Genomic DNA, 144,179 nt, shown 5'->3' with positions numbered 1-144,179 from the left:
TTGTACCAATCAGAATATCAATAAAATAAACGCGATCTCTAAACAGCGATTTCCCCCCTCCAAAAAAGAAAAAAATCGATCCAACTCTTCGCTACAGCGATTCCTCTATATATGTCGCCAAGGCCTCGACGATAAATGTCGCGGGGTTACATAGAACGTGTTCAATGAGTAGACTGCGGATCTTTATGCGAAATAAAAATTGTCTACCTGAATTGCAACAAACTGGAGCGAAATAGAAATTTATTTTCCTTCTTAATATGTATAATAGGTTAGAAATAATGTAAGAACATTTTAAAATTTTTCTACTGTTTCTACTGTTTTAACACTAGGATTACGGAGCATTAGAAGTGAATATTTCAAGTTTCCAGCCATTTTTAAATAATATATACCGAAGGAAATAAGTTCGTTGAGTAATTCCACGTAGATGGATCTTCACAATCTCAACAATCGTAAATTAAAAACATTAGAACCCGTAATTTTGACGGATCCCGTAAATCTAGTGTTAAAGTACCCATTTTCGTCAAGAACGCATAAAATCCGCAGTCTATTAATCCGTACGCAGAAGAAGTAGAATAATTTTCTCTGAAACAATAATGTCAGCTGAAGTTGGCGCGATCGATTCTGAAAAATCTGTCGAAATTCGAGCAGAGATTCCCGACTGTTCGGTTCCGAGAAATATTTGGAAAATTTCCGTGCGAGTGTTCAGACGGTTAAAAGGGAAATCGAGGGCTGTATAAATGTCCAATGAAAATCGCCACGGGAGTTTTGATTTTCGCATCGAAAATCACACTCCTGCCACGGGGCGTACGCGAGAGGAGGCGGGAATGATCGCGCGGAGGATCGAAGGCGGTGCCGGTTATAGCCGTCGCATAGAAATCAATGAGCACACGTCGAAACTTACCTGGTGCATGCCTGTCCTTGTCCATTTCTCGGTGGTTCGGGTCCGGTAGTCGGCGAATGACGATCACCTCGGATCACTGCATCACGAAACTTTCCAACAGCGATCGATCCGTGATCTGACACGATCGGATTCGGGCTCGCACGAATTATTCCAAAATGTTGTGCGCATCTGTCGCGGAGACTTGGACTCGGATGGGTGGGATCGAGTGAATCTTTACACGTTTATCACAGACAAAGAGAGAAAGAGAAAGAGAGAACAAGAGAGAGAGAGATAGAGAGAGAGACACGTGTGCAAAAAAAAAAGGAACAAAAAGATGGCCGGAGTGACGGGCACCTTTGACAAGCAGCGCAGAAAATGATGCAGATCAATCGGCGGACATCCTGCGGTATTTATACCTAATCCAATTAATCAACCGGTTGTTCACGATCCTCTGTCTTCTAGAAGCCAACTGCCCAGCCTAATCTTTCTTAACAATATGGTCAATGTTATTTCACGTCGACACGAGCGATTCGAGATCTGCAAAAGTTCGTAATGACGGTCTCGGTGATATCTTCGGCCCGACGATCATCGCGAGACCAGCCGACAATGATGCATCTGGGAAATCGAAGCAAGAGAAACGTGTATATATATATATATGTGTGTGTGTGTGTTAGTGACACAGAAATGGACGATTGGGATCCATGCGCAGAGACGGTTGCACCGGGACCACTTTCTCCGACCTCCTGAAAACCACAATTTATAAACAATTGATTCCCTGGAGAAAAGGAGATGATATACGATTTCGGGGGATGACACTTCCGGTCTAGAACCGGGTGAACCGACACGTGATTAACTGCCGACACCTCTGAACCGTCTTCCACTATAGTGAATTTTGTTAGGAATTCCTCGCTCTGCGCTATTAAATCGTTGCTGCGAATTTTTGAGACAGCACCGGGGAGAGGAATTTTTAATTATAAACGATTAGATTTGAAGGAAGGAATTACTGTTGAAGTAAAATTCTGCCAATCCAATTTCTTTGTATATGTCGCCATGACCTCGATGATAAATGTCGCGGGATTGTCCCCACTGCGCCGAGGAGTGTAAACGGCTCGGGACCCGTTTCTGTTGACATATATCGAGAATTCGGTGTATGTCGATCGAGAAAATTTGACGAGACGATTTTGGGAAAGTTCTATGGCGCATTTGGGGATATTCGCGAGAACAAAGAGAGCGTTCGAATTCTTTTATCCGGCGATCCCGTAATAATGAACTGGAACGAGAATGGGAGCTATCCGGATAGAGGTGGATCCACCGACCACAAATTTCTTCAAGGACCTTTTCAGGAAGCTGCCCCCGCGAATGCTTCACGTTCGAGGTCTGCGATTCTCTCGTCGGCAGACGTGGGAAGCTTCAATAATCTGGGAAAGAAACACGTGCGTCGTGTTAATGGATCAGCAGAACTCAACAAATTTGCTTTCTTTCCTTCACGCGAAATCGGACCGAGAGCCTCGCTCATTAACATTGTAAAATTATTTTGCGTTGAAATTGTGAACAAGTTCGAAGTTGTTGCGTCTTCGGTACTGTTTCCGGAATCTTTTTAGGATTTTATGCAGCGGCACACGAACTCCAGAAAATATTTTTGCGAAACTATTTCCAAGAATTGCTGCACAACGATTGCTGGATTATTCTTCTTGTTGGTCCGAAATATCAAGAAGTTGAAACGAATTTTTTCTTGTCTGGGGCTCAGCCAGAATATTTTTTTACATCGAATATATGTCAATATTAAGTAATAAATGTTTTTTTAATCAAACAGATGTCAATTTTAGCTAATAGACATTTTTTTCATGAAATGGATGTCAGTTTTAAATATTAGATGTTTTTTTAATCGAACGGATGTCAATTTTAGCTAATAGACATTTTTTTCATGAAATGGATATCAGTTTTAAATATTAGATGTTGTTTTAATCAAACAGATGTCAATTTTAACTGATAGACATTTTTTTCATGAAATGGATATCAGTTTTAAATATTAGATGTTGTTTTAATCGAACAGATGTCAATTTTAACTAATAGACATTTCTTTCATGAAATGGATGTCAGTTTTAAATAGTAGATGTTTTTTTAATCAAATATATGTCATTTTTAACTAATAGATGCTTTTTTAATGAAATATTTTATCAAATAGAAATGATTTAATTTCGGAATTATCGCACTCGACACCCAACAGTATACACTCTCGTTTCCCGTTGTGATATGTAACTACCGCAAAAATTCGCATTTCGTTGTGTTAGAAAATATTCTGTCGTTCATACAAGGAAAGTTACACGCTCTCGTGTTTCGTTTGCAGTATAAAAATTAATGAAATACAACACTAACGAATAGGATAGAACATATCGCATTACAACGCTGCAATGTTGAGGCAGTTAAAAAAATTTCCACGTAACATTAAACCTAATAATATCAATTTTCAGCATTTTTACGATTTCTAAGTCTCATACAGTCTCGACACAACGCCCCAAAAAACAGGGTTTCATTATAACACGTTCCCATCGTTCGCATTATCTCTATATTTTCTTTCCCCGCCGAGACAAGGAAAGTTAAAAATTTCCTAAATTCCCAGACACATAGGACAACTGCAGGTGAGCACGGTTATGATGCAACTCGGAACACGTTCCCGTTTGTATGGTTACGTCTCATTTAACACCGAACGAATTAACCGCGCTGTAAGAGGATTGACAGTAGTTTCGCGAAAGTTCATTACGAGTCTCTCTTCAAGAATGACTCCCCCCTTTCACTCGAGGAGAACGAAACCGCGGATAAAGTTGGCCACGAGCAGGAGAGCCGGGTGTCACCAACATCCCATTCGGCGGTCGAAGATAAGGGTTACCGTCCTGATGAAATCCAAGCACGCCGAGGAACAATGGCGAAGCTGTACAAGAGATAATCAACGTCACCTTCCGATATATAGAACCGTGAAAACCGGTCGACACAACAACCGTTCAGAAAACACGAGCACAGAGAGAGAGCGAGAGAGAGGAAAGGGTTGATCGAGTGAAAACGTTCACCGTCGAGAAAACAATGTCCTCGTTGATATTCATGGGAACCGCAACAACAAATTCGATCGAATTAGCCAGAGATCAATTCCAATATATTATTTTCCCATTTTCACAGACACGACGATTTAAGAGAACAGACCAAGACCAGGGTTCAGCAATCTTTACGTTCAGCCATTTTTCGGTTCAGCAATCTCTAGGCTCGCCAATCAGTGGATTTATCAGTCTCTAGGTTTAGCAACCTTTGGGTTCACCGTTTACAAGATTTAGCAATCTCTAGATTCAATAATCTCCAGATTCAGCAATTTTCAGGTCCAAGAATTACTAGGTTCACCAATTGCTGGGTTCAGCAATGACTTGGTTCACCAATTACTAGGTTCAGCAATTTTTAGATTCGGTAATCTTTGGTTCCCCAAATTACCAAGTTCAGCAATCTCTACATTTAGCAATATTTAGGCTCACCAATTACTAGCACCTGCAATCTCTGGGTTCAGCAATTTTTAACATTACCAATTACTACGTTCATTGGTTCTACTAGGTTCAGCAATATTAATAAAATTTTTAGATTCAGTAATTTTTAGGTTCACCAATTACTAGATGCAGCAATCTGTAGGTTCAGCAATCTTTCGGCTTACAAATTACTATGCTCATCAATTTTACTAGGTTCAGCAATTTTTAGACTCAGAAATATTTAGGTTCACCAAGTACTAGGTGCAGCAACCTCTAGGTTCATCAATTACTAGATTTAGCAATCTCTAGGTTCAGTAATCTTTAGATTCAGCAATTTTTAGGTCCACCATTTCTACGTTCACCAATTACTAGGTTCAGCAATTTCTAGGTTCACAAATTTCTTGATTCAGCAATCATTAGGTTCAGTAATTTAGGTTCAGCAATCTTTAGGTTCACCAATGACTAGATTCAGCAATCTCTAGGTTCAGTAATCTTTGGATTCAGCAATCTTGAGGTCCACCAATTACTATTTTTAGGTTCACCAATTTCTGGGTTCAGCAATCTTTAGGCCCAGTAGTTTCTGGATTCAGCAATCTTTCGATTCGCCAATTGCTAGGTGCAGCGATAGGTTCTGTAACCTTTATTTCCACAAATTACTAGTTTCACTAATAACTGCGTTCAGCAATTTTCAGATTAAGTGATTTTGAAATTTCTCAATCTCCACCTTCACCGGTTGCTGCGTTCAGCAATCTCTGGACCGAGCAATCTTTACATTCACCATTTGCTACATTCAGCAAGCTCAATGTCCACCAATAACTAGGCTCAGCAATATTTCGATCCACCAATATCTATCTCGATTAGGTTCGGCAATCGTTGGGTACAGAAATGATTAGGTTCACCAATCCTTGGGAATGATTACAGAAGGTTGCAACAGATCCCAGGCGGAAGAGGCTCGGAGGTGTCGCTAGCAAATGCACGTGCGCTTCAAGCGGAGATGCGATGGAATTGTTTATGATAATTCGATGAATTAGGGGGTTCAGAGGGTCGGGGGGTGGGGGGATGAGATGAGGGTCAACCTGAGGAGATTAAACACACACGCAGGGTGCGCGGGAAAGTTTCGATTGTCTCCCGTGTTTGATTCGCGCGCTATGGACTCGCGTGGGCGGCCGAGAAGCGTACTCCGCGGGCTAGATGCAGCTCGACGGAATGACAGTGGCCTACTGAGGGGACGCCGCGCGGAACAGAACGCGGCTCGAGTGCGAAACCCCGCGAAAATCGGATATGCGTGCGCAACAAGCGCCGAACCGCCGACGATAAAGTCACGTTCACACCTAGTGGCCACGGGATTACCGGAGATTTATCGTTCTGGAACGCGAGATGCGTTCGGGCCGCTTCTTGCACCGGGACAACGCGATCAAAATTCATCGGATCTTGTTATCTGCATCGCCCGGCCATTAGCATTCGACGACACATTTTACGCATTCGTGACGAAAATGAGCGAGTGCGATTTAAAACAAATATCGGGGGGAATTTAAATAATTCATTAATTCGTTCAAAATCTAAAAAAAGAAATTCAAAATCTGATTCAGTGTAATTCGGGTACAACAGTTTTCCGTAAAGTCAGTTTTGTGGATTTTTGTGGAAAATAAAAATTGTATATACACCAACGAGCAAATACCTAACTATTTACAAATTAGATCGAATGACTTGAATTTTATTGAGAAGTTAGAAGGATTACTTTATTAGGCGAGGTGTAAAAAAATTTTGAAAATGATTTGAATTGGTCGGAATCGCAAAAGAAATAGTAAAAGTTGGTTTTTTCGGCTTTTTTATCTGAGCCTGTATTGAAAATTTAAAGAATGTATTTGCTTCGCTCGAATAAATTATATCCATGCTGAAAATTTCACCGATATTGGTTAATTCGTTTACGAGTTATAAACGCTTAAAAGTGGAAAAATTGCCATTTTTCACGATTTTCGACTTAAAATCGCACTTTATGTGTACTTTGTATATACGAAATTTTTTGGGTAAATTCTTCCGGATAATTGGAACGATAATGCAATATTAAGAATAAATAGAGAGGGAGAGAGAGACTGTTGCGTAGTGTGTCTGACCCTCTCACCGGTCGAGCACTACTACTTAGTATCATAGCAAAGAGAAGGGAAGTGTCGACCTTGCAGACACCACTGGCGTTGTTTTGTTCTTCAGGTCAGCCATGACAGACAACGTGATAACGAAGACGATGGAGGAATTATCTCGAATGCTTGGAAGACCAACGAAGTGTCTTGGCTCCCAAGCTCTAAACATACCCCACAAAATAATTATTGAAATTTAAATACCTTTGTAACAAAATAATAGTTTAAAAAAGCATTTTGCAGAGAACAGTATACGTCAATACAATTTCCATTGACTGTAAAATAGAATTTAGAAAATATTTTACTTCACTGAAAGTTCAAGGTCACCTTACAGAAAGGTGAACGTCGTCTTCAATAAAAGGTCAAGGTCATCGTCAATAACAAAGTTCCCTTTTTTAATGACGCTGTGCATTTTTGACTGCATTATAGACGAATTTAATGACTCAGTACACTGTGATCTTATGGTGTCCTTGAACTGAGAGGAATCTTTTGTAATAGACTATAGAAATTCCTGGATTTTAGAATATTTTGATAGTGTATAACTATTCTGATAATTTCGAGGGTTGATTAAATATTTACGCCAAACGGGTATCAGGATCGGAAATACGTAGCATGGTTTAATTAACAATAACGAACCCACATAGAATTTTATCAAACTTATAACTTTTCATTAAGGACCTTTGGACGATGGAGTTCACAAGATTTTAACGACTTCACTAAAGAAATTGAATTCCAGAACGCAATTAGTTTAAAAATTGCTTCGAGTAAATGTGGTTTGCTTAGAAAATGCGACGTACTATAGTAATTTAATTTTTCCATATTGAAAATTTACATCAACATAACATTTAATGCTTCCTTAAATTCAATAAAACCGGAATCGGCACAAATTGACAGAATAATTTACTTAAAAGGAACTCCGAAGCGGCGTCGCAATTTGCGTAAATGATTTATCAAATTTCAAATCAGAGTTTCTTCGAATTTCTCTCGAAACTTATTTCTTCTTTAACATGCTGGAAAAACAAATTCGAGAAGGTGGATTTCCGTTGACTTTAAACATTCTCAACTGTTTACTGCCATGAGAAATTTAACGAAGTTGTTCGTCAGACTGCAAAATGTTCGCTCACATTTTTCCATTTTGCAAATCATCGTACTTGCAAACTTCACGCAATGAACGGTACTTTTTATAATCAATACCGTTCAGTGAAAGGGGCTTCGTAATTTTACAGGCCAGTGATGTTTCAAGGACAAACGCTTCTGCCACGTTACATGTAATAAGAAAGTAATTAACTTTATGATGGAAAACACATGACCGTAGAGTTTTTATAACTCTCCTCTCTCGGTTCTAATTACTTGGACATCCCTAATTTTTCACAACAAACACATCTTGTTGCAGATCTTTAACATTTACAATAACATACACATGTTATTATTAAAGAAAATCAAATAGTATATTGTACGATCGACAATTATTATTTCGATGTGCAATTAATTTTCTGGATGGGACTCGGTTACTTTGCTCTTTGAACGGTGGTAAATGATTAATATTCAACAATATATTATATATTGGAACGTTTGATGTGTTTTTCGATGTTCGATGAAAAGGTCTCATTTGATCATTATCTCTTTGAATGAGCTCTGAAAACACCAATTTCGAGAAACAGGGTAGAATGGTCATTGAATTAGGGCTGGCTCGATTCGTATGCATTGGCAGTGGTGGGGGAACGCTATAGTTTGGTACAGTATTGGGGGGACGCTATAGTTTGATACAGTGTTGGGCCGATGTTATTCAGAATGAACCATTAGTTCAATCATCACGCTAATTAATTTATTCGTCATTCACAAATAATAAACAAAACTGAATTTATTCATTATTCACATATAACAAATAAAATTGAATTTATCCGTTACCTGCAATCTTTCAAAAATTGTTATAATAGAAATTTTAAACATTTTCGTTTGTATTCTTTACGATTCAGTTTATAAATATAATAATATTAATAAATAAGATATATAATTAATATGATGGACAAAGCTTTCAGTACTACCATTTTTCATGTGAAACGTTTTGACGTTCGATTTACAGTTTAGATATTTAAACAATACGCGGTAAACGCCACGAAACCCCGTGGGACCACTGTTATCGATGCATTCGGTCGCTCTCGGCTTCTACGTTTGTCCTCAACTGAATTTGGCATGTAATTATACATCAATTACCTACGCCGATCATAATATATCAATCATACGAACCGTAAATTAACCACGTTCAACCGGATATAGCAGGTCTACTGTACATCAGCCTTAATATTAACGGTTACGCTAAATATTCGGTGACATCAGCTTACTTAGTCTAAAGTGATGCATACTACACCGAGAGATCATTGGAGACCTTCCTGGAATAACCGGACAAGTCCTGATATTAACAATGGTTTACTCCTCAGGTCAATCGATCAGCAATATACAAAAATATGTAGCACTTCAGCGAGCACAATTTCACTGAAAATGTGGAATTTTATTTATTATTTTATTTCATTTTATTTTCATTTTATTTTCATTTTTTTACTTTGATTTCTTGACCCTGATCATTCCCATAACAATTTTCGAGATAACTGTCAAGTTTCGTCTTTGCCATAGAGTTTCTCTATCGAAGTAGCAAAAGGGCCCCAGGGCACACTGGGCCCAATGACACTGGGGCAAATAATTGACAAAATATCAATTCCTATTACTAACAACCTAGTCAATTTTAAACCTAAATCTGAAAAAGCAAGTCTTATACCAGGTCCCTGGCAAAGACTGTCACTATGAAGCTAGCAAAGTGGGCCCAGAACACACTGGATCAAATAAAACTGGGGCAAATAATTGACAAAATATCGAACTCCATCACCAACAACCTAGTCAATGCAATTTTAAACCGAAATATGAAAAAGCAAGTCTTATTCCTGGTCCCTGGCAAAGACTGCCACTATTGAGGTAGCAAAAGGGTCCCAGAATGCACTGGCCCCAATAAAACTGGGGCAAATAATTGACAAAATATTAATTCCCAGTACTAACAACCTAGTCAATGCAACTTTAAACCCAAATCTGAAAAGGCAAATCTTATTCCTGGTCCCTGGCAAAGACTGTCACTATGAAGGTAGCAAAAGGGTCCCAGAATGCACTGGCCCCAATAAAACTGGGGCAAATAATTGACAAAATATTAATTCCCAGTACTAACAACCTAGTCAATGCAACTTTAAACCCAAATCTGAAAAGGCAAATCTTATTCCTGGTCCCTGGCACAGACTGCCACTATTGAGGTAGCAAATTGGGCCCAGAACGTACTGGCCCCAATGAACCTGGGGAAAATAATTGACAAAATATCAAACCCAACCACCAACAACCTAGTCAATGAAATTTTAAACCGAAATCTTAAAAAGCAAATCTTATTCCTGGTCCCTGGCAAAGACTGCCACTATTGAGGTAGCAAAAGGGTCCCAGAATGCACTGGCCCCAATAAAACTGGGGCAAATAATTGACAAAATATTAATTCCCACTACTAACAAGCTAGTCAATGTAACTTTAAACCCAAGTATAAAAAAGTAAATCCTATTCCTGGTCCCCAATAAAAAAGTGCCACTATGAAGGTAGCAAAAGGGTCCCAGAATGCACTGGCCCCAATAAAACTGGGGCAAATAATTGACAAAATATTAATTCCCAGTACTAACAACCTAGTCAATGCAACTTTAAACCCAAATCTGAAAAGGCAAATCTTATTCCTGGTCCCTGGCAAAGACTGCCACTATTGAGGTAGCAAAAGGGTCCCAGAATGCACTGGCCCCAATAAAACTGGGGCAAATAATTGACAAAATATTAATTCCCACTACTAACAAGCTAGTCAATGTAACTTTAAACCCAAGCATAAAAAAGTAAATCCTATTCCTGGTCCCCAATAAAAAAGTGCCACTATGAAGGTAGCAAATTGGGCCCAGAACGCACTGTCCCCCAATGAAACTGGTGCAAATAATTAACAAAATATCAATTCCCACTACTAACAACCTAGTCAATGCAACTTTGGACCCAAGTCCCAAGAGAAAATATTATTCCTGGTCCCTGGTGAATAGTGCCACCATCAAGGTAGCAAAGAGGGCCCAGAACCGGCTAGTCCGAGAATCAAATAAAGCTTCGAGGTCACGGCCGCGACCCGTGATGGCTATAGAAGGCGGGGGTGCCTTCGATAGACCCTCGGGAACGTTGTTTCGCAACGTCGAAGAATCTTGAACGTCAGAAGCGAGAACCCCCATGGCAAAGGAGCATTAGGGGGTAGAAGGAGGGGGGGCCGAGGATGCCAGCCATGGGCCCTAGATATTAATACGTCGACGACGCCTGTTCACTTTGTCGATCAGCGGCGTGTAAGATCGGGTACACCCTCCAACACACATTCGCTCACACCGACGGAACTTTGTCCCTGTTGCAAGGTGAAATGCTAACTAAAGGGGATGTTTTAATGGCAAAGATAATAATATGCTGCGATGCCGATAGCTATTCCTAGCCGCCCGTCGGTCGGCCGCCCGGTGAAATGCTAGTTCGACTATGTCGAAACGTCGATTCGAGTTCTCCGTCGCTCCCGTGATCCTTTCGACGAGCATGATCCCGACTGGACTCCAAGAGGACATGCTAACCAGGATGATATTTTACGATTCCTCCGGTTGTTATTTCCGATAGCGATCGGTTTATTTCGCGCAGCAAACCGTGAAACTGGCGGCCGGTTGCATAAAATCCGGCTCAATGAGTTTCCAAGAAGGGCGCCGCAATTAACCACGCTCTCGCGCTGTGCTGCCATGATCTATCGAAAAAAAAAAAAAAAAAAAAATACACCAGCGGCTAAAATGAGCCGCACCGTCGAAACTAACGGGAGCCGATGCGCGGTTGCGATTTCAGGGGATCCGCCGGGATTTATAATGCAATATACCGGTCCGGGGGATAGGTTATGGCAAGGGAAGAAGTTTCTCGGTTCGGGGGTTTGCTCTCCCGAGACCCTAACTTTCACACTGGGCCATAGTCTTTGATTGGCTTTTGTGTTGACACGCGTTCACCGATCCCGACAGGCAGACCGCGGGCTTTCAGAAAGAAAGGTGGTGATTTGTTAAAAATTTCTGAAATGTAACCAACAAAATCGTAAGGTTAACTAACATTTATTGCAAACACCGCTTCCCCCTTAAGATCGACGTACGAATTTATTTAGCATTTTTTTAAAGTATATTTTTTTGTATTCGTTTGATTCTACGATATTTGGAAACTGGGTGATTGACGACGGGTCAAAACAGACCCGGGCGCCGCCGTCGGTGGGTTGGAACCACGGTGCATGTTTCCAGCCGGGAACAGTCGTTAGAAAACAGTTCTATAAATACGAGACGCGAGGAGCTATTATTGACACTTCATCAAGATCAACAGCGTTTGTCGCAAGCGGATGAATATACAAACGTAAAACCGGGTGCACGGCCAAATAACCAAGTTTCACGTTCAGTCGAACACAATATCGCCTTTGAATACAAATCCGCCGGTCCTTTACGAGGCTCGCACCAGCCGCGGGTATGAAATCCGTGTGCCATAGTAATCTACAGTAACGACAGTGCGTTTGTTCAAGGGGAAAGTCATGCGGAGGATTTTGCGCGACGGCGGAGGCGGTCTCTCGCGTGGAGCACGTTGCGAGGTACACTCCTCGACAAAATGATGGGTCTTTAATTTCTCGAAAACCGCGCGGAATTTCTAAACAGAGAGAGGGCTACAGTTGTGGAACAGTTATTGATTACCTGGTAAATGGTAACTTTCTTCTTTGTAAAAATACAGACTGTCCCAAAAATCTATTTCCTTCAACGGGGAGATTCCCGAGGTCATTCGAAGCAACTTTTTCCTTTGCGAAAATCTTCTCCGCGGCTCCGTTCGGGAGATATTAGCGAAAAACACGGACCAATCGGAACGCGGCTACGGCGGACAGGCTCCGCCTTGGCGACAGGACTCGCTGCGCGCGCCGTTGTCACTGGCCGAGGCGGGGCCTATCCGCCGTAGCCGCGTCCCGATTGGTCCGTGTTTTTCGTCGATAACTCCTCAACGGAGCCCCGGAGAAGATTTTCGCAAAGGAAAAAGTTGTTTCGAATGACCTCAGGAATCTCTCCTGTCAAGGAAATATATTTTTGGGATTTCCAGTATTAATCCCTGGCAAATAAGATGCTTGAATTAACAGAAGGGCTACTGCAACTTTTTTCCTTTTGAAAATATTTGCATTAACTTTGCAAATATGCATCAGCCTCCACGATTTGAACAACTATTCGTTAGCAGTAGAGTTTCGTACAGAAATTTGGTGTAACGTTCGAGAAAACGAAGTATAGCGCGCACGTGCTATCGTTTTGTGCATGAGTGTAGGAATTGGCCGCACGCAATCCCGATTTCATCGCGACAGCTCGGTATAAAGGGGGGGAAAAAAAGAGGTGGAAAAACGAAGCGCAAAATAGAGAAGAAAAGGTTGCTTACAAAACGTTCGTACTTCCATTCAAGACTGTCGTATATAAAAGTGCTCTCATTCATGCGTTCCGACTGACCTCCAGTGGCTGGTATTAACGCTAAAAATGGACGCGGACGCTTTTAAAGTTCATATTCGCGTTCCCACTGTTCCAGCGAAACCCGGCGAAATCCAAAAAGCGAATTACCTTGATCTGTGGAAACCCATTTGGGAAATAGGCCTCGCGGCTACGTGTATAGCGCGGCGAGAACAATCGAGAGGAAATTAATCCGAGACTTCTTTTTTCGTGGTGGAAAAGTCATCCGAAAACCCTGTTGGTCGAATGAATGGACCCGCACATTTCTAGGTTATGGCCTTTTTCGGATCGGGAGGGAACGCAGGTGATTAGGAGAAGAGAAAATTGTGATTCGATTTTTGCGATAGGAAAACGTCAAAATATTTTTCCGAATTTTTAGGACATTTCCATTGCAACACGAATGTGTAAACTACGGATTTTTATGCGAAAAACTGTTCCGTTAATTGGGAGATGTTTATTTCTTTTTTGAATAATTTTAGGGAAAATAATACGAACAAAATATTTATGTGCGCCTGGTACTGTTTGCATTAGATTTTTCAACGTAATATTAACGTGTTTATTTTTGGACGAAATGGAATGTCAATAAACGTACTTTGCGATTACTGGAATTCGGGATTGTTTGGTTAATGGAATTTTGAGATAATTCTGCTTCAGCTTATTCCCGGGTACATGAATTATTTCATTGTTCGAATTCCCAACGATATTATTAATTTTATTATTTCGGTACTAGTCTTTCGTAGTTGGCTAAATTATGCAGTGCAATATGTTATATTAATCCGTGCATAGGATGCACGAATAAATGCAGTACATAAATAATAGGAAATTGTATCGAGCAACTAAGGAATAGATTTTATAACAAATTTAATATCGGAGAATGCGCTCCACGTTTATTATATAATAACACACATATGTACAAACCGTTTCAGCCTGAATGGCGTCCCGTTTACCGTCGAACGATTAAATAAAGAAGCATTTTCCATTCCTACGGAATAACGTAAGCAAAATGAGGCCATTAACTCATCCCTCAAAGGGGCACATGACAAATACATACACGTGATCAATAAGGGGGCAAAAGCATCGCGAAAAAGAGATGGAAAATGTGTCGTTGAAGAATTTTAAAGTGAATGCTTTTAAAGCTTGATGGCACGAAGAATATGTTCGCGTCAAAGCAGAACAAACTGAAAGAGCACTGTGTCCCAAAATAACACTGCGGACAAAACATCCAATCCCCAATCTCCAATTAACTCGCACCATTAAACTGCGAATTTTTATGCAAAATAAATATTGTCTGCGCTCGTGGCAAGGTACAAAAGCCACTCAAGAATCTTGTTTTCTTAAATAATTTTAATAGGCTGAAGGGAAATAAATACTCTTCAATTTTTTAATTCACTGTTTCAAATTACAACTATTCATTTCTACGATGACAATTTTTGCCAATAAACTGTCGATTTTTATGCAAAATAAAAATGTAAGATTCAGTGCCCACATAGATTTATTTTCTTTTTTTCACAATAATTTTGTTCAGTTGAAAATAATATAAAAATATTTTTCAGTCCTTCAAATGTTTTTCCTCTTTCGTGTTTGATCAATTCACAGTCCGCTCGGACAGGTCAAACACAAAATTGTTGAAACATCAATTAATTGACTTGAACGATTTTTATTTCGCACAAGGATGCATTAATTACCCTTCATCGCTAGACAAAATTATAATCGAGCTCACACGACCGGGCTCCGCTCGGCTCACTCAAAATAACCACAACAGCCATAACAACATTTAGCTAACGACAATATAGGTGTGCGAATATTACGTATCGGATCAATCACTTAAGCACCACGGTTATTAATACACTGTAAACGTTGAAATATTTTAAGGGGCGATGGGGGAGCTCAAATGAAACATGAAATATCTATCACCCTATAATGCAATCAATCCGCCAACGTTTTGAAACAAATCAATGGACCGTGGATTTTTCTGCAAAATAAAAATTGCAAAAACAGGAGCTAGAGGGTCGTTCCTTTCCTAACAATTTTATTGAGTTGGAAACAATTGAATTTTTGTTTCACAAGCTTTCTTTACATTGCTTTTTGATTTTTTCATAAATATATAAAATTCGCAGTCCAGTGAATGGCCAGTATTCATCATCAATGACAGTATTATTTCTGCCGGTGCACGAACTGTACTTAACGTTTTCTCTAATTGTCAGTGAGCAGTGAGGTGTATTGCTCCGCACGGTAAAGTACCGGAGGCTCTTATCTATACTTTCCGATGATGGGGGTGATTCATCGCATCATCGAAAGCCGCATTCACTGCCATTTGATCCCCTAAGATAAGGGTTTAATGGATATCCCCAGTTTGACGGGTTCGAAAATCGATTTTCTTTCGCAACCCCTTTTCTGTGCTTCGTATTTCGAAAATGTGAGCCAAAGAAGCTTTCAAATGGTTGATATACTTTGCGAGAATATGCCAATATTTAAACTAGCTTTTCTGAGTGCAGTGACATCTATGGCAAACCTCCTTTCATCAAACATTATTTGCACACTGAATCTTCGATCCGTGAAAAAATTGATATTTAAATTGTGGTAATTGCGCAAAAAAGAAAATAGTGGCATGACAATGGATTCATTTTGAAGCCCCTACTTTTACATCCCCTATCTCATAAAATATTTTTAGGCAATAGGGGGGGGGGTGAGAATGCAAGTTTTTTTTTTTTAAATGGCACAAATTCAAACTTCCGTACAAATTTCAACAAATTTTCTTCGCCAGTGAATCTGACACAGATTTGAAGATCGAAGCTTCCCCTTTCGAACGACATTTTCAAAATGGCTGTACGGTGTTTCTCAGCCGTTTTATGGAACAGAAACGATGACGAAATAAATATTTCACGAAACAAAGGATTCCTGTAAGCAATCCAATTCGCAAGAAGCTCCAACTATCGGGCCACGTCGCGCGTCGGGCCCGAGCGGGAAAGACAAGCCCGCGAACTATGACTCGAGGACCGCAGACATTTTTTTATGCCAGTCGCGAAACTTTCTCATCGATTTCATTTCAGAACCTGTTCAGCAGCTAACTCGACAGTGGAGGGCCGGACACACTGTCCTCGATTATCTTTGTTCCGAAAGAGCACTCGGGAAACGTGGAAATCAACTATCGAAGTCAGTATCATCTTCCTCGTTGAAAAGTTTTCCTCGGCGAGGACCGTACGATTTTAATTATCGTTAAATGATCTGAATTTCGCTGTTGGTTCGCGGTTTTGTTTCTTTTTTGGGAAATTGTTTTCAGAGGACGTTGGCAAACAACGTGATCGAGATCTTGCGTATCGTATTCACTGTTGCAATTTGATATCGCGATGCCTGCACGGTCTAATGAAGCTGCCGAGACCTGTAACGGCTAGATCTGCAACGATTAATGACTCGGGGTTATCCCGACAATAACTTTCCCTCCGTTTATCATTGTTTCTTAAATTTCCCGGCGCTCAGGCTACAAATACGTCTAATAACGTTTCATTAACGTACTCGTGACATTCTCCCGATTAATTTGAGCCCAAACATGACCTAACTGCAATTGGCGAAACCTCGATTATCCAAACAGTTTAATAAATAAACAAATTCAATCTGGAGGGATCGATATGCACAACGATCCAGCGTACAGATCGGTAAAAATTTAATCTACTACTTCTGCAAAATTACTTCTCTATTACTCAAATATTTGTATTCCACTGGTCAGTTCGGATAATAGAGGTTCCACACTTTCGTGTATTAAACGCGTAAATATGAATGAAACGGTGTCGTGTTTGGTATCGTTTTAACCGGAAAGGCGTCACGAATAAGGCAGTAAAAGTTTCCTAAAGAAATCATTACCGGCAAAAAAGTTGTATCGCAAAATAAGTGTTGTCTCGCCAACCGGTGTCGATATTTTGTTCGTTTCGCTTTTCTTTTCGACGTTCTAGCAACGGGGCATGAAAGAGTAATAATCGTGCAGTGCGTTTGGTGGATTGTCGGTCCGAAAATGTTCGCAAATTTATCAGAAAATTACAAGATCCGTTCTCCGGCGAACAGTTTCTCATTCCGCCGTCGGACGTGGTCCTTTGTGAAAGCGGGGAATGATTCACCGGCAAACGGCGTGTGAAGGAATCGCAATTCTCTTAAAGATTTTCGGTGCACCATATTGTGGTTGTTCGCCCAATCGAAAAACCTCCCTCATTTCCCCGGGCGAGGTCGCTTTTAATTGAACACGCTTTTATCCGCGTTTCGACTTCGCGTTTCCGGTGGATCCGAGGCGTAAAGGAATAACAATAAAGAAGCAGAAACGGAACGTGGACGTTTCACCTGTCCCCGCCGCGGCCGTGTACGTGCACGTACGTGTGAATCGATCCGTCGAGATCGCACAGATATATGTCCGCTCGAATCCCTCGGCGGGAAGGTCGAGCATGAAAGTGTTGCCGAAGGAACCAATTGAATCTGTTATTCTAGAATGTCCTACAGACGACCACTTCAATTACCAACACTATGTACGTCGTCGACCAACTTATGGTTGCCACGGACACCGTTACTCGCTCGTGTTAGACGCCGTTCTCGACCTTCGAATTGCGCTGACTCCTCAAATTCGAGGCTCGTATATTTATTTATAACTATTCAATAATAAATTATTTCGAAATGTTTCACATCGAAATGGAACATAAACTGTGTCCACCAGACTCTCCAGTTTAGAAAGCATTTTATCACCCCGTTTCTGACCGCGCGCTTGGCGGACCGGCCGCAGACACTTATCCGTTTCACGTAATTTACTCGCGAACTATTCGTTGTTCAAGAAAATGTTTCCAACGAAAGTTGTTGGGCATAGAACGAGCAACAAAACGTGAAAAGTTGGATCGATTACAACGAATCTGAAGCACTGATTGTTCTTTCGAAGTAGCTTCAATATTCGAAATTTGCAAATTTTGCGGCTCTCGCAGTGTTGTCGCGTGCTCGTGCTCGTCGAGATCGGTGCTGATCCATCTGAAGATCGTCAGAACGTTGATCAAACGTCCAGGAATTCTGGTTCGGTTAGGGGGCCAGGACATCGCCTACAGTTACGCGAGTTTGAGAATGAAGAGGCGGTGAGATTTAGCGGGAACGACTGGCATTTTAATGGAGTGAGCCTATGCCTTTAAACGACATTATCCCGATGTCCTTCCGCGCCCTTCAGGATTCCGACGGGTTCGATCGGGTTAGCTAAACTCCAATATAGCGACATCGAACGGCCCAGCGTAGGGACAAAGGAACGAAGGACGATGGAAAGGGGGGCACCGATAGTGCTGAAGGATTGGTGGATAGGAAAACGTTGGTGAACGAGAGGGGGAGGGGGTAGCTGCCGGAGAAGGCATCTAGTAATCGCACTTCTGGAATCTTCAATATAAGGCAGGGTTATGACATGGTAATTCGTCTCAGCGATTGGCGGACGATTGTTTATTGCGTGTCGTTGAACAATTTTTTTCGGGGCTGGATCCACCACGGATTTAGAGATCGAAGCTTCCCCTTTAAAACGAGACCTCAAAACTCGATGTACGATTTTTTTTTTACTGCCTTATGAAACAAAAATGAGAAACCAGTTTGGTGAAACTTCTAATGTTGACGCCTTTCGTTTAAAAATCGATAAATCGGCTAGAAAAAATCGTAGCTCAATTTTTAAAATCTCGTTGTAAACCGGAAGCTTCAATCTTCAAACCGTTGGTAAGTTTGTTCACGAAAAAAATTTTTCAACGTTTCTACAACCGTTTGAACTTGTAACGTTTTCAAGAGCAGACGTGTCCTCAGTTTTTCATCTGAAGAATCATGCAAAGTTTTTCTAGGAAAAAATTAATAATGGACTGAGAAAGTGAAAGATTGAAGCTTTAAAACAAGCCCAAATTTATTGCTCTACTATTTTTTCTAACCGAACTATTGCTGTTTGAATGTCCACAATTTTTCGAGAATGGGTAGAGTGTTTATTTTACACCTAAATAATTAATAATAAATGATGACACGGAAAAATGCTTAACCCGGAAAAGGTTTTGAAGGTTTCACGGGGATCTAATACGTTTCCGGAACCTGAAGTGCCGGAATTATCCCGGGGAATGTTGGCTCGAGCGTAATGGAATTTTCTAATTAGTGTGTACGTTAAACGTAATTATTAAGGGCAGACAATTAGTGTAGAGTGACTAGCAGGGAATGTGGAAGGCGATTGGAAGAGGAGAAGCCAGATGTTTTAGACTAGAAGTAGTATTTCATTCTGAGATTCATTCGGTGAATTAATTGACCACTCAACAAATCTTGGATTCTACACGTTCAATTTTTATTTTTCATTCATGATAAACTGATTTGAATTTGCAATAGGCCGTTCGATAGCTTATCCAAAGAACATACTTTGTGCCAATTTTCAACCCCGTACGTCGACATGGGGGGTAGTAATGGGGTGCCAAAGAAAATCAAGTTTTTCCGTAATTTCTCTTACCCTCCTCAATTGAAAATTCTGAAAAAAATCAGGCGTATTTTAACTGTTCCAATGCACATCTGTGAATTTTTTCAGAATTTTTAGCTTCGAATCCGAATTTTAAGAAACAAAACAAAATTTTAAAATGCTGATTTCTTGTACAAGTCTTGCACATATAATTTTTTCAGATTTTTCAAACTCAAGCCACATAGGTACCCTCATTCGAAATACGGCGAAAGCCGGTCCCAAGCCGTCGCCTTATATCGGAATAAAACTCGCAGGAGTCCGAGGGTCAAATTTAAATTGAATTTTAAACGAGTGTTCAGCAACAGGTGCGAGCAAATTTCAAAGTGGACTCTTCGGGACGATACAAAGCTTCGTCCTTTAAAAGTTAATAACTTAAAAACGAAGTTGAAGTCGCGATCTCCTCGCTCTTCATTTCCGTCCAATATTATCCTTGAAGAGACACTTAAGCTGCTACAATTTTCTCTTGATAGTTGCCAAACAGCTTACGCGCTGATTAAAACAGTCCGCTTTTGAAAATTTCGATCGCTGCTCAGCAAAGCAATATCCCACACATACACACACATATCGATTCTCGTCATAATTTTCGATAAGGGATAATATATTGGGGATAAAGAATGGCCTCGATATATCGCTGCGAGCTGGATTATTGAACGTTGAATACAGGCACAGCGTATTGTCACGTTATTCCAAAGATGGATCGCCAAGTATGCGAGGCTGAGAGGTGTTATGGCTCGAAGAATCTCGAACTTTGAAATTCTGAGTTTGACTTTATAATCCGTTTCAGAAGCACACAACTTTATCGCTTAGACATGCGCTTTACTTCTCGTATAGTTCTATTATACCGCTTGCATAAGCGAGAACCGTGTTCCAACTTTATCTAATTATTCAATAAACTATCCGCTTATACATAATTTTTATCCGAAGGAAATCTTTATGCATTCAGAAAATATTTGAGCACTAATGCATAAAAATCGGCCTATTAAACGGCCTGTTTTCCCCATTTAGCTGCGAGCGAAAATTCTGAAAAAAATCGAACAGATGTCCAATACCCGAATACATATACTGTAATTAATTCGGATTTTTAGGTTGAAAATCCTGGTTGCAAGAAATCAAAAATCTCAAGAAAATCGGAAAAGTGCAGAATTCGCATCGAAGTTTCATAGCAATCTAATTTATGTTTTTACAGTGTCAGTGTCAGTATTAAAAAAAAAATGGATTCGATATAGAAGCGCAAAAGTCTGCAATCAGAGCATTCTCGGGCGTTCTACTTCGGCCGATAGAATTTCGCAACACGGCTTCGATACTTGAAAGGAACATTATTTCGAACTGAGCTGACCAATTTCCTGTTCGACGAACGTTTCGTGTCCAAATCGTGTCCTAAATCGTTCCAGAAACTGTGGCCCATTAAATTGCTCTGGGATCGATAAGCGAGAAGGAAGGAATACATGGCAATTAACATCTGGCTGAAAGAAAGATACGATAACGTAAACGTCAAGTCAGTGCAATATTAATTAATTACTACAATAGTTGTTAATTCTTTGACAATTATATTTACCATCACATTTGAGACGTTTTCCTGATTAAAACGAGCCCAAACACGACACAATTCGGTTCACGTTTGTTTGTTTAATCCACGATTTAGTAACACCTCGATTATCCGAACCGATGGTACCTAAACCGATTTATATAGTGAAGATTGTGAAATATAGTGAAGATTTAACTTCAGCAACTGCTACCTTGATAGCTTGGTAACTGTTATCTAAATACTCACATTCCAGCGACCAGTTCGGATAATCGAGGTTCCACTCAATCGCGGATTAAACGAGTAAACGTGATCCAAACTGTATCATGTTTGGACTCGTTTTAATCAGAAAAATGTAACGGACAAATCAGTGCAAGTTTCGTAAAGGAACAATCAAAGACAAGATTTGCAAATTTTGCAATTCGTAGCAGAATGATTTGTTGACTGATCAATCAAGTAAGCTGGAAAGGGGCGCGGGAACGGAACAAAAGGTCAGGATAGAGTTCAGCGGTGCGATAGCTAGGAATGAAAACCGATGGGGACAAAGTAAGATAGATAGAAATGGCGGCGAGATACACATAGAGAAGGGGCGCGCATACATCTCCCGAGACGTGAGAAAATTCGAGGGGCGTTTATCACTTTCGTTCGACGATGAACGCCCATAAATATTTCCCGATATTGCGAATAATGAAAGACTCGGCGCGCGACGGTCACGCGACCCGAATTGGTCTAATGAAAAATTTTTTGCGCCACCCTTCGCTGTATTAGCGAACACGACGAAATGATCTTCCCGTTTCTCATCAGCGGGAGAGCCTAACGATGCAAATCAAAGCCACTTCAATTAATACTTCAACACTGTACCAGCTTCAACGAAACTGGACCTAACAAAAAAGAAAAAAAATGGTTATCATTCGAGACACTGTTACAATATTTTGTTGATATTACTGATTTTATTTTGATTTAATAGTTCAGCAGTAATAATGTAACATTATATAATTTTTAGTTATATTTCAAATTCAAACAAAAAAAATTGTTGTCATTCGAGAAACTATTATAATATTTTGTTGGTAGTTGATTGATTGTATATTTGACCAGCTATAATGTAATATTATATAATTTTTAGTTATATTCAAAATTTTAAAAAAGACAAAAAAATTGCTATCTTGTTGATATTACTGATTTTGTTTTGATTGTATATTTTACCAGCTATAATGAAATATTGTATAATTTTTATTTATATTCAAAATTCCAAAAAAATTGTTGTCATTCGAGAAATTATTACAATGTTTTGTTGATGTTACTTATTTAATTTTGATTGTATATTTTACCAGCTATAACATAATACTATACAATTTTTAGTTATATTAAAAAATTGTTATTAAGTAATACTTGAATCGTTGACGATACCTCGGTAAAAATCGTTTCGAAAATGAATGTTTGGATAAAAATAAATTGGGACTGTATAAAAAATCAAATTACAGAAACAACCATTAAAATGGAAGAAAGAACGAAACAAAACGATTAATAAACATCGGAGCGCCCAGCCATAAAACGTGAAAACTGCTATCACCGGTGCAAAAATAAATCACTTTTCCAATCTCCGGTGTGTTGCACCGGTACGGGATAATTTACAAGTGAAATTCGATGGTCCGTTGCGTTGGTCACACATAGCGATATCGAGAGAGCGGCTGATTCGATTCGTTCGCAGTTTACGTGCGACGGGTCGCAGCTTGCGACGGGGAAACTTGTTGTTGCCCTCCCGCGAAATCTTGTTTCGCTTAGGGGCCTGTTCCGAAACGCTTAATCGAATTGAATGCTAATCTAGCCAAGGAGACACCAACAACTTGACGCTAATGAACGCGATGGTAAATGGTTACTGTAACACGGATTACGCTCGCCAGACGACACGAGTACCGAGGTAATCAACCGACAGCAACCTGCGAGTAAGTTGAACGCATTCCGACGGTCAATTATCAGTAGACTGTGTACTGACAATTATCAATTATCAGTAGACATTTATAATAAAAATGGTCTATGATCGAGACTGTGGATTTTGTAACAAAAATGTCGAATATAAAATCTTAAAGGCGAATTGAATTGATTTAACTGAACAAAATTATTAACAGAGGAAAAGCATATTTAATTCTAATTATTATATTGTAATATTGATATGAGAACATTTCACTTTACCCGCTATTACATTTCTCAAGTAGCGCCGGAACCATAACTTCAACGCAATTGTACTATATATCTTTCCCTTGAGGATGATCCAACGTGGTGTACACTTACACGATCATGTTGATGAAACACGTGCACCCACTGCTGATCTAAGCGTGCTGGGAATCGTGTAACGTAGTATGTATGCACTGCGTGTAAATTGCAGTTGCCGATTACTATTTATCGAGTTGAATAATTCCTGCAGTTAGAGGAGTACTGTTGGTTGAATATCTTCAGCGATAAATTAGATTCTGTTTATCCTAACCTTAGAGCACTGCTTTTTTGGGAATAATGGTTTAGGACATTTTTGCAGAATATTTAGAATACGAAAACATTTATTTTCCTGATCAAATTTGGGAATTTGCGAATTTGAAAAACTACGAATTTGCAATATCGCTAATTTGGAAAATTGCGATTTCGGGAAACCCAAGACACCGAATTTGGGAACTTGGGAATTTGCGAATTTGGAAAATTGCGAGTTAGCAATATTACAATTTTGGAACACTGCGATTTCGGAACACCTGAGACATAGAATTTGCAAATTTGGAAAACTGCGAATTTGGAAAATTGCGAGTTAGCAATATTACAATTTTGGAAAACTGCGATTTCGGAAAACCTGAGACATAGAATTTGGAAATTTGGAAAATTGCGAGTTTGGAAAATTGCGAATTTGGAAAATTGCGAGCTTGGAAAATTGCGAATTTAGAAAATTGCGAATTTGGAAAATTGCGAGTTTGGAAAATTGCAAATTTAGAAAATTGCGAATTTGGAAAATTGCGAGTTTGGAAAATTGCGAGTTTGGAAAATTGCGAATTTGGAAAATTGTGAGTTTGGAAAATTGCGAGTTTGCAAAATTGAGAATTAGACACACAGAATATAGAAGACAGAAATTTTTTTGTGGGTCATGGGGGAACAGGGTGTGACAATATGACGGTGTCAGATGAAATGTGACGGTTGATGTTGGATATGTCACGCATTTTTGGATCGACACAATGCGTCAATCAAAACGCTGTTTGCGTCAATACTATCGGTCTCGCACTATATTATTTACGATCCCAATCCAGAATATTGATGTACCTCGTAAGTGGAACCGTTGCTGACGTTATCGCTAGTCAATCAAGGACAACTTATCTCCACTGTCAATTAAAACTGGTGTAGAAATTGCTCAAGCAATCACGATCGCGTTATTGATTTTAAATCGTAAAATCTTCTTCCTTAACAAACTCGACAGAAAAACATTGTTATCTGTCTACATAAATCTGCAGACTGTCTAGCATTGATATTTCAATAAACGATTCAAAAACGAATTTAACAATAAACACAAAATTCAACTTACACTTCCATTCACTTTTTTAAATAATTTTTTCTCATGTTATCAAACGCGATTTGCTTATTCTGAATGCATTTGTGTTTAATTCCTGTATTTATTTACTGAATTATTATTTTCTTGAGAAAATTTTTGTACAATTTATTTGCTTACTGATTTTTCTTTGTAAAATAGCACCGATCTCGTTTCCACTTTATATAAAACAGTAAGCGTGTCAATGTTAGATTGCATCAAACTGAAAAATTGTTTTCCAAATTTGTAGGCTGTTGCATCTAGTTCACTATGTAAAATTATTCATGCAGCGTTCATTCTGTCGGAACTATGCAGATGAATTCTATAATCCAACGTTGTTCCATCTTTCTGCCGTATAGTGTATTTTTGTTGGTGTTAGTTCCACGAAACATTTTGCAAGCCGTTAATCCAAACTATAGCGTGCGTCAACTTTAACTTGTAGATTTCCCAACATTTTGCTTTTGCATTTAAGCAATTTTAATCTACGTCAAGATTATTTTTTATTACATCAGATTCATACGAAATATTTGTCATGTGTCTTTCAAACTAAAGCACACATATAAATAAAGTATATATAAAATAGGCACAATTATAAACTTCCCAAAAATCCCCAGAGTCGATACAAGAACCATAGACATTTATGCCAATCCATTTTGCACGCACCCACTCCCTCAGTAGAATGAACAATCGTCGGAAGAACAATACGCTGCGGTATGCTTCTTGCTTCGGCAATTTCAGGCGTATTGTTCTCGCAAAAATTAAGCCGACGAACGAAATTCATTGTGACGAAGTTTCCTCAAGTAATGTATCGGGCGAAGCCAAATCTCATTAAACTTGCCTCCATTATTCTGCAGCCTTTACGTAATCATTTAGAGTACCATTGTGCTCGGTATGTTCGACGGGGTAGACCGGTATCAGACTCGATAGTTGCATTATGTCACTGAAATCACAGTACCGGGTCCTTGCGACTCCAAACACTGTCGAGAAGAACTATAGCCTGATCAAAGTGTCACTTCAACGTTCATTATACCGGGTGCTCCTTTCATTTTGCCGTGCTTAATACTTAATAAATAGAAATAATTAAACACGTGGATACCGGTTTCTGATTATTTTTTACAACCATTGTAATTATAAAAATATTTTATGGAAAACTTTTGAAAGGACTGCATTTTGAAGCAGTGAAAATTGCTAAAATTCATAATTCTTTCTCAATTATTAAATACTTGGTTCTGATTATTTTTCACAAATTGTAATTATAAAAATATTTTATGGAAAAATTCTGAAAGGACTGCTGCCAATAGAAATGGCTAAAATTCATAATTCTTTCTCAATTATTAAATACTAGATTCTGGTTATTTTTCAGAAATTGAAATTATAAAAATATTTTATGGAGAAATTTGAAAGAACTGCTCCAAAAGAAAATTGCTAAAATTCCCAATTCTCTCTCAGTTATTAAATACTTGGTTCTGATTATTTTTCACAAATTGAAATTATAAAAATATTTGATGTAAACCTTTTGGAAGCACTGCTTCAAATAAAATTGCTAACATTCCCAATTCTCTCTCAGTTATTAAATATTTGGTTCTGGTTATTTTTCAGAAATTGAAATTATAAAAATATTTTTTGGGGAACTTTTGAAAGAACTGCTCCAAAAGAAAATTGCTAAAATTCCCAATTCTCTCTCAGTTATTAAATACTTGGTTCCGGTTATTTTTCAGAAATTGAAATTATAAAAATATTTGATGTAAACCTTTTGGAAGCACTGCTTCAAATAAAATCGCTAACATTCCCAATTCTCTCTCAGGTATTAAATATTTGGTTCTGACAATTTTTCACAATCATAGAAATTACAAAAATGTTTGGTAGGAAATTTGTGACCAAACGGGATAAAAATTATAAGAATAATGAAATCAGTAAAAAATCAGGATACTCGTTTAAAATGTAAGCTCGTTATTCCAAGGCATCGTATATCTGTCGCGTTCGGTGCCCAGCGCTTCCACCGCGGAATAAGCAACAAATTCTGGAACAAAGTCCCAGAAATGAATTTCTGCACAGTTTGCATATTTCTATTTTTCTCTGTCGCCATTTCCACCGCAGAGGGCAACCTGGAAATCGTCGGAAGAGGCGAGCGCTATTCGATTAAGGATTCGGAACAGGGTCCGCGGAAACTGAATTCCAGTAATTCAGTAGCAATAATGGCATCGAAATTTCATATCCGTCTAATTGCTAGTCGTTCGACGTTCGAGTTGAGCGATTCCCGAGATTCTGCTGGGTACTCCCTATCGAGGTCCCCATCGATTTTTCCCTCGCGAATATTACAAAGCCGAAAAACTTGCAGGCCACCGGCGCGACAGATAAGCACGGCCCCCTCTAGAACCCGATTGTATCGGTTCGGAACAAGTTCAGTGCTCGTCTTAGAATTGCATGGCATTCAAAACCGCCCTGTTACGTGGCGAAACCGTGCTTCGTTCCCTTATTAGGAAGTTTAAAGTCGATAGAACGTTCACGTGTCCCAGGCTGACCTACATCAACGATCTTATGGAATTTCTCCACGATTCTCGACCGGATTCGCCTAACCAGTCTTTCGGATTCCATGTTGAGAATAATTTAGATCCTCCAAAATTATTTAATATGTACTCCAATTTTCTCATACTTAGCTGAGCAAACAACTCGTTTACTAAAAAAGGGAACTTGTAATTCGTTTTGGAGAGTTTAGAATTTGTGCTGCAAAATTTCACCTTGGCAACCCAGAAATTTTTAACTTTTTTTTATGTAATCCTGAAGATTCTGACGAGGAAATGTGAAAAACCCAAGTTTGAATGTTAGGAATTCTGTAAAAGAAAAGAGTTAAAAATTTCCGAGTTGCCAAGGCGAAGTTAAGCCTTCCTTTCCTTTGACGAAGAATTCTCGCCGCGTGTAAAATGGCGGAATTTCCAGCGCTGCGTTCTCAGCGGAGAACAATCGGATACGAATTTACTGGCGCGTTTTTAAACGCGACGAGATAAACTCCAGCTTGCGTGCATTGCGAGCACGATTTCATAAGTGGAGTATAGTGAAACGGGGAGGATCTTAAACGCGTTTCGAGCCGCGGGATTTCGAGTTAGCCTTTAATGGATTGAATTCTCTCCGGGCTTGCTTATTTGCGTCGGAAGAATCGCCGCGTGAGAAATTTTCGCGGGGAAAAGAACACAGACATACAAACAGACTTTACATACTTTATAATCGCGCTGCAATTACCGTCGCGTCGCACTAGTGTATTTTTTTTTCGTGAAAGAGAACCGGCTGAAAAGACAGCTCCATTTAGCAAATTGCGCGCCGTCGGCGAAAAACTTCAAACACCGGCCGGGGATAATTGGGCTTCATTCTAAACTACTGTACTCGAAAAAAAAAAAAAAAAGAAAACTGCGGGAGAATGTATGAAAATTTTTAAACCTGGACTTTTTTAATTGTCCGACGTCGAAAGCTGAGGATGAAATTTGACGAAGTTTTTTGGTGACAGCAGAGCTGAAAAATTCGACGGAATTTCTAGCAAACAACAGATCGATAAAACAGAATGCTTTCGACCAGTGGTACTTCACCTTTTCAGCGATCGGCACCCCCTCGAATCTAAAAATAAGTTCTCGCACCCCCCTCGAAACATGTGTTTCTATTTGTTTATTTAGAAAATCGCGAGACAATTTATTCGTTGAAAAATATATTTTCCATCGAAAATTTACTAACTTCTCTCGCATCCCAGAAACGCTTCCTCGCAGCTTAAGAACCACCGCTTTCGACAGTAAACACTTTCGTGAAGATACTACTGCCAATAGGAAATGCTGTTCTCATTTCCAGAGTGCACGAAACAAAAATCTCAGTATCGAGTTTGCGTCGGAGTCGCCAGCTCAGGGGAATTGATTCGAATTTAGGGGAAAAAATAACCCTCCCTCTGCCATTACAGTCACGTGACATGAGGACCAATAAGCGACGGGGGCGGACCGCGTCACGTGACATTGGGACCAATGGCGCGGTAGAAGGGGAAATTAGAGTGGGGAGACAAGTCTTGATCAGGCGACTCTGTTTTCCTTTTTACAAAAATTTAAACAAGTTGTACTTGACTTTCCGAATGCTTTCAACAATGGTACTTTTAATTCTGAAGAAAGAGAAATATTGAAAGCCTAATAAAATTGATTATTTATTCCAGTTTAGTCTAGAAATGTTCAATATAGTGAGAGTACTCTTTAAACAATTTGAATCTGATTATTAATTTAATATTTGCACATTGAAAATGTACCTACATATTTCCTCTTCAACACAATTTGATAAAATTAGACATTCTATGGACGTTCAGAATAAGTTAAAAATATTCCAAATAATGTGCACATTTCTATCGACTCCATACAAATAAATATTTTTCTTTTCTCTCAAGTAAATAATTATATACGTCTCCATTTATTTCCAGAGGAATATAATTCTTGAAATCACAGTTTCGAAAAATGTCCACCAGTGGATAAATAACGCGCGTGCACATTTCTTGATCCCCAGTAAATAAACAATGCACGTATCTCTTTATTCCGAGAGGAACGAACGAAATTATTGGAAACTTCGGCGATAAGTTTGGAAAAATGGTTGTTTATTTCGAACAATATTCCAGTGATTTGTTTCTCAGTCTCCGGTAAAATTTGTTGTCGACAAGAGTAGCTGGCCGTATCGTGTACAGTGAATTATTATTTTAGCTCGACGTATTGCAGTTTTCTCTTTCCCTCTCTCTCTCTCTCTCTCTCTCTCTCTCTCTCTCTCTCTCTCTCTCTCTCTCTCTCTCTCTCTCTCTCTCTCTCTCTTTGTTATCTTTTTTCATTCATCGCGTCTTTCAATAACGGCCACATGGCGAGTTGAATCATGTACCGACGCTTCTGAAATATCGTTTATCAATAGAAGGAACAGAACACGTAATAAAAAGTTCGATTGGAATTGCCCTGACAAACTATAAATATCGCGATCGTATTAAAAACTTGTGTTATGAAAATACACGACCGAAGCGTAATAACCATAAATATCGCATTGTTCTCGGAAATCGAGAACATGCAACTGGAACGTTGCAACTATCGAGTTGCGTTGTGTTGGCTAGTATAGCTTAAGGGGCCTAATTACTGTGTTTCACTGAAAATATTTAAAGAATTTGAAAATATTTTATCTTTCCCAGTTCGATAAAATAAATAAACAGGCTATTAAGAAAATAAATAAATTGTCTACTTAGCTCCCGGATCTTGCAATTAATACAATTTTTAGTTTCCATAAAAATCCGCAGTCTAGTTATGGCACAGGGAAATTGAAAAATTTCGGTCGCCTGTAAGAACTACTGTCAAGGCGATGATGGATCTTCACGTATCGCGACAATTTATCATCTATCATCGACGTTTCTTTGAATTCATCATTGGACCTTGGAAAAGTAATCATTACTTCTGCAAATGCTTACAGAGGTCTCGTGTTCTATCACACGGATTAAAATGTTAGTTAAACAGTTTTCGACTACGAAGTTTCTACAACTTACTGTATCATACTTGCTTACTTCGGATTATCGCTCTTTTCATTATCTTCAACGTCATCTGGCCGATACGCACTCTGAAACACTCGAAATCGAAAAAGAAACACTGATAATCTCTTTGTGTTGCGACCGCCATCTTGGATTCGTGAGAAAATAGATCCGTTATCTGCCAGACCATACAAATCTATAAAAGGCGAGAATAAATATTATTTTTAAACCTCGAATGAATTTTTACTGTTTGCAAATGATCCAAAACAGGAAAGAGGGATCCACGATTTAATTTTTAAGTTACTTTAATTTTCAAGTGGAAGAAATTTTTAAATTTCACAAATTTGTATTTCTGTGCTATTTTTAAATTTCACAGATTTGTATTTCTGTGCTATTTTAAAATTTCACAGATTTTTATTTCTGTGCAATTTTTAAATTTCACAGATTTGTATTTCTGTGCAATTTAATATTAAATTTCACAGATTTTTATTTCTGTGCAATTTTTAAATTTCACAGATTTGTATTTCTGTGCAATTTAATATTAAATTTTAATTTCACATACGAATGTTATCTAGTGAGATATTCCTATTATTTGAAAATTAAAAATACTAATCAGTTCTGCCGCAAAGTAAATGATTTATGTCAGAAAGGGAGGAAACTCATCAGATGTCCAGAAACGTTAAACTCATCTTTCACGAGATAGATCGAGCTAACCTGATCCAGCATGGAGGCAACTAGTCAAGATTCCCGAAATTTCCAGAGAGTACATGGACCTGAAAGACTTCATCTCGTTAGGAGTTGTTGCAGTGAGATATTGCATTACAACGTATGAAGCCGCTCGTGCGCCATTTTCTTCTCGACAGTTGTCTACCGAGTTGTTAATATATTTCCTGCACTGAGAAACTGGTTCTCGAGAACGATGCGCCTTCGCGATTGCGTTAGGTGTACAAATTAATTCGTAGATTTATTTACAAAGTATTACATTATACTTTACAAAATAATCTGCATCGCTCTCTGTGCATTTACTCGGTTTTACAAGTAATAAACGGACTGATGCACTTATGACTAAACTAAGTCTTTCAAATATAAAACTGAGAAAACATTTGAAGAATTTAGGAGCACTGGTTTATTAAAATTATTATTGTTGGCTTATGAAAATTATTATTGCTGGTTTATGAAAATTATTATTGTTGGCTTATGAAAATTATTATTGCTGGTTTATTAAAATTGTTATTGTTGGCTTATGAAAATTATTATTGCTGGTTTATTAAAATTATTATTGTTGGCGTATTAAAATTATTAGGAAAGGAAGTTTTTATTTAATTTCTGTCGCTCGCAATTGAGTTAACAAATTTTCATTTTGCATAAAAATCTGCAGTCTTTGAATTCGGAATAAAGTTAGAATTGCCTGTGAGAGTTAATTTGTACACCTACTAGAACAGATGTTATTTTAATATTATTTTTTTTTTTCTGTTGCCACATAGTATTTTTCAGCGTTCCATCTGACAAACATGAAGATTGCACAGGGAGGGAACGTGGATTAGAACGAGGTATCGATTTCGTTAGAGTATTCTATTTCCATGCAATCTTTAAAGTATGTATTTTCCTCCATTCAACCCTTCTCTTATTCTGACACGACTCTCCCAATAACGTTACACGTACTTGCGCTTATATTTATACAGAAACAAGAATAGCTCCCCGAGGAAATTTATTTCAGACGTTCCCTTTATTTTCCCCCTCAGTTTTGCGCGACAGCATTCCAATTTATTGGGACCTGTGAATTTTAATTTGATTCGATACAACACGCGCAACCGTCGATAGTGCTCGATCGCTTCGTAAAAAATGGCGGGGTTTTCGCCTGGCTTTGTTATAGTGTCGTGTTTACAGGCTTGCGTTCCGTAAAGAATTGATTCTATCAGTGATTTCTGTTATCAACCGCCTACGTAGTTGTTTATCACGTATATAATGACGAAACCGAGCACCACAGAAATGAACTGCATGATTCCAGCAGAACGTCGCGAGCTCTTGTGCCATCTTGCTCTCTCTCTGGGGAGAATTTCACTGACTGTCACGAACAGCAGTGATCCCCCGGCTAGACCTTGCAGAATTGGCAGGAACACCTTCAGCCATTCGTTTTTCATCTGTAAAACAATAGTTAATTTTCAAATATTCACTTCGCAACTTTTGCGAAGACTTTGAACTTCTATGTATTCAAATGAATTAAATTCGTGACTCTTTCTTCGCGAATTTATACGTTCTAGTCTCGAAAATAAATCTCTCATAACTTTCCATGCATTTGCTCCATTAATAAATAATCAATTTATTGTGGTTGCCACGAATTTTAAAGTTGTACCTATGAAAAGTGACAGATAATATTTTCACGACGTAATTTGCATGATTTATTCCCGGATATTGATTTTCACACAGACTCCCATCAATTTTTATTCTACCCCATTTATTATTTTCCACAGATTTTTGCATCTGGTCCAGCATTCGAAATTTTAAAAATAATTACGCTCTCTTTGAAACGTGTTCAAATATTGATAGGAGTCGTTTATTGAAACGACACAAAAATTTGCAAGCACCGAAATATTTGGTAGCCATAAAAAAAACATTGATTACTTAATAAAAAAAAATTGAGTGTATACATACCTTAAGCATTAACATGCCAGTTCCTATGCCAACCGCAGACCCGGCTGAAAAGGTGAATATTGCGAGCACTAGCCTAAAGACGGAACTACTTGCGCCAGCTAATTCCAAGCCTAAACAAAAACCGACGACGAACTTGTGCGAGGCCACTGCACCAACCAAAAGCAACACCTACAATAAAAAATATGACACAAACAATTATTAAATAACTTATTCAAATCCATAAATGTTCCATAATTATAATCGGTAAATAACTCCTAATTGTGAAGCGTCTTTTGTGGACCAGAATCGAGTAAATTCAGAGAAATGGGGTCATATACCACCTATCAACAAAAAATAATTTATAAAAATCGATTTTCCAAATAGTTTAAGTCATTATTGACAGACGGTCAATTAGAGAAGAGTAGTTTTGAGAAAATCTTGTTTAACATTGTAAACTTGCCAATAATTTTGCTATTTCGATGGCATTAAGTATAAAATTTTTTAAAACAAAAGATAATTTATAAAAATCGGTTTCTAAATAGTGTCAGATGGTCGATATTTAAATAACGCCGCCTCAAATTTCCAAATGTTGAAGCACTTTTCTATTAATATTTAAAAATATGTGGACTTGTTTTTGATGATTTTTCGAACACCCTGCGTATACATCATGCTAAACCGATCAACGAATATCGAGAAAGAGAGGATAGAACCATTGAGTGAGTGATATGTGAGCCTTCAAAGGGAATAAACCGTGCTATGATCGCATTCCACCGTTTAATCATTGCCATACCTCGAATCCATCATCTATCATTCTCTATTGTTCATCCATGCAAAATAAAAGACATGTTGCCTGAACAATGGACACCTACACCCGCTCCACCAACAGTCAAAAAACAATGTCAACACTCGCACCATCGTGTCAGATTTTTTAACAAAAATGGTTTCAGCAAATGTCATAAAGGCTGCAAAATAAAAGCACTACAAATAAAAAATTTAGATATCACATATTAATTCAAACTATTTCAAACTGAAAGAGAAAGATTTTCCATATTTTATGGCCGTTGTTCAATATTTCAGTTAGTATCGAGCAGCCTCTGAGCAATATATTGTTCCGAACATTTTATCTCAAACCGTAAATAATTAAACAATTAAAAGCAATTAAATTTTATATGGTGCAGAGAATTTGTTCTTCTAATAATTATTTTTGTAGATTTATCTACTCACAGAGTTTCGCCTTCGTATTTTCAATTTGTTCGTGTGGTTGGAGGGTAGAGAATGTTAGGTAACCGTCCACTAATTAAATATTGCAAATCACGTACCTCCGAGGTTGTTTTCTGCAAACCGATCGCCTGTCCCTCGAGCATCGAGTGCACCGTGAGCGCCAGCAAAAGGCCAACGAGGCTGGTGTTTGAATTCGGGCAGGGCTCCGAGTGATTACCGTGGCACAACAATGTCTCCTCCTCGTGAAAACACGATGCAGGTGCACCCGGCGCACATTGCACCGCCCCGTAAGTGCTGTTTTTCCAACCGCCGATCGTTCCGTTCCCGTAAGGGTTCGCCTGATAACCCGTTCTCAGATTAACCTCCGTCGGGTAAACACAGCTGACGGATTGGCCCGACGTAGAGTAATTCGCCTGGTGGGAATGGCTCCTGCAATGATCTCTGCGACCGAAAAAAACAACATTTTTTCCAGTCGAAACTACAGTGATTTCTCTATATATGTCGCCAAGACCTGCATGCTAAACGTCGCGGAATTATCCCCACCACTGTGTCCCAAAAATGTAATTCCTTGCAGGAGGCGATTCCCGAGATCATTTCAAGCAACTTTTTCCTTTGCGAAAATCTTCTCCGCGGCTCCGTTGAGGAGTTATTGAAGAAAAACACGGGCCAACCAGAGCGCGGCTGCAGCGGACAGGCCCCGCCTCTGCCAATGACAACGCCGCGCGCAGCTGGGACCTCCCCGCCGAGGCGGAGTCAGACCGCTGTAGGTGCGTTCTGATTAGTCCGCGTTTTTCGTTAATAACTCGTGAACGGAGCCGCGGAGAAGATTTTCGTAAAGGAAAAAGTTGCTTGAAATGATCTCAGGAACATTTTTGGGACGCCCTGTATAGTTATAGTAGAATATTAGAACCTTATTTTAATATTTTATGTGTTAGAATATTAGGATCTTATCTTAATATTGGAATTGATATTTATTTACTGTGGTTTACGCATTCCATTTCAGCATCGCATTGCAGAAGTCTGCCGCGCAAAGTTGCAAATTGATAGATTGAAAACATTAACCGGAGGAAGCCAAAGAAAATGGGAGGAGCGTATTCAACGTCAGTTTGTTTCGTTCAGGTGTTTATTGAAAAATAAATCGATCATCCTGACGTAACGAATTAACTTCCATTCGGTTCTCGAGGATGTAGGTCGGATAAAAGAGTAACATGATTAGCGCGAAACAAGCAATAGCTTCTACCGAGTTTCTTATTCGCCTTCCATTATCAGAGGTTTACCAAAGACTTGAACGGTATTATTGAGCGGTTTAGAGTGAAACGTTGAATTTTCACCGACATGTATATCGAACGCTCGACACTATGATACGAGAATCTTAGTCTGTAATTTATTTCCAACAAGTTGCACAATTTACTATATGGTAACAAGTTGAAACTGAAAATAGTCCTCGAAAATACTCAACTACAGATATATTCTAATTTTTATTTAATTAGTCGCAAACGGTTTTAGGTATGATCAATTACAAGCCAACTAGAGTCAACGATTTGATTGTTCACTGACTGTCTGCCTGTACTTTGTTAATAAATGCAGAGGAGAATTACAGAAAAAAATGTAAGTACACAATATATGTCAAAAAGTGACGTAAATACATATCATGGAATAAGAGTTAACACAGTTGGCTAGTGAACAAATAAAAGTGTGTATTAGATAAATATGTTACTTAAAACAAGAATAATATTATTAAATAACCATATAGTACCACTCTCACTCGTTATTTAATCCCATCTACTCGACAAGAACAAATAACATTCCAAGCTTTAAATAGTCTTCCGCGTTATCGATCACACATTTACACAAACACTGTACGGAAATTAGCAATTCTAGGGCAGATAGCAGCGTTGCAAATAGTGTATCTCACATGTTTGCATTTTGCGGACCATTTACCAAACACAGGGCGTCGCTATATTAGCTCAAAGACCACAACTGGAATGCAGATTCCATGCGTTTATGGCAGACGTGCTACGACAAGAATGGGTCAAACACAAAATTGTAAAGACCTCGAAAGTCAAACTCAACTCCTGTCACCTGCTTGGCTACAGGTGACAATTACGACAAACCCCCCGAGTCAATGATAGAAAACCGAAACAAACAACAAAACAATTAAATAAAAACGTATTTTCTCTCGTGATAATCTTGACAAGCCAAAAAATAAAAGTGTTCCTAATCTCTCCACAGTATTGTATTTTACAATTTTATTTTATATTTTAATTGAAATCTAATCGTAGCAATCTCATGCACAGGCGCAACAAAGCAAACGCAGATGCATAGATGCATCTAGACTAAACGTATCCTCCAAGATTAACCAAAAAAAAAAAAAATAAAAATTGCAGACATACATCCTACTCGCGCCATATCGTCCCTCTGTCTCCCTATTGGTCGGCTCGGGTCCGTGATCGATCCCGCTGCCCCAGACGTAGTGTATCGTCTCGTCGATCAGGTACAACAAGAGAAATCCGCAGGCGAATATCAGGTCCGCATAATCGGGCATCAGCTCCCTGGACTCGGGCAGCATGTGCAGTATGCAGGTGGCGAGCAATACGCCGCCGCCGAAGCACAAGGTGCAGGAGAGCAGCAGCCTCTGTTGCAGTTCACGGACGCGGGAGACGAAGCAGACGGGCGCGACCCCGACGACGAAGCTGCCGACCCCGATCGCGATCATCGAGGCGAGCTTCGCCTGGACCACGGTGATCGTCATACTTTCAGAAGCGGAACGACGCGACGACCCGGTATATCCGGACTGTTCGCTGGCACTGGCAGGCCGGCACCACTCTGGTTTTCGATTGACGCTAATCTAGAGAGCCGGTGATAAGGTCAATCGGCTCGAGAGACGCGGCGATCTCACTCGAAAATCGATTATCGGGGAAATCCGAGCTGGATTTCAACGGGGACGAGTCGCGCGTGGGGACCAGTTTCCGTGCCGGAAACGGTGATTGCATTATCATCTGTCAGCAACTGTAACCGGTGCGAGACGATTCGGCAAAGTGCGGAGCCAAAATGGCGACGGGGACACGCGCTGTCCTGGGGAACGTGCTGGCCCCCCGGAAACGTGTCGGGAGAGCGCTGGATCAGTTTTAACTCGAAGGTGATAAGAACGGCCGATAAGACGTGACGTTCGCGATCGCCTTGGACTTACCTAGAGTCTCGCCGGTTATCTGCCCACCAGACAATCGATGTACTTTGTCACAATCGACGCGATCCCTGGCACGGCCAGCGATGGGAGCGAGTGCGGTAGAACCTCGGTTCTTGATCATTGGAAGGTAGTGGGGGCATTTTCGGAGAAGTTCAATTTTTGATTGGAGGCAATTTTTACATTATCAAATTTAGCTACTGGCTCGCTGTCGAGATTAGTGATGGGTTCGAGTGCGGTAGAACCTCGGTTCTTGACCATTGGAAGGTAGTGGGGGCAATTTCGGAGAAGTTCAATTTTTGATAGGAGGCAATTTTTACATTATCAAATTTAGCTACTGGCTCGCTGTCGAGATTAGTGATGGGTTCGAGTGCGGTAGAACCTCGGTTCTTGACCATTGGAAGGTAGTGGGGGCATTTTCGGAGAAGTTCAATTTTTGATTGGAGGCACTTTTTACATTAGCAAATTTAGAAACTGGCTCGCTGTCGAAGTTAGTGATGGGTTCGAGTGCGGTAGAACCTCGGTTCTTGACCATTGGAAGGTAGTGGGAGCATTTTGGGAGAAGTTCAATTTTTGATTGGAGGCACTTTTTACATTAGCAAATTTAGAAACTGGCTCGCTGTCGAAGTTAGTGATGGGTTTGAGTACGGTAGAACCTCGGTTCTTGACCATTGGACGGTAGTGGGAGCATTTTGGGAGATGTTAAATTTTTGATTGGAGGCACTTTTTACATTAGCAAATTTAGAAACTGGCTCGCTGTCGAAGTTAGTGATGGGTTCGAGTGCGGTAGAACCTCGGTTCTTGACCATTGGAAGGTAGTGGGGGCATTTTCGGAGAAGTTCAATTTTTGATTGGAGGCACTTTTTACATTAGCAAATTTAGAAACTGGCTCGCTGTCGAAGTTAGTGATGGGTTCGAGTGCGGTAGAACCTCGGTTCTTGACCATTGGACGGTAGTGGGGGCATTTTGGGAGATATTAAATTTATGATTTGAGACGCTTTTTACATTAGCAAATTTAGCTACTGGCTCGCTGTCGAGACTAGTGATGGGTTCGAGTGCGGTAGAACCTCGGTTCTTGACCATTGGACGGTAGTGGGGGCATTTTGGGAGATATTAAATTTATGATTTGAGACGCTTTTTACATTAGCAAATTTAGCTACTGGCTCGCTGTCGAAGTTAGTGATGGGTTCGAGTGCGGTAGAACCTCGGTTCTTGTCCCTTGGACGATAGTGGGGGCATTTTCGGAGATATTAAATTTATATTAAATTTACATTCAATTCTATATCACTAGATTGCTGTGCTTTGTGCAAAAAATTCCATGTTTTAGTCCCCCCTCTAACAATTTTAATAGATTAGAAATAAAATTGAGTGTATTGTATAAACAATTTGGAAAATGATATACTGACTACTGAAACAATCACCCTACTGTTGGAGGCACTTTTCACAGCAAATTTAGGTTAGCTACTGGCTCTCTGTCGAGACTAGTGGTGGGATCGAGTGCGGTAGAACCTCGGTTCTTGTCCCTTGGACGGTAGTGGGGGCATTTTCGGAGATATTAAATTTATATTAAATTTACATTCAATTCTATATTACTAGATTGCTGTGCTTTGTGCAAAAAATTCTATGCTTTATTCCCCCCTCTAACAATTTTAATAGATTGGAAATAAAATTGAGTGTATTGTATAAACAATGTGGAAAATAATATACTAACTGACTATTGAAACATTTACCCTACCATTGGAGGCACTTTTCACAGCAAATTTAGGTTAGCTACTGGCTCTCTGTCGAGACTAGTGATGGGTTCGAGTGGGGTAGAACCTCGGTTCTTGTCCCTTGTACGGTAGTGGGAGCATGTTTGGAAATATTACATTTAAATTAAATTTAGATTGAATTCTATATGACTAGATTGCTGTTCTTTGTGCAAAATAAAAATTCTATGATTTATTCCCCCCTCTAACAATTTTAATAAATTGGAAATAAAAGTGAGTGTATTGTATAAACAATGTGGAAAATAATATACTAACTGACTACTGAAACAATTACCCTACCACTGGAAGCACTTTTCACATTAGCAAATTTAGGTTATCAGCTACTGGCTAGCTGTCGTAACTAGTGATGGGTTCTCGAGTGCGGTAGAACCTCGGTTCTTGTCTCTTATACAGAAGTGTAGAAATGATAATATACTCTTCTGCGTATAAAATTACCACATTTGATTGAACAAAATAATTGGTCCATTCCTCAGCTTCAATGTACAGCTTCGTGTCCTTACACAAACAATTTAGAAATTAATACATTAACAATAATGACTACAGAAACTTAAAAACGACTTTAAAATCTAATTATCCCAATTGACAATTACAGAGGAGCACACATGTTCTCGCGCGAATACCAATAATTGCCATATTCCAAATGATTATTAATTACGACTCTAAATTATTACCAGATATTCCAAAATCCCCGCCAATCAGATCACCATTAAAAATTTACATGAAATCTCCAGTCAGTTGAAAATCTAATTATCCCAGTTCACAATTACAGAGATGCACACACATGTTCTTCTACAGATACTAACACTTGCCATAGTTACTCCCATTATTAATTAAAACATCAAATTATTACCAGTTATTCCAAAATCTCTGGCAATCAGATCTTTATTAAAAATGTATATCAAATCCATATAATTATATTATAAATAATATTATATCATAAATTCTTCTCCCAAATCCGAGGCTATTAGTTCACTCTGTCGGACCAATACATCTCGCTTTTAGCGTTTACCGGGATTCCCAATTCGTTTTCGAAATTCGTACGGATTCGGTACTCCACCGACGCCATTCTCCTCCGACCTCTCAACATCGCTCGATCCCAAGGACCTCAGTACCGCCATTTTATCCAACAACTTCTTCCTATTCTTCATCCGATGTTCCTCAGCATTGATCCTCTGCACGCTCTCCTGATAAATGCCATACCTCTCCAGATAATTCGACTTGTCCTCTTGTTTCTCAATTTTCTTCTCGCTTTCCTTCAATTTCGCGTTGTTCTTCGTTTTCTCCTTCGCTTTCAAACTCCCGGAAACCGCGGAGCAAGCGGAAACATTCGAGGCGGCCGATTTCGCCGTCAACGGCTCCGACTTCTCGGACAATCGATCCAAAGTCTTCCTGTTCGCGCTCCTTAATATCCTAGGACGATCCGGCATTTTTTTCTCCTCTTTCCCGTCGCCGGCGCAGGACCTCCTGTCGATGCAAATGGGGTTGCAATCGAACATGCTCATCGGGCTGCGAATGTTCTTCAGGCTGGCCTCGATTAGGTCCGCGAAATCGAAGCTGTCGTCCCTGGTCGCGCACCGATCGTTCACGGGCAGCTCGATCGTGCTCGAGCTCGTCGATTTGCTCTGCCCGATCTTCCTACCGGTCTTCTTCGATCTCGCCGCGGCTGATTGCATCGGACCGCATTTCTCGATTGCCGGGGAGCTCGCGTGAGTCGGACGCTTCGGTTTCTCGCGGTTCGATCGATCCTCCATCGGTCTGCCGCCGCCATTGCTGCCAACCTTCGCGTCGCTCCTCCTCGGTTTTATCTGTCGCTTGTCCGACTTCGTGTCGAGTTTATTCGGCGGCGATTTAACCGTTTCGTGATTCCGCACAGCCTTCGTTGACACTTTCGTGTTGCTCTGAGCGGTCTTCGCGAGCTTCCGGTCGCCCGTTTGCAGAGATCGCAACGGAGGAACTTTGCTTCGCGGACTAATCTGAGTCTCGTGCGTCGACTTCGGGAAATTATGGCTGGACGGCTTCTTCGGGACGGGATTTTGGATCGATTTCTTCGGAGCAGGATCCGGGAACGGCTTCTTCGGGGTCTGATTCAAGGCCGAGTGGCACTTCGATGTTGATTTTGAGGCCGGAGCCGAGACCTTTAATGAGCTGTCGAGTTTTGCGCTCGGTTTTGCGGCTGACGTCTGTTTCGCTGGCTGGCGGGACCGAGTTTCCTGAAAAACGACGGGATTTGCAATTAAACTGCTGATGGGCTTTTCGAATGTCGTGGGGTAGTTAGGGGATGAGAAACTAGTTTCGGATTGATGTTGTGTTGAACCTAACTGCTAGTTGTTTGTTACTGGAGTTCGTTTCGCGAACGTTGTCACAGTAGGTTATTTTAAAATTTATTTAAGATTCAATCGATGTCCGAAATTTCCGTCCCTCAGGGAGCCCAATTTAGTTTAATTACTATTTAATTGTTTCAGTTTTATTTTAGCCTTCCAAACTCCACTGGAAAAATATATTTCTGTTCACGATCATTATTAATAAACAGCATTAATTTTTGCATAAATATATAAAAATATGTGTAAATAAAAACGTTAACATTTAAATTATTCTCATTTAAATATTCGGAAGGTAAATTATGCGATCCAAGTGCTCCAAATATGAATTATGTAAATTAAATGTGTAACGCGTGTGAAATCTCGTTTTTCAGGGTTCTGGCCGCGACGGGGTTAATTAACAAATACCTTCTGTTCCTTCATTAGTCCCTGTATCTGTGTCAGCCGGAATAGTTGCTTCCAATTAGTGGATAATTTATCGTCCCTGCTCGTTAACGACGTGTGCCTCTTGCACAAGATTTCCCACACGAAATTCTCGTCGAAGATCTAAATGTTTAAAAATAAATCGGTAAGTACGTCTCGGATTTGTATACTTTCCGTTACCTCTTTGGCGACGTGCGACAGTGCTGTTAAGTTTACAACGTCGTTCACTGTCAGATAGTCGACCAACCTTGCCACCACGTTCTTTGGCAGTGTCAGGAGAGTCTGACTTGGTTTCGCAGCGATGTTCTTCACGTGCCTCAGTAAATATTTGCCTGACATACAGCAATTGGTCTATTTGTTTACTAAATGTTAACTTAGTAACGTGAATAATATTTATTGTGGCATTACGATTTCAAAATAAACCGTGCGATACGCGCAATTTAATACAGTAGAGAAGAAGGATAAACTTCACCTTGGCGACCCAGATATTTTAAATTTTTTTAAATATAATCCTGTAGAATTTGACTAGGAAATGCCAAAAAGCGAAGTTTTTAGGCGAGGAGTTAATTGGTCGAAAAGTTATGCGGGTTTAAAGTTAATTCAATGGAAAGGGAGATCAAATAAATTTTGATCAGAAATAATAATAATATAAATGTTCTAAAATCACAGGGCAAGAGGTTAATCAAAATTGTAACCCTGCGATATTAAATTTTCTAATAGGACGTTTAAAGGCAATCTCCAGATACCAAAAGCTCGTTGGATCTCTTCTTGCAGATATTTATCTCGCTCGAAATCCACAAAATTTGAGGTTCGCACGAGTGGTGTCTTATGTGGACCATGCGAGATCTTCCAAATGTACAATATCACCTGCAAAAGCGTACCGATAGCGACGAATAGAATTTGTCAAATAATGTTCGATCATTTATACCTTGTTACGGATTACTTTGAGCCCGTAATAATCTCTGCTAGGCGAAGGTGCGACCGAATACTTCTCCAGATACTGAATCTCATCGTTCATACTCGACACATCAAAATTAGGCGAAATTCCCGCGTTTCGTGTGAAGTTTCTTCAGTCGCATTCACATGAACGGAGTCGGAACTATGAATTTTTAGCGGCAACTTTACATCAACCTAACAATTTACAGAAAATTGGGATCACAATTTTTAATGTGCTTTTATTAAAATTTAATGGCCTCGATATTATTATTTAATTGTCACATACAATTGTTACGCTCTACTTCGTAAAATAGCCGATAAAAAATTATTTATATATATTTATTTTATCTTATAATTTTCTATTATAATTTTTGTTTTGTATTGCTGGGACGTGGGAGATCGTTGAACAGGACGAATGAAAAATATATGTTGAATAGTCTGAGACGTTCAATTTCGTGACATTTTTATTACAATAATTCCATATGAAGAGATGAAGATAAATATAGAAATGTTGAAGTAAAAATGGAAAGTTGTGTGACATTACATACTATTTTGTAATGTATATTATAACAATATAGAATAGGTAGGCTATACAGTAATATCACAATGCATGATTCACAACTTCGTAAAAGTCTAGAGAGGAGAATATAAATCTAAAATGGAGGCGTCGCTCGATCCGTCGATTTTCCGCAAGATCGACAACGCTCCTTTTTATCGATTAGAAAACGCGATGAAAAATGTGTGAATTTTTTTCCCCCGGGTTACTCTTTCCTCGTTTCATACAGTTTTATACACTGTTTTTTTTTTTTTTTTTGCAAAATCGGAATTACGTGTATAATCGAGAGCAGTTTATGCCAATTTGTTTAAACGATCGTCGTTGCTCGTTACAATAATATTCGAGTGATCGACGACGCTAGAGAAGCTAATAGTTTTTTGTGTAGAGAGTGTACCATTTTTTTTCTTTCTTTTTTCTTATAGTGTTTGGTACTCTTCTTAACCGTAATAGTAATAAGAATAGTAATTAATAACAAGAGTAATGATCAATAATCGTGACAACAGACACATATTAATTTCCTTTTCTCGATTCTTTCTTTCTTCACGGTTTGATTGCATGATTGATATGACGTTCCTAACATCTCGAAACAACCGCTATGATCTCTTCGGACACGATACTTAAAAAACCGCATGAAAATAAATTACTATACGCTACCATAGTCGAGAAAGTCTTATGAGCGACGGAATAAACTTAAAGGCTCGTATTCATAACACTGTATTATCACTAAACGATACACCTTTGTTCATATATCGACGAATTCTTTTTGTTTCAATTTTCGGCCGAAGTTCCGAAAATCGGTCAAATCAGATTCAGCTCAAATTTTCCACATAGCCTCATTTTGCATTAAAAACGTGTTTCTCAAAAGGATTTTTGACGTCTCGAACAAAAACTTTATTTATATTAGTATCATTTTCTACCTTACCGACGAATTTTGGTTACAACACGTAGAATTCGCTGTAGCGAGTGGCCAATAAGGTAGGAAATGATTTTAGTACGATCAAAACATTTTTTCGAGTCGCCAAAAATCTTTTTGGGCAGTATGTTTTTAATGCAAAATGAACCTATTTACCAAATTTCAGCTCAATCGGATTTGGCCGATTTTCAGAACTTTAGCCAAATGTTCAATGATGCAAACAATGATCTTTGATCAATCAGACGACAGATGAGAAACACAACGAGTAGCGGTATACTTGTCACGCTTATGCGACTAAACATTTCGATACTCCCACCTCTCGATCCCTAAATTTAAACAATGATTGGATTATTTCTTATTGATTATTTTTCAATTTCTTATATCGAAATATTGCCAATTTCCGATCAGAGTAAGAAGTTATTAATATTATAATTTTGATTATAAATATAGTTTATTTGGCGATTGTCTATGTGGTTAAAAGAACTTTTCCCTTAGAATCTTAGAATGTTCAACGAATTTCGTATAACGCGTGTTGCACATCAACAAGTAAATATATTATGTATGCATATCATTTCTAGGAGAATGGTTAATTGATTTTTCTTTTCTTTTCATTTTTTTTTCCTTTCTTTTCTTTTCTTTAAGTAGTGTAAAGGAGTATAGTTCGTTCTACTAGAGCGTTTTGAATACAGGCCGAACAGTATAAAAAATTGAGTTTCATGTCATTGCAAAAGCGTTTCGCCACACGAACTGGTCGTTGTTGGAAATAGGTTTCCGACAAATATGTATGGCTGTGAGTCGCTGAGAGGAAGTTAGGCGATCTGAGCGAAATGTGAATTATCCCTCCTCTAATTAGTAGTTTATATTTTTTCGATTAATTAAGTCCTTCGTTTCAGAATTTCTATTTCAGCTCCGATTTCTATTTGAGCTTGAATCTCGAGAGATCGATCGAATTAAATCCTCAAAGAATCCTAAATCCTCAAAGATCAATTGAATTAAAACTCCAATCATGACAGATTGACTGAATTAAAACTCCAATCTTGACAGATTGATTGAGTTTGGAACGTGGATCCTGAATTAATTGAATCTTAATTTACAAACGTTTAACAACGATCAAGTCTGTCAGAGATCAAACTGATTTCATTAATCAGGACTCAAAGAACGTGCCTAACCGAAAAATTTCCTCTTCAAACTGCCACAAACGCTATCATTCCCCTTCAAACATATCGCTCTCAGCAGACTCACTATAAATACAACATCCTCGCTCGTTGTATCTACAGGCTGTTCTGTTTAAACTGCAACAACACCTTACGAACAGTTCAGAATATATACAAATTGTTATTATAACAATCATTTAACAAAAATCATTATACTGTCCAGACTGCGGATTTTATGCATTCACGATGAAAATGGGTGTTAATTTTAAGTAGTAGAAATATTGAAAGAATGTATAACAATATATTGTTTACAACTTAAAAATCCCACCAAAGAAACAAATAGATTAAACATATTAAGAGAGAAAGTAAATTTCTTTTTCACTCCAATTCGATGCAATTCTGGCACAAAATTTTTATTTTGCAAGATCCGCTGTCTACCCAAACAATTTTTATCCTGCATAAAGATCCACAATAATGTTATATAAACAACAAGCATCTGAAGATTAAAGATGTACACTTCAAGTTTTCTTCTGCAATTTTATAAAAATGGTTCTATGCTGAACAATGACGTCTTCACAGTAATGAATATTTAAAATAATGAAATGTTTATATTGTTAACTGTTTATAGGATGTTTCTGCGTGTTTGTGTGGCCAGAACAGGCTGTATATGAGTATATATCCACGCGATTCATTAGAAGGTACAAAATTTCAAGTCGGGGTACGATTGAAAACGTAAGCGTGAAACGACGTGCGTACCTCTGATTGCAACATATTACATGCTCGTATGTATGTACGTGTGTATACATAAATGTGTGTATACATATAGGTATATGTATAATAGACTATTCTGGAAGAACAGATTTGCGTATTGCAACAGCGCATAGAGGATCGTGACGCCTTACCGAGGTGAACAACAACTATCATACGAGATATGTGCATATTTTGAACGGGACGAATTTTTTATCGAATTGTTCATTATTAATTCATGTTTATAGAACACCGTGTGACTACTTTCTGTCAGTATTTGGAACTTTTCTAATGCGATACACAAATGAAAGAGGTCAACTCATTGCATGAATTCTCAAATTTGCATAAACATCCTCAGTCTACTAACATACAGGGTGTCCCAAAAATGTTCTTTCTTGGAAGGGATGATTCCTGAGGTCATTCCAAGAAACTTATTCCTTTACGAAAATGTTCTCCACCGCTTGGTTAAGGAGTTATTAACGAAAAACACGGGCCAATCGGAGCGGGTCTACAGCAGACAGACTCCGCCTCAGGGGCAGGTCACGCTGAGCGTGGCGTTGTCACTGGCCGAGGCGGGGTACGCCCCTCTAGCTGATTGGTCCGTGTTTTTCGTTATTAACTCTTCAACGGAGCCGCGTAGAAAATTTTCGCAAAGGAAAAAGTTACTGCAAATGGCCTGAGGAATCTCCCCGTAGAGTTAGATTTAATAAATTATTTTTTCCTGTGTAATCTCTATTCGTTTGCTATAATCGTTATCGTTCCGTCGATAAGGCGCTCGGACGCGTAAGTTTAGCGAGTACACGAGGTACTCGAATTAAAACGTAATCAACGGGATTTAAGTATACGAAGAAAGATCGGAGGTCAACGCATCTCAGAGAGGTGAGCAGGCAACGAACCGCTGATCCCGAATCGCCTTCCGGATATTAAATATCGAGTAAAAAGTGGCAATCTTCGATAACCTACGTCACAAGTACTTTGTACATCGAATGAAAGTTGAATCCCCATTTTGTTCGCCGCGGCGTTGATGATCTGTGAACGATGTGTCCCTGAGGAGCCGTCGATTCTTCATCGTTTAGGACTGTTGAATAACTGACACTGTCGTCTCAGTGATTCCACCGCCATCTCTGCATATACTCGAAGATGTTGTCGTCTCTTCTGATGGCGCGGGAGCTACTGTCAATTGTCTTTGCTCCATGTGATCCAAGGTCTTCTCGATCGCTCTCAATCGCTTCTCCAGGCTAGTCGTGCCTAGGATCCCTACTTGAAGCTGAGGTCCCAAGGGTAAGATTGCTAACAACCACCAAGTCCACGATGGCCCGTCTGGTAGACGGGGCCAATCCTCTTCTGTGTCCGGCATTCGACCGAATACTCGCTGGATTTCTGATTGCTGGGATGAGGACACTGTGTCCCACCATCTTCTGCCCTTTGCTCGCACCTGGAACAAAGATTAGTTCTTCTGAACACTGTTTATCTGGAGCCTATCAATCCTTAGGCTACGAAAGGCTAAGTTATTTCCTAGGAAAGAATCATTCATTTCATCTTGTAACAATATTTCAAGGTCGTCAGTATTTTTTTTTGCAGGACACCCTATATATTTTCGTCGATCTTCTTGTAGAGCACCGAAAGACGAATCCAACGAGTATAATGACCGTACTGTTTCGATCATTAAATCCCGAGATATCCGTGTCTGAAAGGAACATACGCAATCCAAAACCGTACCTTTCAGACACGAATATCTCGAGACTGAATGATTGTAATGGTATCGTTATTGTACTCGTTGGATTCGTCTCTTAACGCTCTAGGAGAACATCAAAGAAAATATATAGGGTGTTCTGTAAAAAAATACCGACGACCTTAAAATCTTGTTAATGAAAAGATCAGAATCATGTAAATTTGAAATTTCGAGGTCGAACTACGAAACATGGTGTATGTACATGATTAGATAAAAGAGATTTGAAGCTGATTAATTTTTGGAACACGAACGACGAAGGAACTCGGACAATCGTCGGTGAATACGGTATCGATTAGAATTGTATTTTAGCAGAGACTTACTGTAAATGTCCTACCTTATCGTGTAGCTCTAAGAGGCTCAACAGTTGGTCCTCCTGTACCATCGTGTCCCTCAAGAATTCCACTTGAGCGGTATCGTAGCCATCCCGTTCACCCCCAGAGATAACCCTAAATCTCCTTCCACCGACTGTGCTCAGTATACTACAACCGTCTTTCAACAGGACTCTGTCCCGAATATCGAGCATGGTGCCATACTCCGCGTATCTGAAAGAAACCATGAATAAACATTAAATCTCTCATCACTAAACATTTAATTAATTTGTAAACTACACGGCATACACGAAGTAAAATTCTAACTAATATAATATTAACAGTAAAATAATCAGCGGAACAGAAGACAGTACTTCTATCTCTGCTAGCTTCGAACGTTAAAAATTAATAAAAACCAATACAGCTGTCATTTTTGCAGAGATCCTGTTGCGAAGCTTTCACCAACACGTTCGTCACACTTTCCCGATTAAAATGAGCCCAAACACGATACAATTCGGTTCAGATTTGCTCGATTAATCCACGATTTTGTGACACTTCGATTACGCGAACTACCCTTTGAAACAGTTCGCATAGTCGAGGTTCTACAAAATCGTGGATTAATCGGTTAAATCTGAACCGAGTTGTGTCGTGTTTGGGCTCATTTTAATCAGAAAAATGTCGCGGATACGTTCGCAAAGCTTGCACAAAAGAATAATTAACCATGTGTTTTCGAGAATAATTACCTTTTCGTTCCCGTCGCTTCCCTGTTGAGGCAAGCAGCGATTCCGAACTGACGGACCCCACTTTCGACGCATCTCCGGACCATGAGCCTGTATCTGGGCTCGTAGACGAACAGAGGGCATGCTACACAAGGGAACGCAGTGGTGCAAACGAAAACTGCGATCTGCTCGCTGTCCAGAAGCCCCAGACCCTGTGCGAGCTCCAAACGGTGGCTGGTCGCCCTCGACGCGTACTCAGCCGGCGCCACCGTTTTCAAAGCTCTCTCCACGAAGTCCGTCACTGTCTTCTGGCTGCTGGCCAAGTACTGAAAGTTAAAGGACACCCCGGTTAGTCGACCAGAAGCCTCGTCCTCCAAAAAGCTCGCGCTCGAAAAGATTCCGAAGACGGGGTTTCGCGAGTTCTTTACGAGACCATTTCACTCCTGTTTTATGAGGCTCAGAAATTACGAGGACAGCCTCGGTAAAACATTTTTGAGGGTGACGCGACTCGGGACGATGAAAGTAGAGGCTACGAGCTGCAAAATGATCCGAGGTAAATTATTCTACGATTTTTATTTACGAAGATATAATTAATTACAGCGAGCCATACCGGCCTGTTTTTATTCGACTTTTCGACTCAAGCTATCTCATACCTCTCGCCCTCGTTTTAGGGGGAAACATTTTTTTAGGGAGATAGGATTGAAGACGATGAAAGTAGAAGCCCGCCGCTGCAAAATGAGACTAGGCGGACCGTTCTGCAATTTTTCTTCGCAAAGATACGACTGCCTAACGCGTTCCATGTCGCGCGGTTGGTGGTCGCCTTTTCATTCAGGCCATTTGATGAGATACACTTTGCTTTCTCGCCCCCGTAAAATGTTTTCGAGGGAGACAGTATTTAAGACGACGAAAGCAGATGTTTCATGCTACAAAATGAGACCAAGAAAATCGTTCTGCGATGTTTCTTCGCGGAGTTACAACAATTTATGGCGACCAGTGTCGAGTCGTTTATACGATGAAATATTACCTTGCTCTTTCGACCTCGTGCCAAGGCGAAAAAATTTACGAGAAAAATTGCAATTTAGGGCGATGAAAGTAGGCGTTTTCAGCTGCAAAATGAGACCGGGTAGATCGTTCTGCGATGTTTCTTCGCGGAGTTACAACGACTTAAAGCGACCCGTGTCGAGCCAATTCTACTCGAGTTGATTATTCAGGTCATTCGACGAAGCAGGCTCTGGTTTATCTGAATCGAAAAGATTTTTCAGAGAGGCGCAATTTTTTGGCAATAAAAGTAGAAGCTTCGCGCTGCGAAACGAGACCAAGCAGGTCGTTCTACGATTTTTATTTGCAAAGTTATATTGCATTCCGTGCCAAGATGTTCCCGCTCGACTTTTTATTCAGGTCGCTCGATGGACCGGCTTTTTCGTCCGCGTTCTAAGACGAAATAATTCTCGAGGAGTACACAATTTAGGGGAACGAAAGCGGAGGCTTCGAGCTGCAAAACGAGACCAGGTAGATCGCTCTACGGTTTCTCCTCGCAAAGTTACAGCTGCTTGAAGCTAGAGAGCCAGAACGATTCCTCCAGACGACGGACTAAACACCCCAACACCATCAAACCGTTTCTAAACAATAAAAACTAATAAGCAATGATGCAACGCAATTTATTGTTACGTAGGACCATAGGAAACGTAAGACGCCGCAAAAAAAAATCCCCTGAACGTCATTAACGAATACGCTGAGAGGAATCGGTAATGACGCCACGAACACGGAAGTTGGCGACAGCTGTGTTGACCGCGAACAATAATCATTGTGATCCACGAAATCGTTAACCACTAGGAAGCATTATGGCTTGTTTATCGACAGGTGTTCGGATATCGCATTCCCTGGAACGAAGTCTTTCGAGATTAACGAAACGTGACTAACGAGCCACGTTTACGAGCCGAGAATAATTAATGTTTCGAGAGGTCTCGAAATCCGAGAGAAACAATGCATTATGTATAAATAATCGGCGAGCCAAAATAAAATTTACAGAAGCGAAAATCGTTACTGTTTCTCGTGGATTCGATTTCTGCGAAACTTATCGAACGAGGGGGAGATTACACCATTAATTTATAGCATTAATTATAACTTGTCTGTGGACCTTTGTGCGGAGTAAAAATGTCCGAGGTCGGTCGCAAGCAGCAGAAATAAAATTAGAATGCACATTTTTCAATAATTTTAGAAAGTTGGAAATAATATTATGGTCAACAAAGGATAAGGAAGTCATCCCATAATCGCCAGATAAGGGGAAAAACCCCTCTCTGCCGGTACCGGGTTAGTCACGTGACCGGGGCGTGGCGGAGGGGCGGGGCATAGCGTGGCGGAGGGGCGGGGCATAGCGCGGTGGAAGGGGAACTTGGAGTGGGGGAACGAGTCTCGATCTGGCGACTCTGAGTCATCCTTATCTTCTGAAGACAATTTTTCCAGCACAACCATAGATTTCTATGATAGTCTTAAGAGGTTTTCGAATTTGCCTTGGGCTTCTCGTGCAACCATAACGTTACCTCACACAACTATTGCAACAATGGAGTAAGAGTGGACAACATCTAACACGATTATTGTTAATTGATGGAAATACTACTTACATCGGCCAGCGACGTGACGCACAAAGGACAAACCGAGGAATAGTCCAAGCATCTGTCCAGACACATCCAACAATACGTGTGTCCGCATGGTGTTGTTACGGGTTTCCATAATAATCGACAGCAGAGTATGCAATCTAATTCGCCTGCTGTGCCGCAGGAGAGGGGTGGTAGGAGAGTTTCGGCGGGTCTCGTCTCGAGTCCTGCGGAAAACGTAATTAAAAACAATTAGACAATTGATTTCACGATTCAGCAACATCAAAAAATAATTCTTGTTTATTTGATCAATATTTGGTTTCAGCACTAAGAATATTAAAAAGATTTTTGTCTCATTTTTAATGTTCATTATACTTTGAAAATAAGTACGATTAATATGGGCACAGTAATCGGTACCCCCACAGTAATTGGGTATGTGCGACTCACTTTTCAGTTTTTCTATATCTTGGTAGACACGATCCAGGCCAGCCTGCAGCTTAGTGTTGTGTGGTGCTGCGGTCGACAAGAGTCTCCTGCTAACAGTCTGCAATGAATGAACAAGCATAATTGGATTAGGCGCGAACTTTAATCTGAAATTATTAGGATTGACGGAGTGGAGAGATCCTATTCTTTGAAATACAATTCGTCTTTATTCGCCGAGGCATCAAGCCGTGGGATTGTGTAAGGTTTAATAGATCGCGTTACACAACCTGGAAATCTTGTGCAAACCTAATTTCCCAATGCACGCGTAAAACCTCATTTGCTCCCTTAATGGAAGGCCCCTTGAAATTCTCACTATTTTTAATCATTATTTCCAACGCTGACTGTTTCCTATTGACTCCTATGACTATTCAAGCTTTCAACGGTATTAATAGTAAATTTACGCGGAGCTAAAAATTACTTTTTATATTAATAAAAGTAGCATTCTGAAATTTTAATAGTCATAGATATTATATTGTAGAGAAAGGATATTAAAAGAGAATATTAAAAATATTATAATATTACAAAATTGAAATATTCAGAATATAAGAATATTTTATTTGAAGATATTGAAAATATTGAAAGCATTGTAAATATTGACAATACTGAAACTATTAAAATATTAAAATACTAAAATATTAAAAAAGGAAAGAATTTAATATTAGCCGATTTCGTATGCAATATTGTCGTGTATAGTTTTAACATTATCTAGAATTTTGTTTATTAAAATTACGCGTTCCAATTCGCAGAAGTCGGTCATAAATATGCACACGATTAACAAGAAGCCGCTTGTAGTCTTTTTATCAGAAAAGCCACATTCAATTAATAAAAGAACTAGTTGTGCATGCGACTAACAAGCAGCCGCTTGTTATCTCCTCAACAAAAAGGTCGCTTTTAATTAATACAAGAGCTACGTTTTCAATCAGAAGAATATTCAGCGATTTTAAGGAAACGTGAGATCATGTTGTTGATTCGACTCGTTTTGTTCGCCGGCATCGTTGTAATTAGCCGCGATCGTTCATCGACGTGCGAAATCTAGGCAATTGGACGAAGCCATTAGCGCGATGATTTATAATTAAACGTGGGGAACGATTATTGAAATGGTTGGGGAGCAACGAAAAAAAAAAAAAAAACGACACGAGATCCGCGATGATCGAAACAACGGATTTATATAAGTTTCAGCGCGGAGAACGCTTAATCACTATTACGGATCCTACGTTATTCCTGCCTGCCCCACCACGGATCCATAATAATTGCAAATTGCTTGTTAATTACGTTTCCGTGGCAAGAAGTCTCGTGTCGCGTTAACGCGATATAGTGCACTGCTCCCGTCGGTAGAAATAAATCAATCGACGCGATGTGCAAAACACAAAGCGTCGTTAACGTAATTAAAATACTCCGCTCGATTACCGAGTGACAATTATATGATACGTTAATTGCGAGGGTTGCTTTATTTTCACAGATCCTTTAGTATCGATAGACCCGGGATTTTTGTGGAAAATAAAAATTTTCTGAATCGATTGCAACAAAATCAAAACGAATAAAACATTTTTTATCTCAGTAATAATTTTAACGGGTTGAAAATAATATATTGGCATTCCCAGATTCTTTTCATCTTCCACTACTGTTTAATTATTTATTCCTCCTCCTACTTACTATTTTTCATATTTTTATATTTAACCTGTTGCAATTTCGTATGAAAATGTTCAAATATTTTTTGTGTTCTGTTTAACCTGCCTATTAGCGGGCAAGGGCGTGGCTTCGTGCCCGAGGGCGTGGCTTCGTGACCGGAGGGGCGTGGTGTTCAGGCCCGGGGGCGTGTCTTCTCGCCCGAAGGGGCGTGGCTTCTTGCCCGGAGGGGCGTGGCTTCGCTTATTTTTTAATGAAATTGTGAAAAATTGTGAAAATGGATTGTGACTTTTTGTGTAAAATTGCGAATTGTTTCAATCGTGAAATTGTTGTGAAAATGAGCAGGATAAATACCTGTGTGAACTCCTCTTCGCCACCGCTGCTGTTGTCCTCGCAGTCCGAACCTTGAAGAACCGCGCGCCGATTTCTTTTCGGGTTCATCAGCTGATGTCTACTTCTCGTGCGGGTTGCACCCTCGGTTAAATTGTATGGCGCACGGGATGGTGCATTGTAACGACGATGGCCGACAGACAGCACTTTGTACAGCACCTGGAAACAACACGGAACAACGTCTTTTGTAATTCCAATGCATCCGCGACGGAGAAAGCTCCGCTCTCCCGCGTTCTTGACGATTTGCACGGGCATTCGCGAATATTGTTAACACCACAAACCAGCGTGCCGCTCGATTGCTCAATGGTGTCTATGGAAATGTGTCGGTGCCATTCACAGCTAACGAGTCATTTTTCTGAAGCCTAATCATTTCGTGGAATCCAAAAATTATTGTTCGACCCGATTATTATACGAATAAAATAAGCTAAACTGTGACATACATTTTTAGCAGTTTACAAAGAAAAAGCAAAAAGAATTGAATTTCTCAAAAATATGTATTTTTTAAATTTTTAGTGATTTTTGAACCAAAGGAAAACCAAAAGGGACGGAATTTCTCAGAAATACTGTACAATTTTTAGTAATTTGTGAACCAAAAGAAAAAAGGAAAAAGGTTTGATTTTCTCAAAAATACAATAATATATACTTTTCAAATTTTTAGTAATTTGTGAACCAAAAAGGCGAAAAGGGTAGACCTTCTAAAAAATACAATATAAATATTAAATTGTTAATAAGGTTTTTCAACGATTTTAAGTAATACATGTAATTGCAAGAAACAAAGTTTCAAAGCATAAATGATTCGACTAATTCATTAATTTGTTCGTAACACTTAAAATTGTCTGTGTAACAGCTGTAATCCCTCGAACCAGAAACAACATTACTGCCATATGTAATTAAAATTCGAGAACCCATCCAATTTCACGAGATCGATTATTGCATAATATTACGTAACCATTGATTTAATTAAAACAACTGCAGATATGTAAAACAACACGAACACACAGCTACATAAATACAAACAACATTACAGAGTATAATACCAACGAAGATAATATTGCAAATTATTGTTGAACGTCGGATAAAGAAAAATAAATTCTTTCAGAACATCTGCAAGTATAATTGAATCGGATAGTTTACTGTACAGTATAAAAATTAACTAGTTAGAATTGTTTCGGGACGACTCGGTTGTTTTACAGCGTTCGGGTAATGGAAAATTAATGTTGTTCGTTGTTGATTCGTAACACGTTTCCGTCAGGGGACAAAGGAGTATTTTATAATGGGAAGAAAGTGGCAAACATTATTTTCCCCATAGCATAAACGCTACGCCAAAAGAATGATTCCTCGATCTTACATAACTACCGGTGCAACTTGCGTCAATGATTCCAGCAGACTCTCTGTTACATAATGACCGTTCGGAATTAAATTGTCTTCGTGCCTCGTTTCGTCATTAAATATTGTCTTACTCATTCGATCCCTATTAACTCGTTTTCGTGGAATTTAGTGTTTCTCGGAATTGTACTAAACAATACCACCGAAATTTCGAAACTCCTGTTTCGTAACCGAAGTGCCTGACATAAATGTTTCCAATGCTGTCATATAAACCACTACAAAGGCAAAATTCATTTTCATGAAAATAGCGACAGAAGAACTGTGCCAATCACATTTAATTAATTAACAGCACCGACTAAAAGTGTCCTCTCACCTTTTGTCATTTGGTGGACTTAATGAGTAAATGTCTTCTATACGTTAAATGTCAAAAATAAACGAATTGCTTCGGCAGTAAAATATCAAAAATAAATAAATTGCTTTGGAAGTGAAATATCAAAAATAAATAAATTGCTTTGGAATGTAAAACGTGAGAAATAAATAGGGTGTTTTGGCAGTATTAATGTCAACAAATCCGGATGACATTTATCGAGAGAAATGATTCCAGCGGAAGGGAATTCTGATTTTCGGAATTCCAGTATGCCAGTAATTACCTGTGGCCTTGCTTGTTAAGTGTAGACCGGCTTTGGGTCACTCACCTGCGAGTCTTATTAGAACACACACACACGCGCGGCCGCACACGCACACGCCTACGATCAACGCATCGCATCGATTGAAACTTGCCATAGCAGAGGCCAACAGGGAAATAAATTCCCTCGATATTTTTCCCCGCTTTTACCGTTATTTGTTCGTTCGATCCCGGGGCCCCAGAAACGTGGCGGCTTTATATTATATAATGCGGTATTGAATCGCGCCGGTCGCTCTAATGCTTCCTGTTATTCATGAAAATCAATCGGCGAACTATTTATTCCCGTCTTACCGCCATTCATCTTCCTGTGTCGGCTTGTCCGCCGGCGAAACTATTATTTGTGCATCGAATTCGGAAAATAACCTTCGACAATTCATAAAATGTCCGCGCGGACGTAACGCGCCATCAAAGTGATAAATGCATTGTACTTTCAGGATTTCAGATGTCCTTTCAGGTGTCCGGACTCATTTTTGTAGAAAATTAAACAATTTCCATCAGTAGACTGAGGATTTTAAATAAAAAATCGCTACAGGAGCTGCACATAAATTTCTTTCTTTCCCTAATAATTTGATTACCGGTAATATCAATTCCTACTATATCTCCTCGATACTTATGTATTACAAAATATTGCTCAATATTTTTCTAAATATGACAATTGTAAATATATAATAATTCGTACTGTCTCAATATTTTCCTTGAAATATAACAGTTCTAAATGTTACATAATAAACCAGAAGAGGTGTCTAGTAAATAATGTTTACAATACTGCAGAATATCAACGACTGTATTATTTAGTTAATTCCTACTATCTCAATATTTCTCTTAAAATATAACAGTTCTAAATATTACATAATAAACCAGAAGAAGTGTCTAGTAAATAATGTTTACAATACTGCAGAATATCAACGACAGTGTTATTTAGTTAATTCCTACTGTCTCGATATTTCTCTTAAAAAATAACAGTTCTAAATATTACATAATAAATCAGAAGAGGTATTTAATAAACAATGTTTATTAATTCAATGTTTGTTAATTAATTCCTACTGAACTGTCTGAAATATCTTTCTGAAACCGTAACAATTCTAAATACGATGAAATAAATCCGACCGGATAGTCAGCAAATAATGTTAATGATCTCTCTAACAGGTTCATTAACAAGTTCAATAGTTCAGTTAGCAATCCACTTTAAATTTTCATGCACGCTTAAAAACTCGAGTCAAGCCGAGGACGGTTGTAAAAAGGAGCGGTTCGTCGAGAGAAATAAATATTGACACCCGGCAAACATTGTTGCACGAGCGCCTATTAACATTCATACTAATTCACGTGGTGGTCGTCGCCGTGGCAGAAACTTTCGTAACGTAACGGAGTGAAAGAGGAAGATGGCAGAGAGATCAAGATATTGTGCATACATAGAACGGTGCCAGAGTCACGAACGCGCGCCGAACAGAAAACGTACACAAAAGAAGTGGACGTCTGTGCGCGATGGCATTTCCGGTACCGGTGCTGCTGGTAGTATGGCTTAATGACGCGGCATGATAGTCGTCAGGTGAGTGACCCATGCCGGAGCAATGATAGCCGCTCATGAGCTGCTAGTACGTTCTTCGAAGACAGTGCAGCGTTTGTTACGCGACACGCAATCCACTGCTCCGCTCTCTGGACCATTGCGAAAAACTCTTTCGAACGCCAACCATGATCTTGCAACCTAATTTTTCAAAATTCAGCTCCTGGAACCCCCACGCAAATCGCACCCATTTTCTCGCATTATTTTTCATATATTTTTCATTGTACAATTATTTCTTCCAGACATGACGACCACTTACGACCATCAAAAATGAAAAATTTATAATAAAACAAAATTTATATAAATTGAAAAATTCATTGAAAATGAAAATTTTTTAACCAAAGTTTGAAAAATCCAGCTGCCGGAACTTCTACGCAAATTGTACTTTTCGTGCATTGTTTTTGAATATATTTCTCATTTTGTTATTTTTTCTAGGAATTGCTTCGAAATAGTGTATGGTTGAATAAATATTTAATTTACCTTAACCAATTCGTGACGAACAGCTTGGGGATTCTTGTCGATAGCAACGCTGATGCAAAAGGCGAACAGCGCTTCTTCGTGTCTCCCCAGCGCCGACAAAGCCACCCCTCTTCTGTAATGGCCCTGTGAATAAACAAACAAAAATTATAACAATCATTCTGTCAAGGATCCGGTACACAATATCGATACCAAATTGATCGTATAAATCACTACATTTAATACTGTAGCTAAATAACTGTTAATAACTGTTTATCGCCGAAATCTTTGACCAGTTCGGATAGTAGAGGTTCCAGTAATTCGTGGATTACACGAGCAACCATAATCCAAACTGTATCGTGCTTGGGCTCGTTTTACTCGGAAAAATATGACGATTATACTGACGAAAGCGCGATACAAAAATAATAAATGATAACAGAGCTACGTCACTGAATCACTATAGTCTCACCGGGGGTTTCGTCAAATACTCGCGGGAAAAATCGTAAAACAGTCACGTCCGCGTGACGAATCTTGCCGAAAATTAAATTTCAGTGTTTCCAACAAACACCGAGGATGTTTTTCTCACCTTGCCCCAGTCCGGTCGTAGCCTAACCGCATGATCGGCATCGGTGAGCGATGCTTGAGGCCTGTTCAGCAAAAGCAATACGTGAGCCCTGTTGCTAAGATGGAGTGGGCTGTTTGGCGCTGAAACAGGGAGAAACACAATCGTAAAGCAACGGCAGAATACTATCTTATAGTGGGCGAAGAAAGGGTGGGGGTGAGGGGTTGAGGGGGTGAGTTTACTTGGCAGTAAAACTGTCCCCCGTGTTTTAGCGAGAAACCTTTCCTCTCTGATTAAATTGAGGGAAAGGTTTCACGTTTACGAGCTGGTCCTGCAGGACCTGCTCCGATTCCCAACGTCCTCTACATCCCCTGGAATTTTTAAACCTCTTGGCAAAATTGGTAAAGAAATAATCTTAATTAAACAAAAAAAAATATGAGCGTACTGTTACTTGAATATACGAAACACCTGTGGCTCTTGTAACTCTAAACTGAAGAATGAAAATGCACGTTCTCTGAATTAAATAAAATTGCAAAAAACATGAAATAAAGTTGCATTCAATTTTGTTAAACTTTTGAATTCAAAATCTCTTTGGTTACCTTCAAAATATCAACTCCAAAATCTTTTAAATTTTAGGTGATTACAAAATCGAGTGTTGAAATGTAGTAAAAATTATAACATTCTGGCGACAATAAATAATCAATTGAAAATAGAATTAGTATCCCAGAAGTGAGAAATCGATCAATTAATCATTCAAAAAAAAAACTTTAGCAAAGTATGTAAAATATGGAATGATTGTTCATTAATTATGGAAGGATCGCTGTTTTGCAAACAGAATGATGCTAACGGAAAGTCGTTTAACAAACCACGATTATTGTGCAACACGTACATCATCATTATCTCGTTGAATTGATTTAAAAAAGGATGTCACTTGTTCAACAATTTTTTTTTTTTTTTTTTGACCGATTAGATGTCTGGCGATGATCGACGCAGAACGTCCTTCAAATCGAATGATTCGAGAGACGAGCCTAATCGAGAAACACAAGACGATCTCCCTGAGCGAAAGCACGCAATTAGTACGGTCAAATTAAACCGGAGAAATTAATTGGCTTATATAAAGCGCCAGCAGTGAGCGGAATTAAACGGCCGTCGTTCTCTTCGGGTATGACGGGATGTTTGAATGAATGGTTTTCTGCAATTTAGCATAACAATAGGCGCCACGCATTCGGAGTACAAAAAAAAAACGCTTATGGTTACTTTTATGTAAGTATTTTAATTCGTTTAATTGTAGGCGAATTCTCAGGTACAAATTGTACAATATATGTATTTAGAAGAGACGGTGTGTACGCTGTTTTATGTAACTGTGCAATTATGTGTGTAATTGCAGCAATGTTACCTCGAACGTCTTATCACACACTATAGTAATTGAGCTTTGATGTAAATAGTTTTTTTAAATCGGTTCAAAGTTAAAAACTTTGTTAAAAGATATTAAATAATATTAAAGTAATATTTTTTACTTTGCTGATTACATAATAGAATAGATTACATTTTCAAGATTGTAAAAATAACTGAGTATTTAGTCTAAAATTTTCTCTAACAAATTCCTGTTTGTAAAAATATAATAAAAATGCTATTAGTTCTGCACGTGCCATAAATGCATAAAAATTCTAACGCTATTATTATTATAATTATTCTAGATGAAACGACGTAATCGTGCAGTATGATGTAAAACGCACTGCCACTAGAGACTGGTCTTTACAGAATGCCTGTAATCATTCTGGAGGTCTTGTAACTTTCTCAAAATAGGCTGTCGCGGTCGCAATTTCGATGGCATCCATTCCCCTTCACAGTAATGTGCATACGAGTGCAGCGAGCATGCACTTGCACATTCTTGCCTTCCCTCTTTATCGAAAATTTAAATTAATCATCTCCAAATTTACAGATTTACAATTATTGAGAATGCAAAAATAATTCTTTGGATATACATATACAAGGTGATTTAATTGAATAGAATCGCTCAATTATCTGCTTTATTTACTGTTCTACGAAAACACTTTTCGGAATAATGTTCAATCTTGTTTCAAGTAAATTTTTAACGAGATTTCAAGAGCATTGGTATTTTTTCTACGGTAAGCTATACATTTGCTTCGGCAGTCTTGCAGAGCATGAAAAGACGAATCCAACGAGTATAATAACCATAGTGTTTCGATCTTTCAGTCTCGAGATATTCGTGTCTGAAACTTCAGATTTTATATTAGATTTGTTCCTTTCAGACACGAATATCTCGAGACAGAATGATCGAAACACTAAGGTTATTATACTCGTTGGATTCGTCTTTTCGCGCTCTACAATAATATTGATGCAAATATATAGGGTGTCGTATAAAAAAGTATTAACGACCTTGTAATCTTGTTAATAAATTACCTTGAGTAAAGAATCTTTCTATTGTTCCATATACCACTCTATCCTGAGAATTAGTTTCACATAATAGTAACCGAGGCTAGATATTTAGGCGATCCCAATTACCAGAGACTAGAAATTATGACAAAAGATTTCTAAAAATCTGAATAAATAAATTCCTGTTACTTTTCCAAACGAATATAAAATAGTTTCAACGATCGACGGATCTAGAGTTAACATTTGTTACGAGGATGCAAGGTTCAGTGAGATCAGCTTGGACAGTGCAACCAGAAGCGACGGCACCAGCCGATGCAGGCGGGACTGCATCGTTGCATCGTGGCATTGTGAGCAATGTCATTGCCTTCACGGATAGAAGCCCTTGCTTGGTCGAGGACGAATTTCCGGCACGCGCGATCACCGCCAATGCCAAGTCGAACCGATTCATCGAGCTCTATTTGTCAATGCTGAACCACGACGACAGCATCCTCTATGAATATCTTGCGAACCGCACCCATGCAAAATTATGATACCTCCCACAAAATCAACGGAAACAGAACGACAGATCGACTGCGACATCATTTTGCAAGTATGCTTCGAAAATGTTTAACTCAGTTTCAAGCATAGTGTGCCGCAGTTGTGTTGCACGAAAGCAAAATGCGTCAACTGCAATCGATGCAAGTTCATTCCAGGAACGAATGCTGCAGTGTTCTACTACCCTTCCACATAGCAACAATCCATTGACGCATTTGCATTTTTTTTTTTAGATTGTTGTATGTCTAGCTTACACACGGTGTTTACTCTGTATTTGTCCCAAATGCCTAGCCGATAAAAGTCCCAGAACTATCCCCACTGTCGCGGATTATATCTCCGGCTAAAGAATAGTATCTCCTGGTCGATATATGTCCCTAACTAGACCCGTGTTTTGGACATATATCGAGTGGACGCTGTATTTATTATAATTAAATCGTTCAAGGTACAGGGATCAGTTAAGCATTTATAGAATGTGCACAATACTGACCAATAAATTTTTAAAATACCAGCAAACGTGGTATAGTGAAAAATATTATGGAATTTTTTAGTTGATAAATCGAACTTGTTCCTCGCCCTGATTTTCATAAAATAAGTCTGGAAATATTTTCCAGAAGTCCAGAGAAATATTTTCATATTGTGATACCGTTCAGCTGAGACACCCGGTATACTTTTATATAACTTCGTTGTGCTCGCGAATTTCAACGGATCCTTTCACAGGCGTAATTGCAACGGTTCTAGGGGCCGCGAAAGAAAAGGAAAATTAAGGTGTTCGAGGTTCCAGATCGGAAGGGTTGAACCGAAGGTGCGCGACTCTTTTTTCTTTCGGGAATTTCGGCGAACGGGGTGAAACGTGGCGCGATGCATCGCGTTGCATCGTCTTCTCGACACATTGCAGCTGCATCGGGCGACACATCGCCGTCGGATCGAATGGACGCCGGCCGTTCCGGCGCAAACAGCCAAGCGTTACGTAAAGGTCGGTCACCCGGCCGTGTACTTCACTGTCGTTGCTGGTGTCGGTGCTGCTGTTGCGAGAGATACAGGGTTATCCACCGGAACAGGCGCTAGCAGCGACTACGCTGATGCATACGAACACCGCTGATCTCGAACAATGCCGTCGCACTCCGACCCCGTCAGACTTTCACCGAAATCTCCCGATTTTTCCCGTCTTCAACCCTACTCGAATACCAACCCCATAGCAGCCAAAGGGTGGTGTCAGGCTAGCTCTTATTTCTCGTTGCACCCTGAAGAATAATTCCCGTCAGGGACGTCTGCGCACTCCGATTAATATTTAAAAATTCCAGCTTGAAAATTTTTTTATTTTCTTCACCACACCCTCTAGAATAGTTCAATTCCCCTGCCAGATCAATACAGAATGCTTATCTTATATCCCATTTCCTTTTCAGCTATCGATATTCTCGCAATAGCTGAATGTACGGTTAGTTCGGATAAGAGAGGTTCCATTCAATCGCGTTTTACACGGGCAAATACGATCCTAATTGTGTCGTGTTTGGTATCGTTTTAATCGGACAAGTGCCACGAATGTGTTAGTGAAAGTTGCATACGAAAATCTTTACGGACGAACGAGTTATAACATTAAATTCGTATTGTTTACTCGCTGTCCTCCTCTATCTTCGACGCTAGCGGCAAGATTTCAAAGAATGGCGTCCATCCACGATATGGAGTGTACTATACCATAATATGTACAACATATAGTGACATTTTGGGCCCGAAATTTTCACATATATCAATACTCTCACTATTGAATTTGTTATTTTATAGCTTCGACTTCCAGCTGTAGCTGCTATCATCAGTTTTTCTCGAAGTCAGATTTCCACAGTGTCTCGGCAAGGTATTGGCAGGTTGATGCCATCAGAGGAGCGCGGGACGTATCTATCAACAGTACGCATACTACCACTTATGCTCCCTCTCCTTCTATTCTGGCAACGATCAATAATGCTCCACGTGTCAGCCGATGGAACGTGCGCCGGGACATGCTCCTCGGCGTTAACACTTGCCAAAGTATTCACGCTGTATTTCTTTCCCTGCGCGCCGGTTTGCATCATCCTCGGAAATCGGGAGACGCCGTTTCGCATACGATGCACCGCAGCGCCGGTGCATCCGACGCGCGTGCATGCACCGCTATCGGGTCTCGCGGCCAATTTGCTAACTGGTTGCGCTTCCTGCAGAAGAACGTCTACCTATCTTTTGCTGGACGCTTTCGCGGGAAACCGACCGCGGGCCAAAATAATTGCGACGCTCCCAGCAAATGGCGAACACGCCTTATGCAACTTATGCTACTGCGCATCCTCCGCTGAAACGGCCGTTTAAGGGTTGTGGAATTTGTGTGCGAAAGGGTTTAACCGGAGTCGACCCATGTTCTTCGAAACATACTCTATGGAAAAATATGTAACTCATGTAATTTTGATTATTTTTACTTCAAAAAAATTGTGTATGTGCTTCAAACACCCGCAAATGTGTGTGCAAAATCCTAATGCAGGAAGTTTAACAGTAGTCCCGGAAAAAATTCTTAAGTTGCTCAACAAAAGGCACTCGAGGCCAGAGTACCTCACAAACGTACTCTAGAAAAAAATATATAAGTCATGCAATTTTGATTATTTCCTTTTTGAAAAAAATACGCGTGTACTCCAAATACCGATACATATGTGTGCAAAATCCTAATGCAATAGATTCAATAGCCTTTGTGAAAAAAATTCATAAAGAACACGCTCTTAAGTGGGTAGACCAAGCATCTAAAAAGTCCTGTCTTCGAAAATTTTTTTAAAAGTAATTAATAACTGTAAAATTACGATCTTTTACAGTGATATGAACACAAGCCTTAGCTTCATTCTGAATTTTTCTCAAAACAGAATATTAAGAAATCACAGAGTTATATCTTATTGTTTAAAGGTCCCCTTATCGGTAGATCGATGGATGACCGATATTGTTACTAAAAGTTGGAACGTCCGAAATGAACAATTTCTTTAATTCTCAAACTAGAACGTACTATCTAAAATGTAGCGTAGGATTTCTGTCGATATCTCATATATTTGTTGAGTTATGAATTATTAAAGTTGATATCGTACGTTCAATGCAGCCCGAATGGCCACTCGACCGTGAACGAATAAATGAATAAATAAATAAACAAGAATCCGTAGTCCATTAACGATGTTTACATGGGTCTATTTTGTTGCAAGAAAACCGCCACGGTCGACGCACAATTATCGAGTTCAACGTATTGGACGTACACACAGATAATGAAGACGAGCGGTGGACAGTGAAGACAGATAATGAAGAAAGTGTTGATAGCAATGAAGAACAACAGAATTCCTCGAACCAGAGCACGGAAATCATTGTTTATCGACAGCTGGCACGTTTCAGGAGCGTGTCGTGCTCGTTGTAAACGGTAACATTATGTAACGACACTTCGCAGGTACAATAAGCGATACGTTAGGCTGGCCACGATTGGATGTCTTCTAATCGTTTTACAAATTGAATCTCATTTTCCATCATTAAACTCACCACCGCGAGCAACCTGGCACTTGCGTAACCGGGGGGAGGGGGAAGGGGGGCTTCTCTCCCACGTAACGTCTCGCGGCAAAATTAAAAACAATTACCACCCATTTTGCACCAGTTTCTCTACCAACTTTCGTGCGTTGCTTTCCCCTCGATTCCCTTTCACCTGCAATCTAAAATATGAGGAAGGTCAACAGAATTTTAGAATATTAGTGTTTAATAAAATTACCAGAGACAGAAATAAACTCCTGCTTGGCTCCTCTGTACTGTAATTGCAACAAACAGTTTTTATTCCGCATAATTCCACTAGTTTTTTAACTGAAATATTTCTTGTAGGGTAAGGGGCCCAATTACTGTGGGGGGTACCGACTACTTTGCCTATATTAGTTATACTTATTTTTATAGAGTTTTGCTTTTGCTGTAATTGACGCAAACAATTTTTAGTTTGCACAATCCCCAGTCTACTAGTTTTTCAAATTCAATATCTCGTTAGGGAGCCAATTACTGTGGGGGTACCAACTACTGTGGCTATATTAATTATTTTTAAAGCGTGATGAATATTAAAAATAGAGATGGTTTAAGAATAGGTATAGTTAATATAGGCACAGTAATTGGTACCCCCACAGTTGGGTCCTACCTTGCACGATACTCCACTAATCAGATTAATCACCATGAGAGAGTAGTGGAACAAAAATTGTGGAAAACTTCAATAAAATTCTCTGCTGCTCTGCTGGAATTTTTAATAAATTTTCTGCTTCAGATTTTTGCTGGGGAAAGATGGACTTGTATTGCAGAATGTTTTGGTGGATTCCTAGATTCCTGATCCCTGAAGAGTTTGTTTGGATCTGGGCGATCGGTAAACGCATTTTCCCGGGGATTAGAAGGCGAAGAGACAGATAGGCAGCTTTCTCCAAGCCAGGAAAGCAACGATCAGCGTTGGCTGGCCTCTCGGCACGAACACATGGCCATTTTTCACGGTCAAGTACCGGCCCGCTGATGCTTTCGTTCGATCGAGTTTCCTGGCTGTCTCTGACCTACTCTGCCGGCCTCCTTAACGCTACCACTTCAGGTGTAGTGTTCTCCACTTCTCCGAGGCAATCGATGGTCGGGAATGTGCTGGTGGTGGGGGGAATGCAAAAGCAATAACCTCGCTCCTCCAAAAAACCGATTTTTCCCGCAATTTGCAGCAGCAGAATTTCCCCCTTTTATACTGGGTCTCCTAGGACCCCCAAAAATGTACGACCCCAAATAACAAATTAACCCTAATTTCTTTAGAATATTTTAATTATTTATTCTTTAATCATACGCTTAGAAATGTGAAAATGATTTATACAAAATTCTGGAGATTCTTTCTCGCAATTTGCAGCAGCAGAATTTCCCCCTTTTATACTGGGTCTCCTATGACCCCGAAAAAATGTACGACCCCAAATAACAAATTAACCCTAATTTCCTTAGAATATTTTAATTATTTATTCTATAATTGTACGCTTAGAAATCTGAAACAATTTATACAAAATTCTGGAGAGGTCTTGACATGAATTTTTGAAATTGTCTGCATCGGTTGCGAGACGAATAATTAAAATGGATGAAGAAGAATGGCTTCTTTTTTTTTAAAGCCATAGCGCAATCGTCGAAGAACGCGAGAAGGAAGTATGACTATACAACACTTTATATAATATTGTAGCACAATACTATACCGGCAAAAAAATGCAACCTTGCACAAACCGTTGTGTGGGGGTTTTTTAATGAATTTTTTTTCGAGACTGCTAAAGCACAGATTCATTAAAATGCTACTATGTCTCAAGTACGCGTAGACTTTTTACAAGATTTAATGGGAATCGATCGCTAGCCGTATTCACGCTCCAGTAATTCTAAAAAATATTTATAACTAATCTACGCGCGCCATTTGAATAACCTCGAGGTAGGTGGACTAATGGGAATTGCATAATTGTCTCAGAAGAATGCTGGGTTTCTCTGTTAATAATTTTTTAAAGCAATTAGACTAAGAATCTTGATTCCACTTAATTAACAATTTTTATTTTTACTAATACAAATTATTCATATATTCTACAACCTTTCAATTCTTTCTTACAATAGTTCCTCGCAAACCTAATTAGAGGCATAATAAATTACCTAATTCCGTCAGGCATCATCTTCCAATTACCTTCACAATTTTCTAATCCACTATTTTAAAAAAAAAGTACCTAAATAATATCATCGAAATGTTCATAAACGGTTGAATAATGAGCCAGTGAAATATAGCAAGTAAAAAAGAAAAATAAATACTGATATTAAAAATAAATTTTTAATGTTTAAATGACCGTTAGCACTATTAAAATTGCAAATATGCATTTCCACAGAATTTATTCAATAATTAATTCTTTGATCTAAAATATTGCTCCCTTTCAACGGATCGTAGATCCAATACTAAATAATTGCCGACGCGTAAAATGTTTTAAGTGATTTGCAATTTACTCGCAGGAAAGGTAAACACTATAATAAACCAGTTATAGCCTCCAGTAATACCGTGAGACTAGACATCCTAAATCAAGGTAGACTGCCCAACCGTCTGGCAATATTTCTCACATATCTTAAAGTAAAGCTAGCAAAGGAGACCCCATAATTTACCATAATATCGCCCATAAATCTATCGATTAAACGTTCTCCATCAATCTGCACATAATTCCATCCACCGAGAAGATCTAGTGCAGACCCGGGCAACTTCTTCCCCGCTTCACGACTCCCACTACCAGTGCACCACTCCCCACTATCAACTACAGTGATTTCTCTATATATGTCGCCAAACCATGGATGATAAACGTCGCGAAATTATCCCCACTACCGCGGGATATACCCTGTGCAACTATGCCACAGTCGTCAGATCAAGACTTGCTCCCCCACTCTACTTTCCCCCTCTACAACGTCCCCCACCCTTCCCCCACTCTGACGCATGTACTCCGGTACTGGCAGAGAGAGGGTAACCATTTCCCCTCAATTCCTGCTCCCTCCCCTCATCCGGCGACACTGGAAAAGAGTAGTCAATGGCTCGTGAGCCGCAAGTTGCCCGCTCCCAATAGGAATATTAACCAAAGCAATACAAATTAGATTAGCTTCTCAAAAGAGCTACTCGTGTTACCTAAACATGATGATAGCATAACCTAGTTACTCATAGAGCAATATATAGCGATCTATTAGATTATCTTCCGGAAGGACGATACAGCCGATCCGGTCCCACAAGGCAGCTCTATTTTCTGTTTCACACTGACAATTATCAACGGTTAGGGTTATCCGGGTCTTTATGCGAAATAAAAAGCATGCGAATCCGTTGCAAGACACGCGAGCTAAATATAACTTTATATTCTTCGCTGGTAATTTTAACGCAGTGAAAATAATATTATTATTACTTATTTTTTTGCTTTAAACCATACAAGATTTATACGACATACAAACTGTACAATATATTGTTATATTAATACTTTTACGGTGTTCCAATCTTTTCACTGTTTTAAATCACGCCTACAGATTTTTGTCGTAATCGCATAAAATCCGTAAATAATTTTTAAAAAATTGTAATACGTCGAGTCATTAAGATTTCGAATTTTTGAGAAGTTGTGAGATAAAATCGGAAAGTTTTCTAAGGACAATTAAATAATAAATTTATTCTTAATTTTTAATACTAAAATTCTGATCTTTCACAGTGACATTAGCACAACGTTCAACCTCAACCGCAATTTTTTTCAGAACAGAATATTAAAAAACGGCGAAGCCCTAAAATTTTCTTTCAAAGGCGATTAGGAGTGTGAATAGCGTAACACGTGTTTTGTCCCGGAGTTAGGCTCGACTCCCGGCTCTCCAGGGCCAGCATGATCGCGGCGGCGTGCGTCTCGGTGTCTTTCGTCTCTCTGTGTACCAGCCGCTCTAATTGTAAGATCGAACTGATTAATTTCGTTCCGCCGTCGTCGGGCACACCGGCCACGTTTATGCGTGTACCGTCTGCTCGTCCTTACATAACGCTTTTTATTATGTAATTGACAGAAACGTCGACCCTGCGCGCCTGCGTACCGCCGGGCGAAAGTGTCGCGCATGCAGACAACCTGACGAAATCATGCGTTTTCCAGCCGATCGATCCTCTCCCGCCGTGTCCCGCTTCTTTTTCCAGCGCCGGGGACGCCTCCGCGAAACCGACCAACGTCGTCCCAAAATTAATTTAGAATCCTCGGTGGCGACGTCTATGCCTCACACTAACTCAGGAATGCTTCAAAATATTCGATTTCGATGAAGAATCAAAATGGGAGTCGCATAATAATCCGATCAGTCTCAATAAATTAAAATGTGCCAGTAATATAATTCAATTAATCCGATATTGTAAGGGACCCAATTACCGTGGGCTTACCAATTACTTATATCAATTATACTATAAAGATATATGACATACATAAAACTGATTTTAATGAAAAAAATTCAATATTCTCTCTGCTTTCAAAATGATTCATTTAGGCACAGTACCCCCACCCTGCTGCAAACTACCCAAGTAAATTTTTACAGAATTTTTGAAATTTCATAGTCCCCAACTCGGCGTCCCCAAAAATCTGGAAATATCAAAGTAATTTTAATGAAACAAAAACGAAGAAGGTCACCATTAATGGCGTTAATTATCAAATTCATTTTCGAGCCTGGAGAAATGTGCGTGGCACGGTGGTTAGATAATGTGACGATGTTCGAGGCAGCTGCTCCATGATCTAAAAATTGATTTGGGATTCACGGGAAAGGGAGAAGAGAGGAAGATTGCTATAGTTGTTCTTGGTCGATCGACGGAACGGTGTATCATCGTGGACAGTGTGTACACGTATACAGGCGTGTCTACCTATGAACGCCGCTCCTCGTTAGATAATATAACGATGGCCGAAGCAGCTACGGCCGGGGCTTTAGTGTCAACGTAACCATTTATATAAATCTATCGTTACGTAATCAGTCGGCCGATCTCTACAACCAAATAGATTCGGCCCGTGCTGCCGTTACGCGACGCGCATCGGCTACCTACGCGTTAGAACACTGCTATTGTTGCTCTGTTCGGTGATCCTTCGGGTTTTCGATCCAAGCCTCTCGCTGCCCCCCACGGTTCTTTCCTTCCAACCACGTACAGAAACACACTATAGCGTCCGGACACTCCGAACGGAATAACTTCTTCCGAATCGGACCCAGCGTATCCTTACTCATTTTATGCTCAGTTTCCGCTAACAACCCTGCAGTTGATGCGACGTAAACTTACAAAATTAAAGAAAGAAAACTGCAATTCTTTTCCGGATCAGCCTTTTGGAAGTCATTTTGTGGAAATGACCTGTATTGGAAGTTTCAGAAATACTTTTACATACGGTAGATTCGAGAAATATTTAAAATGTGATAATTTGGCAAAAAATGGCAAAAAGTTAACTTCTTCCGAATCGGACCCAGCGTATCCTTACTCATTTTATGCTCAGTTTCCGCTAACAACCCCACAGTTGATGCGACGTAAACTTACAAAATTAAAGAAAGAAAACTGCAATTCTTTTCCGGATCAGCCTTTTGGAAGTCATTTTGTGGAAATGGCCTGTATTGGGAATTTCAGAAATATTTTTACATGCAGTAGATTCGAGATATATTTAAAATGTGATAATTTGGCAAAAAATGGCAAAAAGTTAACTTCTTCCGAATCGGCCCCAGCGTATCCTTACACATTTTATGCTCAGTTTCCGTTAACAACCCTGCAGTTGATGCGACGTAAACTTACAAAATTAAAGAAAGAAAACTGCAATTCTTTTCCGGATCAGCCTTTTGGAAGCCATTTTGTGGAAATGACCTGTATTGGAAGTTTCAGAAATACTTTTACATACAGTAGATTCGAGAAATATTTGAATTCTGGAGATATTTAAAATGTGACAGTTTGGTAAAGAATGGCAAAAAATTTGGACAAACACGTTCTCGTTATTTTTGTAAAGTAATGTGAAATTAGTGGTTTTAGTGCTCCGTAAACCTAGTGTCACTCGTTCAGCATGAAATCACAGGTTTATTCCAACGTATGATTTAAGCGTCCACCATTTTCTCCGAAAGTTTTCCACGAAGTTTCGCGCCAATTTCGAGGGTATGATACGCGATCATGGCTTATTCGTCGAATCCACGGTTAACAAGATTAAACCATTCCACGTACTCGCGAGCCTAGCCCACGTATGTACTTGTTGCCAAGTTTTCCGCCGCGTAAACACCTGTAACCGGTCGCTATAGAAAAATCATGCCCCCTATCCACCGTGGCCGTAATATTCGGTAAAAGTTTTATCGCGGTTATCGATCGCCGGCACGCGTTTCGTAATGCGTCTTTGCAGATGGCGCGCCTAAGAAAAGGACTCGTTTTCGACCATCAGTTTTAAGCCGTTCAATCCGCTGACGGAAGCCTCTTACTATACCTTGGTGCAACGAACTATACATTCCATTGGCGAAACGCTTTTATAGTCTCTATTGTTTCCTGTTTGGCCTTTCATCAATTTTTTTATTACTATTTTTATTATTTTCCCCTTACTTTATTCTTGATTATTGGACTGCGAATTTTAGTTGTGATAAATATGCGAAATGGAAAATTCTAGACAGTAGAATTTAAAAATATTTAAAATCCACAGCATTATTAATTGATTTATTATTCTTGACTTCTGTTTCTCACAATTGATGCAGACAACTTTTATTTTCCATGAAAATCCACAGACTATTATTCTCATTATTGATTTATTATTCTTGGCTCCTGTTTCTCACAATTGACGCTTTTATTTTGCATAAAAGTCCACAGACTATTATTCTTGATTTTTATTCTCATTATTGATTTATTATTCTTGGCTTCTGCTTCTCACCAACTGATGCAGGCGACTTTTGTTTTGCATAAAAATCCACAGTCTATTATTCTTGATCCCAGGATTTTATCTTCACGTTAATACAGGAAATTCTTGTTTATTTGACTGCTGTTTCTTACAATCGATGCAGGCAACTTTTATTTTGCATAAAAATCCGCAGTATTATTCTTCATCTCAGGATTTCATCTTCCCTGGGAAATTCATTTTTCGAATAATCGCCCTGATAATTGAATAACCAGTGTGCGTACGTATACAAAACGAGAACGTTTCAGCTGTGTGCAATATCGTTCGTCGATCATTTGTTTAAAACGAGAATGTCGCGTCTTCCGCACGTTCGGGGCCGATATCTGCGCGTAAATTTTTCCCTCTGGCCGCGTTCCAACATCTCCTTCGATGGAATTTATGCGTGTTACTGCTCTCTTCCACGCAACGATTCTCGATCTTACTTGCCACCGATGCGACGTTTCCGATTGCTTAACCCTTTAACACTCAACGCCAGCGACATACACAGCGCACCCGAAAAGTATTTCGACATTTCCTGATTCTCAAGAAATCGACGACATTTAACCTATTGTAATTTCGTAAAAAACAATCATACGACAATAAATTTGGACTCATTTTAAAGCTTGAAGCCTCTACTTTCCGACACGGTTATTCCTTTTTCTCTCAGATATTTTTACATGATGTAACAGATGAAAAACTGGAGATCGATTTTTCCTAAAAAATGCTACAAATTGCAACCACTGTGAAAACATTAAAAAATTTTTCTCGTGAATGATCCTTCCATAGATTTGAAGATTGAAGCCTCGCCTTTACAACGAGGCCTTGAAAATTGACGCACGTTTTTTTTTCACCGTTTTATGCAACAAAAACGAGGACCCTGTTCGGTGACGTAAATTATAAAGTTGCTCATACACCTTTCGTTTAAACTTGAATAAAACGGCTAGAAAAAATTCGTGCGTCAAGTTTTTTTACACCGTTGTAAAGAGGGAGCTCCAATCTTCAGGAAGCTACAATTGATGGCATTTTCGCGAGAAAACAAATTGGGATTGCAGGAGTTCATAATCATAATTGCTTGAACCCTGTAGTATAGTCGCCAGATCGAGACTTGTTCCCCCACTATAATTTCCCCCTCCGCCGCGCTATTGCCCCCACGCTTCCGCTCGGTCACGTGACGCGTTCCGCGTCTGTCGTGCATTGGTCGCAGTGTCACGTGACTAACCCGGTACTGGCGGAGAGGGGGTAACTGTTTCCCCTCGATTCCTGCTCCCTCCCCTCTATGACCTGTATTGAGCAGACTTTATAAAAAAACATTAGTAGCTTGCAATTGATCGTTAAAAATTTTATTTCACATAAAGATTGTCCAGTAATGTGTCGCGACGCGTATCGACGGTTTTGCACGTGACATCGAAACAAACGGAAGAGCCTTTTTTTCTCTGGCAGCATTCAGTATTCGGGGGCGTGTATCGGCAAGCCGCAATATCCGACGTGAATAACAGTTTCCCTTTATCGTGACGTCGGGCGGAAAAGAATATCGCGGTCGCGTTTACATATCTGTGGTCTTTCCTGGCGAAACCGGAACCACATTGCGGATCATCCACCCGTTGTCACTGATAAAAAGCATTCATTTCCCCCTTTTTCTCGTTGTGTTTTTATCCTTTCGGTTACGTAAAGCCTGTACCGGCAATTTCCACATTGTTCGACACACCGGCTAGCCGGCCGATAAACAAATGCCGCGCAACCATGATTCCATTAATAAATTGGATAACCTGTCCCCTGTGAATGAACGCGTAAGCTTCGTGTGTGAAAATTATTTGAAAATTGTCATTTCACTTCCTGTGCACTGTTTCTATTAGAATATTGCGTAATTGTTCAGAGTATATATTACAGAACACAATTCTAAAATTTGATGATTACGAATTATGTACAAAGTGTAATGTTAGATTGCATGTGAAAGTATAATTGGACTTTCTGAAATTGCATATGGGAATAAAAATTAATTCCAGTGAATTTCATAGAAAAATTTGTCGAATTTTGCAATGGAAAAAATGGTGGTAGTTAGAAGCAATTTTGCAAAATGTTCCAGGGTTGTCTTAAAGTGCATAAATATAATTGTGAAAGTGTACATAAAAATACAATTAAATTGTACGAAATTGCATATGGGAATAAAATTGAATTCAATTTAATTTCATAGAAAAATCTTTCTAATTTTGTAATGGAGAAAATGGTGATAGTTAGAAGGAATTTTGCAAAATGTTCCAGGGTAGCCTAAAGTGCATAAATGTAATGTAAAATTGCAAATAAAAATACAATTAAATTGTACGAAATTGCATATGGGAATAAAATTGAATTCTATTTAATTTCATAGGAAAATCTTTCTAATTTTGTAATGGAAAAAATTGTGATAGTTAGAAGGAATTTTGCAAAATGTTCCAGGGTAATATAAAGTGCATAAATGTAATGTAAAATTGCAAATAAAAATACAATTAAATTGTACGAAATTGCATATAGGAATAAAATTGAATTCTATTTAATTTGATAGAAAAATTCTTCTAATTTCGCAAAGGAAAAGATTGTGACAAAAGGGATTTTGCAGTAGGTTCTAGGGCAGTGTAGACTGCATAAATGTAATGTAAAATTGCATATAAAAATACGATTAAGTTGTACGAAGTTGCATATGGGAATAAAAAATGAGTTACCTCGCAGTGGAGAAAATGGTGACAGAAGGAATTTTGCGGAAGGTTCCAGGGCCGGGTAAAGTGCACGTGCGGCCATGTGCCGAAACAGGAAACTGATTTCCTTCGGCCTGGATGCGACGATAAGGGGAGAGTAGCAGTATCCGCGCGCGCGGCTTGCGGCGCGCCGCCAAAAATAAATCGGAGTCCCCGATGCCGTGGACCCACGGCCGCGGATAAATGGCAAATCGCCAGGAAAGCGCGAAGTTTACATAACAGAGAAGTTTGACAGCCACGATGAGCACGTGACCGCGTCCGGCCTCTATCTTATCTCGGCAAATATGCCTCCTCGGCATGTACGGCTCTTATTATTCCCTTTTACGTAACTGGCCCGCGCGTATCGACCGGTCACGATTCTATCCCAGATGGTTCTGGGCGTTTCCCGCCCAATCTTCTTTCACCCTCCAACCAAAAACCCTCTCTTCCCTTCTCGCTCTGTCCGCTGGGAATGATTCTAGTCTTCCAAAAGTCGGTGGGAATTTTTTAGAATTTTTTTGACATCCAATAACGCTCTTGCTTTAACCTTAGACACATTAAACGAGTCAAAATTAATCCAGAACGAAAATCCCCCCTGTCCTTTACACCTCATCCACTGGAAATGAGTCTATAGTCTTCCAAAAGTCGGTGGGAATTTTTTAGAATTTTTTTGAGAACCAATAACGCTCTTGGTTTAACATTAAAAATATTAAGCGAGTCGAAATTAGTCCAGATCGAAAATCCCCTCTGTCCTTTACACCCCATCCACTGGAAATGAGTCTATAGTCTTCCAAAAGTCGGTGGGAATTTTTTAGAATTTTTTTGAGAACCAATAACGCTCTCGGTTTAACATTAAAAATATTAAACGAGTCAAACTGAGAGTATACAAAGACTTCTTTTATTTCCAATCTTCTTTCGCCCTCCAAAACAAAAATCCCCTCCTCCCTTTTTACCCTATTCACCGGAAATGATTTCATAGTCTTCGAAAAGTCAGTGGGAATTTTTTAGAATTTTTTTTTGGGAGCTTTTTCCAGTGTTCGGGGTGGTATAGTGCAACAATATTTCCTTTTGGCATTTTTCTTGAATTCTATTTATTGGTCTCACCAAACAGAAAAACAAGTGACAATTGTAGAAAATAATTAATTACTCGAAACCACGAAGCGTGACCATGGTATAAATGAACGGTAAGCCTTTCTTTAAAGATAGATACCTCAGGTTCGATTATTGTCACCATCAGCTCATTTGCATGTCGAACAAGCTTCTTTGAAAATGTTCCTCGCATCATAAGGAAGCTATGAGACATCCATGGCCACGGTATAAATTAACGATCTTTAATTAAGCTGTTCTTTAAATATAGATATTTCTCGCTTGATTATTGTCATCGTTTGCTCATTGCTTCTCGTTATCTTGTACATGTTCCTCGCAAGTTGTCAATTTTTACGTGATAGAAAATACAAGACGCGACGCCACGATACATTAATGACAAGCGGCCGAGCGTCATTAAAGATAGATATTTCATGTTTCATGTTGGATTACTCTGTACCCATCCTAAGTGAATATTTCTTTCGAACAGTTTCCTGAATATTGTGTGCAGACAAAGTGTCGCGATTATCGTAACCAAATACAAGATACGCTATGCCAACGAAGCATGTAATTACATAACGTCAACATTATAAGGTTCTCTTCGGCAATTATCATCGCCGAACCATAGCTCCGAGTGTATTTTTACTTTCGACGTCGTTTTAAAGATTAGAAAAGCAATTGTACAATCATTGTGACGTAACAAAAACACCTTACATAATTTAATTATTCCAAGCGTCTACCGGCCGTTCCCAATATACTACTGTCGCCGACACTTTGTTTCAATCGTTATCGTTGTTACAAAACTTTTATAAATTATCCTACAACCATACGCGACAACTGCGCTCTACGTTAATTTAATTATCTTTTGCCTGCACCGTGAGTTTTCACTTAATCATTTTCACATATTCTAATTGTGAGGAAATTTTGCAATATTTTAATATTATTTATGACAACATTCAACTCACGTTTTAACAGTTTTTAAATATGTTTCTATACGGTTTCACCTGTATCTTGAACAATTATTGCAACACGATACTATTTTTCGGGGGGCTTTTAGGTTAGTCGAGACATTTGAAACATTTTCTGTCCTGTCAATTTCGTTTCACTTTTATTTTATTGCACTTTTACTTCGACTTCCATTTCATTTTTCATTCCATTTATTTTCATTTTCACTTCAATTTCCATTTCAGTTTTAATTCCATTTAATTTCATTTTTACTTCAACTTCCATTTCATTTTTAATTCCATTTATTTTCATTTTTACTTCAACTTCCATTTCATTTTTAATTCCATTTAATTTCATTTTTACTTCGGTTTCCATTTCATTTAATTTCATTTTCGCTTGCATTTAATTTCATTTTCACTTCAGTTTCCATTTCATTTTCGCTTGCATTTGATTTCATTTTTACTTCAGTTTCCATTTAACTTTTACTCGCGTTAAATTTAATGTTTACTGGCACTTAATTTAACATTCGCTTGCATTTAATTTCAGTTTTACGTACTGCCTGTTAGAAATTACAAAACTGACCTTACCCAGATGTTACGCAATTACTGCAACAACGTGTGTCCCGATAATGCATTCAGTAAATTCCCACGGTGTATTCCCGAGAGACACTTAAAGAACAGTTTCTGAACACACAATAATTTTTACCATTCCTCAAGCAGATTTCTGTACAAAATGCAATGTCAATAAATTAAACGCTTAGGGCCACAGAAATGATATTTAACATGCAAAAGATAAGTGTGACATATAATGAGATGTGTGACATATATGTGTATATGTCTGATTTTGGACAACAATTTTCGTGTTTAAAAATGCAGTTACGCAGCGGTAATGAAATCTATTTCCCAGCGTGCAACGATACATTTGATTAATCATCAAAGATTGTTAACAGCTCTCAATTCGGTTCAGCCGTTGGGTGTCAGCCCGAGATATCGATTGCTGTCGTATTTATTACCGATTACGTAAAGCCGACGGCAGCTTTCCTGTTCTTCAGGTCGCCGGAATGAATGTGTATCGTGTGTAACATCGAGCGAAACCCTTTCATCCCACGTTTGTTGACCGAACGACATCGAAATGATAACGGGCGAGCACTTCTAATCTGTTACGTAGGCCAGAAACGGACATCCGGACGGTATAGTTCTTTCTAGCATAACAGACAATTTCAATCGGACACGTTCAACTTCGTTCAACTCGTCTCGTCGCTTACCCTCTGCCTTGAAATATATTTTATCAAACGCACCTCCTAATTAGTGAACCCCTAATTGCTTTGCTGGGCTCTCTCGTGACCCCTATTAAACTGTGCACTAACTTTCGCTACTCCGTTGAACGATAATTGCAAACATATGTAATTATATTTCTTTAACTTCTCACAACATTTTTGGACTTTTTAGTCCTATATTAAATTATTGGGTCGTTATTATTATTATTATTAAATTATTAGGTCATCCACTAACAATGTCAAAGAGACTTTAGAAAACACTATACCATACTATACTACATACTATACTATACCGTACATATACTATACTATATGCTATACTATACTATACATATAGTATACATATCCTGTACATATACTGTACTACGTACTATACTATACTATCCATATAGTATACATATCCTGTACATATACTGTACTACGTACTATACTATACTATCCATATAGTATACATATCCTGTACATATACTGTACTACGTACTATACTATACTATCCATATACTATACTACATACAGTACTATATTATACATATACTAAACTATACATATACTATGCTATACATACACTATGCTATACATACACTATACTATACATATACTATACTATACATATACTATACTATACATATACTATACTATACATATACTATACTGCATACTGTACCATATATGTTCGGTACATGAAGGCAACATATTAATGTAGCGGCCTTAATACATTCAAGCAAAGATAGAAAATAAAGATAGCGATTATCGGTGTCGTTCATCGCATGATCTCTACTTTTGAAGTGGGAGAGCCATATCTCGATGTAATTAATCACAGCGATAACGTCTGCATTCTGGGATATACGGTAAATTTGATTTTCTCCACAATGTCAGGGATTTCAATGGATCAATGGAATTTCTGACAAGTTCAAGATTTACATGATACTTGCGAAAATATTAAACTGTCGATTACATTGTTAATGTCCTTCAATTTGTCGGAGCAACCACATTTATTTATTTAACGTGGAAACAATTTTGCAAAGGTGTTACACTTAATCTTACAACAATAGGAATTGTAAACTTAAAGGAAATCTGAGTGTACAGTGTTTACTCGATATATGTCCACGACGCGGATCTACTCAGGGACATATATCGGCTAGAAGATACTATTCTTTGATATATTGCCGAACGTAGTTCTGGGACTTTTATGGACTAGATATTTGGGACATATATCGAGTAAAGACTGTACGACTAAAAATGATAAATAAGGTAAAAAATAGGTAGAAAAATTAACGATTTTTTCACAAAGAAATTTTATCTCCGAAAATGTCTGTCAATTATTTAAAAATTGATCGAGCTTGAAGAATCGATCGATTTCTTTTGTTCGGCTTTCTACAATATATTCGCGCATACCGTCCCAGTACGAACGATACAGTCAAGTCGCACGATTCAATAAAGCATTGTTTGACCTACGCTTACATAACACTTTCTTCCACCTATACTTATGGCCCGAGTTGACACAATTTTCGTTTAATATTTAAACACCCTCTGCACGCCCACGGCGTGACACAAGGACCCATGTGTTCCGGTTACGTAACGAAAAAAAAGGAAAAAATGAAAAAAAAAACACGTGCTCCAGTTCTAGCCTAACCGTGTCAACGGAACGTCACATCTAATCGCGATTTGTACACGATATCCCACCAGCGTGTTGAATATTCCGTGCAGATTAGAAAGTCTCGCTTCCTCTAATCGCGTGGCCCGCAAAAAAATCATCAACTTTCATTACTCATAACCGGACCACCGGCCAACACCGACTCCAAACCTATTCTGCGTTTTCAATGACCAAAAATCTGTTAAATTTCCACGCCCAAAAATTTTGGAATTATTTTACAATTATTTTATAGACATTTGTAAAAATTGAAAAATCCGAGATATAGGGTAAGGGGCCCAATTACTGTGGGGATGCTATATTAATAGCGGGGGTGCCAGTGGCTATATTAATTATACCTATTTTTAATATCTGATGAATATTAAATAAGAGATATTCAATTTTTTTCATTAAAGGAAAAATTTTTAATACTTCAATTTTTCCTTTTCTTAATTTTTTAATTTCCTCGGTACTATATATATATAGGGTACCCCCACAGTAAATGCGTCCCTCACCCTAATTATTAAATTAATCTCTTTATGCACCCTGGTGATGCAATAAAAATTGCTCAAAGCTTAAATAAATGCTTGCCATTTTTCCAATACATGAATACCAATAACTTTCCTCGTTCCCAGCATAGAATTCCGAAAATTGGAAATTTGGGAATTTGAGGTTATGTTAGAGTCTGCTCCGGCGCTTCGGTGGCTAATATTCGCGTACAACGAATGCTGGAATTTGTTTTGTTCGATCCATTCTAAGTCGTCAGTCGTCCACCTGTCCATTTCGCACAGGCTGCGAATTCTTGAATCGCGGTGCAACTCGTTGGTTGCGACACGTTGCATCATCGGATCGCCAAAAACCGCGAGAACTGGGTTGGATGGGTTCGTCACGTGCATCAAGACCGTTTTAAGACCGTCTCGGACCGGTGTCCACAGTGCGTAGAAGGGAAAAATTCTAGCGATCCTTTCGGGGAACGTTAAAGCGAACCGACGCGCACGCAACGGGCGCAGTCGAATGCATCGAAATGCACTGGAACGAGAAAGAACGAAAGATCGGATCGGCGACCACGATGACCCAGTTCACGATCCGCAAATGAAAATCGCGATCAGCACCGGTTGCTCTATTTGGATAGTTCCTCGCCTGGGGGACCGATCCGGCTGACAGTTGGTCTTTCGAAATCGCAGGTGCTAATCGAACTTAGGCGGTTAATTGGCCACCGGGAAATCATCTACCCCCACCCTCGTCCTTTCGTCAGATATTTCTCCCACTGTTATTTAACCCTTAACGATTCGAGTCTCCGACTCGCGAGAAATCGGCGATGTTTAACCTGCTATAATTTTGTAATAACAAATAGTACAACCACGAGCCTCGGCTCATTTTGAAGCTTGTAGTCTCTACTTTCGCATAGGGTTTTTCATTTTTCCCCTAGGTAATTTTACATAACATAGCATATTAAAAACTGGAGACCCATTTTTCCTCGAAAATTGTACGGATTGAAACCACTGTGAATACATTAAAAAATTTTTCTCGTGCATGAACCTTCCACGGATTTAAAGATTGAAGCCTCCTCTTTGCAACGAAGGCTTGAAAATTGACGTACGATTTTTTTTCACTGTTTCATGCAGCAGAAACGAGGACCCAGTTCGGCGAAGTAAATTGTTAAGTTGCCCGAACACCCTTCGTTTAAACTTTAACAAAACGGCTAGGAAAAATCGTACGTCAAGTTTTTTAATACTGTTATAAAGAGAAGACTCCAATCTTCGAATCCACGGAAGTTTTATTCCCGAAAAAAATTTTTTAATGTTTTCAGAGAGGCTACAATTGACGGCATTTTCGAGAAAAAACATGTCACAGCTTTCCACCTGTCGCGCCGTGCGGGATTGTCCCCGGCAAAAACGAATGACAGCCGGTGAAAGTAGAAGCTTCGAGCTTTAGAATGAGACTAGGTTCATTATGGTACTATTTTTTTCAACGAAATTATCGCGGTTTAAGTGTCGACGGTTTCTCCAGAATTCGAGGTGCTCGTATACTTTCTGTGTCCACTGTACGCGGTATTCAAATGAACGGTAATTTGTTATGAATAATATTTTAGTTACTTTACTTATGTCACTAAGTATAGTGAACGCTTTGTTTTCAAATATATGTATGTGTATTGAGAATTGCAAAACAGTTCGACTGAGATAGCGCGAACTCGGAAGCACGCGCTGTAAGTAGAAACAGCGAACGCTAGACAGACAAATCAGTCTAACATCCGAAGAAGCATGCGTTTCGACAAATTATGGTGCACGCTTCTCGCGAAAGCGATTCGTCGTACGGGGAACAATTTCTCAATTGTTCGACAATTGTTCTCGCTCGTGTTACCAACCTTTTACATCGGCCGCCATTGTCCGCGAAATTGAACAATAAGTATTCGCTCGAAGCTCTGCTCGAGCGAATGCAAAATTATTTGCTGTCGGCCCTAGGCAAGCCGAGAAACAGAACAACCTGGACTGATGTAACTGCGGATGTGGATCGGATTGATGGTATTGAGATTGTTCGGGAAGATTAGGGGAGTTGTGTAGCGTTCGTTTGAAAATAATAGTTAGTCACCGCGCCGAAAGAAGTTTAACCCGGATTAAACGATGAATCACGTATCAACCAGCATATTTCGCGACCCAATGAGCGAGCAAGAACTTCGACGGGCCACTTACGTAATGCGATTTTGTGATGACGAGTGGGCGACACACGCTACCGTGCCGGACATGTTCGAATCCGGTTCGACTTGTCCACTTCTCGTTCGAACAGTTATTATTCAAATTATCCTGTTGAGTTATTGTTCGATCTCGTTCTATGCTCGAAAATTTATTCTTTGCCTATGAAAAGTACGATTTTTAACAGTAACATAAAGTTAATCATAAGCATCTTATCAATAAAATTTATAAAACAAGGGGAGCACCGTTGCAATGCTTTTGCAATAAAAATGAGTGGATCCTATCGAGCCATTTAAATTAAAATTATTAAGCTAAAGTTGAACAAGCTTTTTATGAATAAAATTTATTAGTGGAAACAAGGGGAGCACCATTGTAATGCTTTTGCAATAAAAATGAGTAGATCCTATTAAGCCATTTAAATTAAAATTATTAAGCTGAAGTTAAACAAGCTTTTTATGAATAAAATTTATTAGTGGTAACAAGGGGAGCACCATTGTAATGCTGTTGCAATAAAAATGAGTAGATCCTATTAAGCCATTTAAATTAATATTATTAAGTTAAAGTTCAATAAAATTTTTGTAAATATTTATTAGTGAAAACGAGGGGGGCACCATTGCAATGGTTCTGTAATAAAAAGAGAAGACCCTAGTAAGCCATTTAAATTAAAATTATTGAGCTGAAGTTGAATAAGCTTTTTATAAATAATATTTATTAGCGAAAACAAGGGAAGCACCACTGTAATGCTTTTGTAATAAGAATGAGTACATCCCATTAAGTCATTTAACTTAAAATTGTTAAGCTGTAAAATAATTTGTAGTGAACTCCTAGTTTTTGTGATTGAGATAAAATGTTTCAACTGTGCACAAAAGTCAGCATGCAAATTAATTCTCGAAGCTCGTATTAGATTTGCTTTGGGCTTCTTGTGTACCACTCGTGTTTACAGCAAATGTTAACCCGAATTGCACCGGTATGCATGCACATTCCTCGTTGCACGTTACAATCGAAGCAGAATTCAAGCGGTCATCGGCTAACAAATGATCCACCCTCGGACATCCGTGAACAAACCGCCCCTATGCAATCTATACAAAGCATGGCAATGAATCCCTTGGCAAACACAGACCTTCGACCACCAGATGCAATTCAGGGTGCAATATCGATTCCTGTATACGTACATTCCGCAATCCAGCCCTTAATATCGCGTACACCGTAAAATACTTTTCTCGTGTTATTCTTGTTATTTCTAGTTTTACAAAATCACACGTGTGCTTCAGATACTGATAAATATGTGTGCAAAATCTTAATGAAAGAAGTTCAATAGTTCTCCTGAAAAAAATTCTTAAAAATTGGTTAAAATGGCATTCGAAACCAGAGTAACCCCTCAAAGCTCGATAAAAAATTATATAACTCACGCAATTTTGGTTGTTTCGTCTTGAAAAAAATACCTGATGTACCTCAAACACCAGTACATATGTGTGCCAAATCCTAATGCAAAAGGTTCAATAGTTTCTCGGAGAAAAATTCCTAGACGTTGGGAAAAATGGCACTCGAAACCAGAATAACCTCTCAAAGCTCGATAAAAAGTTGTGCAAATCGTGTAATTTGGATTGTTTTGACTTGACAAAAATACCTGATGTGCTTCAAACCCGAATAAATATGTGTGCCAAATCCCAGTTCAAAAGATTCAATAGTTTCGCGGAGAAAAATTCCTAAATATTGACAAAAATGGCATTCAGACTATCCCCTTCAAGCTGAATAAAAAAATATATAACTCGCGCAATTTTGATTGTTTTGACTTGAAAAAAATACCCGATGTACTTCGAACGCCAACAAACATGTGCGCAAAATCTCAATACAAAAGGTTCAATAGTTCTTCTGGAAAAAATTCCTAAATATTCCTGGAAAACGTCCTCGAAAAGTAGAATAGCCCCACGATTGAGTTGTTTCGTTTTCGTGGACGATTTTGGACATTATGGTCCCGCGATTATCGGCGTGAAAACTTGAGATTCGCGGTTGTGTAAAGCAATGGCGTTGGCAGATGGTTCGGAGCGTTCGTGGATCCTCGGTACCGGGTGTGCTTTCGCGGCTAATTGCCATAACAGAGCGTGTTGCGTCAATTTTCTTGACGCTTTCGCGGACACGGCACCTCGGGAGCAAGCGGGAAAGCATCGCGGCAGAGCTATACTCTCGCCTTGACACGAATCGGTGTGTGCCACGACGGATTAATTTCGTTCGGTGTAATTATATAATCGAAACGCGCTCGCGGATTTATGATACCGCGGTGTTCCGAGCGACAGAAGCTTATCGAAGCCGCGGGGGCTTATGTTCGCCAGGCGTTCACGTGGGAACAGCCCGTGGGAGAAAACGATTCCGACGAACTGATCTATTCTGAGAAGATCGGAGATACGGCGGAATTTGAACGGCGCTGATTGTCCCCGCCATTGAAACTTTCTAATTTGTATTAGAAACGCACTGCATGCGTTAGGTCGTTGCACGTGAAATGTCCAGATTTTTAATAGTAAAAATATTTGCGCACTTGTGACAAAAATGGGTGAGCACAATCTAAAGCAGTGGACATATCAAAAAGATTTAAGGACCTCGGCTTAATAAACTAACTAAAAGAAGAAAAAAAATTTTTCTTTCGCTTCCGTGTCTTGCAATCAATGCAAACATTTTTTATTTTATTTCTAGTTCGTTATTTTAATAAGGCACAGCAATTGGCACCCCCCACTATTAAATTTGGTCCCTATTTCAATTTTCCGAGATGGAGAAACTACCCCTAATCTCTTGCTCGCGTTCTGAACGATCGTAAAACAACCCCTAAGTTAAATCGACGTCAACGGTGTTTCGCCGGCCGATACAACCGCGTTCATTTTGTTTCCTCAATAAAGTCACGTCGCTGGAAATAGCGTTATGTAAACCCGTAACGCGTCGCATGCGATATTTCAGCGTGCGGATCACGCCTTCGTGTGTATCGTTATGCATTAACCTAACCCGCGTCGAGCCGGTTGATCGTCGACTCCTGCTCAATTTCGCCGATATCACGCGCGTTCAGTCATAATCACCGCTGGCGGAAAATCGCGTAACCCCCTCGGCACTCTCCGACAATCTTCGGCAATCTTCGGCAATCTTCGACACCCTTCGACACTATCCGGTCAACGATGCGATTCGACTTATAACGAATTCCAGTTATGTGAGAAACAGTTACATGACAAAACAGTTTAATAGATTTCGGACAATGATCGAGGCAAAGAGATCCGAGGTGCAACGTTGAGATTCCATCGTCGCAAGTGGGTCGCGACCTCGATTCTCCTCCGATGGTATCCATCCGTCAATCGGAACCCCCACCATCATGTCAGTGACACTAAACTGTGCCCACGACACCTTTTTCCTTATTTGTTTCCACCATTAATGTCTGGCACGAGATGGCCCAAAAGTCTATTCAAAAAACTATTTTATAATATCCGTCAATCGGAACCTCCACCTTTATGTCAGTGACACTAAACTGTGCCCACGACTCATTTTTCCTTATTCATTTCCACCATTACTGACTGGCACGAGATGGCCCAAAAGTCTATTCAAAAAACTATTTTATAACGACCGTCAATCGGAACTCCCACCTTTATGTCAGTGACACTAAACTGTACCCCCACCTTTATGTCAGTGACACTAAACTGTACCCCCACCTTTATGTCAGTGACACTAAACTGTACCCCCACCTTTATGTCACTGACACTAAACTGTGCCCACGACACCTTTTCCCTTATTCATTTCCACCATTAATGTCTAGCACGAGGTGGCCTAAAGTCTATTCGAAAAACTATTTTATAACATTTTAGAAAAATTTTTTAAAATTTCGAATTCACTCTTGCACACACAAATTCGAAATTTTAGAGGTAGAAAAATCTCGGAATGTTTATTATTCTGTGGATCTCCAAGAAAAAGGTGACCTACATCAAGGAGCAGGTGAATTAACAGAATTCTGAATAACTGGGTTGACAAAAATAATTGTGAAAAACGTCCCCTTCCTTTTTAACAAAAATTTAGTGGTTTTATTAGTTCGAATGGAGGTGTTGAGGGATAGGGAGGGGGATTTTCGACGGCGCTTTGGAGTCGCCGACGAGGATGGGCGTTTATTGTCCTACAACGTTCTTACTTAAAAAAGTGACCTACATCAGGGAGCAGGTGAATTAACAGAATTGTGAAAAATTGGGTTGACAAAAAAATTGTGAAAAACGTCCCCTTCCTTTTTAACAAAAATTTAGTGGTTTTATTAGTTCGAATGGAGGTGTTGAGGGATAGGGAGGGGGATTTTCGACGGCGCTTTGGAGTCGCCGGCGGGGGTGAGCGTTTATTGTCAGCGGAGGAGGTGTTTGCGAAAACCACCGAGACCCGGTTCGCAATTGGTCGGCCTCCGGGGCTGATCGTGGCCCTGACACGGGCGTGTGTCGTTCCCGTTGCTCTCTTTGCGAATCACTTGAACACCACGGATGCGTCCTTGGTCCCTGGTGCTCTTTAGAATTCACGGTCACGTCCTCCCGCCGCCGGTCGGCTTTCCGTCCGAGATAAAGGTAAGAAGGAGTATAGTGGTGAGCGTGCGCCGAGTTTGGCAGCGATCCATATACGTCCGACGAACCCGAGAAAGCGGACGAATGCGAAAGCCGCGGAAAATTTTCGGCGGGACTTGCCGATCATGCTACCGTGAACGCGTGACTCAATGGTTTCTGGAGAAACACCGTCAATGAGTAACACGTTCTCCGTAGCCTTCCGTGAAGTCCACTGACTAGTTCAATCTTGCGGTACAGTAATCTCGAGAGTTGATTGCCCGCGATTTTTGTGAAAAATTAAATTAAATTTTGTCGGCCTAGAAGCTCGATTTCTCAACGAGACAATGTTAATTTATTGACAAAGCTCTTTTGTTTTTAATTATTCCTTTGCGACACTGTTACTGGCACATCCGCGACATTTTTCTGGTTAAAATGATACCGCACATGATACAGTTCGGATCTTGTTTGACTGTTTAATGCACGATTTAGTGGAACCTCGATTATCCGAACTGACAATTCATCGGAACTCTCATTTTTCAGAAACAGTTCAATTTAATCTCATAAGCTATTAAAAATATCTTTGTTAGCGAGCTAGGTCGTGTACCAAAGTCTTCAATATTAGGGAAAAAGAAAAATCAGATCACGTCTGTTCGGATAATCGAGGTTCCACTAAATCGTGGATTAAACAACTAATTACGGTCGTAATTGCATCGTGTTGGGACTCATTTTAATCAGAAAAATGTTGGGAATATGTTTGTAAAAAGTTTCTTGAGAAAATGATTAAGAACAGAGAAGTAGTAACAATTTTTATTTATTCTATACAAAACCTTGAGGTGGTGTGGCTTGTTTCAAGCGATTCGCGTAGTATCTTGTGCTCGGAATCGTGTCTTATTTGTTACGAATAGAAAATAGTGGGTGTGTGTGAGTGTTACTGAGAAATTATAGATAGCACACGTATGCTATCTTTTTGGCTGGGAGTGTATAATGCTATACAGGGCGTTACGTCGCATACAGGAAGCACAGAGACGGTGAATACAGCATCCTAAAATAAGCAAAAAGATCATATACTCTCCGCGTTACCTTGTTTTCGAGTTACACTGCATTTTGTGTTGCAACAAGTTTCTTCGTTTCAAAATCGATTCAACGGAACTGAATATTAGTTTTTTACTAATAATTTTTAGATATTGATTTTTTTACTAATAATTTTTTGAACTTACAGCAACCAAGTTAAAATATTGTTATTACGATTGCATTTATTGTTAATCATGACTAGTTTTAAATATCTTTATGCTTCGAAAATTTATAAAATTTGTACCTGAAAAATACCTCGTAGTTTTTGTTTTAATTTTCTTAGAGATAATTATTATGTGCACCAAAATTTGGTAAATAACATTAAAAAATTAACTGCCACGCAACGTTCCGAATACAAAAGTCAAAATACGAGCCCTCAACGATTGACCTTGATCTTCATCTTGATTCTCACGTTCTTGACAGTTATACAGATACCTTCAAGTTATATATTGAACTTGCCCGCGTCATACGCGTGTTAACGCTTTCCGCATAAAATGACTTCGTTTGTTTCTTTTTTAGTTTCAAGGACGCACTAATAATATAAGCCAATGGGCTCATTTAGAATTCGTAGCCAGACGCAAAAAAGTGATGGTTAAGACGTGATCATAATATTGATCGTCCTGAAAGAGCTTTTACGACGTCATTATTGATGAAATGTTTCCGTTAAAAATACGAACCTTTTTCTTTTTAACGTTTTACGATTTGTTACTTTCTCGTGTCGGTCCATTCATCCTAACCTATAATGCGTAATTAATTGCCACCAGAAAGCCTGCACCTTTTACGACTTATTTCACAGTTAATTGATACGAGAGGACAGATTGCAAATATTTCTATTCTTCAGTGTACAGCGTTTACTCGATATATGTCCAAAACAGGGGTCTAGCCACGGACATATATCGGACAGGCGATACTATTCTTTGATCCAGGGGACCTTACACTCCTCGGCGATGGAGGGTATACTCCGGGGCAGGGGGGATAGTTCTGGGACTTCTATCCGCTAGGCATTTGCGACATATATCGAGTGAACACTGTAAAACAGTATTTCGCTTTCCCGATTTTCAATAATTTTATTAATTCGTTTACGTTCGATATTCTCAGGATGGATTTCACGAACAATGTTAGTTAACGCATGCCTGTGTTTATTTCCTGTATAACAAAGTCCGCGGGAGCGGCGCAATAATCCCTTGCCGCTTATCTCGCACGATAAGAAAGAAAGAAAGCAAGGGGGGAATGAGAAAGAGCTCAAACACATGATAAACGGGACGAGAAGAGTTCGGCGTTGTCGTTGCGTAACCTCGAAGCCGGATACCTTTACGGCATCCTAACCTTATGGACCTGTAAGCCTAATTGCGACAAGCTACCCCCACCAAGAAAAATCCAAGAAAAATTCACAATTTCATTTTACCTTTATCAAGTCAATATCAATTCATAAAAAAAATTCTCTGCAATCCTGATAAGGCTGAAATTAAAAATTATGAAATTTCTAGAAATGATTAAAAAATTATCTATAAATTTGTTTATAAAACTGAAGTTCGTGGCGCACCACTTTTCACGGTGATTTCGAGTTTTTTACTGTGAAAAACGTTGTACATTCGACTGCAGAAATTCCAGGAGTACGTTTCACAGAAAGATAAATTTTCAATTTGTAATACTGGATTTTCAATTACTTAATTGATTCGAAACGAAACGGGGCAGGTGCTTCGTTGGTTTCTTCACTGCTAGAACGAGTTCGTTGCGTGCACTCAACGCCTGTTGACACTGGCGTAAATCATATTTACCAAACTGGTCTGATGGTATATAGAACCACTCATTAAATTCTTAAACCATTAAGTCCATAGTGATACATTCTTAATACATTTTATCGCTTAATATCATTGTAATCGCTGATCCACGAATCATCGATCGTCAAATCTTTATAGACTATCTAATCACGTACACGTACTTTAACAAGTGAATAATCATGACCATTCGCCTACCCGTGATAGCATATGATGTCCAATTAAGAGATTAAATTAATAAACAACGCATTAAGAAATACTAGAACACAATTTTTTTCATTGTTTTTAATCATTTCTTCATGCAACTCTCGTCATCCTATTTGGCACATTTTTCTGATTAAAACGATCCCAAACACGATGCACTGTGTATTGGATTTGTTTATTTAATCCACGATACAGTGCAACCTTCGTTATCTGAACTAATTAGGAGGGGTGTTAATAGGTTAATAGAGTAGATAATTACCCACAGAGCTAGATTGAATGTTCACTGATTTGTACAATAAATCGTGTCACACATGTATTACGGAGAACCATCGGTCACATCATCGGTTCGGATAATCGAGGTTCTACAAAATCGTGAATTACTCGCACAAGCATGATCCAAACTGTATCGTGTTGGGTTTCATTTTAATCAGAAAAATGTCGCCAATGCGCCGGTACTAGTCTCATAAACTTTTATAAAATGGTATTGTTATAAACAGAGCAAAAGTATTACACTTCTGTGACAGCATTTGATTCTTCAGCACCGAATCTAATGTTCCCATTACGCAATGAAGATCCGAGTGCACGGAATCATTTTCACAGAAAATTTTGATACTATCCGCCCACATTTCAGTCCCGAAGGCACACGTATGGTCGTCCGTCATCCTCTGACAAAACAAGATCGATGAATAGTCGGGCAGCCAGCGCCGAAAAAAAAGAAAACAATAGAACCCAATTGTCTGGGAACTTGAAGAATGCCTCGCACCGGTGAGGACGTAATTCCCAAGAGCGCGAGTGTGACCATTGTCTTTCGAGTATTTTCAAATCGCGGGTATCCCGTTTCTGCAAAGTGGTCTATAATTACCATTCGAGTGCAAGCTGCACTTTATATAGCACGTGCACGCGGCGCAGCACGTTCGATGACAGAAGCCGAGCGCTGGGAAAACCGTCGGACACTTCCAACGCGCAAAATCACGTAATTTCGATGCGTGGGAAGTTCGAGATACTTAGAACAACCAAAGCAATAAATAATACCCCTCAGGATACCCTTGCGAACGCGCCAGGCAAGCAACAGGTGGCCGAAGGTTCCAAGACTTCATTACAATTTAATAATCCAGTCCAACCTGAGATCATAGCCGTTTTAAAAATTGATTTTGAGAAATCGTGACCAGAACTAACTCGATGCGGCTAGGTTCATGTAGAATTAGCGGAAAGGTACTATACAAAAAGTACTGGATGAAAGGTCATATACCATAAATGGTGTTTCACAAAAATGGCTGCCAGGTCCGTCTGGCTTGAGATATTCAGCTCAAATTTTTAGTACGTACTGCTTGAACCTCGCACAATAGAATGTATATCTTGATTTTTTAAAAAAAGATAATTTAACGTACAAAAAAAATTATTGAATTTCCAATCTAGGTTAGGGTTTCGTAGAAATGGTTTTGGAAAAATGGCTGCCAGGTCCGTCTGGTTTGAGATATGTAACTCAAATTTTCAGTACATATTGCTTAAACCTCGCACAATAGAATGTATATCTTGATTTTTTTAAAAAAGATAATTTAACGTACAAAAAAAATTATTGAATTTCCAATCTAGGTTAGGGTTTCGTAGAAATGGTTTTGGAAAAATGGCTGCCAGGTCCGTCTGGTTTGAGATATGTAACTCAAATTTTCAGTACATATTGCTTAAACCTCGCACAATAGAATGTATATCTTCATTTTTTTAAAAAAGATAATTTAACATACAAAAAAATTATTGAATTTCCAATCTAGGTTAGGGTTTCGTAGAAATGGTTTTGGAAAAATGGCTGCCAGGTCCGTCTGGTTTGAGATATGTAACTCAAATTTTCAGTACATAATGCTTAAACCTTGCACAATAAAACGTATATCTTGATTTTTCGAAAAAACATAATTTGACATGTGAAGAAATTATCGAATCTTGTCACATAGTTGAACCATTCGAAGGTGCGTAACCCCTCGATAAGGTTCTCAAAATAAATGATTGTTTACAGCTCGGTTATACAACTATCAGAACTAGTTGCAACAATTAGTTGCACGTGTACGCTTATTTATTGAACAGTGTGCAATTATGTCACTCCTATCTTCGCACACTCGAGCCATAAACTTATTACCCATTTCCTTACATAACCACGCATTAAAAAGCACGAAACCTCGTTACGTAAGAAAGTAGACAATTAACAGTGGAACGTAAAATAATGAAAATCGAAGAATCGAACAACATTGAACCCCGGTGCTGCCACAAAATTTCGATCTCTCGAATCGCCACGGAATCCGAGCAGAAATAAATGCGACGAACGAAAGTGTGGCTCGCCGGTGTGCTATAGTGAAGAAGAAATTAACCGGCTGGAAGACCAGGTGGACGACGCAGGTGCAAAGCCGAGGAGATCATGGCAACGTGCTCGCAGATGGCTCACTCCCGTGCTGTATACGATTCGTTCGGCTTCTTCAAATTTAGTTTCTGCGTTGCCCGAGGGCTTACGTAATTTTCATATTCCGAACGCAGCACACAGCGATATACTGCGACGCGGTACGTGTTTCTGTTATGGTCGCACGTTCCTCGATCGTCATACTTCGCCTGTCGAATGCTCCGTGTCACTCCGCCGTTGTGTTTGATTCATTCCTCGGAAAGTACACACCGGTGGTCCCGTTTACAGATAACGGCATACTTCCCGAGTGATACACCATTTCAAAATAATGTCCACGTATTGTCCAAAGCAATCTTTCTTGAAAATAATTTCGTGAATTTACACGTCATTGACAATCAAAATACGTGATGACTAATCGACCCGGAGCACTTCCGAGATATTTACAGACTGGGGGATTTTCTGCGTTAGTCACAAAAACGAGTGTGCCAAACTGAAAACAATGAAAACATTCCAAGAATGCCTATTACGAAAGTCGTACTCGTGTATTCAGAAAGTCGAGACAAATAGCGTGTAGTAGACGCGAAAAACTGTGACGCAGATACGTCAGATCAGGGGAGGTGACTAGTATCGAGAGGGAAAGGTTACCCCCTCTCCATGCCATTATTGGAATAGACACGTGACATTGCGACCAATACACGGCAGAGACGAAACGCGTCACGTGACCGCGCCGCGGCGGAGGCGTGGAGGGGGAAGACTAGAGTGGGGGACAAGTGTTAATCTGGGGACTCTGCTTCGAGGGGTAATTTTAATACCAGTTTTACAGAGCTCTGATAGTGACTATTTTGCATTACTTTATAAAAATACCAGGAACATGCTGCCTACATTTTTAACAATATTTTTAAAATATACATCAAGAAATAAATTTGCTAAATAATTGCTCGCGTATGCATCCTCAGAATCTCAATAATTTTTATTTCGACGGGTCCCGTGAACCTAGTGGTAAAGCCGGTCCCCAAGAACAGTGGCGGACCGTCAATTTTGGGGCCCTGGGCTAACACTATTTGGGGGGCCAACAACTAAAAATTTTTGTATAATTTTTCTTCTTCTCTTAACTTTTTAATTTAAATTGTTTTCACCTTTTAGACTGAACGGGGCCCCCGGGCAACAGCCTGCAAAGCCCATGCCTAGATCCGCCGCTGCTAAGAGTTATGGGTGTTCGATTGGTTGCAACGCTTCGCATGCATTTTGCTCGGCCACGGCGAACGGACAAAGAGCGAACGGAGGATGAAGCGGAGCCGAATCAGCCTGAGGACCTTCGAAACGTAATCTCCGATGACGAAGATAACGAGGACGATCCCGGCAAGGACGATTAGTCACGAAGCACACGGCTTACGTGTTATCGCGGCGGCGGCGGCGGCGGCGGCGGCTACGCGTCATTGTTCTTGGTAATCGTTTACCAACAGTGTTTGTCTGATAGAGAGAGGATGCGTAGCGAGCGAGACGACGATACCACCGTGAGAAAAGAGAAGCGTCTGTCAGTGGTTGGCCAGTGCGAAGATTTCAGCGTCCCGGGAACAAAAATAGGAAACCCACGGAGAGATCCAAGGGAATTTATGCCTCCGGGTTTACCGTACTAAATTAGCGACGGCATTTTCTTGACGTTATTAGTCACGAAGATTACCCGCGAAATTGTCCGAGCGATTTACGGGGCCGATCGACGCCAAACACGAAAGCGAAACATGTACAATATTATATATTAAACTCGATGCTGAGGAACAGTGTTCTACAGCTTTCTTTGATATTAGACGTACAGCGAATTCTCGATATATGTCAACAACGCGGGTCCTCCCAGCGTCATGTATCGTCCAGGAGACATAACCAGTCCGAGGCATCTCGGGGGTATGCCCCGCGGTAGTGGGGATAACTCCGCGACGTTTATCGTCCAGGCCTGGGCGACATATACGGAGAAAACTCTGTACGAATGAATTCGTAACCGTTCGCGAGTTTGTTGATTATTTACGAGGTAGTCCAATGCATTCGACCGAAAATAATCTTTGCGTTGAACTCCGTCCAACGAAAACAATGCTCGCTATTGTGCTGCACCGAATGCGAGTACCTGCTCAGATTCAGAAATTCAGAATCAGTAAATTTTTACAGAATTTCCGAAGGGTCCCAGTGCTTCGTCCGAGTAAAGATCATTAGGGGGTCAAGCGTAATTCACACGAAGAGCGTAGTTTAAATTGCACGGTGCTGTTAGAGAGAGAGAGCCCTGGGATCGAAAACAACAGGTCTCACGTGCACGAGAAAGGAGAGACCGTACGCACGTTTGCTTCAATTTGTGCTAGATTTCCCGTGACGGGTGCGTGCGGATACGTGCGCGGCTAAGTGTCCCGCACACTGTGAAAGTCTTTGTGTTCTTGGTACGTGTGCCGTGCGCGGCTCGTCCAATGGACTGTCGGCTGGGAACAATCTGGTCTCTCTCTCTCTCTCTCTCTCTCTCTCTCTCTCTCCACACTCTCCTCTTTCTCTCTGTCTCGCGGAGGCATTATATAAGAACCGCCTCAGACTGGCCGTGAACTTACCGACGACGACGTCGACGTCGTCTTCTTCTTCTTCTTCTTCTTCTACTTCTACTTCGTGTTCGAACGCAGCCACAGACGCTGCCTCCTCCTTTCTTTCCCCTTTCCGTGCACTTTGCATGCACCGGGAGGGAGAAGGAATGCGATCGATTCAGTTATTCTTTCGAGAGAATCCAGGGAATAACCTGGCCGGTTACCGGCTAGCTTCTTCTTCTTCTTCTTCTTCTTCTTCTTCTTCATCTTCTTCTTATTCTTCTTCTCCGGTCACCGGGTCCTTGGGACACCCTGGTTTTTGCTACAGTGCTGACGAGAGTCTTCTGATGCTACAGTGCATGTGACCTTGTTACACGGTGCACTACTTTTTATAAAATTGGTGGAAGTGGGCTCAAAATTTTTGTGAGTCGAAATCATTTAAATTGTGTTTTTCTGAGCTAATACTCGCTATAGTGTTGCCAAGTTCCTTCTGATGCATGTACAATGCGTACGACCTTGTTGCATAGTGACTCTATTTGTATAAAATAGGGGGAAGTGGGCTGAAAATTGTTGTGGGTTGAAATCAATTAAAATTGTCTTTCTGTAAACTAATACTCGCTATAGTGTAGCCAAGCTTCTTCTGATACATATACAATGCGTACGACCTTGTTGCATGGTGCACTACTTTTTATAAAATTGGTGGAAGTGGGCAGACAAATTTTTGTGGGTCGAAATCAACTAATATTCTCTTTTTGTGAGTTAATACTCGCTATAGTGTTGCCGAACTTCTTCTGATGCATGTACAATGCCTATGATCTCGTTGCATGGTGCTCTACTTTTTCTAAAATTGCTAGAATTGGGCTGAAAATTTTTGTGTGATGAAATCAATTAAAATTTGCCTTTGGTGAGTTAAAACTCATTATTAGTACTCGCTATAGTATTGCCGAGCTTCTCCTGACACATGTGCACCGTATACGACCCTTTTGCATAGTAACTCTATTTTCACAAAATGGGTGGAAGTGGGCTGAAATTTTTTGTGGGTTGAAATCAATTAAAATTGTATTTTTGTGAGATAATGCTCGCTATACTGTTGCCAAACTTCATCTAATGCATGTACAGTGTCTATGACTCTGTTGCATAGTAACTCTGTTTTCACAAAATGGGTGGAAGTGGGCTGAATATTTTTGTGGGTTGAAATCAATTTAAGTAAATAGCGTCTTTGTGAGCGAATACTCGATTGAAGTAGATTGAGAAAGACTCAGACTTGTAGTCAGACAAGAAAACCGCCACAGACCTCTTAAATTGGAGCAACTTTTTTGGAACTGGAGGCTTCGAGTTCTCTCAAAAACACATAGTCAGAATTACTTTAATTTCAGTTCAATTTCTAATCAGTCGCTTCATTAATTTGCGAAGAAAATGGAACGAATCCGGTAAGTAATTCGGTAACATAAATTCGTTCGGCTGCAAATTCGAATTTCCACGTTCGTGTTGTAACTGGACTGCAGATTCATCAAAATTTAAGGATATTGTTTTATTAATGTCGACTTCTACATTCGACATTCTCTGTCAATTTCTGACTCTTACGATAGACTTGAACAATTTTTATTTCGCACAAAAATCCAGGTAACCGTGTGCAAATAATAACCACTTGCAGTCATCGATTTTGTAACTAATTGTAAAGTGGACTGCGCATAAAATGCGATAAAAATCTGTTTAAAAAGACAGTATAAACACATTTTCTGTAGCGGTAGGTATATTGTTTAAGATGACCGAGCACATGCTAGCACAGAAAAAGCATGTGGTGGTTTTAAACAATTTTTTGTTCGCCTTATACGGATCGCAATTCTCTGTGTTGTTGATAAGCGAGTCGAAGTGTATCGAGGATATGGAACAGAACGTGTTTTCGTTGCGAGCGAATAAAAACGTGTAATATTTTCATGCGAGAGAGTTCGCGCAAAGTTGTTTTGTATCGGCAGAACGAGCACGTCTCTCTTTTTCCTCTATCGGAGATGGGTTTTAATCACTCCGGCTTGAGGCCGGGGTCTGGTTGACGACCTCGTTCGTTGCAGTCTCCTTTGTCCGGATTCCCAGACGACGAAACGTCTGCTGGACCCGTTTCTATTTTTTTAATCCGTGACGCTACGCCGTGATTATCGGACGCCTGGACCTCGCCACGCGGTTTACAACCTCGGGAACAAAACGTCCCCCATCTTCCAAAGCGGAATTTTCAAAAAGACTAATTTACGATCACCCACCCACCAACAATTTCACCATAACGATGTTTCTTGAAATATTTTTTAATTCTCCGTTTGAAAGTCCGTCGAATTTTCCCTCCCCTCGCGCAAACAAACCGAGCATTAACAATCATCTGCCGATTTAACTTTTATGAGAGAAGATAAACGAGGCAAAATATGTGTACAAAGTATCATCGGCCAAGCCGCATACTAATTACCACGTACTTCATAAAAGCGCGAATCATTGCGCGAAATGACGTTACTTGTCACTCTCTCTCTCTCTCTTTTTTTTTTTTTGTTTTAAAAAGTTAAAGCAAGCACCGTTTATCATTCGCGCGGTTCATTCACGGAGCAGTTTTCCCTCGAAATTTTTCATTTTTTATTTTTCCGTGACCGATAAGACTAAATCGTTCCCGTTCCCGGAATCCATTTTTCTAACTTCGGAATCGATACATGCAAATTAATTCGATCTTCTGCGGTTCGTAACGTTATCCGGATTCGCTGTTTCGTAATGATCTTTATGTAACTACTTTGTAATCCCTGGCGAGAATTTTAGTAGCTCGGGCAGAGTTTTCTGTTTAACGAGTCGTGCTTTAATTTGTTTTTATCTAGAATTTCTGTTAGAAACAATTGCAAATTTTTCTCTTTTTTTTTTTCTTGTTTATTTCGCAATAATAAAATTAGTTTGTCGGTATTGAAACGAAAATAATCTTTCTTGCTGGCAAAATATTTGATTTTTATTTTTTAGTACAAGTTTGTCGAAGAAAAAATGTTAACATTGTAAATATTGACTTGTACACGTACTTACGTTTCAACGTTTTTGTCAACTAAGTGGCGGTATAAATAGAAACCCAGTCACAGTTAAATGCAACATCCACTCGTTAGATTAGAATGTCCATTCATTTACTACAACCACAGGATTGTTGCAGAGCCATTTTGTTTATTTATCCCTGCTACAGTCGATTAAATAGCACTCACGCTTATTCAGCACCTTCAATATTTTTATAAGTTTTATATGTTGCATATTGTGTTTTTATGTCTGTTTTATTCTTGTTAAATCGGTTTGATAAACATTGAAGTTTTCAATGATTTGTAACATTTTTATATCCGTTATAATAGTAGCCTATATATATTGTGAATAAACTTTGATTACATAAGGTGGCACGAAAGTCAATAGACTGTTTTAAAATGGTACAACTCTTTTCTTTTTAAAAAATGTTCATTCATGACTTTAGGAACAAATTCGTATTTTATATGATGTAGTGTATTTTGGACTACCATGTGCTTTAAGAGTATTTAAAACAAGAGCTGCAGTGCAACCTTATGAAATTTCATTGATTTTAATATATTTTATATTTTATTTTATAATGCTTAAATAAATTTCCTCACTCAAGTTCACATAGTAAAAACTGTACAAGGTTTATATACAGAGAATCTTATCAATTTTTCAGAACAACACGTATCAGTCATTGTTGACGGTTCAGTGTCGGCAAACTCACTGCCGACTAAAAATAAACAGTAAACATAACGATTTTGAATGAATGAATGCATTTTATCTTTAAAATTGCTAGATCCCCAACGATTAAAACCCCAACACTTTCAAAATCCTAAAAATGACTTTTTCTATCAACCCTTTTGCTAAGTCCACAACTGAGGGTCACCTATGTCCATCAAAAATCCCAAATGTGAGGACCTCCTCTATCAACCCCTCTGCAAAGCCCTCAATTCGGTTTCTACCCCAGCCCACCAAAAATCTCAAACATGAGGACCCCCTACGAACCCCTTGGCCAAATCCTCAACCAGGTTTCACCCCATGAAAAATCCGAAAACACCAACTCACCCAGATGAATCGCCAGGTTGTACCTCTCCAAGGCCTGGCCCAGGTGTCCCTCCTTCATGAAAATGTCCCCCTCGTGCCTGGCCCTGCTGGCCTCAGCCTCCCGGGGCCACCACTTTTCCACAAGCCTCTGCACAAGCACATTGGTCTCACCCACGTTGGTGATCTTCTGTCCGCACACGCGACAGTTTTTCTCGGTCTCCACGCAAGCCTTACAATAAGTATGTCCACAGTTGCTGGTCACCGGTTGACAGAGCGTCCCCTCGCAAAAGGGACAGGCGAAGGACGCCTCAGTCTTCCTCCTGGAGCTGGTGGTAGCAACGCCGGCCAGCTCTTCGAGAAGCGCGTTGGCCAGGTGCTTCAGCTTGTCCGCGGGAACGGAGCCCACCGCCAAACACCTGGAGTACACGCTGATGGACTCCTTGATCCTGCCGCACTTCGCCAACGAGTCCCCGTAGCCCACCAGCATCTCGAAGCTTGGGCTCTGTTGCTTCAGGCTCCTTTCGTACATCTCGACTGCTAGGCTGTAATTTCGTGAAGCGAACGCTTCCTTCGCCAGCTCGGTCATCTCTTCTCGAGCTGCTTCTCGGGGACCGTAGGAGCTAGCCTGTCCCCTAAACTGTCGATGGCGTCAACGGTTCACGAAGCTGGACACCCTTGACGGGTCCACCAAGTCGACGCACATATTCATCAGGATCAGCACACCAATCCCGTATCCTCGAACTACACCTTTTCATTCAAGCACAAACTCTCCGGGTCCGCGGGTCACTTCACTGCATCTTGAGGATCCGTTGGAATTCGGAACAATGCACTCGCGAGAACTCGGCTGGTTAGCTAGCCACCGCAAGTGAACGTAGGGCCAGCCCAAGCTACCATCAGCTAATACCTAGGTCTAGCACGAGCTAGTAGATGGGTCTAGCGTAGACGAACTGATTATCACGTTTGACAGCTGCCGGCCACGCGGTCGGGGCGCTATAGTGAACCGGTACGCGGACACCACGCACAGCACGACGGCGCACTGACGACTGCTGGCTCTCTCTGTTGTCACCGCTCGCTCGGCCCACTGTCAGAATCTGCCAGCGAGAGGGGTGGTGGTCGGCCGATGGTGGTGGCGACGGCGACGGCGTCGGTACGACCGACGGCAGCGCCGCGACGGCCGCTAGTACACCTTCCACGCTACGCTCACGTCTTCTACCTCCACAGCTATCCCGCGATAGCGAGGCAACGGTTCTACGCTCTGCGTAGGTGTCCGACCACACCCCCACCACGGACCGTTAACCGAGGCGTCATCCTGACATTGTGCTGCTGACTCGATTCCCCATCTCTGACCACCCACAAAACACGCTTCTTCTGACGCATACTAACGCGACGATACTGGGGGTGGCGTCACGTCAACTCCTCGGGGTCTCTGGCGTTTGCAGGGTTTGGACCAGTACTGCTGGAGGGTGCAAATGATTGTTGTGGTAGTTTGGGATAGTTTTAAGAAAGCAACCTTCCTCTGAAACGTTTTGACGTCTTACCCAGGGTCTTCGGTGGTTCCACAATTGAATTGAGAATCATTATTGTCGATGCTGGAGTGAGTAAGTGAGTCTGTTGCTTATTACAGTAACTCGGGTATGGTTCTAGGTCTAGGTTGGGTCGCGATGACCCCCAGTTTTGTAAAAACGTCCTTCTCGAACGCACTCCTTCTGACCGCCACTCTAGCATTACGTCAGTCTTACGGTCAGTAGGGGACCTCTGATGCTTCCTTCAAGATTCGGAGGATTGTTATTGGAGCTTCCGACAGTGAATCCAAAACCCATTCGTGGTCACTATATTTTGTTATAGTAACTCGGAGGTCCACAGCTCCAGGTAGCCAGCAACCATCATTCCCCAGTGTCAACAGTCATCACCAAGTCACATTGGAGGTCACTGTTCCGTCTTGAGGATAACTTGGCGCGTCCAAGTCGACTAATCTCGCGCATCAATTGTCATCCCCCAGGATCAACAGCCTCCCCCAAACCACATCCCCATCCTGTCTTCCTTCCCACGTCAATCTAGCAGCCTACAGTCCCAGGTATACTCCTCTCGCGCGTATCAACAGACCCCGCCATTGCTGATTGGCGGTCGCTATTCCTTCCTATAGTAACTCGGCAGCCTGTATCTCGAGGAGAACTGCTCTGGCGCGTCAATTGTCATCCCCCGGAGTATCAACAGGCTCCGCAGCACCAGCTCCGTCGGTGGTCGGCGTTATCGAGCGGCACGGGCAGCACCTCGGGCCGGGTCGGGCCGAGTCGGGCCGGCCTTGAAATAAAAACGCCACCGCACCGGGTGTAGCGTCCCGCACGAAGTAAGGTTCTACCGAAAATTACGGTAAACAGGTTGCGGGCGCGTGCCAAGTCCAAGGTGGGGCTGAGAGTCGGGGGACGTCAACCAGGACACTTGTTGTTCGTTATCTCGATCACGGTTGGGCCACTGTGTTTTCCTCTGGGTTGAATCACAACACGGTGGACGGAGGACGCACACGCGCACACGTACACAGCCATCCACTCCACCCATCCACACACGGCCACACACACATACACTGCTCTCGACAGATGCAGGCCTCTGTTCCGAGAGACGGAGAAAGATGCGCGCGACCTTAACGCGGGTAGCTTACATAAAGAGTGTCGCGTCAGTGCACAAAACGTGGCGGGAGCGCGAGTCGAGTTTCGATTGGATCAATTATTCCACAGGGCTCGGCTCGGCTCCTCCGGGCTCTAGGAATCTTACTGAGCATGAGCAGTAACGTTGCTTGCTTGCTTGCTTGGTTGCTTGCTTGACTCGTCGTCCTCGTCGTCGGCGTCGACGGCTACGCGCCGTTCTAGTGTGTTTCAGCTCTCTTTCGGCCCGGCTATCTGCCTCTGCGTGCGCTTGCTCCCCGGTGGAACGTCTCCACTGTGTACGTCGTGCGTGAGAGCCTGCCCCCCCCCCCTCCGGCTAGCCTGCATGCATTGTGTCCCATAGTGTGCACCGTACGCACGTATACACCGACGTTGCGCGTCGGTGCACCACGCAGACGCGTTGGCAACGCACTCGCACGCCGTCTACGTTCGACTCGCGTGCTGCTGCTCATGGTGATGATGATGCAGTCGATGCACCCGAGGAACAAACGCCCCGACGCGTACGCACAATGTTGACGCCGCACGCCGACGCGTATTGTCTATAAATGAACATTTCGTGGTGAATGACACCGCGATCAGCCGGTGCGACGAGGTGTTCCAGCCTGGAACGCGACAGATTCGAATAATCACGTGATTTGTTTGTTTTCACGGTGTCGCATATTTTACTGTTGTCGATTATTACATTGTCAGGCCTTTCATTTGTTTATGATTCTTTTCCTTTTTATTCTTATCGTTCAAAGTGTCTTTAGGGGTCTTCTGGTTTTCGAAGCCATTTTTGCACGGATATTTAAGAATTTTTTTACAGAAATTGTTGAACCTTTTGGATTGGAATTTTGCACGCATGTTTATTGGTGTTTGAAGTACATCGGGTATTTTTTTCGAGTCAAAACAATTAATATTGCGTGAGTTATATACTATTTTGTGGGGCTTTAAGGGGGTATTCTGGTTTCGAATGCCATTTTTACCAATTTCTAGGAATTTTTCTCCGAGAAACTATTGGACCTTTTGCATTGGGATTCGGCACACATATATACTGATATTTGAAGTACATCAGGTATTTTTCTCATGTCAAAACACTCCAAATTTCGTGAGTTATATATTTTTTTATTCAGCTTGAAAGGGGTACTCTGAATGCCATTTTTGTCAATATTTAGGAATTTTTCTCCGAGAAACTATTGAATCGTTTGAACTGGGATTTGGCACACATATTTATTGGAGTTCGAAGTACATCAGGTATTTTTTTCAAGACGAAACAATTAAAATTGCATGAGTTGTATATTATTTTATTGAGCTTTGAGGGGCTACACTGGCTTCGAATGCCATTTTTACCAATCTTTAGGAATTTTTATCAGAGAAACTGTTGATCCTTTTCCGTTAAGATTTTACACACATATTTATTGGTATTTGAAGTACACGTGTGATTTTTTAAAAGCAAAAATAATAAAAATTGCGTGAGTTATACTTACGTGTGTCGGAAAATATGGATCTACGGTTAGCATGATTCCAGCCATTTTACTGATGCGAAAGAAAAAAATTAAATTGTTTGGAAAATACTTTATTAAGGAAGGGCAACGCATTGAAAAATGCAGAACGAAGCAGACAGGCCTCCTACGCGTGCATTGCACTGCGAGAACGCATTTTCTGACGGCGCGTGTCTCTTGTAACAACGGGATGTAGAAAATAATAAAGAAATTAATCATCTAATAAATAGGTAGGCGTGCGACGACGTATCCTCCAACGGCGACAAGAAAAACATCGATCGCCCGTGTATTACACGAGATTGCATCAAAGAATGCGGCTTACAATTCGCGTGGGTTCAACAACTTGTAATTATTGTACTATACTACATACCTACCCGCAAAAAATGATTTTGTACCGATAGAGCAGACTGTGGTATAAATTCTCGATTAGAGGCGTGCTATTATTCCATTAGGTTCGCAACAATGAAACAGAACCAGTTTTAGACATGCAAATTATTCGTTACTGACAAATGCTGTCAATTAAAATTTTCTTTACATTACAATAAATTTTTTTAAAAATTGCATTATGATACTTTACATTCTATATAGAAATTTATTACACAAAAAATAATTGTAAATAATAATAAAAATTTTAATTTCTGCAATGTTAAAATCATATAAAGACAAAGACATTAGAAGAATTGAAGAATTTTGTTATATTCTTCTCAATTCATTAAAATTTGGTAAATGTGTTGAGTGGTAAAATTTAAAGCGGTGCATTTTAGTATGAACACTATCATCATTCAAAGCGAAGAAGGCTCTAACCTCTGGTCGTAACTTACAAGCGTAATTCCGTCTAATGAATCCAGGACTCGTACATTACACGCTCATAAATGCCACAGCGAAGAATCCTCAATTTTCTGTAGCAGAAATTCGTCATCGCAGCTCACTGACCCTAATTGACTTCATTCCTTCGCGTAGCAGTTACGCCACCACCCTGAAATCGCAGATTGATCTAGATCTGCATTATTAAAAAGCGATGATGCTCCAACAATTTCCTAACTATCCCTCCATTTCCCACAGAAACTTTTCTCGCCGTTGAAAGCTCCAAATTTATTGCTTTCAAACTTTTAAATACACATCGTCACCATAAAAGACCACTATTCTGCAGCATAAAAATTTTACGTTTGACATTTTACTCCAAAATTTATTTGAAATTGCGTTTCATTTGAAATGAAATTGTCTTCAAATTAAATTGTGTTTTATTTCGAATCAAATTTTTTCCAAATTAAATTGTGTTTTATTTCGAATCAAATTGTATTTTATTTCAGATCAAATTATTTTCCAATTGAATTGTACTTCATTTCAAATCAAATTACGTTTTATTTCAAATCAAATTATTTTCAAATCAAAATTATCTTTAAATTAAATTGTGTTTTGCCTCAAATTAGATCATTTTCAGATAAAAAAAATCGGAGGATGTTGCAAAGAAATGAGTTCGAGTGACTTCCTGCACGGTGAACGCAACGAATGCACGAGGACAGAGTTTTATCATTCGTTTTTGGCGGTGTGCACGATTAGGCTCGCGGTTAGAGTGACAGTGTCCAGCTTTCTCGGTTGTCTCATCGCAGAAATTCGAAAAACGGAAGGCTTAATCTCCGCCTTGCACATACTCGTTTATCTGCCGGCTTACGTAAGGTATTTGTGCCGTACAAAGAGTCACCTTTGCTGATCGCAAAACAAATTGTTAATCATCGAAATACGGCGTATCTTGACGTTACGTAAATGGTTTACGCACGCCAGACACCCGCACACATACTCGCGGGCAGAGTTCTTTCGCTGACAATTCGAAGGAGGACGACGAATTTTATTATGCGAGGCGAACACCACCGGTCGCATGAGCCTGCAAAAATAACAATAAACGTTGTCCAACCATGTCTGGCTGAAGTCGCATAAGTGACTGCTTTGAACAAACTGTAGACGACCGTCAATATCACTATTACTTTCGAAAACTTTCAGCTGTTTGCAAAATTAATTTCACAGGTTTAAAAACAATGTCTGCATCTGTTGCAAAAAACGGGATCCACTTAGGCACGTATTTCTTCAATTATTATTTTATGGGGTCGAAGGTAAGATTAGGGACCCAATTACCGTGCCTAATTAATTTTAAAGCACAATGAATATTAAAAAAGAAATATACATATTAACTGATTTTAAAGAGAAAAAATTGAATATCCCTTTTTTGATATTTATTCTGCTTTAAAAATATGTATAGGCACAGTAATTGGGTCCCTTATGTTATAGGTTCCAAAAATGAGACCCCGTGAACAATTTTTAATTTTGACAAAAACAGTGTCAGCAAAATTAAGATTCTGAATAGTTATTCAATTTTTATTTCCACGTGTATACGAAAAATCGTGATTCCAGGGTCCCGAGTGACCCGTCTAGGTGACAGCAACGACGTCCGTCGATTTCTTCGTTTTTCCCTGGTGAAATGACATAACCGCGCGAAACACAAGCCGGGTCCATCAGATTTCGCAATTGCGGCTTACGTGGTGTGCACGCGGCGAGATCCGATCGCGGCGATTTATGGAATAATGTAGCCAGGAACTAGATTCTGCGATGTTTCGCGGGGCATGCCGGGTCGGGAGAGCTGTCTCCGATCAGGCCGAAGCCAATGGCTTTCGGGAGGCGAGGTTGCAACACTGTAGCAAAAATGCGGCGGCGGCGGCGGCGGCTGGCAGTCACCTCGCGTTCGAGAGAACTATGTTTGGAGGTGTTACGTAAAGCCCCGTCCCGCTAACCGATCCATCACCAACAGGGCCTTATTAGATCAACTATGGACAGCCATCCGTTGTAAAATTGTTACTAACCGGCGGCCACGATGCCACGCTGCTGTGATTATCCAACGTTGCAGATGAGAGGCGCCTGATTGCGCGGAGCGTCCGAGCATATTTTAAATAAGTTAATCACGGAACAACATTTTAAAATGCTAATTTCAAATGCTTTCAAATCGTTCAGAAAGGAAGTGTCCAGGTACCAGTATCCAGTGTCTCCAGATCGAGACTTCTCTCCCACTCCGCCCTTACCCTCCTACCACGTTATTCCCCCACTTTCCGGCGGCGAGCATCCCCACCCTTCCGCCACGGACCGGTCACGTGACGCGAGGCGCGCACCCTATTCGCGCTGCGTCTGCGCCTGCGCCCTGACTAGCCCAGTAGTGGCGGAGAGAGGGTAACTGTACTCCCCTCCATTCGAGGCAATACCCCTGATATGGCAACGCTGCCTGTATCCTGTAATTCATTCGGACAAGAATTATTTTAACTATTTCAATGCCCCAGAAAGGACAATCGTCCGGGTTAACAAATCAAAAATAATTTCCCCAATGTTAACCTAAATTTTTTTATTTTAAATTCCCCTAATCACAATTTTCTAACTGACTAATTTTAATTTTAATAACTAGGTTTTAATTTCATAACTAGACCTTCGTGCAAAATAAGAATTGTCCGATCAGACGAGAAAAGGATTTAAGTAAAAATTTATTTCTTTCCTTAATAATTAGGTTGCCAAGAATGTACCCAGTAATATCAATTAATCTGCTGTGTGTGATCAATTTTGCTGCTAATAACTTTGACTGAATTCGACGGAAAATTGGTAGAAAAGCGAGTCGTACCGGAGGTATTTTTCCGATGATTTTCAGCAACGCTGAATGAAAGTCCGCGAACGTAATCGTGGTAGCGGTTCGCAAATCGGCTTGCGCGGACGTTTCGCGATTAAAAATAAAAACGGCCGCTCGATAAACGGCCGGAGAGCCCCGGTTTATGTAATGAATGAGCGCGAATTAAAACGGAGAGCTAGTCATCGCGTCGTCGGGGGCTTTTAAGCTGCAACAACGATAGCGAACGGCCGAGTTTTTCAGGCGTAATTGAGCCGGAGTGTCGACGCCACGAAGTTTTATTCTCGGCGCGGTAAACAATTCGTTTTGCTAGGAGCACCGATCGCTCGACCGGCTCGTGGAATCAGCATGCGGCTTATGTAATGTTTCAGATAGAATTTACACCTTACATAATTGCGTCGCGCCCGATAGGAGGCCGCCGATATTGGCTGACGATGGCCTGCGTCGAATTAAAAGGTTTGACGAAGCCCTAGCACGCTCCCAGATTTTTCTATGCCCCGCGGGATACGCCGCGCGACCATAACCGATCCCTCCGACGATTCCTGCAACGACAATTTTAGTCTCCGTGTGATTTTAAAGTCATTTAGGACGCAGAATTTAAATTAGGGGGACGACGAATTTGGGAAGGGCTGCGGTATTGGCAGGATAATAATAATATTAATATTTGATATTGATATTAAAAAAATTTAATATCTTAATAATAAAAATTTAATATCTTGTATTTTTAATATCTTCAAATATTCTTAATATCTCTAAATATTTTTAACATTTACAAATATTTGGAGATACTTTCAAACATTTTCAACTATTTTCAATGTTGTCAAATATTTTTAACATTTTCAATATTTTCAATAGTTTCGAATATTTTCTATATTGTCAAGTATGTTTAATAGTGTAAATATTTTTAATATTTTCAATATTCTTAATATTTTTGATATTCTCAATATTGTCAAATATTTTTGATATTTCCAATATTTTCAAATATCTTGAGTATATTCAAATATTTTTAATATTTCCAATATTTTCAAATATCTTGAGTATATTCAAATATTTGTAATATTTCCAATATTTTCAAATATCTTGAGTATATTAAAATATTTGTAATATTTTCAAATATATTCAATATTTGTAATATTTTCAAATATGTTCAATATTTGTAATATTTTCAAATATGTTCAATATTTGTAATATTTTCAAATATGTTCAATATTTGTAATATTTTCAAATATGTTCAACATTTGTAATACTTTCAAATATGTTCAATGTTTTGAATATTTTCAAATATGTTCAATATTTTGAATATTTTCAAATATCTTCAATATTTTGAATATTTTCAAATATGTTCAATATTTTGAGTATTTTCAAATATGTTCAACATTTGTAATATTTTCAAATATGTTCAATATTTTGAATATTTTCAAATATCTTCAATATTTTGAATATTTTCCAATACTTTTAATATGTCCCCCGCTTGTGTGTGGGGGAGGGGGGGGGGAGCAAGGAAATGGAAATGGCAATGTTCGCACAAAATTGACACCTGCACAATATTTGTATGTCAAAATTTAATTATGAAAAAAAAAATGTGAAACAGTCGAAACATGAACCGAGTATATTACCATTTATTAAAATTATTGAAGGAAGAAATTTTTATTTGGCTCCGGCACCGTGTAAATAATGTAGAAAATTTTTCACAAAGATCCGTGGTGTAACAACATTGAAGAGGTAGACAGAAAAAATGAAACACGAAATGCTGGAGCGATTACAATAGGCAGCTCGACAATCGCACAGTTAGTTATGTAAATACGCTTGACCTCGATTAGAGTAGTACTCTCAATTTCGTTCTAACCCCGCCGATTCACTGTAAGACGCGAAAATTGATTGCGAACGCGACTATAGGAGCCGGAGACTACGTGACGACACTCACGCGTGTAATCGTTTACTTTTAAGTACTATTTCCTATGAAAATGAACGTGACGTAAGGATGGTTACGTGTGGATCGACGTTTCAGTCTTGGGAAGGTTTCGCGTCGCTTCGATCATTGTCACACATTCTTATAGTTCTGTCTTGTCCGAAAAGTTTGACAATTACAAAAATAAATGACGATTTCATATAGTTATTTGAATTTTTACAAAATTGTGTAATTCAGTATCTGAAGATCGGTGTATGTAGTTGAGGAACGCTCTTGTATTAAAGACAGCGGATTCTGTATGCAAAATAAAAATTATTTATTATTATTTATTTTTGGTTTTTCATGAATCAAACTTTTATCATTCTCCTCGTCTCGTTTTTACAATTAAATTGAGACCAAACACGGTACAATTAGGATTATAATAACTAGTGTAATAAGCAAGGTTAGGATTTCGTGTAACCTCTACCGTAAATGTCATGTCAAATAGGACCCACTTTGAAATTGCTTTCTTCCTTTAATTGTTTAAATAGATTCGATATTTTGATGTCTGTCACTACTGAATTTACTCAGTGGTTTAAAAGTCTAGCGATTATTATAAAAATAAATGACATTTTGTTAAAAATTTGTAAGATCGTGGAATTTATCGTTCAGGTGAAGATCGTCGCGAGATCGAGGGAAGATCGGCCGATTCCGCGATTTGAGGCCAAAATCGAATGTAACTTTCGTCCGCCAATTAATTATCAAGGATGCGGCGCCTGTTTACGAAACAGCCGACTTGTCTAATTATAAGCATGCGCTCGGATATTTACGTAGGAACGACTGTGTGCCTCGACAATTCCAATTAACGCTACATTAAACGTACTAAATCGGTTCGCCAGTGGCAAATCGAGCGATTTTGTAATAATTGTAATAATCAAAATGACAATTAAACTCTCAACAATTAAATAACGACTTGCAACACGATTTTATGCATTTATAGGAAAAAGCGAGCAGGCGCAATTTACAACAGTCGAGAGAATAAAACAACTTAAGGATGTCGGTGTATATTAACTTCAGCTTAATAAAAAAAAAAAAAAAGTAGTTTTCTGCGACTTGCAATTGACGATGGAAATGTTTATTTTGCGTAAATATCCGCAGTCCAGTAATAATATATTCGTGAGAATCGATTTAGCTTACACAGCTTTACACGAGTTTGTTTAACATACGGACGATTGTTTATATAACTCGATTATCTAATGTCGGCCGGTGTAAGTTACATGTTTCGCGAGATCTAGTGTTTAAATTGAAACTATTTTTCACGGCGGTGCATGCAGGACAGATAATCGCGCAGTCAAATAGTCAGAAACACACTACTCCGATGACTATGCCGCGAATAATCTCTTATATAAAGGACTCCGGTTTTTGTCGACGTGTGTGCACGATCCTGCGTCGGATCGTTCGCAATGTGTGCAGAATCTACGCTGCTTTACAAGTCATAGCTGCCGCGATTAGTATATTTATGCAACGGCTGGAGGAACGTCTATTTTCGCCGGATGAAAATTCAATAATCATAACTGGACTGCGGAGTTTACGCGAAACTGTCCGAGGAGTGCAATTATTTTTCGAAATTGAAATCCTCGAGTTCTTTCACCGTTATAAATTTCTCCGTCATCTTTGTTATAAACGCGTACTTTGACACAAATTTTCCAGAAGGTAAATTATTAATTACGATTTTATGTCTCTCGATAATATGGCAAAATTGTTACAAGAAAAAATATTTTCTTTATTCCATCTCAGATTTTACGCGTTTACGGCAAAAATCAACAACATCAGAAAAATTAGCACACATGATTATGTCACTTTTACACAAAATTTTTAGCAGAGGAAATATACTTTTATTCAGTCTCTGGAACTGCTGCAGACGATTGTTAGTTTGCAATAAAGATCTGCAGTCTGCAGCGTTTGTTTATGCGATTAGTGCAACGTTGTCAATCACGTGTTATAATATTACGCGCTCTATGTATAACCGATTGATTACGCTGATGACGAATCTGCCCGAGCTTTCAATAACTTTCTAAGAACAGACAGGCCGATAATGCGTTTGCAATACGCGTCGCGATAGACGACCACTTTGTGATCACCGAGTGGCAATGTCGGTACAGTAATCTGTGTTAATTGATTCATCATTATGTAATTGTGGTTTACTGTTTGTGCCAGCATACTTGTCTTACATCGCGCACTTAGACGCGCACTAAAATTGTTTGTTTCGCTTTCTCTGTTTGTGTCACTCGATTGCGGCAATACACGTTCCGTATCGTGGACAAACTTTTAGTTGCGACAAAAACAGCAACCAGATAACAGTTTCATTATTTCTTCAATAATTTCAGTGAGTTGAAAACAATTTAGGCATAGTCTTATATACAGTGTTTACATATGTCACTAATGCCTAGCGGATAAAAGTCCCAGAACTACCTCCGCGCGGGGTATACAGTGATTTCTCTGTATATGTCGTCGAGGCCTGTAGGATAAACGTCGCGGAATTATCCCCACTACAGCGGGGTATACCCCGAAGCTCGAGAGACCTCGGACGCAGAGGAGTGTAAACGTGTCTCCTGGACGATACATGACGCTGGAAAGACCCGTGTTGTTGACATATATCGAGAATTCACTGTATCCCGTTAGGGGCCAAGAAGGTCGAGAGATCTCGGTCGCCGGGGAGTATAAGGTCGCGGGGGTCAAAGAATAATGTCTACTGGCCGATATATGTCCGTGGGTGGACCCGTGATTTTGACATATATCGAGTAAACACTTTTTGCAATGATCTAAATTTCCCCTATTCATTTTTCCCGTAAAAACATAAAATCTGTAGTCTGGAAATTACACATTGGTTCAGTATGATTCTCCTCGACGGCTTCGTGTGATTACATGATTTAGTGTGTTTACACAAGGCGCGGTTCAGCGATGATTCAATCGAGTATCGGATGATTTCTTGTACAAGGGTAAATAGAAAGTATAAGACGATTCTCCTTTGTGTGGGAAGATTTTCGATAAAAAAAAAACGTCCTCGATATCGTATCGATATCTGATAGTCGCACTCGATCACTGGTACTAGCATTCAATCAGTTCCGACGCTGACAGTAAGTAGAAATGGTGAGTAATAGACAGACGCGTCGGACGAGCGGCACCGAAGCTCGGAAAACATGCTCCGATTTTGAAATGTTTTATTTGCTGTCTTTACAGGACTCTATGTGTAGTTGTATTCAATATATATTTAGAAACGACGGAGGTAGGCTCAGCATTAAACAATTCTTTGGTCACATTCCACTGTGTTCTGCAATTTTTATTTTTGCGACCTGTTATTCCTATGTTTAGACTAATTCCACTTTCCTGCTTTTATTCTACTCAAAATACTCTATTATACTCTATTATACATAGTCCCATGAATCTTAATCTACTGAAGGTACTCTGTTTAACTCAATGTACTCGAATCTACTCAGAATACTACGTTTGACTCAATCTACTCTAATCTACTCAAAATACTCAATTTAACTCAATGTAATCTGATATACTCAACATACTCCATTGAACTCAATGTACCCTAATCTACTAAAAATTCTCAATTTGACACAACGTACTCTAGTCTACTCAAAATACTCCATTTAACTCAATCTACTCAAAATACTCCATTTACCTCAATGTATTCTAATCTACTGAAGTTACTTCATTTAACTCAGTCTACTCAAAATACTCTATTTAACTCAATGTACTCTAATCTACTAAAAATACTCCATTTAACTCAGTCTACTCAAAATACTCCATTTAACTCAATGTACTCTAATCTACTAAAAATACTCTATTTAACTCAATGTAATCGAATCTACTCAAAATGCTCTATTTAACTCAATGTATTATAATCTACTCAGAATACTCCATTTAACTCAATGTACTCAAAATACTCCATTCAACTCAATCTACACAAAATACTCCATTTAACTCAATCTACTCAAAATACTCCATTTAACTCAATGCACATACTATAATCTACTCAGAATACCCCATTTAACTCAATATACTCAAAATACTCCATTTAACTCAATGTACTCTAATCTACTCAAACTACTCTATCTAGCTCGACGGAAAAAATCAGACTGGCTAGATTCGCAATAATTGCGCTGTACAAAAAATTATTATAACATGTATAAAATGTTATAAACTGTATAAAAATTTTTTATAACAATTCCGAGCAAAACTATTAGATTGCGTTACTGGGCGAGTTGTAGGTTGGCGATTGAAATTGCTATTGCTGCTGGAGTATTAAAAATCCTGAACCATGGGCTATATACCGTGTGGGCCAAAAAAAAAATGGGAAAAAATCGCCGGTAGCTGTGTTATGGAACACATTTCGACTACTGTATGGAAATCTCTTGTTGTCTGGCATCTCGGGTAGCGAGGCTAGCATGGTTTGGCAGTGGACCGCCTAAACGGATTCCTCGGCGACAAATGTTAGAAAATTCGCGCTTCCTACAGCCAGGGTTAAACACGTGCTAGCGTCACACGCCGATCGCCGTTTTCCTGGCTGACCACGTGCTTCTTTGCTCGCCTGAACTTTACATAACATCTGCTACAGGCCGCACGCGTGCGCCTCACGCACGTGAGTGAGCCACGTAACACATGTATGCAACGCTCTGCGCTACAGACACTGTACACACGCGCGCGCGCGCACACACACACACACATGTACGTCGGTATGATTGTTTAGGTGCACGCACGCCGAGCTAGAAGTCGCCCGTTCGCCGGTATACTTCGTGCTCGGGAATCAGAGCACGGTTTATGTAACCGGAGATTGTGTCCGACGGAATCCTCTTTCTTCTTCCACGTTCCCGGCCGATTTTCGACCCGAGCCTTTCCGAATTTTGGGACTCCATTGGCCCGCCAGCTAACAAAAAAAAAAAACAAATTCAACCTTCTCGGAAGCGCACCGTACCGAACCCAGTCCCAAACTTTTCATATATTCCTGAGAAGTGCAGTAATGCCTCGATACATGTCGAAATGTTGTCACGACGTCACTTTATGCCTTTTACAGACAATATTCCTTCACCTTCCGCCGCTGGAACCGTAAAATACCGAGGAAACTCACGGATGACAATACTAATAAGGAAATGTCACGGTATGACAATACTAATTTTGTGGTGTAACTTTTTTGTCGGTAATGATTTCTGTGTTGACCTTCTGCCAGCATGTTCCTCGAATCTTCCCGATTAAAATGATTCCAGACACGACACGGTTTGGACAGTGTATACTTGTTTAATCCACGATATAGTAGAACCTCGATTATCCGAACTGGCCAGTTTTCGGCTAATAAGTCTAACTGCAGTGCTAGATTAAATCTTTACTGCACCGTGAATCGTGTTGTGTACGTACGCTTTAGATTTGCGCGTGTTTAGTTTACGGTTCGGATAATCGAGGCTCCAGTTTATCGTGGATTAAACAAACAATTACGCACCGAATGGTGGGATGTTTGTACTCGTTTTAATCAGAAAAGTGCCGGGAATGTGCTGGTAAAGGTTCTACAAACAGATGATTAAAAATGAAAATTCTTATTTTGTCTAACTGTTAAAAAATATTAAATTGGAGCCGCCCAGTAATCATTCAGCAATCATCGTTCGGCCGTTCCTGAATTTTGTCAACAAAACGATGCTCCTCCGCCGGAAACCGACGTAACTATGCGTGTGTAGTTACATGTCGCCAGACTTCGCGATCATTATGTGACCGTTTCTTGTCCTTCGGTGTTTTTCGATTACGATAACGGGGAGATAGGTGTTTATTTTTGCGCAGAATTTATCGCACGTCGATTAACGCCGAGAGAAGGAGAAAGAAATGGTGTCCTGCGAACGAGACGTTATGATTGAATAACAAAAAAAAAAACTAAATCATTTTGAATGCAGGCGTGTTGGTTCGGTTGATATTAATTTTGCTAATGCGACCTTATCCTCGCGTAATCGTTCTTCTGCATACTACCTGCAGAATTGTTTTTGATTTTTCGATGAACCAGTTTCTCTCAGAGGCGGTTTGCATAACGTTTAATTATTATTCCGCCGTGGGGAATTAAGAACCAATAAATTTCGTATGCGGCGCCTAACAGACGATACACGTATGCACTCATTCCGGGAATAGATGAAAAGGAGCCGGCGTTCCGGGCTAAATGTTTCATGGCGACGGAGGTTACCATTAATTATAATCGTAACGTAAACATTGATTTCAATACTTAAAACACCGAGCCTAGTTATCGCGCGGCATTTATCAATAGCTCGCGTCGACTCGCGCTATCTGCTCGGCATTGTATCTCTTATGTGTGTATAGTGTGTTTTGCTTACATTCTGCTGCATCTCTCCAGCTAATCTTCTATCTATGTATTTATCTCACGCATTCTTAGTAACGCTCCCACTGCAATCGGCTTTTCACTCGGCTCTTCGAAACCTGGTCCACATTCTCTGAAAAATTGCGTGCGCAACTTTCCGCACGATTTTCAAAGAAATCCTGGGCACAATTACGATTTTAAAATGACAGATTCACTAATACATTGTTTTGTCGCCATCCTCATTTTCTGCGATTGTCCACGATTGTCTGAAAGTCAGAAAGGAAAATTCAACAATTTATTAGAAGGCTGCAAATAAACAGCATATATATATGCATTAATACAATATATTAATATTAATACATATCTGATATATTAATATTAATATTAATATTGATACATATTTGGTATATTAATATTAATATTGACACATATTTGGTATATTAATATTAATATTGACACATATTTGGTATATTAATATTAATATTGACACATATTTTGTATATTAATATTAATATTGACACATATTTGGTATATTAATATTAATAGTGACACATATTTCGTATATTAATGTTAATATTGACACATATTTTGTATATTAATATTAATATTGACACATATTTGGTATATTAATGTTAATATTGACACACACTTGGTATACTAATATTAATATTGACACATATTTGGTATATTAATATTAATATTGACAAATATTTGGTATATTAATATTAATATTGATATATATTTGGTATATTAATATTAATATTAATATATACAAGCTTTATATACTAATATATATTATTTTAATATTAATGTTAACATTATTCATTTTTATATTTATATTCATATATATATTTTATATATTTGTGTTATTATTAGTTTTATTTTTTTGTCTTTTTGTAATTGTCATTTATATACATTTATTTATTTACTATAGATCAACATATTCCATTTGGATTGTTCCTATTGCAGTAACTGTGTCTGCATCGTGCAGATTTTTCATGCATGCGGAAAATGTGAATTTTATCTCCGCCGAAAACCGGTCAGAAGAATTCGAGAAATTTGCAACGGATTCATCACTATCTCGTTTCCTGGCATCATCATGGTCATCGGTGCCCATGCAGTAGATTATGTCACGGGTCTCTGGGAACAATGCGAGCAGGCTCTTTCGATTTGTGATCTCGGAACAATGCCGGCACCAGTGGTTACGGGTTTCGGTGCCAAGACTACGCACGCGTGTGTCGTTCCGTGGATTTCAACTGAAAATTTAACTAGACGCGGCACGTTGCGTTGGTGCTCCGTATGTTAAACAGATTATTTATGTAATACCATAGATCGTGCGTGTTACGTAATTGAACCCGGTTACGTAACCCTGTTTTCCAAAAGTGAAGAAACAAACATAGATCGACGCGATTTCATCGAGATGACGCCTCGGCGCCGCTTTGATCTTCTTTCGTTGCTTTCGCGGATTCGGAGAATGATCGCGCTTGCCCGCAGTTATGCTCGCTTCTTTTCGCGGCGAGGCGGCGCGGCGGCACGCGGTTGCTATGAACAAGCACGCTATTGAGTAACCTATGGTTGCCTGCTCGAGTCGTTGCGAGTCTCGAACGGTTCGAAGAAGTTCTAATTGTTTTGCAACGGTTCAAGCTCTTGTGAAAAATACTGTTTTTCATGTACGCACGTTTTTGTGATGCACAAAATGGATGCAAAAAATATTTGATCGTTAAATCTCGAAAATTATTTAAACTGTGATAACTTTGGGAAGAATGATCGCTATAAATTTGGACTCATTTTGAAGCTAGAAGCCTCTACTTTCATAATCCATATTTTTTCTTATTCCAAGATTTTTTTCACGATGCAGCAGACGAGAAACTGAAGGCGAATTTTTTCGAAAAAATGCAGCAAATTCAAACGCCTACAGAAACTCTGAAAAATTTTTTTTCTGTACGAATCTACCGGGGATTTAAAGATTGAAGCCTCCTCTTTACAACGACGCCTTAAAAATTAATGTACGATTTTTTTTAGCCGTTTTATGGAGCTTTGAACGTGAGGCGTGCCGCCAACTTTGCAGTAGTATAAGCACACCATGAGAGCTTCGCACCACCGAACTTGTCCCTCGTTATTGTGCCATAAAACGGTGAAAAAAAATCGCACGTCAATTTTTAAGATATCGTTGCAACGAGGAGGCTTCAATCTTCAAATCCGTGGAAGATTCTCTCGTGAAAAGAATTTTTTAATATTTTCACAGAGGTTTCAATTTGAAGCATTTTTGGGGAGAAACGGGTCCTCAGTTTTTCATCTGCTACATCATGTAAACATTTTGTAGAGTATAATGAACAACGTCAGGCGAAAGTAGAGGCTTCAAGCTTTAAAATGAGACCAAGTTCGTTGCTGTACGATTATTTTTTACGAAATTACAACGGATTGAAAATCGTCGATTTTTCGAGAATCGGAAATGTGAAATACTTTTTGGATCCAGTGATTTCTCTGTATATGTCGCCAAGGCCTGTATGATAAATGTCGCGGAGTTATCCCCACTACCGCGGGGTATATCCCTGTGAAGGGCCACGACGCTCGATACGCCTCGAGTTCGTCTATATCTTTCAGAATTTAGCAATATTTAGAAATATTTATCAACATTTTTGGCAATATCCATGACAAAAAATTGTGGATTTCGGATGTATTAATTTTATGAACAAAAACTACTTCAACAGTCTGTTATTGAACTCGACGATTATTGAATGTTCAAGCACTGAATGAAATTAACCGTGAGAATATCGTTTTGAATTTTTGCATCAATTGTACACGAATAAATGAACCGATTTGATTAATAGCTTCGGTGGTAAACAGAGTTGAATTTGCATATAATTAGGGAATTCGACGTATACTATGCATAGTTACTAGCTGCACGAGTAACTTATAGCACACGTGGAACGATTATTTGCTTCGGTTCTGCGACGTAACGAATATCCTCGTGGGCACTTGCACAACTAGTAGGTGGCTATACCTATCTTCGTAATAATGCAGTTACGAATATGGTGCAGTTACGTCTCCTGAGGCAACGGTGGCTGCAACTGATTTCACAAAATTGCAAACATTTTTTTAGCCCCCTTAGAATGTAGCCATCACAGCATTTAATTACTCATTTACTGTTTCCCTATCTTCCACTTATCCTAAATGAAATTATCCATTGCTTTCACTAATTTCTAATTGCATGGAACTTTACAATTACAAGTATGCTGTGATTGCATCAGTTCTGCATATTTCTATGCACTTATGACAAAAATGATTTTGACATGATTTAAAATAGTTCTTATGGTTACTGATTTTCTTTAATTAATGCAGACAATTTTTGTCAATTGCAAGTCTCCTTGTCTCCCTTAATAATTAAAAAAATTAAGTAATTGGTTGGAATAGTTCTCGTTAAATTCTGTTCTACTGTTTTACATTAATTTATATTAATTGCAAGGCAGGGGAGGCCAAATAGAAATTTCCCGTCTCCCTTAATAATTAAAAAAATTAATTAATTGGTTGAAATAGTTTTCGTTAAATTCTGTTCTTCTGTTTTACATTAATTTATATGACATTCCTGCTCAAATAATTTTTTAAAAGTTGAGAATTTTCTGTTGAAAATCGAATGGATTGGGTATACTTAAATTCCTGAAATTTTTACACTGTTTTATGTTTCTCCGACTCGTATCTTGCACAAACGCATAAAATCCGCAGACTAGTTATGATTCATTCCCGCTAGTTTTGTAACGGAACTGTAACCATGGTCATTGCAGGTGAAACGATGCGTTTAATATTGATTTCATCCATCGATAAAGGTTTCCACCGTGATGTAATGAACATTGCAACAGTGTTATAATGTCAGCATTACCGAGCACCACCCAAGTAACCGATACAGTTGACCGTTCGATGGATTAATCGAGGATACTATAAGAACAAGTCGTACTGTCCGAACCTGTAATTACGCGTATGCATATTTTATGAACGCCTATTTTTTTTTACTGTTTCCGATAAATAGATAGTTGTTGCGCCAATGGGTTTACCATAATCAACATGCCGCTGATCATTACCTCAATTACCATGTCGGATATTTCGCTAACGATCTTCGCACCTGATAGTAAATCTCTTTTAATTAGATGCACCGACAGTTCACTCAATCTCGATTCCTCACAAAAATTGCAAGATTACGTTTCGTAATGTATCCGATTTATTGCAATATTTTGCTAATTTTATTCCACCATTCTGCCAATTTTGTTGCAATTTACTGCTAAAGTATCTTCACAATTTCCATCACTAATGAATTAAAAACACTATAATGCCTCATTTAAAATATCCTGACGAAGAATTGCAATTTGTTTCGAATTCATTTTCTGCACTCTGCTCGCCATTTGCAGGCTTAAAAAATTTTTTTAAACGCTTAGGTTTTACAATGCATATTGCAATAATATTTACGATAAATCAAAAAATTCTTTGCTCAACCTCGCGTTCCACTGGCCAGTTCGGATAATCGAGGTTCCACTATATCGTAAATTTTCGTAAAACCATCATTAGAAATAAACAAGTTATAACACAAAATTAGAATTGTAACGTTCGAAAAATCAAATTAGTACTCGATGAAATGGCATATTCGACTACTTTTCTCTATAAAAATTCTGAAAAGAGGAACACGGTACGCTCCTGCAAAGACTACAAAGTAAAATTCCTTGCATCTTTCCTAGTATCTTTCATAGTGATTGAAGACAATACGGGAATTCCGTGAACGTGATATCCACCATCGTCGGACAGATTGCGACTTGGATTACACTGGCACGATACTGAACTATCCGCTAGTATTATAGGCACACGATACACCATTGACGTGACAAAGATGTTTTATACTAGCTGTGAATAGATCCCGGGTAATTGCACTCGTGTAATGGAAGTTGATCGCGTTCAGCCGATATACTGGGTGTTACACGATGTAATCGTTGCGATCTTCAACGCCATTTATCAATTTATAACAAAACACTCTCGAGACAATTCACTGTTCTGCTTTGTAGATTTTAAAACCAGCATGAGCAATATGCTATTTGACTGTGAAAATGTTTAATCTGATACATACTGACCATTTGACAATTTTACTGTATACAGTATACAGTACATGGTATACAGTGTACAATATATTGTAACTGGTATACAATGTACAATGTACTGTAAATGGTATACAGTGTACAGTATACAGTAATTGGTATACAGTGTACAATATACTGTAAATGGTATACAGTGTACAATATACAGTAAATGGTATACAGTACACAGTCTCTGTGTATACAGTAAATGGTGTACAGTATACAGTCTATTTGTATACAGTAAATGGTTTACAGTATACAGTCTATTTGTATACAGTAAATGGTTTACAGTATACAGTCTATTTGTATACAGTAAATGGTGTACAGTATACAGTCTATTTGTATACAGTAAATGGTGTACAGTATACAGTCTATTTGTATACAGTAAATGGTGTACATTATACAGTCTATTTGTATACAGAAAAAGGTATACAGTATACAATCTACGTGTATATAGTAAATGGTGTACAGTATACAGTCTATTTGTATACAGTAAATGGTGTACAGTATACAGTCTATTTGTATACAGTAAATGGTGTACAGTATACAGTCTATTTGTATACAGTAAATGGTGTACATTATACAGTCTATTTGTATACAGAAAAAGGTATACAGTATACAATCTACGTGTATATAGTAAATGGTGTACAGTATACAGTCTATTTGTATACAGTAAATGGTGTACAGTATACAGTCTATTTGTATACAGTAAATGGTGTACAGTATACAGTCTATTTGTATACAGAAAAAGGTATACAGTATACAATCTACGTGTATATAGTAAGTGGTGTACTGTATACAGTCTATGGTATATAGTAAATGGTATACAGTATACAGTGTATGTGTATACAGTAAATGGTATACAGTATACAGTTTCTGTGTATACAGTTTCTGTGTATACAGTTTCTGTGTATACAGCAAATGTTATACAGTAAATAGTATACAGTATACAGTAAATAGTGTACAGCAAAAAGTATACAGTAAATAGTATACAGTATAGGGTGTACAGTAAATAGTGAATACTAAATAGTGTACAGTCATATACAGAACGTCGACGTCCTTTCTGATCGACCCCGCGACTGTTTCAACTCCCACCCCTATTCTCGCCTGAACTCTGCGAACTAACTAAACACCCAGTATGCGTTAATGCGCAGTCATTGACAAGGCTTAAAGTTTCTCGGAGAAGCGATACTGCTTGCGGTGTCAGCTTTCCCACGTGACACTCACACAGTCTTGAAGATTGTGGGTGGAGCGTTTTCTATGCTATTTGCTAACCATTCGCCAACATAGTCATCGCGCGAATTAATCGCGAATTTAAGTGTCGTCCACCCGGAATCGATTCGAATCATTTCCGTCATTGTTGTCTGCTCTCTGTCTACCACTGGCGAACAGTTTGACCATTTTGTCCCTTGTTATCGCTAATGAAGTCATAACGAGCCGTGGTGATCCTGATAACGATAACGGTGTCACCGTGCCGTCGGCTTTGGCTCCGTTCGCGAAAAAGAAACCTAATCGATCGCATTATCGTCGAAAGGAACCATAATCCCTCGAGCCATCCCTCTATTACTCCTTCGACGTGTGAACATTATGGATTTGTGTGCTAATTGTTTCGTTAATGAGCAGACTGGTTACGGACGTATCGAACATAATTTACTAAATATAAATCGTGGATTATGCGAACGGTTCTAACTTCGGCTCCAATTAATAGAAAATTTCTGTTATTTCAGAATTTGTTGTTGCAATACTGCAATTATCGAGAATGATTGACATTATTGACGAGTGCAATGTGAATCGGTGAAATAAATAACTATTGTTGCAAAAGTCTTGCTCGACCTTTTGTTTATATTAATATAATATAAATATTAATATTTGTTAAGAGACACGACTTATATAAGTCGTCGCAATTGCAAGTCCGATGACAGTGGACGGATTTTCCTCGAATATCATAAATCTTGGATCACTATAAGCGATTCAGAGTACCTCGATCGTCTCATGCCGAATGGTTAACATGTAGCATTACGTGCAACTGCATGGTCGAACGACCGAGAAAATCCGCGAGCTTGTGCAACTTGGTTGCATTTATTCAAAAAACTAGCCATGAGACCGTCGCTTGAATTTCCCTCGCTTTAATTATACAACCGACGAAATTGTTAGTTAGGTAATCGACGTTTAACGTTTCAACAAGTTGCATGATGCACATAACGGTACCGTAATTAAATCTGGAGTGCCTACGCAGTCACGTGTATTGGCTGAAAATGAGATCATTTGTACCGTAATTACATATTTTTAAATCAAAAATCAAAAAAGAAATCATTTATCACCGTAACTAAATTTCTTAAAATTTTAGACATCTTAGGAAATTATTTTTCACCATAAACACATTTTTTTTAATACAACGTGGCTGCAATCGCAATACAGTGTGTACTCGATATATGTCCAAAACACGGGTCTAGCCTGGGACATATATCGTAGAAAGGACAGCGAAGGTCTAGAGGATAGGGATAGTTCTGAGACTTATATCGACTAGGCATTTGGGACATATATAGAGTAAACATATAAATTTCATAAATAATTTTTTCATTGAATTCTGTTGATTGTTTTACATAATCTGTACACATATACTGCATTCGTTTTCGATTTGATCATAATAGATACGTATTGTGCATATCAGATATATTACAAATGTTATTATTAGACCGCGGATGTTTATGCAAAATTTTTCTATTAATAATTCCAATAGACTGAACAACATAATATTGCTATTCTCAAGATCTTTTAATGTCTCTGTTAAATATTGTACAATGTCGTCATTAATGCATTGAATGTGCAATTTAATTATTATAAATTCATCAAGTTAATACCGGTTGCATCAAGGCAACAGGATTACTGTCTACACTTTATTTGTCATTTTTCGTATCGTTCGAAACAATGTTGGTGTTTCGATATTAATTTTTATGTTGACGCACAGAATTGGCTCGACCCGGCGACACACACGGCCAAAGAATGTGTGCGATCAAATATCCAGACGACTCAGTGTAAATGTCCAAATGGCTGCGATGACTTACGCAAGATATTTGATTGCTCGTCGTCCATCCCGATTACATAAACGGTAAACTGTATCCCTAACGATTATGAAATGACGATTACATTATATATTATATTAAAAAGTCACCGGGGGGAACAACACACGTACACGTCGCGGTGCCAGTTGCGAAACGGGTGTTACTTAAACTACGTGTAAATTACAGGGACACGTACCACCGTCGGACACGTATCATCATCAGACACGAAATTATGATTTCTTTACTCTAAACGGTTGCGATTCAGCATGCTTTATTCAATTGCAAAATTCAGAGAGGTGGGGGGAAGTGGATCTGCGGTATCGCTTCCGAAGAATACCCTAATTTCTTTACCACGATTAAGTACTTTTCGAAAATTATTATTTCAGCACAATTTTCACCGGGAACGCCACAATTAAAATCGACAATTACTCAATTTCTGACGATTAGAAAGAAAAAGAAATTTTTCAGGAATGACTTCAAAAATGTGTTTTTCAAAATTGCTAAATGAAGATGCGGATGGTCTTAAGCCATTTAGGTGAGCGACAACTCATTCTTAATTAGAAAATTATTGTTTCAGCACAATTTTGACCGGGAACGCCACAATTAAAATCGACAATTACTCAATTTCTGACGATTAGAAAGAAAAAGAAATTTTTCAGGAATGACTTCAAAAATGTGTTTTTCAAAATTACTAAATAAAGCTGCGGGTGGTCCTGAGCCATTTAGGTGAGCGACAACTCATTCTTAGTTAGAAAATTATTGTTTCAGCACAATTTTGACCGGGAACGTCACAATTAAAATCTACAATTACTCAAGTTCTGACGATTAGAAAGAAAAAGAAATTTTTCAGGAATGACTTCAAAAATGTGTTTTTCAAAATTGCTAAATGAAGATGCGAATGGTCCTGAGCCATTTAGGTGGCTCATTCTTGGTTGAGTGGCGTTCCAGCCAGTCGAGCGAAAATGGCCACAGTTTAGAATCGACGATCTGTGCCCCAGGTGTCAGTGCGATTTCCGAAACACCGTGTATTGCGTAGTGATTCATTCAGTTTGGTTGAGGTGACAAATTCAGCGATCCAGCGTACGCATAGGGAGGTCGATCTAAAAGTAGATTTGCGGAGAAAGGAAACGAGACCGGACGGGAACAGATATCTCGCCGGTACCGTACGCATGTAGAACACGTTTGCGATGAAAAGGAACGAGCAGCACTCGTCTTACCGGAAACGAGGCATCACGGTCTAATAAAATACAATGTCCACCGGCCGAGCCAGCCGCGTCACGAACAATGCGACAGATGCCTGGAAGACGACGTCTTAATTGAGGGGGTGTTCTGTGGTTTTGATCTTCTCAACCAACTTTAGGAATTTTTTTCATAAAAATTATCGAACTTCTTTCAATAGAATTTTCTAGCCTCGTTTGTGGATATTTGAGGTACATACCTGATTTTTTTGACGTACGAACTATAAAAATTGAATGAGTTATGGTCGTTTTTATGGAGCATGTCCCGGGGAGATATCCTGGTTTTGAGTGCCATCTTTAAGAATTTTTTTCCGGGGGAACTGTTCAATTTTTTGCAGCAGGATTTTACGTACTCATTTGTGCATGCTTGAAGTATATTGATTCATTTTTTGAACTGAAAATATTAAAAATTGCGCGAGTTATACATTTTCCGATAGAGTATGTTTCAGAGGAGTACTTATTTCGGTTTTGAGGGCCATTATTTTATCAATCTTTGAACAAATTTTTCGGACGAACTATTGAATCTTTTGTTCTGGAATTTCGCACACACGTTAATAGGTATTTGAAGCGCATTCACGATTTTTATCAAGTAAAAATTGTAGTAGAAGTAAAAATTTTGATAGAGCATGTTTCATGGGAGTGTTCTGGTTCGGAGTGCCATTTTTCAACAATGTTTAAGAATTTTTTTCAGAAAAACTATTAAAGTTCCTGCATTAGGATTTGGCGGGCGCGTTTGTGAGCATTTAAAGTACATCAATGAATTTTTTTATGTAAGGACGAGTCGCTTAAAACTGTTATGTGTTACTGACTAGGAGCTTTGCGCCATAATCCGTGTTGCAACCGTAGAATTGCTTTCGAAAAGGTAGAACCTATTGTGGGAAAGAGCTCAATTTATGTAACGGGCAGATATCGCTCGGAGATAAATGTATACGTGCGTCAACCAGTCGGAAAACGCTCGCTAGCTGATAGGTTAATGTTCGAGAGAAAAGTGGAAAATAATCACTTCAAATTATAATCTGTCCCATAATTGTTTGCCAAGTCGTCCACCCATAAAATATATTACGACCAACTGTTCACATATAACGGACTAATTTTTACATAGGTACGTTATTTCAGCACTACTGACATGTTAATTTGTATTATTCAAACGGAACCCAAACCTGATCAGAATTCGTCGGTAAGGTAGAAAATGATGCTAATATGATATAAAAATTTTGTTCGAATCGTCAAAAATCCTTTTGGGAAACATTTTTATACTGTATAATGAGGCTATGTGGAAAATTTGAGCTCGTTCCGATTCGTCCGATTTCCGGAACTTCGGCCCCATAACTTTTTAACAGACGATCGACAAAACGTTTTGTATCGGCGCCTACCTCTGACGCAATGAACTTCGAATTGAGTGTCTATTGGCAATCAACGCGCTTTCTCGCTTGTTGTTCCGAGTTTGCGGATTCCTTGACTGGTTTGCTTCGGTAATTGTACGAACGGAAAATTGCTCGACGTGCACAGCCCGCGAACGAACGAACGAACAAACGAAACGAATGAACTCGCGCTAAATTGGATCGTGTTACGTAAGCTTACGCGATTAAAGAATCACAGGGTAAATCCTTGCGTCAACTTCGCGAGTTTCAATTACGTATTTCAACTATAAATGCCGACCGACGGGTCTAGAAAAAAATTAATTGAGTCTAATTGATTGGACATATGACCGTTTACACGGTTCATTTGCAATTTTTTTTTTTTTGTTCTAAGATGGAAACCACTTGGACTTTCTGCAATCTTATGGAGGCTTCTTAATGAACAAAAATGTAGAAATCGTTTTTCCCAATTTTATTTTTTTTTCTATTTCCTGTGGTGATTATACTTTTTGTGAAGTTTTGTTTCAGGGATTTAAGCACATTAGAGTGTACAATAATTTCTTCCTGTATGTCTTTGAAAATAATTTCCATCATTTCTATAAATTTCAGATAATGTATTTTCAATTCATTTGTTTCAGTACAAACAAATTTCAATTTAGTTCAAATGATCCATTCCGAGGGGTACGAATTAATTTGCACACCTATTGCAAAGTTTCCTTTTATCTAGGAGTTTATTTATTTCATTAAAAGGTAAAATTGAATGTGGGTATTGTAATAATAAATAATAATAAAATCGTAATTGTATGTTTTTTTAATTTTTGTGGCAATTTAATTTTTCAAACTACCCCCCGATCGAACAGGTACAGTTCAGGCAAACGTTTTTGGTGATCCGAGGGAGCATCATGAGGATCATAGTTCCAGATCGCAGTCCCGACACAAAAATACGCGACCACACAATGTTCTGGAGCCTGTATTTATAGAACCGGCGAAATGTTCGCCGATTGATATCGGCGTTCGAGTACTATAATCTGAAAATATCTGTCCTTACGTAAGCGTCCGAAATCTGTACGTTGAATAATTCGCCTAGCGGCGGATGGCGGCGACGGTCGACGATAGCCCGCGAAATGGAAAACTTGCAGCCTCTTAAGTAATTAATTCCCCACGCTAAGAGTTAGTTACGACACTTTACATTTGGGAGACTGGCGCGGTATCCAGGCGCAGGCTACGTAATGCAACAAGAAAACCGTCAGCCGGTACTGGCAAGAGTATGATGAAGTAATCTCGACATGGGGGAAAAACGCGCATTTAGAACGTTTACGCGATCGCCGACGTCGCGGGGCGATCCTAAATTCGTCTCGATCCTCAACAGTCAATATAACACTCAATAGTCTAATGTCAGTTGAGTAAAAATTCTTTCTTTCCCCATTGATCTTGATATTAATATTGGGAATATTAATTCGATATTAATATTGGGAATATTAATTCAATATTAATATTGGGAATATCGATTCAATATTAATATTGGAAGTTCCAACTCAATATTAATATTGGGAGTACCAATTCAATATCAATATTGGGAGTACCAATTCAATATTAATATTGGGAACATCAATTCAATATTAATATTGGGCATATCAATTCGATATTAATATTGGGAATATCAATTCAATATTAAAATTGGGAATATCGATTCAGTATTAATATTGGGAGTACCAATTCAATATCAATATTGGGAGTACCAATTCAATATTAATATTGGGAACATCAATTCAATATTAATATTGGGCATATCAATTCGATATTAATATTGGGAATATCAATTCAATATTAAAATTGGGAATATCGATTCAGTATTAATATTGGGAGTACCAATTCAATATTAAAATTGGGAGTACCCATTCAATATCAATATTGGGAGTACCAATTCAATATTAATATTGGGCATATCAATTCAATATTAATATTGGGAGTACCAATTCAATATTAAAATTGGGAATATCGATTCAATATTAATATTGGGAGTACCATTTCAATATTAATATTGGGCATATCAATTCGATATTGATATTGGGAATATCAATTCGATATTAATATTGGAAATATCAATTCAATATTAATATTGGGAATATCGATTCAATATTGATCTTGGGAATATCAATTCAGTATTGATGTTGGGAATATCAATTCAATATTGATGTTGGGAATATCAATTCAATATTGATATTGGGAATATCAATTCAATATTGATGTTGGGAATATCAATTCGATATTAATATTGATAATATTGATCTTGGTCTTATTAAGACATATATTATTGGTCTCGAATAAGGGCTCAACAGGTTTCCCAATAAGATGTTCATTTTTGTAAAAATATGGGCAGAGTAGGATCCCGTAGGAAAGACGCTAAATTGATTTTCGGTGAGTCGGAGCGCTGTTTCTCGGCGCTACAAGATCGTCCGTTTCTCAGGGACAGGTTTGCGAATAGAGTGAGAAAAAAGGAGATGCAGAGGGAGGCGCATCTCTTGCACTCGCGGTGCAGCCTGGTTCGACAGCGGCTCTGACCTTGTCTGGGTGTTCACCCCACGCTGCCTAGCTGGTTGATTCGTTGATTCGTTTGGTCGGTAGGTTCGTTCGTTCGTTCGCTCGCTCGGGCTGTTTGCTTGGCCAACGTCGAGTTTGGGGCCACGTCGAGGCAGAGCCGGCTCCCGCTTATGTAATTCGAAGCGGGTCACGGCCAGACACACTCGAAAACCCGCCTTTCGCCGCCGACATTTGAATCGACCGCATTGCAGAACGCTCGATAGAAACGTTTCGCGTGAAAACTTTCGCGACGAATGTTATCCGAGACCAGACGCCTTTGTTCGACCGAGTCCGACCCCCTCCCCGCCCCGGTTGCATAATTTAACACCCCCGTGATCAATACTGTTTTTTTTTCTGCGTTCCCCAGAACGCGTTAGTCGACTGCGGATCTTCCGCTAATAATTTTAATAAGCCGCATCTGACACATCGATGTTCAATTTTTTAAAACATTTTTGTACTCATTTTTAAAAAATGTGTATCGTAATTTTTAGCATAAGTTTCACGATAGTTAAAAAATCCACGATTCACGGGGATTTCGTAATAAATTATTTAACCCTTCAAAATCTACTTTGAAAATTGCAATGATTCAAGTAAATTATATTTAATATTCGTCCCTATCACTGTATTATATTTATATTTAATATTCATCTCTATCGCTGTATTATTTTTATATTTATATTTATATTTAATATTCAACTCTCTCACTATACTATATTTATATTTAATATTCAACTCTCTCACTATAGTATATTTGTATTTAATATTCATCTCTCTCTCTCTCTCACTATATTATATTTCTATTTCCATCCATCTCTATTAATACTGATCTGCATATTTAATATTCATCTCAATGATAAATAGCAACATAGTGGGACAGTAAAATTTCAACTAAACCCAAGAATAATTGTATTATTAATAGTTACACATGAAATAATTATTAGCATGAAGACCAGGACTCCATCGGTCCTGTTAGTTCACTTAAGGGTTATTAACAGTAGCAACTGCATTTGTGAACTAACGGAGTAACAAAATGTAGCAATTTCTCTTGGGATTATTGTTTAAAAAAATATTTTGGAGCTTTCTTTTTGTCCTAGCAGAGTCATTCAAAGGCCATTTAATAGGATTAGTTAATTTTTTCAGTTTGACTTATTTTCAATTTCTTCTGAAAATTGTAATGTGTTTCACTATACTTTGGTGTACCGTTCTACAAAGTAGCACAATGGCATTTGACCAGGGACCTTATGTTGCGATAGTGTACCCGCATTGCAGAATCCTTAACAGAAGCAACGTCTGCAGAATGTTTGGCAAGAACGTTCCAGTTAAAAATTACTAACTCATTGCCCGCAATAGGGCATATCGATCCGGAGATATCTCGAAAGATTATGTGCTTTTTGCGAAAGGAGTATGGTGAATAAACAACCACCAAGCACCACCGGAAAAATCACAATTCCTCGAGCAGTACACTATAGTCCCACTGTATTTAAAAATATTGTTAATCGCCACATCCAACGAAAAAACAATAAAGATGTCTGAAGATTGTCACAATTTTTCCAGCAAAAATCTCCCGTTAATAATTTTAACATGTTCCAGTATGGGAGTGAAATATTAAAAAATAATCGGAATTCTTAAATAATTTTAAACTTTTTGCTGTTTCAAATTCCACCCAGTTTTGTCCTAAAGGTCGCAGTCTAGGATAAGGGACCCAGTTACTGTGGGGGTACCAATTCCTGTGCATATATTAATTATACTTATATTTAAAGCATAACGAATATTAAAAAAGATGTATATTTCTTTTCAATGAAAAAAAAATTTAATATTCATTACGCTTTAAAAATAAATATAATTAATATAGACACAGTAATTGGGTCCCTCGCCCAGGTTATGATAAACCTTGAGTTTCCAATTCTCGCACCGTAAAATAAACTGTTTTAATGTCGCGTGACTTTTACGGGCACTGCGAAATCATTCGTTTGCAACGTTAAAAATTAATGCACGGGTCTGACGTCATTCTGAAAGGGTTAAAAGGAGCGAGCAACCTCGTTCCAAATTGTTCCTCGCAAACAAATCTTGGTGGCCGTGGAAAAAAAGAAAAATGTATGGACACAAGATGGAGCCTGTCATGGGGGCAGCCACGAGGCAGATCACTTTTTAGAACGTGGGATCGTAAAAAGTGAGATTTACGAGGGGCGTGTAATTTATGTAATCCAGGTCGGAGGTATCGGTAAAATTAGACAACCCTTGCGCGCGTGTCCCCTTCGCCGTGTGTATTCACAACGCATCTCGGCCGGTTGCGTGAGACAGAACAATAAGTAACGTTTTATGGTTGTTCTTCGACGTGCCCGGAGCCCACGGCGAAGCACGACGCCAAAATAAAAGGGGGGGCCCGCTCTCGCCTCCAAATAGAATTAACTATAGTAATTATTCGACGGCGCCAACCGTGGAATTCGATCGGTCCGGTTGCTGCTATTGTTAGGCGGCTGCATAGATTTTGCTTGCACCCATTACATTAAGTGCACCGATCAATTCTTGCGGTGATCGGAAATAATTAACTGTAATTTTATTTTTTAATCTTTCGGGGGCTCGTCCGACACCTCTGAGCAAAACTGGGTACAATAGTGTATACTGGAAATATTAGGTTACATTTTTTCGATTCGAGCGAATTTTAAAATCAGTGTTTAGTTTTCTCATTAATTCTCTGGCCCGGGTGGCAATTTTTGTCTTCTTCGAGATTTTTTTTAAAGAAATTGGATGACCATTTTGCGGTGATTTTTTGCATATATCTCCACTAGTATGTTGAGTATATGCTGTATTTTTTGAAAGCTGAAATACTTAACTTTAGTGCTGCAATAAATTTTTAATAATTCATGGGGAATTTATCCAACAGAATTATTTCTTTGGACGTGTATTCTGATAAAGATTGTAAAAGTCTGAATATATTCCATTTAACATTGTGGTCACCAGCACCGGCCCGTTGGGGCGCCAGTATGATTTATCTAATGTGCAATGATAATACGACAACGCGTAACAGTCACTGGTTAAAAATAGTACCACTGTTATGGCACGGAACTACTGTTCCCTTATGCATAGATAGGGGTATGCATGTATATCTCGAAGTGCACTCTAAACGCGACACAAAGAGTGTCATAAGAAAGCAAAGATAAATGAGAGTTGCAAAATTTTCAACCATACTTATCGCATATGATGTATTGCTTCCTGCATACGGGTACGCAGCAAATTAAATATCACCGGGTTAAAACAATACTGTAATATTAAACAATTCTTCCGATGACTAATAAAGTTGATATTCAAACTTTCATAACTACCTATCAAAAAATCATTCAGCAATCATTCTCGGCTCATTTTGAAGCGCAAAGCCCCTACTTTCGCGTCCTCTTAGTCACATTTCTCAAAAAAATTTCTTCACCGTGTGGAACGATGAAAATCAGAAATACTGTTTTTTTAGAACATTCTTCAGATTCGAGCGACTCCACCAATCATAAATAATTTTGTTGACAGCTAAAATCATTATGGATTTAAAGATTGGAGTCTCCCCTTTACGGCCATATCTGAAAATTTAATCTACGATTTTTTTTCATCGTTTTGTTCAATTTTTCATGAAAAGTCTTCCGTCACCGGACACTCTTCTTAAAGGGAGTCGCTTTTCCAAAATTCCACGGGACGTAGTAGTTTGAAAGTATAGTGATTTCTCTATATATGTCGCCAAGGCCTGGCTGATAAACGTCGCGGAGTTATCCGCACTACCCCGGCCTCGGACGCCGAGGAGTGTAAACATAACTCGGGTATGTCTCCCGGGCGATACACGACGTGTCGTTGACATATATCGAGAATTCCCTGCAGACACTTCGGGCTTCGCAACGAGCTGAAAACGATCGTTGCAAGATTTCTTTTTCACGAAGTTACAACAATTGAAAGCCATCGCAAAATTGCCATCGTTCCACTGTATTTCCGCGGGAGAGGATAGCTCGACGAAACACAATGGAGGACGATCGTCGTTTCGATATTTTCCGACGAAAAGGAACGGTCGTGGGTAGGTTGATGGCCGTGTTGCATCGCTGCAATCGTTGCACCGTACCCCGCGTCGCATTTCATAACGGTCCCCGATGGTTCCAGTATCTAACGCGCTCGTAACCTTTTCGTACGGGTTTCTATTGTCGACCGTTCCAGGCTCGAAGACGGTGACGAAATATCGGCGTGCATTATGCCGGCTCACCTGTGATTAACCGCGAGTAGGTGCCGCGAACCTAACCGACGCGGCGACCCCGCGGACGAACCTCGCGATCGGCGAATTGCGAAATGCAGCAGGATGCGCTCCCGTGAAAGTCGGGATGGCGGCGTTCCTCCCGTTTCAACGGGCCAATGCGAATACGTGCATAAGACATTTCGTAACGAGCTCGTGATCTGGGTGATCGCCGAGGCACAATGCGACGATCTATGAAACCTAACACGATCCTCGAACGACCCACTTCGATCGCACAACAAAATTCGTTCCGGTTCGCGTCGATTTTTCAGGAAAAATTTTCGAAACCTGTGACCCTCAAAATGCTTTCGCAGTGAAAGTACAATATTTGCAGACTATGCTCCCAAAATTTTATAATTACAGACCGTTTCACCTGAAGATTGTTACATTAATTTTATACAATTTGTTGTACAATAGTATACCGGCGCATTCGTGACGTTCTCCTGAGTAAAATGAGTCCAAACACGACACCATTCGGAGCACATTTGTAAACACATGACAGCGGTTCGGATAATCGAGGTTCCAGTTTATCGTGGATTAAACGAACAGTTACGGTCAGAGCTGTATCGTGTTGGGTGTCGTTTTAATCGGAATAGTACCACGGATATGTTGGTAAAGGTTTCACGGAAAGCTGATTGGGAATAAACAAGTTTTATCATTGTTAAGATTTTCCTGTATTAGCTGCAGGAAATAGTTGGACTCGATTTTCTTGAAGTTCGTCTGCAAAAATGGACATTTGCATACAGATTCACAACTCCAGGAATATGTCTGCACACGAATGAAAGTAGACCATATTAAGACGTACTGAGAAGCGAGATAGAAAGTTGCAGCACCGAGACGCAACACATCGCTGCGCGACAACAAAGGCTACCGTTTAGGTCAAAGTGGCCTAACCAGTACTCTATCTGTCTGGTCTTACAGGATTTGCAAGACATATCGCGCACCGATTTCTTGAAAAATCGGGACCAATTTGCGAAACCTGGTGCACGATGTTTGTAAAATTACCACGCGAAATACTTGCAGTTAGGCGTGATTTTAACCTTAACAGAACGGTTTGACTCATAAAGTGGTTAGTCAAATGAGGTCATCCGTTGATCAGTGGATGGAAAGTGATTCACTGATACTTAACGACGATGATGTAACCGAAGACAGTTGGTAACGTTTGTTACAAAGTAACTCCAAAATCGCTCAGATAATGGACATATAATAGCTCGGCTGATGATATCTTCGAAAAGAGATCTCAATCCGAGCGTAATCAACGTGTACGATGCAATTAAAGTAATATTAATATTTAATCAAGACGCCTCTGCGTGCGCTTACGTAAGGACACGCGCGCGCGCGCGCTCGCTCGCGCTCTAGCATAATCACGTTCACAATTAAAGTTCATCGGTAACTTCGCGGAAATCCCGTTTATCGGAAGAAAGCAACCGTCGCGAGTGTAATTAGTACTCCCCGCTGATAAACCTCGGCGAGCCCGAATGCGTTTCGACTGCATTTCCTTCGCGCCGCAAACCGACAGCGAGAAATGTCACGCGATCCCGCTTACGCTAACTTTTATCTCGCACGATTATCTTCGGTTTCGTAAGCTGAAGAACTGATCCTCGAATTGGTGAAAGTTCGCGAAATTTGAACGGGCCTCTTCTCCCACAAACAACACGATTTGTTAACCATGATTTAGCACTCCTCGCAAAGGAATCAACTACACAATCAATTTGAACCCTTGGAGGGTCCATTTGACTGTCAAAATTATAGACAAATTATTGTAGTGGCAAAAGATTATGTATTTACATTTTTCCCCCAGAACTGAACACTCCAAACACAATTATATCGTGTACAGATGCTATTTTCTGATCTCTCACCGTTAGTGTCTTATACAGTAAAGGTACAAAATGCGACAAAACTATTTTGTTTTTAATGATTTATTTATGAATCTCCTGCCAACATATTCCTGACATTTTTCTGATTAAAACGATACCAAACATCAGCCAATTCGGATCATATTTACTCGTTTAATTCACGATATGCTGGAACCTCTATTATCCGAACAGTGGAAAACGTTGAATAATTCTGATGATAGAAGAGTTACCTAGCTGTGGAGCTACGTGACGGTGTTATGTATGGACCAATTTCGATTAAACTTATTATAGAGACAAATATGTATCATGAGTCATCATCGGTTCGGATAACAGAGGCTCCATTTAATCGTGTATTAAACAGGCAATTGTGATTAGAATGATGTCGTGTTTGGGCTCATTTTAATCAGAAAAACGTCGCGAACGTGTCAGCATCCTCTGCAGTATGACTTTTGCACCACTGAATATATAAAATTAATGTTAATATCTTTGTGTAATCGGCGAGATAGTGGACGTCGCGTGCCTAAGAGGGTGTCAGCGATCGCGTTAACATAGTGAGCCGCTAAACGGGACGGTAAAGCGTTGGTAAAAGGTAGATTAGAATCCTTGGGAGCCTTGAGCCTCCAGAATTCGTTGATGGAGGGAGGAGGCGACATTCCTCGCGAGGTCTCGTTAAAAATGAACTCCGCTGGAGCGGATACGCCCGACAGCTGATTAATTGGCGCTAAGTATAGACACTATAATAATAATACGGGGAGCTTGCGGTTCATAGGCTTGCACACACACACACACACACACACACACACACACACACACCTGGCCCAGCAAGCCTGGCGTTGCAGAATCCATGCCGCAACTTTTCGTTCGCGGCATCGAACGAAACGATCGCGTAACCTCCGCCATGATGAAAGCACGCTGGAAGTGCCGCCACTTCTTGATTAATCGAGAACGGTTACGCTCCGAGCCGACTATCAATTTCCGTCAGATGTTTGTCTCTATCGGCTAATTGTGTTATGGTTACAGATTCCGGGGCTTACAAAGGCACCCTTTTATAACCGAGCGTTTATTTTTCTGTTCTGTCGTGATTGACCAACCCTGGTGCACGTGCGCGAGTCATTAGGCGTCTCTCGACTATGTATAGATTAGCCTACAAGTTTTATGCTCGTGCTGTTCAGCAAGCAACGTTCTCTATTTTTCGAAATTTTCCGAGTGTTTGAACTAGTTTGAACGTTTAGGGCGAATACAAATCAACCAATTGTGGGAGATTATTAGATTTAACATGCGTTTCATGCACGAATTAAATAAATGAGGATCTTTATTTTTCTGTAGTTTACCAGTGTTTGAACTAGTATGAACTGGTTTGAACTTTTGGGACCCATATAAATGGGGATTGAGGGAATTTATTATAGACGTTTAAAACAAGCTTGAAGCATGAATGAAATAAATGACGATCTTTGTTTTTCTTAATTTTGTGAATGTTTGAACTAGTTTGAACATTTAGGACGAGTATAAATCAACATTGTGGGAATGTATTTAGAGCGTGCTCCAAGCATGAATGAATTAAATAAGGAACTTTATTCTTCTGAAGTTTGCCAGTGTTTGAACTAGTATGAACTGGTTTGAATCTTTAGGACCCATACAAAGAAGCATGGTATGAATTTATTAAGATTGAAGCATGATTGAAATAAATGACGATCTTTATTTCTCTAAATTTTGTGAATGTTTGAACTAGTTTGAACTAATTTGAACTAGTTTGAACTGATTTGAACTAATTTGGTCTAGTTCGAGCGATCTCCTCCGCAAGTGCAGATAAATTTTCCAGACAGATTTAATAAGGGATCCTGCAGTGTTGCATAAAAATGGACGTGTGTCAATTACGGCACACCCTCATCGCTAATTAGAAATAATTGTAGAAGCCTGTTATCGAGGCAGTTTCTTCGAGACACGTCTCCTGTAACAGACGTGATTTAAGTGGGAGGAGGAAGACGAATGGCAAGAGGAAAATGGGAAAAAGCAAGATGGGACGCGACACGTCGAAATGGAAAAAGAAGTCTCGTAATATGGTAATGCCACGTGCTCGTTGGGGCAGAAACGTTACATAATGGTACACAGGAGTACGGGAGACATCGCGATACACAAACTGGCCAGCTATCAGAAATCTCAAAGCCATTATGCAACGGACACGCGAGTAACAAAGAATCGAGAACAACATTACGGAGGTGTAGGGGCCGTGATTCGTAAGCTCGATCATCGTTTACACGATGATTCCGGGGCGACCTTCAACTCTGATTGCTGAGGTGACAGAGAAGAGTTCCTGATCTATGAAGTTAAAAATGCTAGCGTATCAAGTCCAGAAACTTTTGCATACAAAAGTTTTAATCTCGCGGATCACTTGACGATTGTTTAAATAATTTTTTACACTTTGTTGTTTAATAGTGTACAGTATATTGGCACATTTGTGACGTTCTTCTGATTAAAACGAGCCCAAACACGACATCATTCGGGGCACATTTGCTTGTTTAATTCACAAAACAGTAGGCAGGTGACAGCGGTTCGGATAATCGAGGTTCCAGTTAATCGTGGATTAAATAAACAGTTACGGTCAGAACTGTATCGTGTTGGGTATCATTTTAATCAGAAAAATACCACGGATATATTCGTAAAGGTTGCATTAAAAAACTGTTGGTAATAAAAAAGTTTTATCATTGTTTATATTTTTCTACATTCGAGTTTCTTCTAGATTTCGAATTTTTTCTATATTCTCTCTCATTGCTAGTGGTGGGAGATGGAGAAATATAGTCTGTATGAGATATGAGTGACATTTTGGTTCAGAATTTTTGTACATATACCGAGCCATCACTGCCCTTTTCGACTCTTAATGGGACAGGTTGGATTGATTTCCTGGTTAGAGTATAATCGCGCATCCACGGGTTTCAAGATTTTTGCTGCTCCCATCTTCCTCGGATTTCGTTCCACCCGTGCGTGAATAATGAACCCGATTTCTATTGTTCTTCCAAATGTCCGTTATCCATTGTTCCAGCTCGATGAAAATACGTGAACGCCCACACATTTTAAGAACAAGGTATGAGTAACGGCAGCCGGGTTATTACGTAAAATGGCCTATTTCAGTTTCACCCCCCCTCCCCCCCTCCTTTCCCATTGCCAAATACATGTCATAAATCACTTGATCTCACGTATACTATCATTAGGAAATAAAAAAAATTTACTTAATTTAGTAATCAAATAATAATTTAATTCAGTAATACAAATTTTTTTAATTTAGTAATCCACTGTAAATTGGATAGCTGCAAATTGTTAGTTATCGAAATAAAGAATTGTAATTAACTTTTCGTTTAGTTTTTAAGTCCAGTGTTTAATTTTTGGTCATTCAATTTTTAGTCACTGGACTTATAGTGATTCCGAGGAGGAGGGACTGAACGATGAAACGAGGTCCACGAATTCATTCTATGGTGAACGATTCGGGCTCCGCGAACTTTGCAACCGTGTCGGAGCCTCGTTACGCAACCTAATCTTTCAGGACATTGCTCTCGACGTTTTATCCTTGACGACGCTATCAAATGCCGGCGATTAATCGTTCTCTATCGATCGCGTTCGATCTACACGGTTCCTCTCTATTTACCGGCGACCTTTATGATATGCATTTTCCCACACAACGCAACGCCCATGCAAATTACAATTCGCGCGACTCCATTAACCCATTGCCATACAATTTTCCCTTCCAGCTGCTATAATCCGAACGTATCCAAAAGAAACAAAAAGAATCAAATTTGATTTCGATATAAAATAGATTACATTCGCAAATCATTATTCTATTCCCAAGTTGACCGGTACGTTTCTGTACGACACCCTATATATTTTCTTCGATATTCTTGTAGAGCACGAAAATACGAGTTCAACGAGTATAATGACCATACCACTTCGATCAGTCAGTCTCGAGATATTCTAAAAGATGAAGTACCTTTTTTTTACCCTAACACAAGCGTTACCTTTCAGACACGGATATCTCAATACTGAATGATCGGAATGGTATGGTCATTATACTCGTTGGACTCGTCTTTCCGAGCTCTACAAGAATATCGAAGAAAATACATAGGGTGTCATAAATATATGTCGTTCGAACAACTAAATAAATTAATGTTAAAAAGGGAGGATCTCTTTAGCGAGACGTCCGTGTACTTACAATAGAATTACTGTATTTCGGGGACTCGGTTGTTACCGAATTATTACACCAGGATTGCGTAACCTCGGGGAATCATGGCCGACAAAATGGCTCTAATGTTTCCGGGCGTAATGTCGTCGAAATTCTCCCTCCCTCTCTCTCTCTCTCTCTCTCTCTCTCCTTCTCACCGTCGCTCGTTCATTCTTTTTTTTTTCTTAAGACGATAACGGTCGTAAAGCAGGTTACGTGTTGCTCTTATGCCCGTGGGCACCAATGTAAAGCTCGCCTCGTAACATCTAACTCGAAGGAACGAGTTACTCAACGTGCCGATTGTTACGTGAGCGGTAGTTCTGTAACAAGGCGTTACAGCGTCCCTCGTTACGAATTCGTTGGATCAAGCGTGAAACGAAATGACGTGACGAGAATATCGGAGCGGCGGCGGTGTCCCGGCGACCATAATTCGCGTTTGATTTTCCATCGCTCCGAAATTCCGGGAAGGACCCACGAATTACACAGGAGAACCGATTCCCCCTTTCGCCGGCGACCATAACTCCGGTGAGGAGACCGGATAATTACCGTGTGTCGAATTCATGTAAGCCGGGTGAAATTGTTATGAAAATGTTCTCACTTCCGGCATCTTCTTTACGTGTAAATTAAACGCTCCGATTTTCCCCGATCGGCATCTAGCCTAATCGAAAATATTAATATTAAAATAAAGTGACTTTCTGTAGATATTATTTTCGACCTAACAACAACAAATTCTCTGAGACACCGTACAGTACAATTGCGAATTATTATACCTGTCCTATTCCACGATAACAAGCGTGAGCCTAATTCGAAGCGCATAAAGCTAGCATTAACTTTCGTAACCGACCATACACACACGATCCCTCTCTGTCCCATTCGATTCTATTTCGAGAGAATGCATCAATGTTGCTAATTTCTCCGTTAGGATAATAAACTGCCTATAAATATCAGCGCGCATGAAATGTCAACGCAGTCCATTCACATAATCGCGTCGAGTTCACGTGGCGCATCGTATTAAAACGGCGTCATATTAATTGCACCGCGCACAATAGAAGCGCCGTAAATCGAAAGGAAAGAGTGCCACGAGGAGATGTTAATCCCCTCCCCAAACCCTTTCAGTATAATGTAACCCGTCGGGACTCATGCTGAACATTTCAACAAGAACCCAAGGTGATCACTATATGTACTGCGGATTTGACAAAAATATAATTGAATCAAATGCGAAACATTAAAGTCACTTAAAAATACGTATTATTTTCGACTCCAAAAAATTATGAAAAAAAGGAAATAAACGCCAATGTGGCTCCTGAAAAAAAATATAATAACTAATGATAATTTTATGGAAATCAGAAAAATTTTGAAGTATCGACTATTTTCAATTCATTACAATTATTAGAAGAAGAAACGTATTTTTGGTTCCTCTTTTCCCGCAATTTTTATTTTGCATAAACATCCGATAATAAACAACGATGTTCACCGTTGTTCATCCGTCAGTCAGGGATTGTTTTTTATTTTTCACACGTCTTTGTTGAAGCGGCGGCCATTCAACGCTATGCTACCATTCAAAGCGGGACATCTTAAAAATGTCGCGTGACATAACAAAGATTTTCGTGAAACGGAGTTCGAACGACGATTTTCGAAACCTGTCGCCGGCTTCGTCGCTACGAAATTATTTGCCACCGCATTGCGTAAGATCACATAGATATAGGTTATTGCGCAACAGCCATTAATGCATTTAACGACTCTTACGTTGTAGTATATTGGGTGGTTTTGAGCTTGAACGTTGCAACGGTCGATTAGGATCGTGTCGGAAAACCTGGGCGTAAATCTGCGTTTAGTTTTACTGGTTTGGCTATGATTAGACAGCGGATGTTATGCGTTTATGAGAAAAATTGGGTGGCTGTAATTCAAAACGGTAAAACCGTCAGATGAGTTTAAAAATACTGTTGTATTATGATCAATCCATTAAACATATCACGAAAGAAACTAATTTTCTATTTCAGTTCTGTTGCAATTCAGGTAGAAAATTTAGTCGGTACTTTTTTGTGCGACACCCTATACATTTTCTTCGATATTCTTGTAGAGCTCGAAAAGACGAGTCCAACGAGTACAATGACGAAACCATTCCGATTATTCAGTCTTGAGATATCCGTGTCTGAAAGGGACGTTTGAGTTAGGTTTCAATTAGGTACCTCACCTTTCAGAATATCTTGGGACTGACTGATCGGAATGGTATGGTCATTATACTCGTTGGAGTCGTCTTTTCGTGCTCTACAAGAATATCGAAAAACATATACAGGGTTTCGTATTGATCTGACATGGGATTAAAAAATGTTGGTGTTGCAGTGTAATATTAACACTAAACGTACCGTCAACGGTGAAATGACTGTTTCTAGACTTTGTCTCCTACAGTTATTGAAATTATCTTACGCTGATATTTTCCTAGTTCACATTACATCCGGATTTTTCCTCATCTCCCGCGGCATATAATGATTTAATTAATCACGTAGATTCCACGCATGTGATCGCCAGCGTTTTCCTCGTAGCGTTTATTCAGCTCATTCATGAATCTCGGAATTCATAAGCAGGATTTACATAATCGTTCGACAGGCGTATGTGTAGCGCGACACGTACCGCGATCATTAATGATTCTAATTGTCAACGTAACTTGCTTACATTTTGAAAAAATGTCTCTAAAAGGATACTGTCAATTCGACGACAAGATGTAAAATCATAAGCAGCGCAGGCTCGTAAATAATTTTACGATCGAGAGCATGACTGTTGGCAACGTATTCCACGACGAACGTCATTCAATCGACAAGCATAACACCGTATATATTGATACAAGCTTTACGTAATGGTGCAGATAAGCGACGAAAAACATTTTCAGATCCATTTCGAAATGGAAACTCCCGCGATTATCGTATAATTCGCCTACGCGAGTTATGCACCTCCGCGGAAGTTCAACGTGCGATTATGCGAATCGATTGGGCGAGGTGTCACAATGCGCGCATTAAAAATAGAAAGGCCTCCCGTATCCGAACTTTTTAACGTTTAAAAAATAAAATAAGTTTCAGAATATCTCGATAATTATTCATTCGAAGCTCTATTTGTTGTAATACTTTTTCACGTAGAATTTGGTGCTCCGTCCGAATTTGGGAAAAAAATAGAACGTTCCATTTAAAAAAACTGAAGGTGATCCCCGTATCTCGATAAAAAATCAGAGCAACAAAAAACAGATTAAGGGACTGTACGCCCTCCTGAAAACCTTGCAACATTTGTTAAAAAAATTTTTTCATACAACAAATAACTTACGAGTTATTCGAAGCCGTTGCGAGACTCACCCTGTGTGTACACTGTACACAAACATGGCTGCCAATCGACGCGTGTCTATCGTTGCGACACTGGAAATCGCGAAATTCGCGTAATTGCAGACAACGGGACACTGATTGAAAACGAAGTGCCATTTGACAAATCGAGGATAAACCTGTCGCGTACGATGCAATTCTCGTTAGCGCAACTTAACACCATTCGCAGGATTAATTACGAATTTTTTAAACCAAACGAACTTTTTTTATATTTGAGAATAGTTCTTGTATACCCATCGGAGACTTTCCGATATTTTTAATATTTTATTCGTTCATTCAGTCCCATAAAAATTAATTGACATGACGATTTAAATTTAAATATACTCTTCTACTATATTTTCTATTTTAATTATTAAATCTTTAATTTATATACACTATGTAAATTATTAAATTTTTTCCAAAATTCATTACATTTTATCGGAAATTCTTATTTTCGTTACGAATTAAATTTTCCCAGTATTTATATGAAAAATGAGCAATTTATAACAATAGAGAGATTAAAAGAATTCAAGAACGTCAGTGCATTATTTTCAACTTACTAAAACTATTAACGAAGAAAATGTTTATTTTGCATAAATGTGCACAGTAATTAATGTGAGCAACTCTGTGCACCCCGAAGCAAACAGAAATATAAAATGACATAATAGGGATGACAATAGATGATTTTAGCACGAGCCGCGACATCATCGTATCACAATAGTCCACAAACGTCGCAACAGCTGACAAGTGTATAGAAAATTATTCACAATGAACAGATCTGAATCACCCTGGATCTCTCAGCTTGACAATAAAGCGAAGAGATTAACGCGCCGCTCATTGCCATAGATATCAACTCTGTTTAACTCACTGTTTTACGAGCGACGTCTTTTATTCATGAACCAGATCGCGTTCGACGCGATGAAAAACCAGCCCCTGTTTATGCGTAGGCGTCTCTATACGTAAACATGTTGTCCCAACAACATGCTGAAACTGTCATTTACATTATAATAATACCGTGCACGAAATACCTATAGCAAATAAACGAAACCTATCACACGCTTGTTTACCCGATTTCGCTGGTGTTGGATGTTAATTACGATCGCGTGAAAGATATTACACAATTAGATCGAGTGATCAATAGCTTCAATGTTTCTCTCGTGCTTTCGTTGGAAATTGTTAATTGATCGTTGCTATTTTGTATTTGCTTTGTTCAATTTTTATCGAACCTGGATTTTAGGCACTCGTAACAAAAATAGATATAGCATAAAATGTAAATGTATAATATAAAAATAGGAAACTATGGGGACAGAAAATTGGAGAACATAACTTTAATCAATTAGGAAAGGTACTTCAATTTTCAATACCTCCATTTTCAAAGCACTTTAATGGGCAAAGTACTTCAATTTTAAAAGTACTTCTATTTTCGAAGTACTTCTATTTTCAGAGTACTAATATTTCCAAAGTGCTTTTATTTTCAAAGTACTTCAATTTTCAAAGTACTTCTACTTTCAAGGTAATTCCATTTTCAGAGTACTAATATTTTCAAAGTGCTTCTATTTCCAAAGTACTTCTATCTTCAAAGTACTTTTATTTTCAAGGTAATTCCATTTTCAGAGTACTTCGATTGTCAAAGTACTCAAATTCCAATGGTACCGAGTGAGCAACTATCGTCAATAAGATCTCATATTTCTAGAGTATTAAGTCCTCACACATGTTCATTGGATTGCAAGTGTGAGTGTGTCCCAGTTGCATTTGTTCACCGCAAAAATAACGAGCATATTAGAAAACTATAATGAACAAATCATACAAATTATTGCGAGTCCTTGTTAGTAAATGAAGTTAAAAAAAATATATAAATATCGATTGATTAACGGTAAGCAGTCTAAAGTAGTAAATACTGCTATAAAAATTCTAATTCATGGTGAAAAAAAAATTCGCGTGCACGATCATCGATTAATGTGCAGTAGTATGAGGTGTATGGTTGGGATTACGCAGTGGTTGAATTTTCTGCAGTAAACATAATGATTTCGCCAGGGGTATGACATCACGCTGAAGCATGCAACGTATGCGTTCTCACAATTGGTCGCGGTTTAACAGTGTTATACGGTTTGCAGAGCTTACTATAATACAATGGACAGCAAAAATCTAGACGTGAAAGTACACCCAGGTTTGACTTGTTGCTTACGTAAGACGAGTGGGTGTACAGCACTTTAAATGCGTGCAATGACGCGCGATCGCAATTGCGATTGGTAGGCGTTAACATAAATGAGAAAACCGATCGACGAAAGCCGATCCCGTGCTAGAACTGAGTCATCGGCTGCCTATCGACTGCAGGAACAATCCTAAAAATCCTCATAATGTTATTAAAATTATTCCTGAAGAAAGACAATTATAAATCTGAAGAAAAACAAAAAATGCTGTGACATAAATTATTTTGAAAA

The 144,179-nt window shown here is 39.3% G+C and overlaps 3 protein-coding genes across 3 annotated transcripts; all 3 read right to left on the bottom strand.

The window, feature by feature from the left end:
- Positions 1-31,334: 31,334 nt before the first annotated feature.
- Positions 31,335-36,789, bottom strand: Zip88e (Zinc/iron regulated transporter-related protein 88E). Its single transcript, XM_076800354.1, has 4 exons — positions 36,395-36,789; positions 34,100-34,442; positions 32,802-32,969; positions 31,335-32,290 (listed from the first exon to the last, which is right to left on the bottom strand). Exons 1-4 carry the CDS (start codon positions 36,751-36,753, stop codon positions 32,081-32,083), a joined length of 1,080 nt encoding a protein of 359 aa, XP_076656469.1. The 5' UTR covers positions 36,754-36,789; the 3' UTR covers positions 31,335-32,080.
- A 3,028-nt stretch (positions 36,790-39,817) lies between these two features.
- On the bottom strand, positions 39,818-42,792 carry LOC143360844 (uncharacterized). The gene is made up of 5 exons (XM_076799996.1): positions 42,624-42,792; positions 42,442-42,562; positions 41,876-42,027; positions 41,669-41,818; positions 39,818-41,164 (listed from the first exon to the last, which is right to left on the bottom strand). The coding sequence occupies exons 1-5, from the start codon at positions 42,711-42,713 to the stop codon at positions 39,953-39,955; spliced, it is 1,725 nt and encodes a 574-aa protein (XP_076656111.1). The 5' UTR covers positions 42,714-42,792; the 3' UTR covers positions 39,818-39,952.
- Positions 42,793-45,638: 2,846 nt separating this feature from the next.
- LOC143360956 (LON peptidase N-terminal domain and RING finger protein 3) lies at positions 45,639-100,116 on the bottom strand. The gene is made up of 10 exons (XM_076800172.1): positions 98,701-100,116; positions 58,468-58,586; positions 57,906-58,028; positions 53,818-54,012; positions 51,802-51,898; positions 51,382-51,581; positions 48,785-49,086; positions 48,068-48,275; positions 46,585-47,436; positions 45,639-46,529 (listed from the first exon to the last, which is right to left on the bottom strand). Exons 1-9 carry the CDS (start codon positions 99,263-99,265, stop codon positions 47,074-47,076), a joined length of 2,172 nt encoding a protein of 723 aa, XP_076656287.1. The 5' UTR covers positions 99,266-100,116; the 3' UTR covers positions 45,639-46,529; positions 46,585-47,073.
- Between the last annotated feature and the right edge of the window lie 44,063 nt (positions 100,117-144,179).

The sequence above is a fragment of the Halictus rubicundus genome, chromosome 14 (genome assembly GCF_050948215.1).
Source record: "Halictus rubicundus isolate RS-2024b chromosome 14, iyHalRubi1_principal, whole genome shotgun sequence".
NCBI classification, from domain to species: domain Eukaryota; kingdom Metazoa; phylum Arthropoda; class Insecta; order Hymenoptera; family Halictidae; genus Halictus; species Halictus rubicundus.
The sequence above is the reverse complement of the archived record's forward strand: the minus strand, read 5'-3'. Positions and strand labels throughout refer to the sequence as shown.

What these genes read in the sequence shown, in the direction of transcription:
- Zip88e (XM_076800354.1), bottom strand. Translation starts at nt 36,753, where the DNA reads ATGACGATCACCGTGGTCCAGGCGAAGCTCGCCTCGATGATCGCGATC. An exon ending in TGCAGAAAACAACCTCGGAG is followed by an intron (nt 32,970 to 34,099) that starts GTACGTGATTTG and finishes TTTTTATTGTAG; the next exon opens with GTGTTGCTTTTGGTTGGTGC. An exon ending in CTGGCATGTTAATGCTTAAG is followed by an intron (nt 32,291 to 32,801) that starts GTATGTATACAC and finishes ATTGTTTTACAG; the next exon opens with ATGAAAAACGAATGGCTGAA.
- LOC143360844 (XM_076799996.1), bottom strand. Translation starts at nt 42,713, where the DNA reads ATGAACGATGAGATTCAGTATCTGGAGAAGTATTCGGTCGCACCTTCG. An exon ending in TGTCGCACGTCGCCAAAGAG is followed by an intron (nt 41,819 to 41,875) that starts GTAACGGAAAGT and finishes TTAAACATTTAG; the next exon opens with ATCTTCGACGAGAATTTCGT. An exon ending in AACAGAAGGTATTTGTTAAT is followed by an intron (nt 41,165 to 41,668) that starts TAACCCCGTCGC and finishes GTCGTTTTTCAG; the next exon opens with GAAACTCGGTCCCGCCAGCC.
- LOC143360956 (XM_076800172.1), bottom strand. Translation starts at nt 99,265, where the DNA reads ATGACCGAGCTGGCGAAGGAAGCGTTCGCTTCACGAAATTACAGCCTA. An exon ending in TTCGTCACGAATTGGTTAAG is followed by an intron (nt 54,013 to 57,905) that starts GTAAATTAAATA and finishes TGTTGTTTCCAG; the next exon opens with GTGCTGTACAAAGTGCTGTC. An exon ending in GCGTCACGTCGCTGGCCGAT is followed by an intron (nt 49,087 to 51,381) that starts GTAAGTAGTATT and finishes TTTAACTTTCAG; the next exon opens with TACTTGGCCAGCAGCCAGAA.